Source organism: Vulpes lagopus, chromosome 10 (assembly GCF_018345385.1).
Source record: "Vulpes lagopus strain Blue_001 chromosome 10, ASM1834538v1, whole genome shotgun sequence".
Classification (NCBI taxonomy): Eukaryota; Metazoa; Chordata; class Mammalia; order Carnivora; family Canidae; genus Vulpes; species Vulpes lagopus.
In genome coordinates this window covers 15,803,506-15,947,684 of record NC_054833.1, presented here as the reverse complement: position 1 = coordinate 15,947,684, position 144,179 = coordinate 15,803,506, and the positions used below count along the sequence as shown (strand labels likewise).

The 144,179-nt window shown below is 42.9% G+C and overlaps 1 protein-coding gene, 1 long non-coding RNA gene and 1 other non-coding gene across 7 annotated transcripts; 2 read left to right on the top strand and 1 right to left on the bottom strand.

The window, feature by feature from the left end:
- Positions 1-48,248: 48,248 nt before the first annotated feature.
- GCNT2 (glucosaminyl (N-acetyl) transferase 2 (I blood group)) lies at positions 48,249-131,559 on the top strand. 4 transcript variants are annotated; one of them, XM_041770401.1, is made up of 3 exons: positions 48,249-49,722; positions 124,082-124,174; positions 128,967-131,559. In XM_041770401.1, the coding sequence occupies exons 1-3, from the start codon at positions 48,798-48,800 to the stop codon at positions 129,155-129,157; spliced, it is 1,209 nt and encodes a 402-aa protein (XP_041626335.1). In that variant the 5' UTR covers positions 48,249-48,797; the 3' UTR covers positions 129,158-131,559. The 4 variants fall into 4 exon arrangements, with proteins under 4 accessions (XP_041626335.1, XP_041626337.1, XP_041626336.1 ...); XM_041770402.1 differs by lacking the exon at positions 48,249-49,722 and adding an exon at positions 71,590-74,033; XM_041770400.1 differs by lacking the exon at positions 48,249-49,722 and adding an exon at positions 96,982-98,225.
- LOC121499591 lies at positions 48,413-55,073 on the bottom strand. 2 transcript variants are annotated; one of them, XR_005990180.1, is made up of 3 exons: positions 53,508-55,073; positions 49,607-49,787; positions 48,413-48,546 (listed from the first exon to the last, which is right to left on the bottom strand). It is a non-coding gene; the product is annotated as an uncharacterized LOC121499591 (long non-coding RNA). The 2 variants fall into 2 exon arrangements; XR_005990179.1 differs by lacking the exon at positions 48,413-48,546 and adding an exon at positions 49,170-49,385.
- On the top strand, positions 62,104-62,175 carry TRNAK-CUU. The gene has a single exon. It is a non-coding gene; the product is annotated as a tRNA-Lys (tRNA).
- Positions 131,560-144,179: the final 12,620 nt, after the last annotated feature.

Genomic DNA, 144,179 nt, shown 5'->3' with positions numbered 1-144,179 from the left:
TGCAGGGAGCCCGATGTGGGATTCGATCCGGGTCTCCAGGATCGCGCCCTGGGGCAAAGGCAGGCGCTAAACCACTGCGCCACCCAGGGATCCCCTGTAACTACACTTTTAAATCTTTACACCAGAATTCCTAAGGGCCTGGTAGGGTGGATTGGGCTATCACCCCATCTGGCAGACTTGGGATTCACAGTGAATGCCTCTGTGTTGCCTAGTGGTGAGGACAGCCCTCTAGTTCTGCACCTGTGTCACCTACCCTATATGAATGGGAGGGGATGGAGGGGATGCATTTCCCAGACTAGCATTGCTGCCAGCAATCTGGACCAGTATAGTGGCTGAATTGAATGTCCCCTCCAAAGGTGCAAGTCTGGGTAAAAATATATGGCAAAGGGAGAGAAGAAGAAATTAGAGGTGAGAGCAAGGGAATGAGTAAGTGGGTTATGCAATGAGGGAAATCCGACATGATGTATTATTTCAAGAGAGGCTCAGAGCAAAAGAATAATATCTCCTAGCGCAAGTATACCAGATGCCTGGAAGAGCGAGGCTGTGTTTGCCAAGACCAGTTCTACTTTGGAACGTGGCAAGGGTGACTAGCGGCCTGCAAACCTGAGTGGCATCCCTCGGGATGACATTCTGGTCATAGGATATGATGAACTGGGCCCATGGTTAATGACTAAATGCAACTCTAAGCATGTGCTTGCGTTTTTTGGACTCCTAGTTTTTAGGCTACATCTGCTACAAAGAATATCATTGGAAAAGGAATTTCCAAGAATTGCTTCCTTCTGGGACTTTAAACTGTGTGATGTATGGCTCTCAGCAGACTGATCACTATGTAACTATAAACTTTGATGGTCAAAGACTTTAGAAAGGTCTTTGATGATAATGAACAAATATAGTGGCAGCATGTCCAGCTTGCCCCAGTGTGCCCTGCCCAAATGCATACCGTCCTTGTTCTCGTGGGTGGAGAACCAAGAGCATGAATCAGGATAAACAATGGGTCTCTGAAGGGATTAAAGCAGAGGGCATCACACTGTCCCTCTGAGTTCCTTGGGAACATCCCCACTCTGAAACCAGGAAGGATGTGGGAGGTCTTATGGCATACCGGAACTAAATCACACACAGGCGTGACCAGCACTCGTCTACCCCTATTACGGAGACCCTGTTTTGGGTGCAAAGCACATACCCTAAATGCACCCAGGCTTAGAAGACAATGGCAACACCATGCAAGGTGGATTAAACAACACTGGCCCACAAAAGAGAAAGGAGCCTTAGGGGAGCTAGGTGCCAAACAAGATACTCTGGGGAAGTGGGATTTGTTTTTAAATCAGGTGAAGCATCCAGAGGAAAAAGATTTATTAACTAGAATAGGCAGGTTTTAAAAAAAAGATTTTATTTATTTATTCATGAGAGACACACAGAGAGAGGCAGAGACACAGGCAGAGAGAGGAGGAGGGTCTCTTTGGGGATCCCGATGTGGGACTCGATCCTGGACCCTGGGATCACGACCTGAGCCAAAGGCAGACGCTCAAACCCTGAGCCACCCAGGCACCCCTAAAATAGGCAGATTATAAGGAGTTCTCTCCCCGGAGGAAGGCAGAGGATGGAAGTCAGCTCACAAAGGTGACAGGGCTTTAGTGAAGTGAGTCAGGCTGACTCAGCAAGCAATGCTGGATGATGCTCAAACTCAGTGTCCAGAAAGGGCCAACACTTGGACCTAATAGGGCCTCTTGACCTTTTTAATTTAATTTAATTTAATTTAATTTAATTTTATTTTATTCTATTTTATTATTTTTATTTTTATTTTATTTTATTTTATTTTATTTTATTTTATTTTATTTTATTTTATTTTATTTTATTTATTTCCTCTTGACCATTTTAATACAAATGGAGGCTGAAGCCACCATGGAGGGGTTTAAGGATTTCCTTTCCTTCAGAAATGTTGAGTTTTCACTTTTGTCTTTTACTCAGACTCTTGGTGAATGAAGTCTAGGGTAAATTTGTGCACCTTTTTGAATGGCATCTTTGACCATTTTTGTCTTTCGTATTTTTAAAAAAAATTTCTAACCCATGTTTAACTGTCATGCCTGTTCTGCACATTTTGGCGATGTTTCTATACATCTTTATGTAAAATCTTCCCTATTTCTAAATGACTGTTCTGGAAGCCAGTCATTTGGTAGTTTGAGCATGTTTCAGGAAGATTTCATAAATGTTTAAGCATTTCAAACAATTTCAAGTGCTTTCTAAGTAGTTTTCCTTTCCAAAAATCTTTATCAAAGTGAAAATGTATCTACAAGTAAAAATGTAAGCCGCCAGACTAGTTGCTGTGTAGCAAACCACACGTTGTGTACTTAGGGGGAAAGGTACAGTAATGCTTGGTTCACGGAGCGCTGCATAATGTGAAAAGTTCTAGACAAGTACTTCTTACCTCTTTTTTTTTTTTTATGATAATCACAGAGAGGCAGAGACACAGGCAGAGGGAGAGGCAGGCTCCATGCACCGGGAGCCCGACGTGGGATTCGATCCCGGGTCTCCAGGATCGTGCCCTGGGCCAAAGGCAGGCGCCAAACCACTGCACCACCCAGGGATCCCATTTCTTACCTCTTTATTTTACATTCTGTCAAAACATTGAAATTAATGTAATGTTTTTCCAACAGTGTCCACCTTAAAATGCCAATTCTTTAATTTCTGTGACAACATTTTTAAAAAATATTTTATTTATTTATTCATAAGAGAGAGAGAGAGAGTCAGAGACACAGGCAGAGAGAGAAGCAGGTTCCCTGCAGGGAGTGTGATGTGGGACTCGATCCCAGGACCCTGGGGATCACGACCTGAGCCAAAAGCAGATGCTCAACCACTGGGCCACCCAGGTGCCCCCAGTAAAGAAGTTTTTTATGTGCTCAGCATTGTGCTAGAGATACAGCCCCAAGGAGGTCACGGGATGATCCTGATTGTTAGCACAAATAGTGTAACCTGTGGTGTGTGGAAGAATGGAAGTGTAAAGTGCTTTTGAAACAGAGTAGGGAGAAGTGGCCACAGGGGAGTCAGAAAAGGCTTCACACCGGAGAAAACGTGAACTGGGCCTCCGTGGATGTGCAGGAAGAAAGATGACGGGGAGAGAGGGTGGTGAGCATGGAACAAGAGCTTGTGGTTAGTGAGTTTGGGGAGCAGTAAGACATTTCCTGGTGTCTGCAGCTGGTGTTTGAAGTACGTTTGGGAAAGAGGGCTGGGAGACCATTTTTAGGACCTAGCTCTTTCCCCCACACTTCTAATAGTTTTCTCATGTTTTCTAGGATGTCCAGTGGAGAAGGGAACTTCAACCCACTTAAGAGATTCACTAGCATCCTGAGCGGCAGCCGGGAAGAGCCCTCCACCCCAGGCCCAGCCTCTCTCCTCGTCCCACAGGCCTTCCAGCCCCTCAGAAGGGCACTGTTGTGTTCCTAGGTGGGACCCCGGGATCCTGGCCCTCTCTCTCAATCCTGGTAGTTGCTAAACCTGGTTTCTCAGCTCGAGCCTTGGCAGGCCTGGGAAAGGTGAGAGTGAGTCAGTCACTGGAGTTGTGTAACACAGGACGGAAGGCTCGAGTCATCACCGCTCGGGGAAGCCCCAGCGGGCTGGTATCAGTCTGACACCCCTGGCTTCTTGCACTCTGACAATGACAGCTGCCTTCTGTGAAGCACCCATAAATAATCACCTTACAAACGTCATCTCATTTTATCCTCGACGCGACAGCATGAGGTAATGGTCTTATCCTGACTTAGAAGTTGAAGCAATTGCAACTCCGATGTCCAATGTCTCATTCAGTGCCCGAACACCAGAAAATGGTACTGCCTTATGCTGGTGTCTCTCTGTGGGTGACACGTGGAAGGGCTGATCTCCCAGACATCACACTAGACTATTAAGCTGATAATTATTATTTATTAATTGATAATTCCAAAGCAGACAAACTCTGCCCCTCCTCAGATGCTCTGAAAACATGGTGTCCATAGTACTTGTGGTAAAGATGAGTGAATCAAGTAGGTGGGAAATGGAAATGGGTCACCCATGGAGAGATCCCCCCTCACAAAACCTCTGTGAGGTAGTTCCTCATCCCCATTTTGCAGATAAAAGGACAGAAGCTCAGAAAGGCTAAGGAACTTACCTGGGGACACACAGCCAGGAAGTGTTAGAGTTGGAACCCTAACCCAACGCCTCACGTGCGTAACCGTCCCACTGGAAGGCCAGCATGGAGGGGCACCCGAGGGGTGCAGTCGGTTAAGCATCCCAGTCTTGGTTTCTGCTCAGGTCAATGATCTCAGGGTCCGGGGATCAGTGGGGAATCTGCTTATTCTTCTCTCTCCTTCTCCCTCCTCCCTGCTGCTTGCTTGCACGTTCTCTCACTCTCTCTAAAAATCAATCAATCAATCAATCTTAGAAGGCCAGTGTTGAAACTTGATCGTCCTGCTACCAGCGGCCAAGCGTGTTTTATTTGCTCTCCCACCTTCTAGCAGCCTCCACACTCCACCTTCCATCTCCTGAGCCTGGGCACCAATTCTCTTGTGTTACTCTCTGGCTGGCCTGCCCCCGATGGAGTATATCACAGAGGTTGGCCTCTGTTTTAAAAGGATCCTCTTCCTCTTATAATCAAAATTGCCAATCCCTGCTCTCACACCCCATAATCCATCCACCAGAAAATCCCCTTGTGTCTATTTTCAAAATATATCCAGAAACGGACAAGCCCCTGCCCCCGTCTCCATCACTGCCAGTTTGGTTCATCATATCACACCTGGATTCATACAATAGTCTCCTTGCTGGTCCCCCCACTTCACTTCTGCTCATGCCCCTGGACTCATGTCTTCAGTCATCCTAGCAGCATTTCAAATGCTCAGTAGCCACATGTGGCTAATGCCTTCCCTGTTGTCTATTATCATTACTGATTGATACGTTTAAAAATTAAAGTCATGGGCAGCCCCAGTGGCCCAGCGGTTTGGCGCTGCCTTCAGCCCAGGGTGTGATCCTGGAGACCCAGGACCGAGTCCTACGTCGGGCTCCCTACATGGAGCCTGCTTCTCCCTCTGCCTGTGTCTCTGCCTTTCTCTTTCTCTGTGTCTGTAGTGAATAAATACATAAAAATCTTTTTAAAAATTTTTAAATCAAAGTCAGGTCATGTCTGCCCAAGCCCTCCCTTGGCTTGTTTCAAAGTAAAAGCAAAATGCTTACAATGACTTACGAGTTCCTGCAGATCTGGCCCTGGCTACCTCTCCTTGTCACTCTTTTCTCCTCATCGCCTCCCTTTCTCTCCTTCACTCATGTGGCTCCACCTTGCCATGTGCTGTTATTTGATAGTGCAGAGCATAATCCCACCTCAGGACCTTTGCACGTGCTATTGTCTTTGCTGGATCGCTTTTTCTCCAGAGATGCTCAGGGCTTCCTTGTCCACCCGTGTTCTACCTTAATTGAGAAGCCCCTCTGACTGCTCAATTTATATAGTACATACTCCCCAGTGGTGCCTCACAGTCTATCCGTCTACCCTGCTTTTATTTTCTCCATAGCAACTGAAGTGTTATCCGTGTATTCGTTTATGTGTATATTCAGCTCTGTGAGTGCAGGAACTCTGTGCTGGTTTCTGAAGCATCTCCAGAACAAAAATAGGACATATCTCTGACATTTTGACATATAATGAGTACATAATAAATATTTGCTGAATGACTAGTAAAGAAGCAGATAAACTAAGGTGTTGACGGTGATGCTGTACTGCTGAAATATTTGCATCTCATTTAAAGCTTACAAAGAGGCACTTTCATCTGAAGAAATGGATGATGAACTCTCAGATAATTTCTCTTGTAAGTCAGGAAAATATTTTTGGTGGAGAGGCCTCTTACATCACAGCATGTCAGAGAGATCCTTTTCTTGTCACGTGCCAGCTAAACTCAGGGTGTGAATCAGAGATGAAGCCTTAGATCTAAGAACACTGTCGGATAGGGCTTTCTGTGACAATGGGGATATTTTTTACTTGCACTTTTCAACAGAGTAGCCACAAGCCACATGTAGCTGTCGAGCATTGAAATGCGGCTAGTGTGACCAAGACACTGAATTTTCAATTTTATTTTTTTTAACAACTCGGGGGCTTAGTCTAGATGACAGGAGTGAACCCTGAAGAGGAGAGCCAGGAGGCTCCCTGTGGACTTGGCGAGAAACTCTCAGCCCCATCCACGCTGACGGTAGAGACCAGGCCAATAACATTTACCTTGAAGCTTCCACCAAGGTCTCAGAGACCTGAGACAACAGGATTCCTCAACTGGCTAGTTCTCTAATGCCCACATCAGTTTCCGTAAGCTTGCTATACGCTTCCCAAGGGTCTCGTGATCCCATTAGATAGCATCTTCTCTCTGCTGTCAAGAATAGAAAACTGATTCACAGCATGACTCTCAGGAGCCGAGGCCTCAAAATGATTCACTGCAGATGTAAGGCTAGACTTCGCTAGATACCAAGCCTCACCCCCTCGGCAGTCAGGTGGGTCTGTGACTCAAGCACAAACCTACTAGAAACTGGGGGTGATAATAAGAGCCTTGATGGTGCGCTACATAGCGTTCCAAGGGGTTGACATCACAAGGTACTTGCTGGCATTTTCCTATTTCACAAATTAAGAAATTGCGATACAGAGAGGTCAGGTTTGCCGAAGATGATGCAAATTATGTAAAATAATAAATGTTGTTGTTTCAAGCTGCTACATTTTGGCGAGCTCTGTTATGCAGCAATAGCTAACTGACCTTGGAAGTTTCGGGGCTCCTTGACATTCTGGCCAATAGCAACTTTTGCCAAACATGACACAGCAGGTAATGGCCGAGTGAGGACTCAAAGCCAGCAGTCTGATGGCCGAGCCAGTGAGCCTGCCCAGTGTGCCCTACTACATCTAACATGGCATGGTTTGGGTGGGTGCATATGGCCTCCGCTCCCTCTCCTTTCACCCACCCTGCACAGCTTCAACCATGTCCTCATTCCCACTCCCGATTTCACTGTGTGTCATATACACAGAGCGAGTCTCTCTTCTTTCTCTACCAACAATACCTGTCCTTCTTCCCGCCAATAACTGGCTGAAAGGGGAATCACAGAATATCATAATGTGCCAAGGCCATTAGCACACAAGAAAGAGTCATGGCTTTCTCAATGGGAAAATCACCAGTAGACTGGGTTGATGGGTTCTGGAGGGCAGTTGGAAGCAGTGAAGTCTAAAGATGGCAACTGGATCACTAGGTAGTAGACCTTCTAAGGACTGGGACCTTGACTTTGGACTTCTAGGGACTGGGACTTTGACTCCAAGGGGAGCCAAAGGATTGGAAGAGAAGTAGGAGGCTAGAGCTCCCCCCACCCCCACCCCAGAAGTCATCCGTGTCAAGGAGCTTCAACTACATAACAAAACACCCCCAAACTTAGCAGCTTTATTATTTTGTACTATTCTGTGGGTTAACTGTATGGGTTTTGTGGGGCTTGCATGGACCAGGGTGGTCTCCCTCATATGTCTGGGGCCTTGGCTTCAACAGCTAAGGTGATAGGAGCCTTTCTCCACATGGCTTCTCATCCTCAAAGAAGCAAGCCCATGGTTCATGTCATACCAGAAGGACTCAGCAGCAAGAGAAGGTGACTGTCAATGCCCAAGGACTTTTCAAACTTCTGCTTGGATAACATGTGCTCGTGTCTCATGGGCCAAAGCAAGTCACAAGGCCAAGTCTAGATGCCAAGGATAGAGAAACAGACTCTATCTCTTGATAGGAGGGAGGAGCTTCAAAGCCACACTCCAAAGGGCCATGCCACGTCCCCAAAGGGAAGAATTTGCAGGCAGCTTGCAATCTACTATAGCTTCTGAGCTAAACTGTTATTTCCAAACACCACCCAGAATTTGGTGACAATGCTGTCATATTCTGATTTCTTTACAGTGGAATGATTTTCATCTAAAAGGGAAAAGAGAAATCAAACCTCAAATCTGAAACACAGCAACTGTGGAATGATACATAGTTCAACGTGAGAGAAGGTTTTGGTGGAAGCATAGAGGAGGCAGCAGTCTTGGACAAAATCCCAAGGAATTCCAAATCCAGTAAACTTGGATGGACCAGCCAGTAGTGTCTTCAAGAATTGCAATAGTTCAGAGGTGCCTGGGTGGCTCAGTGGGTTAAGTGTCTGACTCTTTGTTTTGGCCCAGGACATGAGCTTGTGGTCTCAGGATCAAGCCCCAGGAAGGCTCCACATTGGGCAGGGAATCTGCTTCTCTCTCTCTTGCCCTGTGCCCTACCCTCCCCCTCCCCCTCCCTTGCTCCCCTGCTCCCCTGCACGCATGCACCCTCTCTCATTCACTCTCAAATGAATAAATAAATATTTTTTTAAAAAAGGAATTGCAAAATAAATAAATAAATAAATAAATAAATAAATAAATAAATAGGAATTGCAATAGTTTAAGGGCACTTGGCTGGGGCTCTTGGTAGAGCATATGGGTCTTGATCTCTGGGTTGTGAGTTCGAGCTCACACTGGGTATAAAGATTGCTTCAATTAAAGTTAAAAAAAAAAAGAATTGCAACAGTTTAGTCCTCCTGTTTGAAAGACAGTGAAATCCCTGAGTAAGCCTGTTAATTGGGTTATGATGAAAGTTCCAGTTAATTTGTCTGTGAGGCCAAACTCTCCCTTTTTACTTAACTTCTCCTGACCACAGAACCCCTGTAAGGAGCAGCTCTACAGAATGTGCGACCCCTTCTCCATAGTTAATTGTGTCAGAGGCAGATGCCTGACACACAGCCTGGTCCAGATGCTGCTGAGCAACAAAGAGCGAGCAGACAAGAAACTGAACCAAGAAATACAGAAGTTTTGGCAAATAACAGTAGTATTTGAATGGCAATGGCGGAGAGCTTGGTCGGGACTACAGCAAGGAAATCTGTAGGCAAACTCAAATGATGTGAAACCAGAAACCAGAAACAAGCACAAAGTGAGAATTCACAGAGGAAAAGACACTCCACATGCAGAAATGAGGGTGTCTGGTTGTTTTGTTGTGCCCTGTCTCCCGGCCACCTCCTCTTAGCTTTAGCTTGAACTAATGATTTGATTGAACTATAATGATTTGATTCCAGATTCATAAGCTCTTCCAACTCTAGCATCTGTGAGTTATTGATCTGCTGTCTCGATACCCCTGCTCCAAATTTTCAAAAGACTTTGACTGATCCAGCTCATCTTTCAAGTCAAGCCACACGCCAGCATGGTTGTTGGGAAGCCAGCCATGGCTCCTGTCAGCCACGTGAGTGAGGCAGGGTCCCTCCTCAGAGGCTCTGGCACTCAACAGACAAAGGCAGCCGTGTCTGGTATATAACCTGGTTCACAATTTTATACCCCTGTATGCATTCACCCAAACATACATTTCTGTCATAAACATTGATTGAGTGCCTCCTCTAGATCCTTCTCTAAATTTTCAAACACCCACAACCTCATGATCTACTTCAACTTTGGTTACCTGCCATGATTCTCTTCACGGAGGTAGTCTGCATGAAATGCTTCTGTTTTCCACAAGCAGAGCTAAAAGAGAAGCATTTATGCCTCCCTGAACTCTTAACTCTCTCTGACATATTTTCCCCTCTTTAAGCAGAAAGTATATTTTTATAAACTGGCTGATTTCCTCATTCTCCAAGTCACAGTATCTTAGCCTGTGTCCCAAGCTCATATTAACAGCGAACTAGTGCCCATGTCCATATGTTGGGGTCCCGGGGCCCCTTCAGTCTTGCAGGCAAATCTTGGGGGGATGCTTGCATCTGGTTTCCCTGAAGCTTGGAAAGAGGAATCAGAGATTCCAGCTGCTGTGCTAAGTCTGTAGTCCTACTTGACGTCCTAGTTGACAAGACCTACATCAGGGTTGCTATAGTCACTTCTATGTCGACTTTCCGTTGTTCATTAGCCTGAGTAAAGAATCAGGAAAATGTCCATGTCCTAATTCCTGAAGCCTTGGAACATGCTACCTTACACAGCAAAAGGGACTCTGCATATATGGTTAAGTGAAGGAACTTCAGATGGGGAGATTTTCCGGGACTACCCTACTGGCCAATGTAATCACAAAGGTCCTTACGAGAGGGAAACAGGAGGGTCAGGGTCAGAAAAGAGATGTGAGGGTGGAGCAATGCTCTTTGAATATGGAGAAAGGGTCCAGGACCCAAGGAACACAGGTGGCCCCCAGCAGATAGAAAAGGCAAGGAAATAGATTCTCCCCTAGAGCCTTCAGAGGGAACCGACACTTTGATTTTAGCTTGTCGGGCCCATTTCAGACATCTGACCTCTCCAACTGTCGGATAATAAATTGGTGTTGTTTTATGTCTGGTGAATAAACCTGGTGGCCAGCATAGCACATACACAGACATGCTGTCTCTGATTGTATGAGCTGAGGTCTCGGTGGCCAGCAAAGGAAAGCAAAGCTCAGGAACATACACAGAGAAGAAATTCGTTGACAGACTACAGGAAAATTCACAGAACCGATGGGAAATCTGAAGATCCAGGATTAAAACTAGACAGGGCCCAAGGGAGGTCAGGCAAGGGTGGTCACAGCCAAGGCCACACAACAGAGATGGTGAGGTAAGCGCGTTGGCCCAGGACATCATGCTGCTGCTGTGATTCATCTCCGAATTGTCTTTGCATCCTTGTGTCACTTGCTCAGAATTCAAGCACTTGGCTGGAACTTGCTTGGGCTCTGGCTGACAGGATGGGAGCCCAATCTCTCCACTTTGGTTTCCATAGCAGGTGGCAGGGCACTGAGTCCTGCCAATGCCACAGAGAGTTTCCATAGTCAGAGGGGAGTTTGCTAAACATCTGACAAATTCCAAAATTCTAAATACAACAGCCTTCCTCAACTGCTCCCCTATTTTCAACGCACCCAAAAGAGAATTCTGAAGGTGGGAACATAACTAGGTTCTAATGTCCAAGGGAGTGAGCCTAGGCAGAGGGGAGACCTAAGTGGGAGACAGCGGGGAGTGAGGTGGGCACCAACGGTGGATGGGAAAACCAGCTCACTACGAAAGTGCCTTGCGTCCTTCTGGTTGGCTCTTAATCTAGCCCCTGATGTTTCCATCAAATCCCACTGAAACCACAGTAAAGGCTCTTGCCCACATCCTGCCCACTTGTTCCACTCCCTCTGCCTCCTGACAAACCACGGTGCTTCCCTGTGTGCCCCCCACCCCATGGCATGCTCCCTTCTCTTGTAAACCCTGAGTAATAAATTATTGTTCCATTGACCATTGTCTCCTGATCTGTGGGCCTCACCATACTTGAATGATAATAAAATCGGTACTTTAGAACAGTGAATCCCATCTGTGTTGGCCCTGGATGAGTAATGGTGTGTAGACATTACTTTTATCTGTAGATCTACAGACCTTAGGCCATCATAGGACAAGAAGTCTAATTAGCTCCAACACGGTTTGCCTGCAAGTGTTCCAAGTCACCGGGGCGTTTATTTCTGAGGAAGCACCAACCAGCCTTTCATGGAGAACCATAGAACCTCTACAGCGGTGCTTCTGACAGCAGGCTCCACCAATCAGCGGCATGGGCATCACCTGGGAACTTAGAAATGCAGCCTCTGGCTCTGCCCAAGAGCTGCACCCCCCCCCCCCCGGTGATTCTTCCCCATTCAATAATGATCTATGAACCAGTGGTCTATTAATTTGGGAGCATGTCTCCAGTGTTCGGGGCAAGATTCTTGGGCATCTGACCACCCTCCTCTCCAACAAGGCTTGTTCTTTCTCCTGTGCTACTCTCTGAGCCCCAAATCCATGTCCTTGATCTCTGTGTCATTCCTCCCATTTCAGCTACAAGGGCTAACAGCCACACGGTACAGGATTTAGCCAGGTGGCCCCAGTATATGATCTAAGACATTCCTTCCAGGCAGAAGCTCCACCCACTCCCTTGTGACTTTCTTTTTTCTTGTGGTGAAGTATGGACAACACAAAATTTATCATTTTAATGATTTTTAAGTACACGGTGGCTTTATGTACGTTCACAGTCTATAAACATCATCAACAATCCGTCTCCAGATCCCACATGATGTTTCTCTTCTGGCAAGAACATGCCAGAAAGGAATGTGTCCATAGATGGTAATGTCACGTGGGGCTTCCTGCTGTCTCTGTGACTTGTAATATCCTTGCAGGAATCTCTAACGGGGATGGGAGGCATAGCCCATGCCATGCCAAGAAGCTATTTCCCAAGACATTTAACAGAAGGGTCATCTATGATCCAGAAACTGTTCCTCAACCGTGCAGGCTCAGAATCCAATTGGTTAGAAAGACTGAGAGCAAACCTGCCTCTGGGGAAATGGGCATCATCAAACCCTGGAGACTAATATGAGATCAGGACTCCAGGTACGTACCACGTCCCTGAGAACTGTAAGAGCCTCCCGGCCAGGGCATGTAGACCGAGGGCGTGCCACACGGAGAATGAAATGCGATCAGAAGGTGTCTGATGCGTGCGCCAGAACAAGAGGCATCACTGGATCTGAACATCTAAGGTTCCAGCCTGACTGATGCACCACCCGACTTCTCACACTGACCCCCCAGTCCTTGGCCAGAGCGCTGGCTCCCCAGAACAATTCTGGGGTGCCTCTTCCCAGACTTCCCCACCCTCTCTTCTCTCCTGGAGAATGTTGGTATCAACAGCTACTGTCAAGTTCAGTCTGTTCTGACTTCACAGTCTCTCTCTCTCTCTCTCTCAGGGAAATATTTTATTTCCAAGTTCTTGGGAGAAGCCTCACTAATACCCGCCCTATTATTCAATGGCTTTGTTCCTTTCCGTGGTTTTTCTTTTCACTTCCTGGGTTCCATTAGTGCCTCTACTGAGACTTTCATTATTAATGTAGTTTGGCTATGAATTGGATCTGCTGGGGGAGGGGCACGTTCAGCATTGCTCAACCTTCAGTCTTCTGCATCAAGGTTGTTTTTCAGAGTTCTGGGAATGTCCGTGCCTCCCTCAATGGTGTTCAGAACAATCTTTGTCATCACCACTTATCCCCTTATGCTCAGTGCTCATTATTTCACGTATGTTGATTTTCAAGGGGAGTAACATTTTTCAAGTTTGGGTTTGGTTTCCTGTTGTGTCTGACACGGTCCTGCTCCTCCTCTCCCACAGACTTAGCTCCTGCCCCTCCCCTGATCCTTGCAATCTTTCTTTTTCTTTCTTTTTTTTTTTTTCCTTAGGAATTTTGGTCTTTTTTTTAATAATAAATTTACTTTTTTTGGTGTTCGATTTGCCAACATACAGAATAACACCCAGTGCTCATCCCGTGGTCTTTTTTTTTTTTTTATTGGAGTTCAATTTGCCAACATATGGCATATCACCCAGTGCTCATCCCGTCAAGTGCAATCTTTTCTCCTAATGCCTTATTGTTTTTTAATAAATTTATTTTTTATTGGTGTTCAATTTGCCAGCATATAGAATAACACCCATTGCTCATCCTTAGATCCCAGCCCAGGCACGGGTAACACCCACCTGGGGAGCTCTGAGAGCTTCGAATGCCCAGGCTGCACCTCGACCAATTGGCTCAGACTTTTCAGGGTCCGTTGGTCCTCCAATCCCCCACATTAGTCTCCAGATGACTCCAGTGTGCAGCCAATGTTGAGAAATACAGACCCAAGGGACTTTCTCCACCAGCTGTCCCCAGACACACTCTCAAGCAGGGTTGGTGTGTGTGTGCGTGTGTGTGTGTGTTTTAATTGAAATATATTTCCCATGTAACGTTGTGTCAGTTTAAGTTGTACAATACATTGATTTGTTACATTCATATATCTCAATATGATTGCTTACAGAACTATTTCTTTTTTATGGCGAGAATAAGGGGTGCTTCTCCTGGCCCTCCAGGGATGGACTTTGAGAAGTAGGTGAACCCCTAAACTTGCATGGTTTTAAAGAGAGGGCTCCCAGCTTTCATCCAATTCGGAAAGAGGGCTGTGTCTCAAAAAGAGGGAAATTGCCTTGAATACCCTTTCTTCCCAGACAAGGTCTTAGCCCAGGGGCTGTCAGCTTTTCTACTGCAGAAGCCCTCTCTTCTCTCCCATAAGTGCGGGACAGGTGCGGGCAGCACGTGGCGGGGCCGACTGGAGCAGGTGCTTTTCCTCCACGTTCCCTTAATGCTCATAATTTTTCAGAATTCGTTGTTGGTAATTTGCTCGTTTGCTGCTGAATCTCCTGCACTGCAGGTGTGTTTATGAGCTGGCACCAACTTTCCCTTTGGTGTCGCAATGTTTTCTTAGTTCATTCTATATGGGCAGGGTTTTTTTTTTTTTTTTTCATTTTAGACTCCCTATTACGTGTAAATGTGTCTTTCTGGGTTTATCCCTTTTCATTGTTTCTGATACTTGTATTTCATGGGGTGGATTTTTTACAAAAGAGAAAATCCTTCTGTGCCTTTTCTTTCTGTCTTCCCAGAAGGAAGGGATGGGAGGGTCTGTGATATGTATTGAGTGCTCAGGTGCTCAGGGGCTGGGCTTCAGTCACTTCCTCAAATTTAATTCCTGCAACACCTCCCTGAGGTAGTCAGCATTGTTCACTAATGTGGAAATTCCCCTTTAACAATTTTTTTAAAAAATTTATGTTGATAAATCATTTTTAAGGGGAGGGAAGCTCCATTCTCTCCTGTGCCCCAACACACTCAACCCATACACACTTTCTCACCTGTTCTAGTCCTTGGTACGTTGTTACGTTCTAGCTTTTTCCTTATTCTGACTTATCCTGTAGGACCTAGCAAACTGCCCATATGGGGTAGGCACTCAGTCAGTATTTGTTGAATGAATGATAACCTCCAAATATCACATCTTTTTTTTAAAAGATTTTATTCATTTATTTATTAGAGAGAGAGGGAGAGAGCATGAGCCAGGGCAGCAGGAGAGGGAGAAGTGGACTCCCCACTGAGCAGGAAGCGGGCTGTGGGGCTCCATCTCGGGACCCTGGGATCATGACCTGAGTGAAGGCAGATGCTTACCTGACTGAGCCACCCAGGCGCCCCTATATATCACATCTTTCAGGACAGAAAAGGTACACACAGGGGACATGGGCTCTGGGCTCTCCAACAGTCCCTGAAAACCAGTGCTTTGCTAATGCTGTTGGGACACCCTCCTCATCTCCATACCTCTTCCTTTCTCAACCCAGTTTCAAATGGCTCTAGGATTCTGGACTTTTCTTTCACCTGTCCTCATCCTCAGACTTGGTGACCGCTTTGCTCATGATCTCCGATGCTTGATCTCAGAGAAAACCCCCGAGGTCCTCACCCACCCTGCTCATGCCTCAAGCGGGTGTCCCACCTCTGTTCTTGCTGTGTGACAGCGTCCTGAGCCCATTCCCAGCCTGTGGTCTCACACAGCTTCTGCATTCTGGAAGGACTTTGCCAATGTGTGAAGCCTTTTCTGTTGGGTGCGTCTAGTAGACCACGAGTTTCACTCCCCGCTAAGCCAGACACGTTTATGAAGAGGACACCCCCCGGCCCCTGGCCAGAGTAGGGAAGGGTCAGTGGATGAGAGCATGCTGCCCTGAGTCAGCAACAATCACAGGGCTTCACCCTGGTAAGGAGTGAGGTGTTGGGAAAGTTCGATGGCTGATGACTGTTGATGAAAATGTTGGAGGAGGTTAAGATAGGATATGACTGAATGGGGAGCACCCGTTCCCTGGGAGAAATCAGCACTGAATGTCTTCTGGGATATATGACATTCTGATGATGATGATGATGATGGAGATAAGCATTCATCAAGTGCTTTCTACTTGCCAGCTGCTGTGCTAAGTGCATGATCTTAAGTTAATCCAAGAAGTTGGGCATGATGATGCTGGTCCCTGTATTAGTGTGCTCCGGCTGCCATAACAAAATTCCACCGACTGATTGGCTTAAACAATAGAAATTTACTTTCTCATGGCTCTGGAAGCTGGGAATTCCAAGGTCAAGGTACAGCAGGGCTGGTTTCTGGTGAAACCTGTCTTCTTGGCTCATAGATGGCCACCTTCTCGCTGCGTGCTCACATGGCCTTTTCTCTGTGCATACACACACTCCTGATGTCTCTTCCTCTTCTTATAGGGACACCAGTCATATTGGATTAGGGATATACACTTAGGACGTCTTTATTTTTTTTTCTGGCCCCCCAAAACCTTGGAAGGTTTTATTTATTTATTTAGTTTTTTGTCTTCCATCTTCTTTTTTAAAATTTATATTCAATTAATTACATATAATATCTTATTGGTTTCAGAGGTGGAGGTCAGTGATTCATCAGTCTTATATAATACCAAGTGCTCATCACATCATGAGCCTTCCTTAATGCCGGTCACCCGGTTACCCAGCTCCCCACCCCCCACCCCTCCAGCGACCCTCTGTGTGTTTCCTATGATTAAAAGTCACTTATGGTTTGTCTCCCTCTCTGATTTCATCTTGTTTTATTTTTTCCTCTCTTCTCCTATGATCCTCTATTTTGTTTCTTAAATTCCACATATGAGTGAGATCCTCTGATAATTCTCTTTCTCTGATTGACTTATTTTGCTTAGCATAATACCCTCCAGTTCCATCCACGTCACAGCAAATGGCAAGATTTCTTTCTTTCTTTCTTTCTTTTTTTTTTTTTTTTTTTGGTGGCTGAGTAGTATTTCAACTTATGATCTCTTTGATCTGAATTATCTCTATCTCCAAATATGGTCACATTGGGAGTTAGGGCTTCAACATGTGAATGTTAGGGGGCACAAGTTAATCCCTAACAGGCTCTCTCCTAGGGTTGATAAAACTAAGATGATTAAACCCATTCCTTGCCCACACACAGTGGAGATGGGAAGAACAGGGATCTGAAACCACATGTGTTTGTCCTCAAAACTCACACTCTTAGCCACCACACCACCGTGCCACAGGTGTCAGAACAGAGGGGGCCCTCCAACTGCACGAGGCCAGCACACACTGTCTGCCCCTGGGAAGGCAGAGGAGCTGTCTCCGAGCCTGTGTCATTTTGTGCGGGAGAAGATGCACGCTCTCTATGTTCTGACCAGCTTCCTGAAGCTGATCCCAAGCATAATGACCATTCACCTATGGACAGGTGTCAGGAAGAGAAGCCGTTAGAGCCCTCACGTGGCAAGCCTGGCCGTGGCGGGCACAGAAACCGAACCTCCCTGTGTCCATCTCATCCTCCAGGCTTCATCAGCAGGTCTCTCCATTTATCAGCAGAGTGGGACACTTGCATATGTTACTGTTTCTGTGCACATCCTCCTAGACCCACAGTGACAATGATGTGGCCCACTGTTTTTGTGGAGACTTCCGCAACCACTAGGGTTCCCCATCACTCTGAGTTCTTTTAAAGGCCCTTCTGTCTGTGCCTACCCTTCGGGAGCTAATCACCCAATGCCTATGCCTTGTTTGTTCACAGGGGTTATATTGGAGGCATTTCTTTTTAATTGTGTTAAAAAATTTTATTTATTTGAGTGACTGAGTGGGGGCAAGAGGTGGTAGAGAGAGAGGGGGAGAAGCAGACTCCCTGCTGAGTGCAGAGCCTGATGTGGGGGCTTGATCCCACCACCCTGAGATCACAACTTGAGCTAAAACCCAGAGTTGGACGCTCAACCGACTGAGGCCCCCAGGTACCCCTATTGGAGGCATTTCTTAAGGATTTGCTCTGGGCTTGCAATGTACTCTTGTGACCTGAACAAATGAGTGACTAAATGAATGATTTTAACAATCAGACAAGCAGGTTTCCCTAAAGCTTTTGAAGGACTCCATAAAATAATCTAAAGGTACCAAATGATACGAACTCTGGTTTCCTGAGCTAAGGCCCCCTCCACGACGCTGGGTACACTGGTAGCAGTGAGGAGAGTGGATGCCGTAGCCATCTGCCCAGGTGTGGATCCCAGCCTCTGCGACTGTGACTGCAGTGGGACCCCGGCAAGTCGCCCATCATCTCTGTGAGGCAGTTTCCTCTTCTACGAAGTAAGTCACAGGAAAGCATCTGATTCACAGCCTTGTTGGGAAGAGTAAGAGAGTTCACACCTGTAAAGCACTAAGGACAGGGCCCTGCACACGACAAGGGCTGTGTGCAAGCTATGACTGTCACTGTTTATTTTTACTCCGAGCCCTTTGGACAGAGCTGCTTGTTAACCACGCTCCCCATTGGGCTGTCCTGAAATGTTTCTGACATGGGCTTTGCCCCGTCAAGTGGTGGGTGCTCAAGAGCTGCATTATAATAATGACAACCACAGTGACAGCTGTGCGTGGACCTGGTGTGCCGTGTACTTCATGTGCATTCTCTCCAGCTTTCAGCAGCTCTGAAAGATGGGCATTTAATCCCTGCTTTCCCAAAGAAGGGCAGGAAAGTCTCACCCAAGTCCCCATCATTAGAAGGCGGAGTCAGAATTCTCCCCAGAATTGTCTGAAAGGTCCTCCAATTATTAGGCTAACTGGTTCTTGAAATCATTTAAATTAGAGATGATGGTAATAATTGTATTTGTCTCTCTTCCAATGTCTTGTTTGTGCAGGGCACCATGGGGGCTTTATATAAAGTATTCAGTTCTTGCAAAGACCCTCTGAAGGGGTCAAGATTGTTATTCATACTTTACAGAGTGGTTAATTTTAGGTGTCACCTTGGCTAGGGTACAGTGCCCTGCTGCATGGTCAAACCCACCCAGTCTAATGTTGTGTGAAGGTATTCACAGATGCAGTCAACTACTGGCGGGATCAAGTCAGTAGACCTTGAGTAAGGACGATTAAGTGGGTGGGCTGCATGCAATCAGTTGGAGACCTTAAGAGTAGAGACTGAAGTTTCCAGGAGTTTTGCCTCAAGACTGCAGCGTGGAAGCTGTGCTGAGTCTCCCACCTGCTGGTCTGAGGAATCCAGACTGCGGATTGTCACATCAGCCTGAATTTCACGTCAACCCTCACCTGAATCCTCAACCTGTGAGTCTCCACCGTTGTGTGAGCCATTTCCTTAAAATAAATCAATCTGGGGATCCCTGGGTGGCTCAGCGGTTTAGCGCCTGCCTTTGGCCCAGGGCGCGATCCTGGAGTCCCAGGATCAAGTCCCGCGTCGGGCTCCCGGCATGGAACCTGCTTCTCCCTCTGCCTGTGTCTCTGCCTCTCTCTCTCTCTCTCTCTCTCTCTCTCTCTATGTCTATCATGAATAAATAAATAAATCTTAAAAAAAATTAAAAAAATAAATCAATCTTTCTCAATATCTATCTAGTAGAGATCAAGATCCTATTGGTCTCATTTCTCTAGAGAATCCTTGACTAGTAAACAGAGTAAATATAGACTCAAAGATATTAAGGATTTGTTCCACAGAACACAGTGTATGAGGGCTGGAGATGAGGTTTAAGCCCAGGATTTTTTTTTTTAATTTTTATTTTTTATTTTACGATAGTCACAGAGAGAGAGAGAGAGGCAGAGACATAGACAGAGGGAGAAGCAGGCTCCATGCACCGGGAGCCCGATGTGGGATTCGATCCTGGGTCTCCAGGATCGCGCCCTGGGCCAAAGGCAGGCGCCAAACCGCTGCGCCACCCAGGGATCCCTTAAGCCCAGGATTGTCCCATGTGGCCCAGCTCTGAGCAAGTCCTGCAGCAGATAATGAGAAGCCAAGACCATGGTCCCTGACCCTGTGCTTTCAAGCATCACAGCAGCTGTGCACTGGTGTTGGGCAGGAGTGAGCTTCTGGACACTAAGTCCAATAGGTAATAAATAAAAACAGACTCCTAACATAGCCACAGTCTCGGCATGCAATCCCCATCATCACCAGAGCAAAGTGGAGGGGCTTGCTTCTAATTCTCCCTATAGGTTCATCCTTCGGGGAATGATTTGTCCATTGTTTTCTCTCAGGATTGCTCTCAAGGTTCATTTAACCCAAGTACACTTGCTCTGTCCAGTGTGGTAGCTGCTGGGCATGATTGATTCTTGAGCATTTAAGATGTGATTGGTGAATTAAGGTGCCTCATAAAATTTAAAATACACAGGATCTCGAAGACTTGGTACGAGAAAAAGAGTATAAAATGTCTTGCTGGCAATGGCTTATATTGATTACATGTTGAAATAATATTTTTGCTATATAAGTCAAATATATTTTAAATATATTTGTTATATCTGTCAATGTGTTATTATATTTATCATATTGCTAAATTATTACATTATAAATGTATATGATCATAATAATATAATTTTATTATATAATGCTTCATTACTATAAGTATATTATATAAAGCCATTATATATTATAATTTTAGATTATGAAACATATTATTTATGTTATAAATGTTTTAGATAATTAAATATACTAATTGTACATTATATTGTATATTACATAGCATATGAATTGTAAATATATTGCTATATCAATGTATAAGTATAGTAATAATATATTGCCAAATATTAAAATTAATTCCACCTGTTTTCTTTCACTTTTTTTTTCCCCCCTTTTACTCTTTTTTATTTTTTCTTTTAGTAATCTCTACACTCAACATGGGGCTGGGACTCACATGCTGGAGATCCAGTCACACGCTCCATCGACTGAGTCAGCCAGGCACCCGTCCCTTTTACTTTTTTTTTTTTAATTTTAAGATTTTATTATTTATTCATGAGAGACACAGAGAGAGAGGCAGAGACACAAGCAGAGGGAGAAGCAGGCTCCATGCAGGGAGCCCGACGTGGGACTCGATCCGGGGTCTCCAGGATCACTCCCTGGGCCGAAGGCAGGCGCTCAACCGCTGAGCCACTCAGGCGTCCCCCTTTTACTTTTTCAATGTGGCTACAAGAAAACTTAACATCACATATGTCACTGGATGAGTATATTCCTAGTGGGTGGCGTAGCTCCAGACAAAGAGGGAGGAGAGAAATAGATACCTGCCCACTTAAGTATGCCTTTCCCAAAGACACGTGTTCTGGTCCCCACTGCAGCTAACATTTCTGTCTTTTGTTAGCAATAGGCATGCTTTATTATTTTTTTTAATAGGCATGCTTTAGGTGCATTGTTTACTTGATATTCAACACTGTTCTATAAGTGAAGTACAGCATCACCCTCCTTGAATGTATGAGGCCTCCAGAACTTAAGTGAGCTTTCCAGAAGCTTCACCATTTGGAACAAACTCAGGGAGTCTGACTCCAGAGTAACTCCTAGCTGCCACCCTGACATGGAATTAAGAGCCTCTAGTGGTGGGATTTTTGCCAGACACTGTTGCCCTTTGGCTGAGATTCTTTTGGAAAGTCAAGGTGACCAACAGCTCGTGGACTCTGAAGCCAGGACAGACTCAGGTTCAGAGCAGAATTGTCACTATGTGATTTACAGCAAGTTGTTTGACCCCCACAGACACTCAGTTTCCTCTTATAAGGAACTTCTTCCTTCCCGTAAGAAGATTATTATGGGATTGTTTGCCAGCACTACACCATGTCCTCTGGGCTAGTGTCCCCACATGCCCATTTAATTGTTTAACATACTTTTGAAATGCGTAATAAAAATCTGTGCATGATGAAAGCAAGATTAGGAGTCTCTGGCTGGTTTGGTATGTGGAGCACCTGACTTTTGAGCTTGGGGTTGTTAGTTCTAGCCCCACTTTGGGGAAGAGACTACTTAAAAATAAAAATCTTAAAAAAAAATCAAGATTAAAGGGGAGAAAGGCAAAAAAAAAAAAAGTCTCTAAGGTTTAAGTAGCCAATTTTTTAGTGATGTTTCCAACACAGGGACTGGCTACTGAGGTAATAAAATCACGATTCACCAGAGCAGAGGTGAGCTGGCCAGGGGTGACCCCAAAGCCACCATCCCAATCTCAGGCTTAGTGTAGGATGTGATGGCAAGTCCTGGTGAGCAGTTCCTGTTAATTAGCCAAGTAAATGGATTTTGAGGCACTCTGGTTCGGCTAACACGTTCACACTGACCAAGAGCACTAGGATTTGGTTCCCTCTCTTTGTGTTGATGGATGGGGCCCCTGCTGGCATCTGGAGGCTCGGGAAAGAGAAGGTACATTTGAGAAGTGTGCCCGCACACCGCACCCAGCTCCCAGGGCCTGTTCTCTAGAACCATCAACGATTGTCTTCTTGTGATACAAAAGAAGTTGAAGGGCTAAGTGCTCTGGCAAGTTTGATTTTGCCCCAACTTGAACCTTGCCTTGAAAAAACAGGTCATTTTCATTCCCTCCTTTCTAAACTGAGGAGTGATTATCTCCTGCCTCTTAGGTTTGGGCAGTCACCATGGAACACTGCCTTCCCCTCTCTCCCAGTGACACGGGGAAGGCTCTCAAAGACTCACTAGTCCTATTCTCCATTGCCTTTAGTTCTGGAAGCATTTATCTTACTTACTATCCATGTCAAGTCAGAAAGGAACCCTGCTGACAGGTGCATCGATAAAGGAAAAAGCCTAAATGGACCCACTTGGGGCTTCTGCTGCCCCACGGGCTCAAAGAAGCCTCCTAGGGGCTGGAAAGTTTTGGAGCTGCTGCACTGACTTTCTTGTGGGAAAACCATGGGGGTCAGAGGGCCATCCTCAGTCCTGCAAGGAGAGCAAGAAGGTGGCATCAAGAATCATAGCCTTCCTCACTCCCCAGTACGTGCCTGGCTGCAAAGACAGGAAGGCATCATGGCTCCATGAATCGTGGTGCATAACTAGAAAGCCTGCTCTGAACCCTTTGTATGAATTTTCAGCATTTTTTCTCACCTAGGTCTTGCTTTGAGATTTTTTAAAAAAGACTTCAGGTATTTGGCTCTTTGCATGAAAGCATAGTCATGGGATAGGAAATTTAATTGAATGAAAGTAAGTGGTAACTCAATTTAGAGTAGATTCTCCTGGGAGCATCTTCATTATCCTTAAGAGCTCTGGCCAGCCTTAGAAAGAGCCTGTTAGGGCAGCAGGCACCTCTCTGTGAAATCATGTCCTGGCAGCCCAAAGCCAGGCAAGTCCTCACTTCTGCTCATCATGTGACTGCTTTAGAGTGGCCTTTATAAAAGCAACACAGGGCTAGAGTTCTGATATCATCAAGGCTAGTCATCTCCATTGGGTTGGTACCAAATGTGGTATGCTCGTGCTAATGAATTCTTGCAGCCAATATCCGCCAGCAGCAATCATTTGTACTTTCTGGAAGTGAAAGCAAGAAATACCTGGAATCCTTAGACTATGAAAAGGTCATGTTTTCTCTGGAGCATACAACATATGTACATACATACATATTTCTCTGTCTCTCTGTGCACACACACGTGTGTGTGTGATCTAAAGCATTGTCTCAAGTGAGTATTTTTAAAATCATATGATTTATTGCCTACTTTTGAAATGTATTATATCTACACAGCATCTGATAGGCAACCCATCCCCAAGCACACCCTCATTGCCCTACTCAGCCAAACTTACTTACTTTTGGTTTTCAAAGAGGGAGAGAGAGAGAGAGAGACAGAGAAAGAGAGAGAAGATGGAGGGAGAGGGGCCGAGGGACAGGGAGAGAGAGAATCTTAAGCAGACTCCATGTCCAGCACAGAGTCAATCTTACCACCCTGAGGTCAGGACCTGAGCTGAAATCAGGAGTTCAATGCTTAACAGCCTAGCCACCTGGGTGCCCTTAAACTTACTTTTATTTGGAACTCTACAACCTGTCTGCTGTCCTGAGCAGGGCAGCTATTAGTACTTATTAGCATTGATTAATGCTGCTTATATTTAAAAAAAAAATAAAAATAAAAAGGGGCAGCCCAAGTGGCTCAGCAGTTCAGCGCTGCCTTCGGCCCAGGGCGTGATCCTGGGGACCTGGGATCAAGTCCCACGTCAGGCTCCCTGCATGGAGCCTGCTTCTCTCTCTGCCCCTCTCTCTCTCTCTGTGTCTCTCATGAATAAATAAATAAAATCTTTAAAAAAATAAAAATAAAAAAATAAAATAAAATACTAGCATATTGGATTTATAATAACATATAGATTAACTTGAGGAAACTTAATTTCTGTTGTATTACCAAATAAAAAATGCATGATTTCTGTAACAAAAAAATAAATAAATAAAATAAAAACAAAACAAAAGTCAGCTCTGTAGAGTTAGGATATGAGATTGGTGGGATTTTACGAAGAGATGTGGAGTTCTGGAAATTTTGACATAGCACCACTTATGCCTGGTGGGATGGCCACCCAGGAGGGAATGAGAAAAAGAAGGGAGTTTGCCCAGAGATAATCCTGTAAGGTCTGTGTCTGTCTACGTATCTATCTATCTACTATCTATCATCTATTTATCTTCCAAGTTGCTCTCAGTTGAGAATCTTGCTCAAGTTCACACCGTGAGTGTAGGAACCAGAACTCTGTCCTTCTTACCAGAGCAGCAACCCAGTACACCCAGAGTTTTTCTGTTTTTGTTTGTTTTTTTGTTTTTTTTTTTTTTACTTCATTCCAAACTCTTCTGGAATGTTATCAAATCAGATTATCAATGGATGCCAAAATTAATGAAAGAACACCCACCCTTACCCTCTTTATGGACACAAGACCTGAGGTCAATTTTCTACTTAGAAGTAAACTAAAGCTGTCAATGTTTAAGCCACCCTAACAGAATGCTAACATCAGCCGCCTGGCACTCACTAGACTTCGGGCTTGTGCTTGGAGACCGGAGTGCAGGACCAAAGGACCCGTCAGCAACACTGGATGGTCTGAAAGCCAAGCTGCATCCACAGTGTCCCTAAATATCTCGCTGCTTTTGCCTGAACAAGAGCTACTAAATCAGATTCTTTAAAAATAAATCCTATTTTGGAACAATTTTAAACTTACAGAAAAGTTGCAGAAATAGTACAGAGAATTCCTAGATACCCCTCACCTGGTTTTCGTTTTCACGAATGTTACCATTTCACTTTACATTTGGGGTACCCTTCCCAAAACTAAGAAGCTAACACTGGTACCCTACTGCTGAACTGCAGACTTTATTTGCTTCTACCAGTTTTTCACTACAGACCCTTCCCCCACAACACACACACTTTTTTGGCCCAGAATTCAACACATGATACCTCATTGCATTTAGTCATCGTGACTCCTTGGGCTCCTCTGGTCTCTAACCATTTCTGTCCTGCCATGTTTGTCACGACTTTGATAGATTTGAGGAGTACTGGCCACATATTTTCTAGAATGGCCTTCAATATGGGTTTGTCTGATGTATTTTCTTAAAATTATCCTGCAATTTGGAGTTTTGGGGGGAAGAATGAAGTGACATGCCCTGCTCATCCTATCATTTCAGGGAGTCCCTGACATCCATATAATGACACTGAGGTGTTCATTTTGATCATGTGGTCAAGGTAATGTTTGCCAGATTTCTCCCTAGTAAAGTCATGATTTTTCTTTTTCCATACTCTAAAGTTTGGAAGTGAGTTGCTGAATCCAGCCTATGGGCAAGGACTGGGGGCTTGAACTCAACCTCCTGAGGTGGGAATAATTAGTTGTGTTTTTGTTTTTTTCTCAAGAGCTGGGAATCACTCTGCTCCATCCATCCATTTATAATTTTCCATTTCTTTATGTCGTGGGATAGGGAATGTGTCTATTATTTCATAGCTGCTTTAGGGATTAAATCAGGAACATAGGACATGAAGGTGAATAGGAAACAGACTGGTGAACAAGCCATGAAAGGTGAGGCAGACCAAACAAGGTTTATGTTCACACACACACACACACACACACACACACACACACACACAAATCGCTGTAGGTCATTATCTGAATTTAGGCTGTTTCTTCCTAAAAAATGGAATAAAAAATGGAATAATATATCTTTCTGAGCAATTATGAACATTAAGCTGTACAACAAACACTAAGGTACTAAGTAAAATGTATGGTACATGGTAGATGCTCAGTAAACGCTAGTTGCCTTCCTCCAAGGAGATGATACAGTGTAGCTGCCAAGAGCGTGGATCCTTGCTCCAAACTGCCTGCCTTTGAGACTGGTTCTCATGCTTTGAGCTGTGTGATCTTGGGCCGGTCATTAACCTCTCAGTGCTTCAGTTTTTTTTTCTTGAGGATAATAATAATATTCCTCTCATGGAGTTGCTGTGAGTTTCAAATGATTTATTGTAGGTAAAGGACATAAAGAGTGCCCAGCACACTAGCAAATATTCCATATCTTTCCATGCATTTATATTTTGGGCATTGAGATAAAAATGCAATATGCATTATTTTACTATCAAACTATCCTATAGATTGCTTTATCCATTTTCTTCTGTTAGACCTCCCCCATGATATCGATGTATAATTGACCTACCATACACTGGATACAAGTGGCAAGCTTGGACATATTAATATATTCATAAAACAATCACCATGATCAAAATACCCAACATATCCATCAGACCCCAAAGTTTCCTTGTTTCTCCTTATAACCTCTCCCGTCTTTGCTTACCATTTCTAGAAAACCATTTACCTGCTTTCTGCCGCTATAGATTTGTATATTAATAGAATTGTAGAGTAAGTACTAGGTTTTTTTGTATGGCTGCTTTCAGCACAAATATTTTGTGGTTTATTCACGTTGCTGCGTGTACCAAGAGTTCATTCTTTTTTCTCTTTCTTAAGATTTATTTATTTATTTGAGAGAGAGAGAAAGAGTGAGAGCCCATGTGAGTTCATAGCTGGGGAGAGGGGTAGAGGAAGAGGGAGAGAATCTCAAGCAGACTCCCTGCCCAGCAAGGAGTCCGTGGCGGGGCTCAATCTCATGACTCTGATATCATAACCTAAGCTGAAGTCAAGAGTCATACGCTTAACTGACTAAGCTGCCCGAGCACCCCCAGGTTTTTCAACTCTAGCTGGTAGGAACACACACTCTTGCCAACCCCATGTAGGCTTTGGTGATTCTTCTCTTTAATACTTTTTGTTCTTTTCCTGGCTTGGGATAGTTTTCTTATACCTATTTCCTGATCAGTACTTAGCTTGAGACTTGAGGGGACCATCTGTATGTGTCTGGGGTTCGCCCTCTTACTCTCTCTTTTTCAACACTGTCTCCTGTGATGCTTCTTGACCTCCTAGAACTCTCAAGTCTGTTTGTACAACTCAGGAATATGGCAGGCTCCACCCGGCTTCCTCCCTCCCACTCTGAGGTTGGGAAACTCGCCCTTCTTAGTAAGCTGGAGCAATCATAGGGCTCACTGCATGTGACAGCCCCTCCTCAGGGGTCACTGTCTTGTCCACCTGATATCCTATGTTTGAAAACTGTTAGCAATAATAAGATGAAGTGTGTCTCCTGATTACTGAAAGCTATCTAACTGAGCTTTGATTTTGTATTAATAACTTATTTGAATTATTTTGAATAATGTATACACTAGAGTATTTCTTGATTCTGAACCTACATATCCTAGTAGCGTGAGAAAAGAAGGCTACTGTGGATTGTAACCTCAAGAGAACTACGTGATGTTGGGGGAGACTTCTCTGAAAAGAAAGTGGGCTATTATCAGAGCAGGTGAAACACTACAGCTCCTCCAGGAGATGTTGTAAGTGACTTCATAGTTCTTCCCAAGGACAACAGGTTTCCATTTTCTTATAGTCCACAGGCCTCTCTACCTCCCTGAATTGTTTGAATTCAGGCTCTCTTGATTTATACATTTCACTTTCTAGGCCTGGTAGGCCTGGCCCAATTATTAGTCCTATACCCCTAGAAGAGTGAAGTTCTTACAAGTTTGAGTCCCAAATCCATTCTTCTGGATTTTAGTTGGATCTGATGCAATGGAGACTTTTCTTTCCAAGTCAGGGATAGAATTTTCTCTCCACTCATACATAGTTCCTTTGAAAAAGAACCTGTTAGGACGCCTGGGTGGCTCAGTGATTGTGCATCTGCTTTTGGCTCAGGTCATAATCCTGGGGTCCTGGGATGGAGTCCCACATTGGGTTCCCTGCAGGGAGCCTGCTTCTCCCTCTTCCCATGTCTCTTCCTTTCTCTCTGTGTTTTTCACAGAATAAACAATAAAATCATTAAAAATAAATAAAATAAAATTAAAACGAACCTATTCTTTCCATGAAAGTATGTGACCTAGAACTATACCCATTGCCTTTCTCTACTCTTCTAGCATTCCCAATCACAACTATTAGAATGGAAAACTGACCCAACCTACATTAATCTAGCACATTTTTCCCTAGGAATTTCTATTAAAGTCAGTATCTTATTAGTGTTTTAGTTGGTTAGCTGTGGAGATGCTGATTTCAAAGGTTCTGTAGATTTGTTTAAGGAGCTTGTGATTTGGGGGCAGCCAAAGGAGACCATGTGCAAGTGGCCAAGTGAGCAGAGAGGGTGGTCTGCTCTTCTTGAGAGAGAGCTCAGAAGTCATTTGCCAACAAATTTCTATCTTTTGCAATCATGAATCCTAAGATCCTCACTAGCTGGGCTGGCACCTGACTCTGACCCTGGAAATCCTTCATTCTTGTGGTCCTTAAAGTGGTCTTGCCCTTGGTGATTTTCTCTGAGGGCAGCTATAACAAAGAATCACAGATGGGGTGGTTTAAACAACAGAAATGTATTTCCTCACAGTTCTGAGGGCTAGAAGTTGAAGATCAGGTGTGTGTCAATAGAGTTGGTTTCTTCTGAGGTCTCTCTCCTTGGCTTGCAGATGGTTACCTTCTTACTGTGTCCTTACATGGTCTTCCCTCTGTGTGTGTCTATGTACTTATTTCTTTTTCTTATAAGGACATCTGTCCTATTGGATTAGGGCCCATCCCAATGACCTCACTGAATTTTAATTACCCTTTTAAAGACTTTATCTTGGGATCCCTGGGTGGCTCAGCGGTTTAGCGCCTGCCTTTGGCCCAGGGCGCGATCCTGGAGACCCGGGATCGAATCCCACATCAGGCTCCCGGTGCATGGAGCCTGCTTCTCCCTCTGCCTGTGTCTCTGCCTCTCTCTCTCTGTGACTATCATAAATAAATAAATAATTTAAAAAAAAAAAACAGTTTTCTAAAAAAAAAAAATAAATAAATAAAGACTTTATCTTCTATTTGCAAATGATATTCTTTTTTTAAAGATTTTATTTATTTATTCATGAGAGATGCAGAGAGGGAGAGGCAGAGACATATGCAGAAAGAGAAGCAGGCTCCATGCAGGGAACCAGATGTGGGACTCGATCTCAGGACTCCAGGATCACACCCTGGGTTGAAGGCAGATGCTCAACCACTGAGCCACCCAGGCATCCCAGAATTTCTTTTTTTTTTTTTATTTATTTATTCATTTGGGAGAGAGAGAGAGAATGAATGGGGTGGGGGCAGAGAGAGAGGGAGAAGTAGATTCAGCACTGAGCAGGGAGCCTGATGTGGGGCTCAATCCTAGGATCCCAGGATCACGACCTGATCCAAAGGCAGACCCTTAACCCACTGAGCCACCCAGGCGCCCCTGAAAATGATATTTCTGATAAGGGTTAATATCCAAAATATATAAAGGAGACATGCAACTCAAAAACAAAAAAACCCAAACAATCTGATTTAAAAATGGACAGAGGATGCAAAGAGACATCTTTCTAAGGAAGACATATAGATGATCAACAGATGCATGAAAAGATGCTCAACATCACTTATCATCAGGCAAATGCAAATTAAAACTACAATAAGGTATCACCTTATGCCTGTCACAATAACTAAAATTAAAAAAAAAAACACAAGAAATAACAACTGTTTAGGAGGATGTGTAGAAAAAGGAACCCTTGTGCACTGTTGATGGGAATGCAAACTGGTGTAACCACCATGGAGCACAGTATGGCACTTCCTCAAGAAAATAGAATTACTTTATGATTTAGTATTTCCACTACTATTTACCCAAAGAAAACAAAAACTAATTTCAAAAGATATATATGCACCTATGTTTTTTTGCAGCATTATTAACAATAGCCAAAATATGGAAGCAACCCAGGTGTCCATCAAGGAAGAATAGATAAGGAAGATGTGGCATATATATGTATATATAGTATTGCAAAACTATAAAAAAGGATTATATCTTATCATTTGTAACAACATGAGTGGATCTAAAGGATATTACACTAAGTGAAATAAGTCAGATTGAGAAACACAAATACCATATGATTTCACTTATATATAGAATCTAAAAAAAAACAAATAAATGAGTAAACAAAGAGAATTAGACCTATAAATACAAAGAATAAGCTGATGGTTGCCAGAGAGGAGGAAGGTGGGGAGGATGGACAAAATGGGTAAAGGTGAGAGGGAGATACAGGCATTTACACCTGTGTAATCTCTGCCCTTTATGCTAGACAGGGCTATGGTGTGAGGAGAAACTAACCTAGAATATATTTTAAAAAACAACAGTAATATAAAAAATAGGAATCAAGATATTGAATATGTTGGTGGTGTCTACTGCCCTGGTATAAAGGAGGTAAAAGCCCTTATTGAGAATTCTTTAAAAGACAAGTGTGTCCCGGGGGCACCTGGGTGGCTCAGTTGGTTAAGTGTCTGCCTTCTGCTCAGGTCATGATCCCAGGGTCTTGAGATCTAGCCCAGCGTTGATTGGGCTCCCTGCTCCGCAAGGAGTCTGCTTCTCCCTCTCCCTCTGCCCCTCGCTGCTGCTTGTGCTCTCACGTGCTCTCTGTCTCAAATGAATAAATTAAAAATCTTAAAAAAAAAAAAAGAAAAGTGTGTCTGACATGTATGTGAGTATAGTTGGAATGTAGTATATCACACATGTCGAATGGACCACCCAGCATTGTTCAAGTGCCTTCTACGTGACCTTAACTAGCTCCTTGGGTTACTGATGGGACTCCTAGAACAAAAGTATTCTGTCTCAAAATAAGTATGGGCACTCACCCATTAGAGTGGCTATTAGCCGAACAACAAAATAACAAGTATTGGTGAGAATGTGCAGAAATCGGCGCTTTGCTGGTGGGAATGTAAAGTGTTATAAGTCACATGGAAAACGGTTTGGCCATTCCTCAAAAAAATTAAACAGAGCATCACCATATGGGCTGGCAAGTCCAGTCCTAAGGATTAATTCAAAAGAAGTGGAAACAGGGTCTCAAACAGATACTTGTACACCAATGTTCATAACAGCACAATTCACAATAGCCAAAAGTTTAAAACAACTTAAGTGTCCAGCAACAGATGAACGAATAGACAAAATGTGTAGCATACAAAACAACAGGTTACTCAGCCATAAACAGAATGAAATTTCTAACATACGTGACAGTGTGGATGAGCTTTGAAAATGTTATGCTGAGTGACATAAGCCAAACCCCAAAGGATAAACATATGATTGCAAGTCATATGAGGTATGTAGAATGGCAAATTCACAGAGAGAGAACAGAGTAGAGGTTAGCAGGGGCCCAGGTGGGGATGCAGAGACACTGCTTAATGGGTTCGGAATCTGTGTTTGGGATATTACGAAGTTCTGGAAATAGTGCAGATAGTTGTACCACATTATGAGTGCGCTTACTATCCCTGAATTGTACATTTTCATCTTTTGCATATTTTACCACAGTAAAATAAACAATCAAGTGCTAAAATAGGAGTTGGGACAATACTGGATTAAACAAAGTGCAGCAGGTTTCTTTACCACCGGGCATCTCAGAACCTTTAACGGCTTAGTTAGAATTGTCGCTCCAGGAGGAGGGAGATTAGTATTTCTTAAATTACTTTTTTTGTTGTTGCAGAGTAAATCCATAATAAAAGTTGATAAATAGTAGGCATTTAAACTTGAAATATAAGGCAGCAGAACAAAATGAAACAAGCCCTGATAGTGAGCACTGTTTTAATGAGTCCAAGCTCCCACTCTAGAAGCGTGTGGCTCAAGAAGGATATGAACAGGTGGTCTGTGTGCCTCACTCAGTAGCCAGAAGGTCAGAGTCAAGGACAGGGCAGATGGAGGAACTGGAGGACATGACTGCTCCTACCTTGCCCCCCCTCAATTTTTCTTGGCTCTGGAAAGAACATATCGAAAGAAAGACAGTGTTTTATTTCTTCCTGACTAATCTCTTAATTTCATTAAACTGAATCAAATTATCCAGGACACAGAAAAGAACTTAATAAAAATATCAGATACGATTTCTTTTTCTTCTCATAAATGTATGCCACCAGAAGTCTCTGGATATTTCTCTTAGGAATTTCAGATCCACAATAATTTGGAAACACTGTTCCTTCTTCAGGATGTCCACACTTAGACACCGCCGTACTCCTAGAGTCGAGGTCGCTTCCACTGTGCTCTTCCTGAATTCCAGTACTTAGCTCTTAAAAATGAGACTAAACAACATATTTTCCCCATGAATAAAAGCAATGTACACTCTGGAATGGAGTGAGGGTAACAAAAATAATCTGTATTCCTATAACCCAGGAATAACCACTGTTAACATTCCAGTGGGGGGGGGGGCGGGCAAGAAAGTCTGCCTCTCACCCATCTCCCAAGCACTGAGCACATGCTGAGCTTTATCCCCACTATAGAGGAGACGTCCAATAAAGACAACTAAATATTCATGTATAAAAGATTATAAAACTATACACACTAAATTCGTATCATTGTCAGTTTGCATGACACTTACGGAACAGGCAAATTTATGAAATCTGTGAAAAGTTAGATTAGTTCCCCTGGGTCTGAGTTGGAGGACAGTCAGGGCTGTGACCGCTAATAGGTAGGTGACTTCCTTGAGAGATAATAAAAATATTACGGAACTAGATAGTGGTGAGATAGTATAACCTTGTAAATATAAGGAAAGTCACCAAAAGGTAAGTTTCAAATGGGTGAATTAGGGAGTACATGAATTATATCTCCTTAAAGACTACAAAAACCTTATATGGTAATAGCAAAGACTTGCAGTTGTAATACATTTCGACTTTCAAAGTACCTTCCTTTTATTATATCATCTTAACCTCATTATGACCTCATGAAGTACGCAGGGCAAGTTTATTTAATCTCCTTCACAGTGGGTGAGACTGAGACCCAGAGACACGGTCTCAGGGATTTTGCCAACATCACTCGCAAATCAGAGGTAGAACCAGATGTAGAATAAAAATATTACAGTCCCATCCGGCGAATCTGTGTCCAATGTTACATTAATGAATCATAATCAATAGGCCGCTAATCAATTTCATCTCCTTGGTGTAATATTGTTATTAAGTGATGACTCATTTATTTCGTGCCTGCTGTTTCCCAGGTAGCTTCGTGTGTTATTTACTAGTCATTATACAAACCTCAGGAAGTCGGTAGTGTTGCTTTCATTTTACTGCTTTTAGAAATTAACTTACTGGCCCAAGGTTGTCCCACAAAGGACATTCATTTGGCAGTTTTGGTTATCACAGCTGGGGGTGTCTACTGGTGTCTAGTGCATAGGCCAGAGATTTTATGCTAAACATCCTGCAATGCAGAAGACAGCTCCCCCTCTGCAAAGAATTATCCAACCCCCAATGTCAGCAGTGCTGAGACCCAGACACCCTGCTTTTAATGATAATGGCATAATATATAAACATAAACACTTGACAAATCCAGGCTGCTTTTTTTGTTGTTTTACAAGTAGATTTTTCTAGTACAACAGTAATTCCTGGGACAGTAGCCAGTACTAGGCCCTCACCTCATGATTGTTGGGTAGATTAGTGCATGTTAAATGCTTTGGGGGGTGGGGGCTGGGGCGCCTGGGTGGCTCAGTCAGTGAAGCGTTTGCCTTTGGTTCAGGTCATGATCGCAGGGTCCTGGGATTGAGACCCAAGTCAGGCTCCCTGCTCAGCGGGGAGCCTGCTTCTCCCTCTGTCCCTCCCCACCCCTTGTGCTCTCTCGCTTTCTCTCTCTCTCTCTCAAATAAATGAATACAATCTTTCTTTAAGAAAAATGCTTCAGGGAATATTACTGAATGAAATAAGTCGGTCACCAAAAGTCAAATACTGCACGATTCCATTTATAATGCAGTATCTAAAGTAGTCAAATTCACAGAAACAAAATGCAGATTGTGGTTACCAGGGGCTGTGAGGGGACAGAAATTTGGAAATCGTTCAGTGGGTGTAGAGTTTCAGTTAGGTAAGATGAGAGTTCTAGACGTCTGTTGCACAATATACGTATAGTTCACATCGGCACTGTGTACTTAAAGGTGGTTAAGAAAGCAAGTTTTATGTGTTTTTATATCACAAAAGGAATTGATTTAGCAAGTCTTCCACGTCAATGACTACAGATTGGATTTGAATTTTAGAGGTTTCAGACTCAGTATTAGGGGCTGGAAAAGATTCTGTGTCAGATTTTCCTGTAGGTGCACCTGTTCTAGCCAATCAGACAGAAATGCAAGCATAGGTCAACCTTGGGAGGACAGGGTGGAGGCCACAGGAGGGAAGATGGGTGAAAAGATCTACAGCGGAACCTCATGGAGGAGACATTGAATATGAGCTTGGAAATACACCAATGTGTTGGGTTAATTCTTGTTTTTATCAGAAATAACCTATTTTCAGAAGATAACTGAGGAGTAAGAGAACATTCATAAACATAAATGTCAGGACAACTAGGGGCTCTTCACAAGAGTTTTGAACATACCTATTGGCTTTGGCCACAAAATTTCCAAAATCATTGTTTTGCTGTGGATATATTTTCCCAGTCCTGATAGGACTAACCAGCTGAAGCGTTATCTCACTGTGCTTCAAAGTGCAAATATCTTACCAGCCTCTTCGAAGAGCACAAATATTACCTTTAGCCTGGGTTTCTGAGGGTAGAAACTGAACATAAGAACAAAGCCCATGAAGCTAACATAATCTCATCCCTTGTTTAACTTGCCTTTCAGAATTAGGAGAGGCAAGTGCTTGTGAAATGGTGTTTTCTAAAGTCTTCTCTATCGGACCAAGGAAGGAAACATTTTTGGAAGTAGCTGATGGCATGGGCCAGCTGTCACTCCTGGGGCTGGTGCTCGATCACTGTGTGACTTTAGGCAAGTCACTTTCTTCCTCTGGTTGGCGTCTTGCTTCCTCCTGAAGAGTGACAGCATGGGATAAGAGGCCCTCTAGCCTTCTTTCAGTTGTCTCCTTGGACTGTTCTCTTCTGTAATCATTTAACTGTTCTAGAAAGAAATAGAGTTGAAAATTTAATATTCAGCCAAACGGTATGAAAAGAATTGAAATGAAACTTGAATTTTGAGGTGAGTGTACCTAGGACATTGGGGGAATTTTTATTTGTAAGACATCTCTAATTCTGAAAATGATAATATGAGTGATGGTGCATGACCCCCGGTTGCAGCTTCCTGCCTTCATAGTCTGTCCTGTCTGCCCTCCCTGCCAGCATGCTCCAAAGGGTCCCCAGTAGCACTCCATACCCCAGGCCTCACTTGCATTTCTTCCATCTAATCTAACCTGTCCTCACCCCATTTTTTTCAGAGGGTCTACTGAGTGTCATTGGTTGCTAATGGCTCAATGAGATACCGAGAAATATCTACTGTGTCATCCCTCTTGCATAACTCATTTAAACAATGTGCCTTCTAATGAGACCTCTTAAATAGCATTCTGGATCCCTTGGTTGGCTGCTGGGAAGGAGACCTTGAGAGGGACGTGTTTTCCAGTACCCATCCAACGCCACATTGAGTGCTCCTCCCATGCCTTTGAAGACATGTACTTTCCTTCAAGTTATGCCCAGTCTAGTGGGGAACAAAATGCTCTAATGGGGGATCCGTGGGTGGTGCAGCGGTTTGGCGCCTGCCTTTGGCCCAGGGCGTGATCCTGGAGACCCGGGATCGAATCCCATGTCGGGCTCCCGGTGCATGGAGCCTGCTTCTCCCTCTGCCTTTATCTCTGCCTTGTCTCTGCCTCTCTCTATATATATGACTATCATAAATAAATAATTAAAAAAAATTTTAAAAAAATGCTCTAATGGTAAGAAATTCTTCTCTCTTCCCATTCACAAGATTTTCGACCACTGAGAGGAAAGAAGAGACATGTCCAGCTACACAGTATGGAGCCACTGTGTGGCAGCACCACATCTTGCCTAAGTTTGGGCCCAATGGAGTCAGGCAAAGCACTGTGCTATGAATTTTTATTTACTAGGGGTGCGGGTAGACTTCAAAAGTGACCATGTATAGATAATAATAACCAGCATTTGAGAATATTTTTTATGTGTCAGAGTCTGTCCAAAGTGCATCCCACTTATTAACTCATTAATTCATAAGAAATCCTACTGGTATTGTCTTTATTTTACAGATGACGAAACTGAAAGAGAAAGGTAAAGCAACTTGTCCAAGGTCAGTCAGCTAGGAACCAGCAGAACCACATAAGTCCCTCTTTAAAACCCATGCTCTGCTATTAAATATTATTACAACATTCGCGAGGAAATTAGAAAATAAAGCAAAAGGTTGTACAGCTGTACCAAGTCCACAACTATCACCTCCATGAGGTGAAAACACAAGGATTTGCAGAGACATTGGTAATTTCAGGGGAAAGATCAGCAAACCTTTTCTGTCAAAAGCCACATAGTAACTATTTTAGGTTTTGGTGGCTAGATGGCTTGTGTTCCAGCTAGCCAACTGCTGTTACAACATGAAAGCAGCCATAGCCAATCTGTAAACAAATGAGCGTGTCTGTGTCCCAATAAAACTGTATTTATGGAGACTAAAATTTGAATTCCGTATAATGTTTACCTGTCATGAAGTGGTTTTTTCTTCAGATTTTTTTCAATTATTTAAAAATATTAAACCATTCTTAGTACACAGGCTGTACAAAAATACGTGGAGGCCTAGATTGGGGCCCCCTCCGCATCCCCTGTCATGGTTTGTGTAGAGGGAAGAGGAATCACTGCCTATTGTCTGATAAGTGCTGAAAATACAGTCATCAGTAGACCAAAGAGTCTTCCATGGACTAGTGCCAGAGAAAACAAGTAATTAGAAAGGTACAAAGTCCTATTAGGAAGGTGGAAGGGCTCCTAACCCAGACTTGGGAGGATAGAGAAGGGACACCAGGGAAGTGGTACCACATGGGGACCTAATGGATGGGTGGAACTCATCAAGAGAATGTAGAGGGAGAGAATATTTCAGGTAGAAAACCCGTACAGTCAGAAGGATTAGTTTGAGACCTGATGGTTACCATTAACTCATTATTGGCCATCAGGCAAGTCAGTGTACCCTTGGGCTTCCATTGTGTCTCCTTGTGTCCCAAATGGATATAATGTCAATGCTTACCTCATCAGTTGTCAGTAAGAAGACAGAGACTAGAGTGTAATAGAATATCAATTATAGTTCATAGTCAATGTTCTCCATTTGTGAATCAAATGAGTTAGTCTGAATAATGTGCCACATTCCTTCCAGCCCTGAAGTTCTACGAATTCATGATTTTTAATTTTTAAATAAAGAGACACACTGCCACTGAGCAATTCTGGATGTTGTCAATGGCAATGGTGACTTGCCTCACCAAAACTGAAAGTGCCCAAAGTTGAAGAAATATACTGTCCTTTGTATTCAAAGATGGCATCAAGAGATTCTGAAGGTGGCCCCTCTGTGGAGTAAAGGGACTTCAAGATGGACAAACGTTCCACCTTCACCCCACATGAGAATACCCCCCTCTGAGTTGGAGGCTGTGTCCAATTTGTCAGGATCTTACCTTGAGATTGGCCTTAGACAAAGGTACTCAACACTGTCCAGATCTTGCTCCATTGGCCCCAGCTGCTCATGTTCTCAGATCTGCTTAACCCATTCAATGTAAGAGAAGAACTTCAGACTTACAGTTGATCCCCTTAAGTGAGTTGCAAAATTTCTCTTTTTGCTCAAAATAACAAGTGGGAGTAGATTCCTTAGTAACCTAGGGATAAACCTGCAGACTGACTTCGGCAATGGTACGAAGTCCAGCAAGTGACAAACGAAGAAGAGATGGTAGGAAAAATAAAGCTGAAGGTGTTTGGTTTTCTTAATGGGCTTGCAGCCATTTCTATAACTCTTTTATTCCTCTCTACTAACTCAGTTTCACAAAAATAGCTGCAAGTGAGGAAAATCTCAAACTCCAGTGTTTGCAGAAGTCCTGTGACATGAAAGGACAGAAAAATCTCCTGGGATGAAAATATGCCAGTGACTCTGTAGGGGAGGAAAACATTTCCCTTCTTCCCTTCTAGGTTCTTTGGCTGGTCTAGTCATTAAATTGACATAAGACAGATGAACAAGAGAAAACCAAATTTAATTTCATATGTATGGGAGCTCATAGCAATATGAGACTCAAAGAGGTGATCCAAGCAGGCAGCTTTTATACCGTTTAGACAAAGAAACAATAAATTTGTGAAGAATTGAAAAAGATGAAAAAGTTTGGTCAGGGGTAGTAAATTAGTGAAAAAGCAACAAGGTTTGCTTATGTGGCCTTCTTGGCGCTAAATTCCCTATCTCTAGTGGTAAGGATGTCCTCTCTCTCCTAGTAAATACAGGGAGGGCACCTTCCACCTGAGATATTTATTTCCTGTTTCCAGGAGAACAAAGGAGAGTCAGTACATCCTTCTTGCACCAGCTTTTTCTTAAGTAATTTTAATTCAAAATAATCAATATGCCAAAGAAGCATATTTGGGGCAGGCTGCCCTGAATCCCATCAACACCATTGAGAAATGTAACTTGCCAACAATACTGAATCTAAAATCAATACCTAATGAAACCTGTGTCTCAAGAGGAAGCTGAGGGGTGTCTGGGTGGTCAGTGTGTTAAGCATCTCCCTTTAACTCAGATCATGATCTCAGGGTCCTGGGATTGAGCCCCAGACCCTGGGGAGTCTGTTTCTTCCTCTTCCCCTGCCCCTCACCCCATGTGTGCTCCCTCTCTCTCTGTCTCAAATAAATAAATAAAACCTTTTTAAAAAATAAATAAAAAAATAAAGATGAAGCTGAGTTCTCCTTGGTATCTGTCATAGCCATCCACAAATATTTGGATATATTTGAAGGTCTCTTCAAGACTATTTGCACACCTCAACACTTCTACTGTGTTCATGTGGATGAGAAAGTCATCCCTGCTTTCAAAGATGCAATGGGAAGGCTATTGAGCTGCTTTGCAAATACCTTTCAGATCCAAGAGAGGGTCTGTGGTTTATGCAGAAATTTCCAGGCTTCAGTCATCAAAACAACCTGGCAATACTTGTAGCTTCTGAAGTTCCATGGAAGTCTATCAGCAATACCTGTGGGCAAGATGAAAACCGATAAGAAACTAGTTTAGTATCTGAAAGGATTTTAAGGGAAAAAAATATAACTCCAGGATTGCTGCCTCCTCCTTATATTATCAGAAGGACCAGATACATGCACTCAGAGCAGAGATGCTGTTTGCTCTACTTTATACTGTTTGGATGAGAAAAACACCTCCTCATAATCTGGCATTTAGGGATCCCTGGGTGGCGCAGCGGTTTGGCGCCTGCCTTTGGCCCAGGGCACGATCCTGAAGACCTGGGATCGAATCCCACGTCGGGCTCCTGGTACATGGAGCCTGCTTCTCTTTCTGCCTATGTCTCTGCCTCTCTCTCTCTGTGTGTGTCACTATCATAAATAAATAAAAATTTATAAAAAAAAAAATAACCTGGCATTTACTTCTGCCCTGCCTCTGTGGTCCTTAAAAGAGAATTTGCTAATTTTGTTCTTCAAGACCAGAGGGTTATCAATTTACTTGGGTGGCTGAAGGACTCCTACTCTCCTGATGAAAATTTCTGGGTGACACTCATGAGGATCAGAGGTACATGAAACTTGATTTCCATTCTACACAAAGTCTGGAAGCAGTGTGTGTGCATGTTTTACACTTTGAAAATGAGCTTGATGGCATTATATATATTCCAGTCTTTATGGACATCCTTTAAAAAAAAAAGATTTTATGTATTTACTCATGAGAGACAAAAAGGAGAGAGAGAGAAGCAGAGACACAGGCAGAGGGAGAAGCAGGCCCCATGCAGGGAGCCCTGTGTGGGACTTGATTCCGGGTCTCCGGGATCATGTCCTGGGCCGAAGGCAGACACTCAGCTGCTGAGCCAGCCACCCAGGCATCCCTATGGACATCCTGATAGACTGTTTTGTGTGTCTGTTTCAATGGAATTCATATAAAATAAATTATACTTCTTACATATCAGTAATAAATATGCTGTTTGCTTATAGAACATACTCATTAAATTTTTACTGCGTTGTATGTCACTAATCTTTGATAGGACACACAAAACTTTTTAAAGCAATCACATTGTGTGGTTTAGGAATTCAATTATCTTTAACATGGATTATCTGTTATGGTCTTGTTTTGTGCAAATTTGAATTATGGGAGTTTGGGAAGTTTGCTATCTGAAAAATGTCAATAAGATCCCTATAAAAACAATTTGAAATAATGCAAATCAGTCCAAATTAATTTTTTTTAAAGCTGTCCAGAATTTCAAGAATTTAGCACTGTAGGCCAAACGTGTTTACGCTCGGTCATGCAGCAGCCTCACTTTGCTTGGTGAATAGAAATCCTGCCATCCAATGTTAGCTCTGTACTCCAGGTGTGGATGAGCCTTCAGGAACTTACCCTTCATGTGAAATTTGAAAACTCCACTAGTTACTGATGAGCAGAAAAATTTTAAAAACACTTTTTTCTTATTCTAAAATACAGCCCTATTGTAAAAAATCTGAGAAATGAAGAAAAGAGTAAAGTAAAATTGCTAAGGGGAAATTGTAAGGAAACAAAAATTACACATTAACAAATTGAGAAGTAATTGCTGTGAAAATGTTTGTATTATTTTTCTCCTTCTCCATGTATTGCTTTATGTAGTTAGGTCATATATATTTTTCTCTTTCTTTCTTTCTTTCTCTCTTTCTTTCATAGGCTCCATGCCAAGTGTGGAGCCTGGCAAGAAGCCTGAATTCATGACCTCGAGATCAAGACCTGAACTGAGATCAAGAGTCAAATGCTTAAGTGACTGAGCCACCCAGGCACCCCTGTAGTTAGGTCATATCGATTTATATAATTTTGTTTCCTGCTACTTTCTCTTAATAATATATGAGAATGATTGCCCTGTCTTCTTGGAAATATGATGTAATCACTTTCTTTTTCACAGTATGGATGAAGCATAATTTGCCAGTTGTTGAGCATTTATTTCCATTTTCCTACTGTGGAAAATGTTATAATCGATGCTGAAGAACATCAAAAGTGAAGTAACACCTTTTCACATAAAGCTTTTTGTCACACGTGCCTTTGTAATAAAAAGTTCACGAATCAGAAGATAGTGGAATCACTATGTCATAAGCCTGAACCTAATGTAACACTGTGTGTCAACTATACTTCAGTTAAAATATCATAACAACAATTAACAAAAGAAATTGAGAGATAGGAACACTTTAAGTTCTTGATATATATTGTAAAATTGTCTAAGGGAGGGAAAAGAAAACCTTGGGTTTACTTGCTTGGATTCTTCACCTAAGGGTTCTAGAAACTACATTGACAATACAGATTGTCATTTATTATTACAATATGCAGTGCACATTCACGCAGGAGAGATTCAGGGGCGAGTAAACTCAGAGGCATGGCTGAAACTTGGAGTGTATACAGCATCTTAACAAAGAACCATACATTTGTAGAAAAGTGCTAAGACAAAGGAAAAGGAGCTTAGGCTCCCGGGGAGGCAGCAAGTTGTAGTAAAAGGAATATGTGGGGGACACTATGGAAAATAAGAGCTAGTTAGTACAGTTTGTGATGTAGATTCCTCTGGTGCTATTCCATAGGGTCTAGAGTTGTGTCAGGGATTAAGAGCATCCTATCACTTCAAGGCCATTTGGCTAAGATCAAGTGTGAAGGATCATCCTGCTTTTCCTGCTAGAGAGGGGAAGGGCAGACTTTCCTCTGTTTCCTTCTTCTGAATCACTTGAGCTCACAATCATCCTTAGGTCAAAATGGTAGACTTTGAACAACATACTCTGAACCCTTTCACTGCATTTCAAAATATGTTTTAACTATGGATCAGACCACCAGTGTACAAGAGGGCTTATGTCATCACACCTCTGTACATAGGGGGTACTCTTAGGTGTTTGTGGGTTTGGTTTTTTTTTTTTAAGATTTTATTTATTTATTCATGAGACACACACACAGAGAAGCAGAGACACAGGCAGAGGGAGAAATAGGCTCCCAGTAGGGAGCCCGATGCTGGATTCCTCCCAGGACCCTGGGATCACGCCTGAGCCTAAGGCAGACACTCAATCACTGAGCCACTTAGGCATCCCATTTTAGGTGTTTCTTTTTTATTTTTTTTTTTTATTTTTTATTTTTTAAAATTTTTTTTTTAAATTTTTATTTATTTATGATAGTCACAGAGAGATAGAGAGAGAGGCAGAGACACAGGCAGAGGGAGAAGCAGGCTCCATGCACCGGGAGCCCGACGTGGGATTCGATCCCAGGTCTCCAGGATCGTGCCCTGGGCCAAAGGCAGGCGCCAAACCGCTGCGCCACCCAGGGATCCCAGGTGTTTCTTTTTTAAAAGTTATTTGTATTAAAGAGAAAAGAGATGCTTTGTTGTTTTTATTTGCAATTCATTGAGAGCTGATCCTTTCTTAATGTCTACTAGCCATTTTTCTTTGTCTTTATGGGTGGCCAGTTTTCTCCATGGAGGGCGTGGAATTTAAATGTTCTCTTGTTAATTATGGAGAAGAGTCAGTTAGGTGGATCAAGAGGAAGGAAGGATGAGGGTATTTAGAAAAGAGAATGGAGCCCCTAAAGATCAGGGAAGTCCTGAAGTAATTCGAATGGGCACGATCTGTTAACCGGTAGGGTGAAGTAATAAAGTCATTGCCAAGGAATGGAAAACCAGCTTTGGCTGAGATCATTTGGCTCGACTGGCTCTTTCAAAATGAGAGGACCCAATACTTAACCTTCAGAAGAGCTGCTTCTTCCCCACCACCTTCAAAAGCTGAGTCCAAAAAGCACCAATATATACAAAAATAGATATCTGATGATTTTTGTCCTTTGTTGGTAAAAGATGTAAAATCCCATAAAGCATTGTATTTATGGGCACCTGGGTGGCCCAGTGGGAGTGTCTGCCTTTGGCTCAGGTCATGATCCCGGGGTCCTGGGCTCGAGTTCCACATCAGGGTCCCCACAGGGAGCCTGCTTCTTCCTCTGCCAATGTCTCTGCCTCTCTCTTTGTGTCTCTCATGAATAAATAAATTTTTCTTTAAAAAAGCATTGTATTTACTTCTCTAGCAAGATTCCTATGGAGTAGGGTCTGTTTTTTCATACTTTTGCAAGTGGTACAGAATTGAGGAAGTTGAATGCTAATGAGGAAGTTGAATTGTCGATCTACGTCCAACACACAGAGTGGGGCTGGGGATGAAGGAAAAGATAACCAGCTGAAGCCGTTACAATTTTTCTTTTCCGATTAGAAAAATAATCCATGACCGTAAGTACGAAAAACAGGAACAAGTACATAAAAGCAGTACTTTCTCAGAATCCCAACACTTAAAAGAAAACTCTCTTAAAACAGTTGGGCTTCTTTTAGTCTCTTTGGGAAAAAGTTATTTTGAGAATTGCTGACATGCTATTCCTTTGGCTTTTCTTGACTCCACTGCAAATGTTGTTTTTTAAAACCCATTGGATTTTATAAGTTGCTTCTAGTCATTTACAGGAAGGGGAATCTGGCTAAAAGTATAATGTCACCTTGCTTGTTCTGCTGGAACTCGAGCCATGATTCATTTCTGGAAGGGTATGTAAAGTGCACATACCCTAGTTTGCCTGGCCTGAGGCTCATTGTGAAAAAAGTAACTTGCTCAAGGTAGACAACTTGCATTAGGGGTGCTGGAATCCAGCCTCCTAACACCCAACCCAGGATATTTTCTACTAAATCCTGTTGCCATCTTGTGATTTCCCGTCCTTAGTGGGCAGATCTGTGGGAGGAACACAGATCTAAATCCAGGCTAACTCACTCTGGATCTGGGACCATCAGATTTCCCATCTGGAACTTAGTTTAAGGGTGAACCATAAGCAGCAATGATCTTTGAAGAAAATCCAAAAATCCCTTCTCTGGCAAAAGCAAACTTGAGTGGAGAAAATGGATGGTCAGTCTCAGAAGAATCCCAGAGAATAAATCTCATGCATCCTACATGAAAGCGTCCTAATGGGAGATCCAGTTATGGCAAGGATGGCTGTTTCCCTATGCAACTGCTTTTAACCTCTTCGGGATTGGAAGCATTAGATTCAAAGCCCTTCTGGATTCTGAAGGGAAGGGATAAGCCAGGAGTAACTAGATAACAGTGACTTGACACATCAAGAGTCCAGGCACAGATCCTTTGGGGTGGGACTAAAGGCAAACAGAGCACTGTGCTTCCACATTTCGTTACCCCACTTCTAAATATTAAGGTTAATTTGGTTAACCTGCCTTTACCTTGAAGAGAAGGAGGTATTTGCTCTGGAATGCCTCTGGGCAACTTCATCTACCTGGGAATGACAGAGAGAGAGAGAGAGAGAGAGAGAGAGAGAGAGAAAATTAATTTAGGAAAAATTATTGGGGAGAAGAGATCGGAGGGAGAGGCACACACCGTTATCTCTGTTTAATCCCAAACAGTATACGACCCAACAGGATTATATTCATGTGGGCTGCCTTTATGTTTTATATTTCTAGAACCTTGCACATTGCCTGGCATAAAGTTAGCCCACAAAAGATGATTGTCAAATGAGTGAATGAATCATTGGATACTGGTACACAGGATTTCCATTTCTAAAGGCTTTTCAAAGACTAGCTCAGAGTAGTGTGTCCCATTATGCCATGTACTTACTGGGGACTGGGATTTTTTCCATTTGTCCTGTTAACTCATTAATATCCACATATATTTAATTACAACTTTTAAATTTTTATTAAAGGACAATGTTCATTTCTAATTTAATGATTTACAGTATGTTCCTCAGTTTTCTTCCGGCAAGGGGAAAATGTTTCCAGACTTTAATAAAGTATTTGGCACTGTCTGCTGGTTAAAATGTACTTTTACTTCATTAGTTCCCCATGACATTCCTGTGAGGTCTGAACTCCAGTTGTAAGGTGTGAGATCCAATACCTTGTGCAGGGACTCTGAACTATCCATGGTGGTACTGGTCCAACTGGAGACTTTCTGACACAGAATCCAGGACTCTTTTAGTCTATATTCTTGTTTCAGGCTGTTTCCTGTGGTTATAAAAAAGTATTGGTGAGGATAAGACAGGGTACTGAATTTAACAATAGTAAATATATCAATAGGTAGAGGAAGAAAGAAGAGGAGGAGAGCCAGGGCAGGGCAAGAGCTGGAATAATGAAAAAAGGCAAAATGTCAAGAGCATTTAAAACCAATTTAATCCAAGACGCTCATTCCCTGCGATCTCAACAAGCCTTTTGTAGATGTAGACTCTGAGCAAATATCCATGTGGCTTCCCTAGTTTTTCTAACTTGAGTGTAGAGGCGATGTCATGGTGAAGTATGTAAAAAGTGCTTTAGGCATCCTGTGGCCCCAAGAATAAGTAAAATGAGGATCATGGGTAGCTTATCCACATCCGTAGAAATGGAGCCCTTCTGCTCCCTTTCTAAAATCAGTTGTTGAGATTAAACTCTAAGCGCAGTTTTCTTAGAGGACCAAAAATTAATTTATGCCCAGGATAAGGATTTATAGTATACATTAATAATGGGGCGCCTGGCTAGCTCAGTCGAAAGAGTATGTGACTCTTGATCTTGGGGTGGGGAGTTCGAGCCCCATGTAGGGTGTAGAGATTACTAAAAAATAAACTTAAAAAAAAACGCTAATAAGTAAGCACAGGCTGAACTCTGGGGACATAAATATACACCTACTATTTATTGAGTGACCAAGCCACCAGTCAGAACAAATTCCGTTTCTTCAGAACTCCATCTTACCTGATTACTGCCTCCAATTTAGAATTGAGGGTACTCATTTGGATCTAATGCTCAAGCTGGGATGAAGAATCACACTGTTTTTTATGGTCCCCCATTACCATCCTCTTCTATGATTTCTCATAAGTGCAAGAGCCCAGAGCTCAGGATTTAGAAGGATGATTAGAGGTACATTGCATAGGGCCTCAGGAAAACCAGGAGGATCAGAACAAACATTTCCCACATTTCCTACATGCTTACCAGGAAGTTAAGCAGCAGATAGATTGGGTTGATGGAAACAAAAAAAAAAAAAAAGAAGCTAGGTACTAATTCTTTAAAATATGTTTAGCATTGTTACCAGGCACCTGGGTGGTTCAGTTGGCTAAGCATCTGCCTTTGGCTCAAGTCATGATCTCAGGGTTCTGGGATTGAGCCCTTACATGGGCTTCCCTGGTCGATGGGGAGCCTGCTTCTCCTTCCCCCTCTAACCTTCCCCACCTGCTCATGCTTGCTCTCTCTCTCATCCCATCAAGTAAATAAATAAAATCTTTAACATAAATAAATAAATAAATAAATAAAATAAATGTTTAGTATTGTTGAAGATTCTATTTTAAATAATTGTGAATGTTTCTAGAGCTTAAAATCAGAGGACCCTTGTAGCAGGTCTGGTGAGGTACAGTTAACTACTAAGCAAAGTACTAAACTGTAATTGTTTTTCGCCCTGTAACTATAAATTCAGGGATTGTAGATTCAGAGGAGAGCCAGCAAACTGTGAGAGATGCATTTCTATATGAAATGTCTGGAGGGATGGGACTGTGCCAAGAATGAGGTGATAGCCCGAATAAACACAGGAAGTTATCTGGATATATTAAGAGGAGAAGCTGTAAAAATTTGGCTAGTTTAGATAAGCATGTTAGGTATTGATGGCTTCATTTAATCATCTCTGGTCCCTTTCATTTGATGTGGACAGAGACCTGGAGGGATAGTAAGATTTTTTTTTAAACAAGAGAAATTTTAGTCATCATTTCAGAAAAAATTATTCTTATATGACTACCTTACTGAAGAGATGATTAGTACAAAAGAATTGTAGGTACGCACATGAGAGATAGTTATGTAAATAGGTATTTGGGTTGATTGAATTCTATTTGGGATCATATAGACAAGATGGTGAGTCTGAATCATGCTATAGAATCAGATTCCAGAAACCAGTGAGACTGATGTACCTAGTTCTGGAGAATTTCCCAGCATCTATTCTTATCATCATTTCCTGTGCTCCTGAAGATCCCTTCACCAATGCATAAAGCTTTCAACCGAGGTGGGAAAACACAACAAATAATTATCCCAGTCTTGTGTTCTAAGGTAATGATTGTGAAGACAATACCCCATGAAGACTGAGTAGCACCATGGAAATATTAGGCTATGATATTAAACACAAAATGCAGGATGTGCACTTGCATCTACCCTGAGCACAAAAATCAAAATGTGTGTGTCTGTGGGCAAGAGGTAAATAGACTACCAGACATGAAAGCATTGTGCTTACCAACTCTCTGTAATAGTATGTTGTCTTTATAACTAAGATGTATTGGGAAAATAAGTATGTTGAATGTACCCACATCCATAGATACAAATAAAGATTAGAAGTCCTTAATATTTGGAATCTCATGCTAATGTGATCAGGGAAACAGAGAAATGAAAACTAGAGCACTCGATCAATACATATTTGATTGTCTAGCATGTGCAGACAGTGGTGGGAGCTAGAAACAGATGAAGGTTATGTGAGCTCAGGGCTAACCCGCCACTTCTGCAAGTATGCACAGCGTACGTTCACACCCCCACGCAGCTAACCACCAAATAAACTAAAACTGGTCAGTGTTAACTTTGACATTTCATCTAACAGGCTCGGGCTCACAGAAGGAAGAATAAGGGAAGTGTAAAAAGGTTTCAACAGAGTGGTGGTGATGGTGTCGTTTTCTTGACACGTGATGGGGGAGGGACTTTTGTTCATTCTTCTCTCTCACCTCAACTGGTTGCTGGGCAAGGCCCTGAACTCTTTATGTTACTTCATTTTATTCTCATGACTAACCTAGGGAGGTGGTAAAATTATTTTCATTTTTTGCATAGGGAAAAACCCTTTGAGGGGGTTTGTAAGTTCATAAAAACCTCTCTCTGTGAGTTTGGAACTTCCCAGAGTGAGACACTGGCTCTCTCTTAGCTTTCTACATACCCACAACTTGGGCTAGGGTGAGATCAACTTGGCATTTCACAAACTGCAGTTTTAGCCTTTATATAATTTTGGGGTAGGGACAGATGTTTGAGGTGGGGTGTTTTGGGGGTATATATATACATATATATATATTTTTTAATTAACCTTAATTCATCAAGCACCCCAGTCACTTTGTGTAATAAGTTAGGTGGTGAGGTAATTTTGCAAATGTGCCTTTCTAAGGACCTTACTAGCAGCAGAGACAATTAAGCCCTGGAAAGAATTTGGCTCAACAGCCCATCATACGTCTTGCTTTATAGCATACCCAGTCAATATAGGGAGGTCGGAGTGTGTGTGTGGAAAAAGACAGGCTAAGCGATTCATTTTTAAGCACTAAATATTTATTGACAGAATGTCTCTCCAGGCGGTGTTCACATGCTTAGAACTGAAGCTTTTAACTTGGCAGTGCTGTTTAAGCAAACAAAGCCAGTCAGTTGAACGCAATGATTAACAGGAAGTTGGGGAACTGACACAGTTGCCAACCTTTGGCTGGGAGAAAAGGCTGGGAGAGAAAGTCTTGGGGGCGCTGACTCGCAGAATGGTGACCTCACTCTTCGGTGACTTTCCAGCAGCGGGAGGTGGACACCTCAGAATCAGAACCTCCCCGAGACGGCTTGTTTTCGTGTGGTAACAGGTTGCATGGTGAACGGGAGCTGGAGCAAAGCAAATCCAAAGGAGCTACTTCAGAAATGTGTCAAAGAAAGGTGGAAATGAAACACAGCGGCGAATGAGAAGCAAAGACAGGAAAAAGGTCCAAACGGTTACCTGGAAGGGCACGGGGAATAGCTGCTCAGAATCACGTCAACCAAGAGGATGATCTACGGATTCTGGAGAACATGTAAGTTGAATATATCTACACTCTGATCGGATCTCAGGAGACATTTTCCTTGCTTTCTGGTCTTGAATGATGGTCTCTTGGAAGCATTACCTTTTCACTGTGTCTCTTATCACTGCCCTGATTTTTGTATTTGTTTACAATCACAAGTTATGGGAGGAGAAGCATTTTCTGAGGGCATCTCTGTCCAATGCTTCGGCGTTAACAGAAGTCTGTCACCAGATTTTTAAGGGGAGGGTTTTTTACCCAACGGGGAACGCACTGAAAACTACTCTCAGTGACTCTACCTGTTACGAGTATATGGCTCAAAGTCACTATATAACAGAAACACTATCAGAAGAGGAGGCAGGGTTCCCTCTGGCTTACACAGTGACCATCCACAAAGACTTTGACACTTTTGAGAGACTCTTCAGGGCGATTTACATGCCCCAAAATGTCTACTGTGTGCATGTGGATGAAAAGGCAACAGACACATTTAAAAATGCAGTGAAGCAATTGCTCAGCTGCTTCCCAAATGCTTTTCTGGCTTCGAAGATGGAGCCTGTGGTCTATGGTGGGATTTCCAGGCTCCAGGCGGACCTGAACTGCCTTAAAGACCTTGGGGCATCCGAGGTGCCCTGGAAGTACGCCATCAACACGTGTGGCCAGGATTTCCCCCTGAAGACCAACAAGGAAATCGTTAGGTATCTGAAAGGATTTAAAGGGAAAAACATCACCCCCGGGGTGCTGCCCCCCGCTCATGCCATTGGACGGACCAAGTACGTCCACCGGGAGCTCTTAAGCAAAAAGAATTCCTACATGCTTAAAACAACACAATTAAAGACCCCACCTCCTCACAACATGACCATCTACTTCGGCACTGCCTATGTGGCCCTCACCAGGGAATTCGCCAACTTTGTCCTCCAAGACCAGCATGCGCTTGACTTGCTCTCCTGGTCCAAAGACACTTACAGTCCTGATGAACACTTCTGGGTGACGCTCAATAGGATCCCAGGTATGTGAGTCTCTTAACTTTTGTTCTTCTGAGTGAACATTGCACAGTCAATACTGAATGAGCTGCTTTTGAAAAAATAGTAAAAAAACAAAAGGTTATTTCAAAGATCTTTATAGTTTCAAATATTAATTTAAAAAAGTCTTTATAGGGGCATCTGGGAGGCTCAGTGGTTGAGCATCTGCCTTCACTGGGTGTTACAGGCAACTGTAAAATGATCCGGGGGTCCTGGGATCAAGTCCTGCATTGGGGTCCCTGAAGGGAGCCTGCTTCTCCCTCTTCCTGTGTCTCTGCCTCTCTCTGTGCCTCTCATGAATGAAATAAATAAAATCTTAAAAAAAAAATCTTTATAGCAGTTCTGCTCACAGATATCACTGATGATATAATTCATCTCCATTTTACAGATGAGGAAACTAAGGCATAGGGATTAGCAGGGCAGAGGTGGAGCTCAGCTGTCTTACTGGCTTTTGCTCATATGCCAAGCTGCCTTTCTGGATCCACAGACCCATGTCAGATGTGTGCTGCAGCTTTGGACAGGGCAAAGAATTGAGGGAAAGCCTGCTGTGCATATGAAAGACTAAACCCAATTCTCCCCGAAGTGTGATGTCATTTACAATCAGAGATAAATATTATACAGTAAATTTGAATGACAATGTGAACGTTTTAATAATACTTTCGCTCCTGTTGAAGTTCCAATAGCTAAATTCACAGGCTTTCAAACTGGGAGCAGGATTTGACTTTAAAACTTCTTTGCAATTTCTTTCCTGGAATTGAATCAGAAATTTAGAAGGCCTTAAAGATTTCTTTTTTTTTTTTTTTTAAGATTTTATTTATTTATTCATGAAATACAGAGAGAGAGAGAGAGAGAGAGAGAGAGAGAGAGAGAGGCAGAGACACAGGCAGAGGGAGAAGCAGGCTCCCTGCATGGAGCCTGACGTGGGACTCGATCCCCCGTCTCCAGGATCACATCCTGGGCCGAAGGCAGGCGCTAAACCACTGAGCCACCCAGAAACTTCCACCTTAAAGATTTCTAGACCAGTGCCTTTATTGTATAGACAGAGAAACTGCAGTGTGATTGCGTGATATGCTCAAAAGCTACCCAGCTAGTGAATGATCATGCAAATGATATAAACCAGGTCTCCTAAGCCTGATGTTCTTTTTATTTCCATTAGATCTCAGTTGTTACTAAATTAACTGCACCTTTCCTTTGGTCCAAGTTCTAACCGATCTGAATGACCTTTAGTTGTTTATAGTGAACTGATTCAGTCCTACTAGTTCAATTCAAAATAAAAATTAGGATTCATAGTTCAAGGGAGAAGTAACTTGAATCAATATGAGGACCAGATTCATGGTTTCTTGAGATTAGTGGCTCAAACCTGGATGCATTCTACATTCACTCAGAGCTTTTAAAAAAATATAAGGCCAGGCCCCACCTCCCATAGGGCCTGACTTCTAGGGTAGACCTCACCTTAGGTGTTTGTTCTGTCTCTAGGTAATTCTCCAGGACAGCCAGGGCTGTGAATCATTGCAGATACTTGTCTTAACTGTTGTTTACAAACCTTTATAGACTTAGGACCCTTTTTTTTTCAAACACTTGAAAACAGCCTCTTTACTTATTTATTTTAAAGATTTATTTTTTAAGTGAGATATAACTGACATATTACATTATATTAGTTCCAGGTGTACTGCTCTTTGTAGATATTGCAGAATGATCACCACTAGAAATCTGGTTAACAATCATCACCATATAATTGCAACTTTATTTTTCTTGTGACAAGAATTTTTGGTATGTGTGATGAGAACTTTTAAGAATTGCTTTTTTAGCAATTTTCAAATATACTGTCAGAGAGGAAAAATTTACCCCTCTTCTTCAAAGTTCTTCTGACTGGTCTAAGAATTCAATTGACATGAGACAAATTTTTTAAAAATAGCAAGATTTCATTCTTTTTTATGGTTCAGTAACATTATGTAGATAGATGAGAGAGAGAGAGAGAGAGATTTTATATCTCCTTTATTTATTCATCCACTTATTGACACTTAGGTTATTTCCACATCTTGGCTATCATAAATAATGCAATGAGCATGGGTGCCATATCTTTTTTACCTAGTATTTTTTTTTCCAAATAAATACCCAGCAATAGGATCATAGGGTAGTTCTATTTTTAATTTTTTGAGTAACCTCCAAATTGTATTCCAGAGTGGCTGCACCAATTTACATTCCCACCAACAGTACAATAGGGTTCTCTTTTTTCCACATCCTCCAAGACTTGATATTTCTTGTCTTTTTAATAATAGTCATTCTAACAAGTGTGAGGTGTTATCTCATAGAATGCTTTTTAAATCTGTGGTTTTCCAAAAGCTGGAAGGGGTAATGTTGCAGTGATAAAAGATACCAGAACTCAAGAAAGTGAGGTGGAGGAGTCACAAGCATATAGTTGTTTCAACAGAATTATAGGGTCCAGAATAAGGGAGGAAAAACCCCACTTCTGTCTTAAGTGTTGTGAGGATCAAGCATGATGTAGACTTTTCAGATATGAGCACCATATTTTAAGGAGAGATGTTGACAAAGCAGTTCCAAAGATGGTACCCAAGAAGGATAAAAGGCCAGTACCCCCTCTTTTTTTTTTCTAGAAAGAACTAAGACAAAAAGTTTATTCAATCTGAAACAGATTTGAAGAAGGATCGTTGTCTTCATATAACTAAAAGATTTGTTCATTTGGAAGAAGAATCTAGGGTCAGTGGTGGGAGATTTAAAAACCTGTCAATCTGGGATTGGAATGAGTAGCTTCCTCAGTGGTGAACAAGCCCAAGTGATATGGAGAAACAGAGGGGAAATGCTGCAAAGGCAGCTCATTTATCAAGCGTTAGACAAGATGGCCTGTGAGTCTCTTCCACTCTGAGAGTTAGATTCTAAAGGATGATTCTAATCAGTTCGTTGAACAGAAACCTAAAGATAAAAGCCTGTTTTCTCACCCTGGTTAATCTACTGGAGATGGATTCTTACACTTCTGGTTAGCAGTGAAGCTATAGAAAGCCAATGTACTGCTCCGTGCTTTTCAAAAACTTAGAAGACTGAGCCCTTGAAGTAGTTTCTGTTTTATATGTATGAAGGATCTTTTCTGGAAGCCAGTGCCCTCTCACTGGTGCAGCTGGCACATGCAGGACCTGGGTGAGCCTGAGTATAGGGCTTGCTCATGAAGAGGGAAGGGAACTGAAACCGAAGCGGCCGTCTTGTTTAACTATTACTCCTGTTCTGTGGAAATCGGATTTTGTTTGGAAGGGGCTTCTTATTGATGTATGAATTGGCTGGTTGGTTGTTTGGGACATTTTAAGATTGTTCTAGTTCATCGCAGTGATCCGGGGCTTGTTAGGATTCTCAAAGAAGTAATAGGCCAGGACAAAAAATATCTCACAACCAAAATGGCCTCAGGGAGCTAGAACAGCACCATCCAATAGAAATATAATGTGAGCCATGTATGTAATTTTAGATTTTCTAGTAGCCTCATGAAAAGAAACAAACACGGCACCTGGGTGGCTCAACCTGGGTGGTTGAGCATCTGCCTTCGGCTCAGATTGTGATCCCGGGATCCTGGGATGGAGCCCCACAGGGACCCTGCTTCTCCCTCTGCCTGTGTCTCTGCCTTTCTGTGTCTTTCATGAATAAATAAATAAATAAATAAATAAATAAATAAATAAATAAAGTCTACACAAGCAAACACAAATGGGGAAATTGATTTAAATAAATATTGTACTTAACCCAGTATACCCCAATTATCATTTATTTGTACCTGTGGCTGGTGGCTCCTGTACCGGGTGTACGTGAACCGGGGGTCCTCCTCTTTCCAGGTAAAATGGTCAGACAACCGTGGTGCCCTCCCAGCAGCATCGAGAAGTCAACCATGCTTGTGTCTCAGCGTCTCCACCTCTGCTTCTTTAGCTTTGCCTGCTTCCTTTTCCTTGTCTGAAATCCTCACCCCTGCTTCAGAGCTTCCACTCGTTTGTGGTGCCCATGGCCCCCCATGGCTTGTACTCTTGGCGCCTTCCCACTTGGCTGCCAGATTCTGGACTGTTCTGTTGATGGCAGTTTCTCACTGTGTCCTCTTCAGATATGTCCGGAGGGTCTTGCTTTCCTTGGGTCATGTAGGAACTACATGGCGAGTGTTCACGTCACCTCACAGGGTGCTGCTGCTTACCGTGTGCCTGGCTGCCACTTGTTTAGGCCTCGGGTAGTTCTGGGCAGCTGTGGCTTAAAGCACAAAGCAAAACATGGCCCCCTGTACATCATCAGCTCCCTAAGAAGTTAGCAGGTCCTCTGGAAGCCTCAGAAGGTAAGGATTTGCGCATAACCTACACAGGCGAGGGTGGCCATGAGGACAGAAGGGTGATAGAAAAGGAGTTCATCTGTGGTCTTTTTTTTTTTTAATTTTATTTATTTATTTGAGAGACAGTGTGTGCACAGGCAGGAGGGGAAGTGGGGGATAGAAGGGGAGGAAAAAGTAAACTCCCCGCTGAGCAAGGAACCCAACATGGGCCTCTATCCCAGGACCCTGGGATCCTGACTTGAGCCGAAGGCAGACGCTTAACCAACTGAGCCACCCGGGCTCCCCCAGCTATGGTCTTAAGAGATTGCCCTTCTCCCAATAAATAAAAATTAAAACAAATTAAGAGGCTGCCTAATAAACTTCACCAGCTGCTATGAACTTAGGCCTTCCTGCCCTCCCTGCTTCCTCTTTCTGCCTCTGTCTTTCCCCTATTTTTCTCCAAGTTCTCTTCTCCCCCACTTCTTTTCCTTAATCCATCTGCCACCAGATGGCAGCCCCTTAATCTTCTGACTCAGCTGGGCATGGTGTCTAGTTGGGGAAAAGATTCATTTGTAGGTCGAGGTGCAAGTTCTTGGCCTCCCACTTTCCTTCTAAGTTTCTCCTCTTGAGCTCTTCTGGCTTGCGTGGTTCTACCTGGGTTAAGGACTTCCAGTGGCTGTGACATTCGGCGAGGGTTCCTTGGATTTCAAGATTTAAAAACTGACCGATGATGACTGCCTCACTTGCTACTAAGGAGTATTTGGAATATGATTCCGTGGGAGTTTACTCAAAATTCATATTAAAATCTGAATGAGTGAAAAAACAAAACCTGACTATAGGTTTTGTTGGAGATGGGAGGAGAAAGGCATGCCAAGGTGCCTGAGGGGAAGAAACAGAAAAAGGAAGAATGTTCAAGATAGTGGACCTGGAAGGCAGACTCCCTGCTTCTTACTTCTTTTCCTCCTGGAGGCAGCCTACAGACCAGCCCCATGGTTTGTGTGTCATACCCTTGTGCCCTTGATAGAGGGCCTCCTGTAGAGGCTACACTAGATTAACTCTACCCTTAGCTGAGATTGGCTAATCTCTTTACTTTCCATCTTTGTAGAAATGCAGGGCTGAGGTGCCCAGCTCTTGCTTCTTTCAAGAGTCAGGGGAGAGCAGATCTGAATCACAGTGATCCTGGGATCTTGTGCTTGTGGCCCTAGTGATTTGGCTGCCAGAGGGAATTTATGTTCCTCAAACACATTACGTTCACAGAGCTTCCCAGATTCACCGGGCATATGGGTAGACTTGCAGGGGGGCGGGGAGTTAAGTCTTACTATTAGCTTGAACAATATCTTTTTTATGTCTGCTAGAAAATACCAATTTTGTCAACTTACAGAAAAGGAAATCAGTGAGTGGGGCCCCCGTGAGTTCTTTTCAAGGAAATACAGTCCCTTGAGAAGGTGATAAACGGCATGACACATTTCACCTTTATGTAGATAGATTATCAAGGAAATAGTGGTATTAGTTTTATTTCTCCAGATGAAATGGGGGCTAGGCAGGGGGAAGTGGTTTGTAACCTTTGAATGATCTTATCTGTGCTATACTTGTCTGCCCTCCTTCCCTGGTCATAGGATTTGCTCTCTGAGCATTCTGTGGCTCATCCTCTATCCTTAACTTTCCTCTTTATCCTTCCTACTAAGTTAGACTATTTCCTGGTTCTTTCCTCTCAAGAGGATGACCTTTGTCATCTTGACAATTACACCTTGATAGGACTGAGGGCACCTAGAAGTTCAGTGTCTTCTATGGTTTAAGTTATAGAATAACAGGCTTATCTGCTTATGATGACTGAGAATCAAGAACCACTGGAGATCTTGACACCTTTTTGTGTTTTTAAAAAGATGATAATTTCTGGGGTACTTTCTGAGTTTTCAAAAAGATGATAATTTCCGAGCCAACTGGTGGCTCAGTTGGTTAAGCATCTGCTCACTCTCTCTCAAATAAATAAAATCTTAAAAAAAAAAAAACCAAAATGTTAATTTCCACAAATCAGAAATTGCCCTAAGTTTAGTTGATCTATACGCATTTAGTTGATTAGTTGATTTATATGCATTTTACATAGCCACATATATTACTATCAAAAATGGTTTACATCATAATGATGATGTATATGAACAACTTCACTTTGTTAATTAGAGCGTCTTCTGGGATTTCTGAGGAATAGCTGGAGACATGACCCTAGATTAATTAAATTAATATATTAATATTTAGATTCAATTAAGTTAATGAAAATATTATTAATATTTAATATTCAGAGATAACATTTCTTCTTGTGGTAACCCATCTTACTTTTATACTGAGGAAGATAAAAGTAGACTGAAGAGAAAGAAAAGTAAGGCTTAGGCCTAACTCAACTAGAGTCAGTGGTCAACTAGAAGGCATTTTAAACGTAAGTGGTCTGTGGAGTGGGTTGAAAAATGCTCTAAAGATCTGTTTACTCTGTGGACTCAGAGGGTGGCTTCCATTTGCTGGTGGGATTTAAAAGCAGCCTTGGCTCTGCCACCTACACTCTGTAACTTCGGGCAAGGTGCCTAATTTCTCTGAGACTGATTCTTCACCTTATGTTGAAGATGAAATATCTCCTTGTAGGCCTTTTGGAAGGCTCTGGTCTATTGTAGGAACTCCGTGTCCAAGGGAACAGACTAACTCCTTGGACACTGATTTTTGAGGTTTTAGTGTTACTGTTCTAAAGCCATGTGTGACCCCAAGAACCCAGGAACGCCTGGTTTTGAAGATCCAGAGATAATATTTTGCCTACAAACAAACAGATGAATAAATAAAATCCAGAAAATACGGACAAAGAGGTTTAACTGACTACCACTTGAACTCTTTTTAATAATTATTGCTAGGCGCCAAACAGATTTCTTGGCCTTTACGCCAGTTTCCCCACTGGGCCCTTCTTTGGAGAAATCCTGATTATCTTCCAGGGCCCAGCTGACTGGTACTGTCGGTGAAACCTTTGACAATCCACAGCCCCAGGCAGAGAGGGCCTGTGTCCTCTGGACCCTGGCTACTCGGTTTTTACCTGATGGATGACCCTTATCTTCTCATTAGGTTTTTGTCTTTTAGCATCTACAGGGGCTGATGGAATGCAGTCCTAGAGGGTCATGAGAGCTTTACGTTTCTGCAAGCCTCAACCCGCGCAGAGCTTGGTGTCAGGTTGAATTCGGTTCACCTTATGTTGTTTGTATAAAATAAATAGGGTGGTGCTTTCAAGCAAATCCAGAAGTTTCCTATTGTCCAAGTCACTGACAGCATACAATAGGCTGACAGGATTACCAGCTGCTTTCTCAGCCTCAGGTTTCCGTGCTGTAAAGCCTTTCCAGAAGGTCTGAGCCCTTGCAGTATCAGGCACTGGATAAATTACCTCCCCCCACCCCCAGATTAACAGCTTCCTTGAGGTATAATTTACATACCACAAAAGCGAGGTATGTGATTCAGGGGTCTAGTTCACATATTGTAGAATAATAAATTCACCCATTTTGAGTGAACAATCCAACAATTTTTACTGTATTTACAGAATCGTGCAACCATGACCCTCATCTAATTTAGAATATTTTTATCACCTCCAAAAGGAACCTCATGTCCTTTATAGCTACTTTCTATTTCCACACCCAAACCCTACTCTCCTGTCTGTATGGATAGGCCTTTTCTGGACTATATATAAATCAAATTATATGTATTTTTTTCATATCTGGCTCTTTCTGCTTTCTGTGATATTCTTGAGGTTTATTCATGTCGTAGCACGAATCAGTACTTACTTCATTATATGGGTGACCTACTATTCCATCATGTGGATGTACCACATTTTGTTTATTCGTCCATTGGTACCCATTTGGGTTGTCTCCATGTTTGGGCCATTACCAATAGTGCTACTGAGAACATGCTTGAGAAAGTCTTTGTACAGACATATGTTTTCTTTCTTTCCTCCTGGGTAGATCCCAAGAGTGAAATTGCTGGTCCATGTGGCAACTCCATGTTTAACATTTTGAGGACCTGCCCAGCTGGTTTCCAAAGCAGGTGCACCATTTTACGTTCCCAACAGTAGTCCTTAAGGTTCCAAGTGCTCCACATGCTCACCAACACTTGTTACTGCTTGTCTTTTTATTTACACCATTCTAGTGGCTGTAAAATCACATCTGTGATTTAGATTTGCATATCTCCAATGAACAACAGCGTCAAATGTCTTCTCATGTACTTGTTGGCCTTTGGTATATCTTCTTCTGAGAGGATGAACTGCCTTTTGGTCATTATTTCCTTGAATTTCGGTACTTGCAATCCAATTTTATAGATGAGAAAATGGAAGAATGGAAAATTTGGGGGTACTTGCCTGAAGACACCCAGCTTGTAAGTGCAAGAGTCAAGATGATTAAGTTTGTTTTGAAGATGGAGTGGGTTAAGAGATGAAATTGTGCAACACAGATTAAGAACATACCTTGTGGCCCCAAATGTTCAAGTTTCTGCCTCCTGAATCCCCTGATTAAGCAATGGCTAAGACTTATTTTAAAAATAAATAAATAAAGCAGGGTGCCTGACTGACTCAGTAGGTAGAGCACGCGACTCTTCATCTCCAGGTCTTGAGTCCAAGCCCCACATTGGGTGTAGAGATTGCTTAAATAAATAAGCCTTAACGAAGATCTTTTAAAAATAAATAAGGGAGCTCATAATATGCAGTTACTTTTTCTCTGGATTTATGCAGACTGTGGTTCCTCCTTTTTTTTTTTTTTTTTTTTTTTTTTTTTTTTTTTTTTTTTAAGAAGCAAATGGCGCCAATCCTTCTTTTCTAAGGAAACCCTATGGGCTATTTTAGCCTGCATCCTTCTCCTCCCCAATCTTTATAAGGAAGGGTTTGTGCTGAAGTACTAGTTGACGTTTCTGCAGCTTTTATTTTTTGTTTCTTCCATTTCTCAAGGGTCCCTCCCCATGGCTGTGGTCTCCATTTTGGGGGCGCTCATTGCTCTGTGCTAGCTGCATTCCGACACCTGGACGCTGAGGAAGATGGGTGGTTTAAGTCCACCTCAGTTTGCTGCTCCAAATGCTCATTCTGTGTTACTGAGCTTGGCAAATTCAGGGCAGCACTGGACAGGGTTTCACAACCAGTTGTTTTTACTTCAGAGGATTCCTAAATGCATCTCTGCAGTTTTCTCCTTATTAGGAAAGAAGCAAGCTTCAAATTCCTATAATCTGTGCAATCCTGACTAACCTCCTTCAAGCCTCGATGAAAGATTATAACAGTTTTATGGAAGATAAAGTCACCCTGGTAGAATTTTCCAGGCAAATGCTGAACCTGTGCAGCTGTTTTTAGCTGCTCTTGTGACTTCTTGGGGCTCCTTCCCGGTGTGCGAAACTCCAGTGTCTGCAGTGTCATGAATCAGGCAAAGGCGAGGCGAGGGTTGGGGTTTATGGTTGTCCTTGTTTCCTGGTCTGAAGTCATAAAAGGGAAGATTAGGTAGGAGTGGAAATGAAATCATGGACAAGGCAGGATTGGGAAGGAAATTACTTACAATGACAGGTCACTATTGGCAAAATGTGGGTCCTGAGAGTAGAGACCTTGCCTTGTTCTGAAGGTCATAGGTTCACCCAGCACAGCTGAATGCATAGTACAGCTGGAAACAGCTCTATCTTTTTTTTTTCCTTTTTTAAAGATTTTATCTATTTATTTGAGAGACAGAGAAAAGCAAGAGAGACAGAACACAGCAGGGTGAGGGGCAGACAGAGTTGCAGACCCTCTGCTGAGCAGGGAGCTTGAACCCAGAACTCCAGCATCATGACCTGAGCCAAAGGCAGATGTTTAACTGACTGAGCCACCCAGGCCCCACTAAGCAGTTCAGTCTTTTCCCAGAGCGTGTGGAGTGTTTTCAGCTTCTTCCCAAACCGTCTCTTGTAACAACAGCGTCTTCCCTTGTTAGGCTTTGTGCTTATTGCTGAACTTCCCAGCTGTCTGTGTGCTGATGTGCTGGCAGAAGTTGCCAATCAGCTGCATATTGATCCCGGCAGCACGCATGACACGCAAGGCCCCAGACAGTTGGTGTCCCTTGGCCAGACACTTCTGGATGAGAGAGCTTTGTATACATATATATATATTTTTTTTTGGACCATATTTTTTACAAGTGCCAGACACATGATTGTTTTCAGTATATGTCACAGGGTAAAAACTGTGCAAAAGTATTCCCTTATTATGCCATCCCATGTTAGACCCTAGATTTCAGAATCTCAGAGAGGCAAGCTTTCCATTTGGTCATAAAATGTAGGGAAGAGCTGAATCCAATAACGAAGCATGGATCTTTAGGTAGCATCGTTGTCCAATGTTAATTCTATAAAATGGGGATATCTCCACTTTCTAGATGGCCCCAATGTTGGCAGTTCTGTTGATGTCAATAATGTACGTTTTTCTCAAAGAAGAAATTCTATAGAACAAATGCTTTCTCAAGGAGAAAGCAGAAGATTTAAAACTGATGCTTCATGGATTGAGTCATTTAAGCCTCACAGAAATGAGGGAGGGGTGCCTGGGTGGCTCAGTCAGTTTAGTGGCTGACTCTTGGTTTTGGCTCTGGTCATGATCTCAGGATCCTGGGATCAAGTCCTGAGTCAGGCTTGGTGCTCAGCAGGGAGCCTACTTGGGCTTCTCTCTCCCTCTGTCCCTTCCCCTGCTCATGCTCTCTTTCTCTCAAATAAATCAATCTTTTTTTTATTTAAAGGAATATTCTAAGAGAGGTAGATATTATTACCTCCAATTTGCAGGTGCAGAATCTGATACTTGAGAAGGTAAAATGACCTCACCTAGGTTTCTTTGACCCCCTACTTCATGATCAGTTTAATCCACTAGGCTGCCCTGCAGAAATTCCCACAGCTGAAGCTGTGCACTTAATGGAAACATGAGTTTGAAAAAAGAGACAAACCAAAAAACCAGACCCTTAATTATAGAGAGCAAACTGATGGTCACCAGATGGAAGCTGAGTGGGCTGATGGGTGAAATACATGATGGGGATTAAGAGTACGTTTGTCGTGATGAACACTGAATAACATATGGAACCACGGAGTTGCTGTATTGTACACCCGAAACTAATACAACATTGTATGTGAACTATACTGGAATTAACATTTTTTTAAAAAAAAGAAAATATGACTGATTATTTAGAAAATGTTTAAAGATCTTAATGAGTTTTTAACCTTTTCTTTTAAACTCATTTCAAAATTATTATACTTACAAGAATAATTTAGAGCTCTCTGGTACCCTTCATTCCCACATCCTCCAACCCATAACATCTTACCATGTTGGCCTTATTTTATTCCCTCTCTCTTTTATTTATTTTTCCTACACCATTTGCCAATTATTCCTTACTATTTCAAGCAGTGTTTCCTAAGCGCAGTCATCTCTTACATGACTGTAGCACAACCATCCAGTGGAACGTCATGATTCTTCAAACCACAGACCCTATTCCAGTCTTACTGGTGGTACTGAGAACATCCTTCCTAAACTAGGATCTGATTAACGATCTCAAGCTGCACTTAGCTGTCATACCTCTTTAATCCCCTTTAATTTGGAAAAACTTCCCAGAAAATTTCTGTCCCCCCAGATCTTATCATTTTGAAGACTGCAATTTTGATGTTTCCTCATGATTAGAGTCAGGGTATGCCTTTTGGGCAAAGATACCAGAGAAATGAGGCCGTGCAGGCATGCAATGTTACTGAAGGGACTGTTTTTGACAAGGTGGGCAGAGTGGAGGGAAACCATAAAGTGCATGGTAATACCCAGAGCCAGTGATAATGGGACTATTACCATTTCTAGGCCTGGAAGAAGGAGTGGTTGGAAAAAGTGCTGTGAACTGGGCCCCTTTGAGGAGAGCTTCGGTCTAAGGAAGGAGCTATCCTGCTGCGACTGGCAAGAGAGGAGCTGGGGAGCAAACACCTTGAGGTCTCTCTCGTGCCCTCATTGGCAAACCCAACCAGAGCCAGAGCTGCTTAATAAGCTCCCCGTAAATCAGCCCTCCTGCAGGATGGAGAACAGAGGGAGGGATCTGAAAGGACCAAATGGAGGGGTGCCTGGCTGGCTCAGTTGGTAGAGCATGTGACTCTTGATCTCAGGGTGTGAGTTCGAGCCCCATGTTGGGTGTAGAGATCACTTAAAAATAAAAATCTTTATTTATTTATATTTAAATTACTATTATTATTTTTTAAGCAGGCTCCATGCCCAGTGTGGAGCCCATCATGGGGCCTGAACTCACAACCCCGGGATCAAGCCCTGAGCTGAGATCAAGAGTCAGACACCCAATCAGCTGAACCACTCAGGTGCTCCCACAAAAACAACAAAAATTTTTAAATAAATAAAAGGACTGAATGGGAGCTATTCAACACTGTTTTTCAAGTTTGGGAGCGGGGTTATGTTGTGATGGAATTCTCGCAATAGTGTATCAAACCCCAGTCAAATAAAACAGTCATGTGGATGGCCTCAAACCTAGTCTCCCGGAGAAAGGAAAGCTTGAAAAAGAAAAGAAAAGAAAAGAAACTTAGCAGAAGTCACTGGGACAGCAGGTGTCTAAGGATTGCGAAGGGCTAGGAATCCAGGAAGCATGAGGCAAGATCTGAACACCTGGTGTCCCCAAGTCAGAACAGAGGAAGGAGAACCTTGGGCGTGGGGAATTGTTTTCTGCAGAAAGAGAAGAGAGAGGATGGTTCACGGGGCCTCTGGGCTCCAGATTCTTACCAAGCACCTGGTAATTAGTTCAAGGGCCAGGCCTCAGGAACCCAGTTCACCCGGGGCCAAGAGTTACCTGGATCATGTCTTCTGCTTGTGACCAGTCAGAACATGCAGCAGTGTGGTCACCTGCACAGGGGAGGGAGGGATGGAGATTGGAAATCAATCATCATACGAGCTGCAAGGAAAAGATTTGTCCAGATGGTTTTTCTGAGCTATAGAAAGAAAGCAGCGGAAAGGAAAGAATTTCCATAGTGTTTCTGACGTAGGTGCTTTCTCAACACTGTTGACCGATTGAACTTGAAACAGAAAAAAGAAGTGCTGGAGAAAAGGAATGCCTGCGCCTCCCTGGAAGTGGACCCAGGCCCACTTCCTTCTCACAATGGTTCCATGGAGCCATCTGGGTGCTGATGCCTTCCTGGGCCTGCCTGATGGGGCACAGGATGGCAAAGTGGCTCACTTTCCAGTCCCAGGTCACACCTCCCCACTGAGTGACCCTGGATGGGAGATCCCTGAGTCATAATTCCTCGCTGGGCAGATAAGGGTGATGGCCCCAGATGCCAGCAGTCATCATATCCATTGATAACACACATTCTGCTTGTCTCTGGGTGTTCCCTCTCTCCTCATCTGCTCCACGTTACAAGTGGCTGGCACTCAGCTCACCGTTGATGAGCGCGAAGAGTTTTTGAATTTTTGACTTCCTGTTCTGTTTTCTCTTGACTCCTTTTCTTCTGGGCATTGCTGACTGGCAGAAAGGAGAGGTGGCCGGTTGGGTCGTGGCCCAGAGTGGCTGGTGCCAGGAACCAGAGCAGAAGCACCCTTAGCAATCCGTCCCCTTGAGGAAGTGAGTAGGCTCTGCACGTGGTACTGCAGCGCATTTAATCACAAGGGATAATAACCTGTAAATATTAGTTTTTCTAGGACTCCTGATCCCTGTTCACCTAGAAGACTCACCTAGCAGAGTTTTTCTGGGAAAAGGACCATGACTCATTTCATTCATTCATTCATTCATTCATTCATTTTTGGTGAAGAATTGTAGAACATGGGAAAGTGCACAGATCAGTAGTGATCAGCTTGATAAAATTTCACGGACTGAACACACTCAAGTAACAACCATCAAGACCCAGAACATGATCCGCATCCCAGTCGCTACCCTGATGTCTAATGCCATAGATTACTTTGACCTGTTTTTGTCCTTTCTATATATGGAAATAAACAGCCTGTACTCTTTTTCTGTCTGGCTTTTTTTTTTTTTTTGGCTCAATGTTATGTCTATGAGATTCATTTTTTGTGTTGCAAACACAATATATTTTTTTCTCTCATTGCTCTTTAGAAAGAAGGAGGGGCATGAAGTGAGGAGGGATGATTTCCCCCGCCCCCCAGGGGAACATTTGGAGATATCTGAAAATATTTTTGGTTGTCACAACTTGCAGTTGGAGGCAAGGAGTGCTACTGTCATGTAGTGGGTAGAGGCCAGAGATGCTGTTAGACATCCTACAATGCACAAGACAGCCCCCACAACAATGCAGATTCAACCCAAAATGCCAGTAGTGTGCCAAGGTTGAGAAACCCTGATGGGCATTTGGGTTGATGGGCATTTGGGTCTGTTGTGAACATGGCTGTAGTGAATACTGAGCTGTAGGTCATTTCATAAACATGTACACAATTCTGTTGAGTAAATTCCCAGGAATGGTATTATTGGGTCATAGGACCTGCCTGTGCTCAGCTCTGGAAGTTACTGCATTTTCCAGAGTTTTTTCCATTCGCACTTTGACCAGCAGCAGGTTGTCCCACATTTGCCCCCAATAATTAGTATTTCTGTTTCTTTCTCTCTTTTGGGGGGGTTGTTTTGTATTTATATATATATATATTTAAAGGTTTTATTTATTTATTTTAGAGAGAGAGAGTGCATGTCAGCAGGAAGGGGAGCAGAGGGAAAGGGACAAGCAGACTCCATGCTACCCATGGAGTATGACTCGGGACTTGATCTCATGACCCTGAGATCATGACCCAATCTGGAATCAAGAGTCTGATGCTTAACTGACTCAGCCACCCAGGCACCCCTGAGTTGTTGTTTTTAAATCTCTCTCATACCCTTCTTCTAATTCAGTTTATGGCACATTAGATACCCAAAATATCAGTGTTTCTCAGTAAGTAATCCTGTTCCATCTTTTGCAGGAGACTGGAATTATGCACAGGTGTGCTTGCTGTATACAGTAAATTAGAGAAGGGATTTGGGGCAGGACCCCTTGCAGCTAGAGCTTTGCTCTCTCTTTTTTTAGAGGTGGGGGGTAGGGGCAGAGGAGAGGGAGACAGAATCTCAAGCAGACTCTCTGCTGAGCATGGAGCCCAAGGTGGGGCCTAATCTCACGACCAGAGATCTACCCGAGATGATGACCTGAGCTGCAATCAAGAGTCAACTACTTACCTGACTGAGCCACCCAGGTGCCCCCTGGGCTTTTTTTCTGGCTTAAATAGCAGTATTAACACATTTCTGTATGTCCATTTTCTTCCATTCTTCCTGGTGGTGCTGATAAGCTTTCCAAGGTAAATTTTACTCAAGAGATCAGATTACCCACTATTTGAGTTCATGCTTATTAAGTATTTTCAAATCGTACCATATTGTTTTTCCCAAAACTTTGTTTGTTTGTTTTTATGGTAAATTACTTAGTCACAGGAAAAGAGATCAAGTAGGGTCATTGAGGAAAAACAAAATCAAAGAGTTTGGTCTTTGATCTATTGGTTCTCAAACAGTTGGTTCCAAAAACTTGTTAGAAACATAGATTATTGGGGCACCTGGATGGCTCAGTTGGTTAAGTGTCCAGCTCTTGGGTTCAGCTCAGGTCATGATCTCAGGGTCATGGGATCGAGCCCCGAGTCCAGCTCCACACTCAGTCAGAGCCCACTTGAGTTTCTCTCTCTTCCTTCTGCCCTTCCCCCTCCCACCCACTCAATAAATAAATAAATCTTAAAAAAAAAAAAAAAGAAAAGTGGACTATTAAATTCTACCTGGAATTTACTGACCGCTTGGGGTGAGGGCCCTTGCAACCTGTATTTTTACAGCCCCTCCAGGGGTTGGGATGCTTGGCAGAAGTTTGCATACTTTTGACCTGGAAAATCCTTATCCCCAAGCCACAGACACACCTAGTTTGGCTACATACTTATAGAAACAAATGTTTTGGTTCTCCAGGGTTAAGCAATTCGCTTCCATATGTAAATTCAGATGAAGTGTACCTTCATCTTGGAATATTCATTTGCTGTGACTTATTTGGGGTAATTTTGTTTTCATTGGGTAAACCTCCGAATTTCAGGATCTTCATATTTCCAATTGCTACATTTATGCTACCAGAACATTGCCGCCTATCTACGCATGCTTGGACATTTGCCTATTTGAATATGTATATGCTATCTCTTGCAAGTATTTGCGTAGCATTCTTAAGTATCCAGGAAGTGTTTCCACGATACCTTTGCTCCATCAAAATCAGATGCAGATCACTTCAGTTCACACTGCCGTGGTTCAGTCTAGCATAACCATCCCCTGGACCTGCTCTCTAGGTTTTAAAAATCTGCATATTAAACTTCTTCCTTCCTCTGAGATGAGAGTTTGAAATAACGCTTTGGGTTCAGTGATCTAGACAACAACTTCTTCTGTTGCTAATTAGATGAACAGTACAGAAAGCAAAATGATTGGGTCTCAGGAGAGGTGGATTTTCCCCAGAGAACCCCATCAGAGGACTCTTCAGTTATGGGAGTTGTTGTTTTAGTTGAAGAGGTATTTTGTAAATGTCTTCTTTCTTCTTCTCTTTAACTTTGTGATTCATCATGAAAAAGAAAACCAAAAACCTCCATTTGCAAACTATCTGGCCACCAGCACAGAATTATGTAGTTGGCTGTCCAAAGTGAATTGGATTGTCACCATTCTCTACTTTCCTTGTGAATTACTCTTAGTTCAAGGGAAAAACATATCCCCCAACATGTTATAATTAAGAGTGAGTCCCTGAGTCATTTGACCTGCTTCAATAACAAAGGACACCACACCAAAATGTCCTTCCAAAGGACAGCCATCAGCGAGCCCAAGAAATGATAACATCTCACCTCATTCACCCAAACCTTTTCTGCCACGGGCCTTACGCTTTCAATGTTACTTTGATAAACTTCATCAGACTCTGTCCTTGTGGGGCCCTTCCTGCTGTTATTTAACATTTTAAATGTAGTGTGCCTGCACAAGACTGTGTCCCCTCCATCTCTTTCCCAAATAAAGGACAGCAGTTAATTGAGAATGGAAAAACAATTCCCAGAATAATTATGAAACTATAATGAAGTTTGCATAAGTACATGCAATTAAGCAAAGAAAAGGTGTGTGAGGAGGTGCCACTTCAAAGAGTTTAGTGCCAATGTGGTACGTTCATAGTGAGGTCTCTGTAGGTGTACACGGAGACAGGAGAGCAAAAAAAAAAAAAAAAAAAAAAAAAGGATTACTGGAGCAGTAAGATCACAAATCATGGAGGGCTCTCCTATGCTGTGCTAAAACACAAATTAAAACAATGATAGATTTTTAACACTCCTTTTTCCATCACTGAAAACTGCCCTTTTCATCTTTGTCCCTAAAGATCTTACTTACTTATTCATGAGAGGCAGAGAGAAGCAGAGACATAGGCAGAGGGAACCTGAAAACTGTTCTTTTCAAATGCCCGGATGATTCTGGACCTGTTCAACAAGAATTGAACGCAGCGTATGCCGAATGGCCCACCCGCCAGAACAGAAGACTGTTTGAGTTGCTGGGGAAGAAGAAGTCCACCTTCTCACCACGACCCGTACTCTGAGGTCACAGTTGGCTGAAAGGGAGGTTTTTATCTGCTGCTACGCCAGAGAAGTTCCAGATTCACAACTCTGCCTGGGAAATTTCTCCACATTGGGCTTTCTTGTCTCTGTACTGCTCTGCTGTTGTCATCTCTCCAATCTGAATGGCTTCTCCATGTTCTGAGTGTCAAAATCCACCCACCAGAAGCCCTTTCTCCCCATCTTACTTCCAAAGGAGCTTTTTCCCCTCTGAGCACTCAGAACACGTCGTGGATATCCTCTCGTTTGGAACCGATCCACAGTCTTCTGTGTTTTTGCAGGTTGTGTACGTACATACAGGTATAATTTCCTATAGGACAGGGGCCATTCCGCACACTTCCTGGATACTGTCACCCTTACTTAGTGGATTCACCATTCACGTCCTGAATTATAGCTCATTTTAGTGAAAAGGGACGATAGAGAATATCCTTTTTAAAGATGAAGCAAGTAGGGACCTGAGATCATGTACTCAGTAAAAGTCAGAGAAATGACTAGAATCCAGGTATCCCGATTTTTGCACCATGCCAGTTGGTAATATTGGGAGGGTTTGAAGCGGGAAAGTAGGTTCTGGTCTCATGGAGTCGAAGAATGAATCTTGAGGACGAAAGAGAGTAAAACCATAGAATTTTGTTCAGTGAGGCTAGAGAAAAAGCTCTCAGAAGTGAGAGGGGTCCCGACAGGGTTGCCACTGGGGGCTCTATAGGGCTGCTCTTGTATTGAAAGCCAACCAAGGAACCCAAATCCTTTTAACACCTCTATGGATACCACCATTGAGGAAGGACTAGGGATAGCACCTTCAATGGCTTGCTTCCTTTTTAGTGTCTGGTAATTCTTCGTTGGTTGTAAGTAGCTGTTATAACAAGACCCCACCTCTGACACCTGGGCAGGATGGTCTGCTGTATTTATCTCTGATTTCCTTTCATCTCCATGTTTTTGGGATTTTTGTGAGCCTGATTCCATGGCCCCCTATCTGTCTCTCCCTACCTTGCCTCTGTCTGACTCAGGTTCATGGGCAGCCCTTCTTCTTTCATTTTTTTTTTAAGTTTTTTTATTTATTCATTTGGCAGAGAGAGAGAGAGAGCACAAGTGAGAGCACGAGCAGAGGAGGGGGAAGAGGGAGAGGGAGAAGCAGACTCCTCACTAAGGAGGAAGCATGACTCGGGGTTGGATCCCAGGACCCCTGGATCATGACCTGAGCCAAAGGCAGACACTCAACCCACTGAGCCTGCCAGGCAGCCCTGGGCAACTCTTCTTATTACACAAGTGAAAACACAGCATGCATGATTTCCCACAGAAATTTGATTGAAAGTTGTGCATTTTTAAATGTCATTTCAATAAACTATCTGGTCAGGTTTTTGTTTGTCAAAATAAAAGGTATCAGTTATTCTGTTCCCAATTCCAGTGAAGAGTGATTTTCCGGGAAGCCTGGGTGGTTCAGTGGTTGAGCATCTACCTTTGGCTCAAGTCATGATCCCGGGGTTCTGGGATGGAGTCCCCTATCAGGCTCCCTGCAGGAAGCCTGCTTCTCCCTCTGCCTATGTCTCTGTCTCTCTCATGAATACATAAATAAAAGCTTTTTTAAAAAATGGGAGTACACTTACCAATGGGTGCCCGGAACCAAGGGAGATGTGGACTTCTTTTACTCACTCATTCATTCCTTCATTCAACACACACAAATAGGTAAATCAATAGTATAAATATGGTAACATACATATTTATACATTACAAGGTTGAGGGAATGGAAAAGTAAGGCTAGACTTTCCACTAATTCCCAGCCCATTAATTCCTCAGTGACCGTGGGACTTTATTTATTTATTTATGTATTTAATTTATTAATTTATTAATTTATTTAAAAGATTTTATTCATTTATGAGAGACACAGAGAGAGGCAGAGAGAGAAGTAGGCTTCTCACAGGGAACTGATGTGGGACTCGATCCCCGGACCGGGATCACACCCTGAGCTGAAGGCAGACACTCAGCCACTGAGCCACCCAGGCGTCCCAGTGACCCTGGGACTTAAATCCTTTTTCTATGTGTATTTCTTTCTTTAAGAAAAAATCTCAAAACATGCAGTATCTGATGTCCTGTGGCTATTTTACACGACTAAAACTTCACCAAAGCCTCAAAGTGGTTTCTAGGAGACATTGTTCATTAAGGTGTCGCTAGCACCTTTACCTCATAGTCTAACAGGCTTTATTTACATTTATCATTATTATCATCAACAGGTGCAATATGCATTTATGAGTTGACACACACTTTCTCACCATGGTTTATTTTGCTCTTGCCCCTCCATTGGCTGGCACTTGTTGCCTGGGAGCCCTCCGCCACCCAAAAATGTCTTCGATGGTTTCCCTTTGCAACAAAATGAAAGCCAAGTTTTTCATGCAAGACCTTTTATGACAGCCTGCCTAGCCACGCACAACAGAGCTTCAACTCAGTGCTCTCTAGGTCTTGCCACCTTGTCCCTTCACATGGGAAGCCTCGTGGTACTGAGGTGCCAGTAGATCTTCTTTTGTCCCCTTGGCGATTTCTTTCGTTCCTAGAGATTCAGAATCTTCTATCCTTCCAAATAAAGGATACTCTCTTAATTTTGGAGCTATGTTCTAGATAGCTCCATGACTAGAAGAATTCCTTACAAATTTACACAAAAAATAAAAACTGAGTGGAAGAAAGAGCAAGTGTTTAAGGGGGCCCCAGGGGAGGGTAAACATGTCTCGCCTGATTAATTGGCTAGTTCGGGAGTAATTGCTTCCAAGGTGAGTGACAAGGCTCGGTTGCTAGGCTTGCAGGTGCCAGCCGGGTCCTTGCCTTCAGTCAAAGGCGTGTAGGGAAGGAAGGCTGAGCTGTTCAGTCTCAGTATCAAAAAAATACACGGTGTCTGTTCTGGGTGAGCAGGTCTTAGGGCCTATTAGGAGGGAAAGGTAACAAGTACAGCCTTTCTCTGTTTGACATGCGGTTGCTTAAAAAGTTCTCCTGTGGGTTCTCTTGGTTTTTATTAAATAGCAGAACCCGGGGGTGGGGGAAGTTGGCTCCAGGACAGCCAAAAGGGCAGAGAGGAGAAACAGCTAAATTTTCAACGCACAAACAATGCCATTTGAAGTAATAGAGTGAATTCAGAAACATTAGGGCAGCTCCTAATTTGGCCAGTGTGTATTTCCTAATATCATGGCACTATAATGTCTGTCCCCAAGCCTGTGTAGATGCAAACCCCTGTGCTGCAGGCCAGTTGGAAACAACAGTGTAAACAGCCTCTGTTGGCCTAATTAAGTTACGCATCTGCACCCTGAACACTTCGTCAGGCTGCAAATATATTAATAGTCATTCTAAGCCAAGAAGCTTTGCCAAGCCAGATGCTGAAATTACTCTCTGTTGTTTTGAAACAAAATATACAATAACCTAATATTTGAAGGTGTTATTGGGAAAAAGAGAAGCTTGGGATTGACTTTTCCATGATCATGCACACCTCTGTCATGTTTTTTGCTTTATTCCTCTTCTGTGGAAGACGTTAAGAATTATATTTCCCTGCCTTTTAGCTCATAATGGCTACATTTTCTTTTTTTTCTACCTTGCCGAAAAATTTGAAGGTGGGTTCTACATGGAGTTCATTTGTGGTGGGTCTTAAAGAAGGAGGAAGATTTAGTGATGAAGAGAGGAAAATAAAGTACAAGTTGGGAGAATGAAAAATAGGAAAAATGGAAAGTGGCAGAAAGGAAAGCTACAGAGGGGCGCCTTGCTGGCTTGGTCCATGGAACGCGAGACTCTTGATCTTGGGCGTCGTGAGTTCGAGCCCCATGTTGGGCATAGAGTTTATTTCAAAAACAAACAAACAGGGGCGCCTGGGTGGCTCAGCGGTTAAGCGTCTGCCTTTGGCTCAGGTCATGATCTCAGGGTCCTGGGATCTAGCCCCATGTTGGGCTTCCTGCTCAGAGAGGAGCCTGCTTCTTCCTCTCCCTCTGCCCTTCTCCCCATTTCTTCTCTCTCTCTCTCTCTCTCTCTCTGATAAATAAATAAAATCTTTAAAAAAATGAAAATAAACAAACAAACAATACAGTGTGCTCAGGAAGTGGTGTGTCTATCACTTGGAGCTCAGTGCCTGGAATCATGGGGGCTGGGATTGGTTTTTCTACCCCTGCCTACTGTCTTCTTCCTTCCATTAGTAGCAGGGTAGAGACTTTTCAAAAGGAGGGAGAGAAAGCACACTGAAGGACTTTATTTCTTCATAGGGTGGGTGGGGGCTCATTGGGTTAATGCCATAGGGTGGAGGGTCTGAGGTATGACATTCAGAGTGAGGAGAAACAGGGAGGCATTCAGGAGTTGAACCTGCAATTTTAGAAGTCATCATAAATAAAATATATTCATCTATATTTAAAAAAAAACAGCTGTTAGAAAAGTGGAGGGTTGAAGATGAGAAACTTCTAAGTCAAAGAGCTTGATATTCTTTAGCCAAAACACTACCTTTACAGGTGGGGGAAACAGCATTCATTTCCTAGGTGGTCAACAAGCCTGCGTGGGCAGGTACAAAGCCCTTCTCTGAGGATCAGCTGATGTTCTCTGGGTGTTTAAGACTGAGTGCCCCCCAGGTCCCCTAATCTGAACATCACTTGTGGCCAGGATTCAAATTCATTCCAGGGAAGCTTTAAAGCCCTAAGTAAACGAGAGGAGGTCACCTGGGACTTGTTCGCGTGGCTCCAGCACCCTGTGACAAAGCACCGCGTGGACCTCCCAAGGGGAGGAGAGGGGCTGACACCTAATCTCAAAGTCCCAGGATGGGGAACCTGCAGTGGCCCGTCCCCTAGGACTGGAAATCCCGTCATCTCTTGTTCTAGAAAAAGGTAGGGCGGGCCCCAAAGCATTACAAAGGAGCCGCGATGGATGCTGTTGCTTTTCATTTCAGATCTTGTCACCTCGGTGGCTTTTGTCATTAGAGCATTTTTTTTTCATTAAGAGTTTGAGAAGGGGGGCAGCGCTGCATCCCGCGGATTGTGCAGGAAGGGTCGCAGGGCCAGGTGATTGCCAGGAGCCACCAGAGGGGACAGCCCCACGGGACAGCAGCCTGGGGATGACTAGCAGGAAGCAGCACGCCTGCCAGAGCACATTATTTCAACTTTGGCTTTCGCTTGGCTAATTCCCTGCGTGGCCAAAACGAAGGCGCCGGGGTGGGGGGAGAGACACACGGGCAACTCCAAGGCAGGACATCTGAGAAGCCAAATCTGCGGGGGGACAGGAGCTGCCGGAGCTGGGGGGCGGCGGCCAGCAGGTGCAGGCAGGAGGTGGGCTGGGGGGGAGGCTGGGCTTCGGGGACCTGCCACCGGGCTGTGGACAAAGGCGATCCAGAAGCAGAACGAGGCTGCTGGTATCAGCCCGGGGAGGCCTCCCGGGTGGCACTGACTCAGTTCCCCGCGCTCCCTCGGGCCAGGAGGCACCGGAGCATGTGCCACAGCCAGGACTCCGAGGCAGAAGAAAGTCTGGGGAAGGACTTGCAGATCCTGGCCGGCTTGCAGCCTCGCCCCTGGGAGGCATGCCTTCATCCACGCGCTACCTCTACATAGCGGCCGTCTCCTGCGTGATCGTTTTTATCGTGTGCTACATGTTGGGTTCTGGGGGAGAGCAAAGCTTCCAGAAGCTGAATCACTCGGAGGCTCTGATGCTGACTCAGGTTTGCACATCCTTTATCAAAGGCAAAGCGCCGTTCCCGTGGAGAAACAAACTGATGATACACCAGAGGACTTCGTGCAGGGATTACCTGACCCAGAGCCACTACATCACGGCCCCTTTATCTGCAGAAGAGGCTGACTTTGCTTTGGCGTACACCATGGTCATCCATCACCATTTCGAGACCTTCGCCAGGCTCTTCAGAGCCGTTTACATGCCTCAGAATGTCTACTGTGTGCATGTGGATGAAAAGGCGACAGCTGAATTTAAAGATGCAGTAGAGCAGCTGCTGAGCTGCTTCCCCAACGCTTTCCTGGCCTCGAGGATGGAGCCCGTGGTCTACGGGGGCATCTCCAGGCTCCAGGCCGACCTGAACTGCCTCAAGGACCTGGCGGCCTCCCAGGTGCCCTGGAAGTACGCCATCAACACGTGTGGCCAGGACTTCCCCCTGAAGACCAACAAGGAGATCGTTCGGTATCTGAAGGGTTATAAAGGGAAAAACATCACCCCCGGGGTGCTGCCCCCCAGTCACGCCATCGGGCGCACCAAGTACGTCCACCGGGAGCACCTGGGCAAAGAGCTTTCCTATGTGATCAGAACCACAGCGTTGAAACCACCCCCTCCCCATAATCTCACCATTTACTTTGGCTCTGCCTATGTTGCTCTATCAAGAGAGTTCACCGACTTCGTCCTCCACGACCCACGGGCTGTTGACTTGCTCCAGTGGTCCAAAGACACTTTTAGTCCTGATGAACATTTCTGGGTGACGCTCAATAGGATCCCAGGTATGTGCGATTCCGTGTTTCACATAATGACGACGTGGTGTACTTGGAAAGGCTTTTCAAGAGCCTGGTCCTTTGTAGTGGACGTAGAAGATGAAAAGTGAAATCCATGGTTCTCGCTCTGGATCCTTTCCAGATGCAGAATCGGGGCCTGGCGTGGCCAAGTAATACCTTTCAGCAGTATTGCCTGACAACTGATCATGGTCTCTTGTGTGCATCTTGCTACATCTTTGCCACAATAGGTATTACTGTTCTCAGTCCATGGTGGTGGTCTTGCTCTCCCCCAGATTTGTCAGACCCGCTCTTACGCCAGGGCCTTGGCCTCAGCCAATCTCCTTCCTACCCCCAGACCTTTATAGGCTTTTCGTCAGCCAGATGTCTATAGCTCACAGAGGTTGAGCTCACCACGCCACCCTGTTCTTCTTTCAAAGGAATTTGGAACAATCATTTTTTTTTCATTCAGAATAATCATATTTACTTATTTGCATGGGTTTGTTCTTGGCCTCCTCTGCATTATAAGCTCCATGATGTTGGGGTCATTTTCTATCTTGTTATCTACTGCATGGTGGATAAATTAAATAAATGATTGAGTGATAGAATGAATGAATGAATGAATGAATGAATGAATGAACAAGCATAAGGCTTCACACCATGGTTGTCTCCCTAAGACCCACTGAATTGAAAATATTTGGACTCATACATATACTGTATCACATGTATAGAGTTTTGTGGGTTTTTTTTTTAACATCTTACTTCAGATCACAAATGAGATTCTAGGAGCAGCTCCTTCTCTCATCAAAACATTTCTGCCTTTACTAATGGACGAGATCAATTATTTTTTAAGCTACATAAAACATGATAAGATTTCCTCTAAAGGAAATCGCATGCTTTGGACTCCATGAAAAATACTAAATGGATCTCTGATGAACTCAACAGCATTATTATAGCAAGAGAAAAGCAATCATTGTTCTGGTTTTGGGGGGCTGCCAACTTGGAAACACTGGTAGGTGCTCTCAGGCTGCAGGGCAGGGCCTGCTGGGCGATAAACATGCCAGTATTCTCTGGAAAATACCGTGTTTGGTCTCTGAATCCCAGGGTGACTGGCCTGGTGAACAGGGTTTGCTCTTGTACTGTGAGCTCTCTCTCTCCTGACCTCCCTCTCTGCATGACCCCACTTTCACCTCTTGTCTGTTGTTCCATCATCTGTAGATAATTTGGGTGCTTCAGGTCCGTAGAGGCTGATTTTCATATTTAAATATGTAGTCCTTTCTGTTCTCACTATTCCCTTTTGGTGTCTAAAAGGTCAGTACTAGCTATGTGGTTTCTTACATATGATCTGAGATGAAGACATTTCATGAACTTAACAAAATCTGGAATCTCTCCTTTTTAAAAAACGACAAATGTGGATTTGGGCTGGAGTTAAATGTCCCTGGTTACTGTGACAGGTGGACAGTCAGTCTGTCAAATCAATAGAAGAAAACCAAGGGAAGAAGGAATCTTTCACCCTCCTCCTTTTTTTTTTTTTTAAATCTCCTTAGCCTCCTTCTGCTTTCCAGCCCTAGTCCAATAGACAAGGTGAGAGACCAAGATTGATATGTAGATAAGCACAGGAGAGGAAAACATTATTTTTTAAAGATTTTATTTATTTATTCATGAGAGACAAACACACACAGAGAGAGGCAGAGACACAGGCAGAGGGAGAAGCAGGCTCCATGCAGGGAGCCCAATGCGGGACTCGATCCCGGGACTCCAGGATCACACCCTGGGCCAAAGGCAGGCGCCAAACTGCTGAGCCACCCAGGGATCCCGAGGAAAACATTTTTGCCATAGGTTTGTCATATGCTCCTTTATAGCTTCTCGGAGCGACTGTATGACTCCTTGTAAATCACATAACCTCTTGGAACCTCAAATCTCTCCAACTGCCAAATGAGGGCCCAGGTAAGAAGACCCCCCTTTGTCTCTACCTATGCCTTTCACTGCAGAAGACCCTGGAATTTATAGGAAGGTAAAAATTCTGGTGAGTCTGGATTCTGGGTTGACCATTAGCCTTGGTGAATGCATTCCATTTCCTTTGGAGGAAAGGAAGAGCTCCCCCAAGGACATCCTCCAGGGAGGAAGGCAGGTACCACCCAGGATCAGTGATCCCTCAGGTGTGATTCTGCAAGGGATGCATTAGAGTCTAACAGGACGTCTCCTGCGGCTTTGCCTCCTTCCTTTCCTAGACGCTGGATGGCATCCTGGTTCAGGGAGAAAGGATATCCTGTTTGTAGGTGGGGCCTTCCTGAATTGCAAGTTTAAAAAAAAACCAACAAAAACCAATTCATCAAATGCTCTAACCCATGCTGGATGTCTCCATCTTCAAAGGCAATGTAAAATCCAATCACACACTCAAGTAACTCCGGGGTTTTATGCTTGAGTATTCCTCGTGACTTGAGATTTAGTGTGTGAATTTGGTTCTTGGTTACCAACCAACGTTTAGCGATACTAGCTCTTCTGTTTTCAATGTCAGGTTAAGAAAAGAAAAAACAAGTGGGAAATATCAGAAAGGGAGACAGAACATGAGAGACTCCTAACTCTGGGAAACAAACTAGGGGTGGTAGAAGGGGAGGTGGGTGGGGGATGGGGGTGACTGGGTGACCGGCACTGAGGGGGGCACTTGGTAGGATGAGCACTGGGTGTTATGCTATATGGTGGCAAATTGAACACCAAAAAAAATAAATTTATAAAAAAAAAAGAGAGAAGAAAAGTCCTTCCGCAAGTACAGTGTCAACATCTTTTCTCAAAAAATTAAAGTACAAGTAGTGTTGTTCCTTTCCTCCTTCAAAAGTCCCTTCCTCTCTTCGACCACACATCCTAAATTAAAAGGGTTGTGCTAGAAAGACGGTGCATGGGTGCATCAGGTTCTCCAAATCACCCACAAGAGTAACAGGACCAAGAACATGACTAGTTCCTTATAATTAGATGACATCAGAAAACCAAGTGAAATTGGTTTAAAGTTGGTAAGTAAGACTCAATAAAAAGTACCTTCACAGAGGTAGCACCGAATCACATAGCTTCATGTAGCTTTTTTTCCCCTGATGTTCTCTTTCTATTGAGAAAATGATTTCTCTCTTGGTTTTCAACCCCTAGGCTTTTCCCATATTGCAATGGAATTAGAAATGGTATTGAAACGGGCCAGAAAGAGTCCCTTGGGGAAAAGAGGCCCCAGTCTCACATCCTGCTTCAGCAGTGGCATTGTTGGAAGGATGCCACTCTATGTGGCTCCTGGACAAACTGTCTAGACCTCTCCCTCAGGCCATATTCCCAAAGAAAACCCTCCAGGAGCACAATTTTCAACATTTCTCTGATCGACACCGCAGAACACCAGGCTCTGCTTAGCAATAGTCCACCTTGAATTCTGGTGTATGCTTTTATTTTCCAACTGATCAGATCTTTGTAATCATTGATCTGTGTCACCTTGGAAAAAGACCAAGTTCTCTAACTTTTCTGGTTATTCCTATAACATTGTTTTTGGCCTACCTGCCCCATGGTGGCGTGCCAGAGGCCATTTAAGTCTTTGCTTTCAATCTTGTGGACTTGATTATTATCTGCAGAAACAGCTATTGGGCTGCTGTTTTGCAAGTCCATTCCCGTGGCTAAATTGTCTTCTGGTCCCACTTTAGGGCCAGTCCTTTCCCAGCTATTTCCCCCACCACCACCCTCTCTCTCGCGTAAGTTTGTTCTTTTGAATTTTTGCTCATGCATTACTCTGACCTTTCTCATGCCATGCGGTTTTTCTTCCATAAGAATGTTTTCATTTGCCTCTCTTCCTTTTTCCATTTTGTATACATTTTTTTTCAGAGCCCCTTCTTCAAATAAATTATCTCAACCTCAGAAGTGACCGCGTGATCACATTTCCGCATTTTTCAAATCTAAAAATAGCGTGTTTCCTACTTCAATTTATTTTGCTTTTTTCACTTTGAGTTTTATTTATATGGGCACATTCTTTGGGAGTGTGCTCTGACTCCTTAAGTGGCAAGTGACAGAAACACAACTGAAAGTTGCTGAAATAGATCCCAGAACCCCCTGGGTCACAGAATTGAGATGCTCAAGGGCTCCAAATAAAGCTAGATGCAGAGTGGAAACAATGTATTCAGGACTCTCTCTTGCCAGGTGGTCTCTCTGGGGGGTTAAAAACCATCCCTATTTCTCCAGAGCTAAAGGGAGGTCTTAGGTATGTGATGCTCAGTGCTAGAATTAGGAAAGTCCCAGGTACACTGGAACAAGTTGGTCACCCTCTCTTTCTGTGTCAGCCCCATTCAAGAAAGTCAAGAAAGGCAAGAAAGTCTTTTTCCTGAGAGTTCCAGCAATAGTTTAAGAGAGTCCTCAGATTGGACCTCCTCAGTCTCAATTCCTATCCCTAATTAAACTGGGTGGGAGGGGGTGCAGTGAAGGATGCTGACCAGTTCTTCTTGGGTCACTTTCCCAAAGGGCAGGCAATGGAGGAAGATGATTCCATAGGGTGACACTGGTGAGGTGACAGCACAACTCCCCACTGCAACATGGATCCTGGTCCTGTGGGCAGAGTGCTAATGAGCATCTCCACCTGGTCTTAGAGGGGTGAGATTTAGCCAAATTATAAAACTTTAAGCCCTTGGGCAATTGTAATTTGGAGAATACTAGTTAAATTACTTTCGTGGAGGTGGCATGATCTCAATAAGCTTATCCTTTCTGCCTCATAAAAGCATTTTTTAAAAAAGATTTTATTTATTTATTCATGAGAGATAAAGAGAGAGAGGCAGAGACATAGGCGAGGGAGAGGCAGGCTCCCTGAGGGGAGCCTGATGTGGGACTCGATCCCAGGACCCCAGGATCACGACCTAAGCCAAAGGCAGATGCTCAACCACTGAGCCACTCGGGTGCCCTAAAAGATTTTTTTTTTTTAAGATTTTATTTTTAAGTAGTCTCTATACCCAACATGGGGCTCAAATGCACAACCCTGAGATCAAGAGTCACATGCTTGGGGCTCTTGGGGCCCTTGGGTGGCTCAGTTGGTAAAGCATCCAACTCTTGATTTTGGCTCATGTCATGATCTCAGGGTCGTGAGATGGAGCCTCAAGTCAGGCTCTATGCTCAGCACAGAGTCTGCTTGAGATTCTCTCTCTCCTTCTCCCTCTGCCCTTCAACCCTGCTGTCTCTCTCTCTCTCTCACATAAATAAATCTTTAAAAAAAAAAAAAAAACCTCACATGCTCTAGTAAGTGAGCTAGCGAGGCACCCCCATAAAAAATACTTTTAATAATGTTCCTTTGTTATGTTCAAAGAATATTTTGTGAAAAGTACTTATGCATGATCTCCTTTAACCCCTGTAAGACCCCTATAAAAGGACCATCGTTCCCATTTTGCAGACGAGAAACTCGAAGATCAAAATATGTGACAAAAACAAAAAAAAAAAAAAACAAAACAAACAAACAAAAAAAACAAAATACGTGACAAAGGCAAATATTTCGTATACCTAGCAAGAAGTAAAAATAGAAAGAAACATGTAAAGGAAGGAGAGGTGAGACCTGTGTTAATACATTTAGATTAAATGGTACCGAGTTTTATGAATTCTTCATTTAATTGTTGCAAAAACTGGAAATGTTCAGAAGATGCAACTTTGCTAATTGGTTAAGTCTCTTTAAGCTTGTGGAATGGTTATATGGATGGGGCCAGCCAAGAATGTCCTGTCTTGTTCCTTATGTCATCTGGATAGTTAGGCCATTTTCCGGGAACTCGGGCTTTTCCGTGTGAGTGAGAGGTACAGGAAAAATGAGGAGCCTATTTACTGAACATCTGCCAATGGGTTTGTGTTATCTTAGTTTAATCTCAAGAATCTTGTCTGGTCAGTACTTGAACCCGATGTGAAGATGGAATCGGAAGGGTTGAGTTATGTGCCTCGCTCCAAAAGCAGAAGGCACGGCGAAGGAGAGAGCGCCTCAAATCCTGCACACTTGGACCTCAGCCTACACCCTCACTTTTGTGTGTCCTCGAATCCCACACCATCCTCTCTTAGCTCTGCCTCACGGCCTGGGCTCTCTCTCTCTCTCTCTCTCTCTCTCTCTTGGCAGTTCTCATTGCCTCATCTCTGTGGACCTGACTTTCCCTAGAGCTTGGGTTCCAAGCCTTGGAGAGACCCAGGTTGGAATCTCAGCATCTCCTTTCCCAGCCACATGGCCTGACATTTATTTAAAAAAAAAAAAAAAAAAAAAAGCACAGTCTTCTAGTAGTAGAGCCTGGAGCCAAACTGCTTGGATTTATTTATTTATCTTTAATTTTTTAATTTTTAATTTTTTTAAAGATTTTATTTATTTATTCATGAGAGACAGAGAGAGAAGCAGAGACATAGACAGAGGGAGAAGCAGGCTCTGTGTGGGGATTGAGCCTGATGTAGGACTCGATCCCAGGACCCCGGGATCACGACCTGAACCAAAGGCAGACACTCAACCACTGAGCCACCCAGGTGTCCCCAAACTGCCTGCATTTAAATGCCTGTTGTGCCATTTACAAGCTGTGTGACCTTGGATAGGTTACCTGAACTGGGGGCCTCAGTTTCCCCATCTATAAAATGAAGAAGAGAGTAATATTTACATCAATATTTACATCACATCAAGCATGTGAAGCTTAAAGGAACTGGGCCAGTGCCCTGCGTTAATTTTTATTACTGTTACTGTTGTTATGATGTCTTCATCTATAAAATGCATATTCGTTTAATAAATATTTGTGGTGAAGCCTAGATACTAGGCTCGGCATTGGGATATAGTCCTTTACAAGACGATAAGGCCCCCCCACCTCACTGAGCATATATTCCAGATGCGGAACATGGATAAGAATAAGCAGACAGATAATTAGAGATTACCGTAGATGCTCTGAAGGAAACGCAGGCTGGTCAGAAAGGGACCTGCTTTACATGGAGTGGGTCGGGGAAGGCTTTTTGGTTTAAGTAGCACAAGAGCTGCGTCTCCTAAATGAGAACGAGCCAGCCAAGCCCTTGAGAAACAGCTTCTAGGCGGGGGCGGGGTGGGGGGGCAAATGAGCAGATCTTGGGGTTCAGGAGCCAGAAAAGCAGCCAGTGTGTCGTGGCCAAGTGAGTGATGGTGAGTTCTGGACCTGGCATGAGGTGGGCCAGGCCCTCATGTGACGGCCACGGGGATGACATGACCTGGCAACACGCAAAACAAGACTATGAGTACAAGATCTTGGCACCGCGCTGGATACAGACTAAACAGTCAATAAACTGAATCTGGCTCCCTGCCTCCTCTGCACCCCTGGTGCTGCCCATCTGTGTCCCCTTGTCCCCCCCACCCCCCACAACAGTCTCCTTTCTTTCTAACTGTGTGGGTTTGAACTCGGTGAGTCCACTTACACATTTTTACCGTACGGTCCTACAAATGTATTTTCTCTTCTTTATGATTTTCCAAATAGCACCTCCCTTTGTCTAGGTCACTTTATTGTTGGAATATTGTATACGATACGTATCATTTACAAAATTTGTGTTGCCTATGTGTCATTGGGAAGGCTTCCCGTCAACAGTGGGCTATTCATAGTTAAGTTTGGGGAGAGTCCAAAGTTATTTGTGGATTTTCTCCTGCACCAGTGGCTGGCACCCCTGAGCCCTGCAATGTTCTAGGGTTGACTGTATTTCCCCTGACTCCATTCCCAGCCTGCTTTAACCCATCCTCCATAGTGACAGGATGACCTTTATCAAAACTGATAATGCAAAAAAAAAAAAAAAAAAGTTGATCATGCAATCATCTCTCTCCTGGACAACCTTCAGTGGAGCCTCAGCATCTCCAATATGACATCTCAGCCCCTTCACTGGGCACAGGGCATTCATTGCAGTCTGGCCTCTCAGCCTTTCAGCACCTCTTCTTGCTATGCACCCCATCCCATACTGTACTCCAGCTCTACCAGATGACTTGTGAGTCCCAGATGTGCCACTCCCACCCTCCCTGCCTTGACTCATGCCAGTCCCCCTGACAGAATCTCTGGGCTTTTCTTCCCTCTCACTCATTTGACTGACATTTTATTTTTTAAGATTTAGCTTAAAGTCACTCTGTAAAAAGACTTTCCTAACTCTCACTCCTGGGGACTCACTCCTCCCATATCACACTGTACTATCCTTAGTCTTGGAGAGCTGTGTTTGTGTTCTCCGTAGCCTTCTAGGCTGAGCTTCAAAGGTAGAAGCTGCACCTGCTAGTTTTTGTTTTCTTCATACCCAGCACAACCCTTGGTACATGAGCAATGCTCAATATAATGGAGTCTCAACTTATATTCATTTCACTTGCACAAGCTCAACTGCTTTCACACATACACATGCATGCACACACACAGTGTCTATAAATTTTAATGGTTTTGCCATTCTGCCCTCCATTCCACCCAGTTTGTCTGGGGCTCAGAGTGAGTATGAGGTGGATTCTACTTATACCCACCATGGGTTTGGTTCCCACAGCTCCCTAGTGTTAAAGACTTCGTGTACATCTCATAAGATAGCTCCTCAGCTCGAGCCAACTTCTTCATCTGGCTCTTGTTAGAAGAAACCACCCTCTGGACTAAGATTAAAGGGAAAAATCAGTCGTGTTGGGATTATGGAGACTCTGTGTCATCTTAATGTGGCACATTCCCAAGGGATTTCTCCAGAGGAATTTTGACTGAATGTTGTTTCCCCTTTATACACTGACTTTTCAACCTAAACTCCCTGTAGGATGCACATCCTTCTCTCAATATATCGTGAGTTTATTGAACGGCTGGTCATTGGCACAGTCAGAACACGAATTCAGTTTGTTTTAGGGCTAATCCAGTGTTTTGTCCCCTCCCTACAGTTCATGTATAGAATTGTTCTTTTCTGTAAGTCATTTTTACTTAGAAAGGCAGATACGGTAAGAGCCACAAGGAAATAATTACCGAAGATTCAAGCCAGTAGTCTTTGAACGATACTTTGTCATGGCAATTTTTTTTTCTTGAAGACTGTCTAGATTTATTTATTTATTTATTTATTTATTTATTTATTTATTTATTATCTGTTACATATTGGAAGAAGTACATGATCTTTTTAAAGTTTTATTTAAATTCCGGTCAGTTAACATACAGTGTGACATTAATTTCAAGTGTACAACATAGTGATCCCGCACTTGCACACATCGTCACAAGTGCCCTCCTGAATCCCCATCACCTCTTTCATCCATCTCCCACCCACCTTCCCTCTGGTAAGCATCTGTTTGTTCTCTATAGTCAAGAGTGTGTGTCTATGGTAAGTTTGCCTCTCTCTTTTTTTCCTTTAGCTCAATTGTTTTGTTTCTTAAATTCCACCTATGAGTGAAATCATAGGGTATTTGTCTTTCTCTGACTTATTTCGCTGAACATAATACTCTCTAACTCCATCCATGCCATTGCAAATGGTAAGATTTCATTCTTTTTTTTTAATAGCTGAGTAATATTCCATGTATATAGATACCACATCTTCTCTTTGCATTCATCAGTCAATGGACGCTTGGGTTTTTTCTGTAATTTGGCTATTGTAGATAATTTTGAGATAAACATGGGGTGCATGTATCCCTGTGAATTAGTATTTTTGTATTCTTTGGGTAAACACCTCGTAATGCAATTGTTGGATCATAGGGTAGTTCTATTTTTAACTTTTTCAGCTATGATTTCAACACTATGGAAAGGCTATCATGTTGCCAAATGTGTTAAAGGGCATTGCTTTTATAATCCCTCTTTGAGAAACTTGTATTTAAATGGATAATTTTGTTCTTTTCATACTCTTGGTTACTGACTATTGAGTTAAGACTTGATTGATAATTGATTTTAGGGTCACTATTCTCAGAGAAATTCAGAATTGGGGAAATTTGAATTTTCAGGAAGCATCCCCCTGAAGTCTTTCCTCAGCTTGCTTTTTTTTTTTTTTTTTTTTTTTTTTTTGGCTCTTACTGTTCTCTTTCCCTTGGTGATTCTAATTTATGTCTACAGCTCAACACTGTTTGGGTACTAATGCATCATAATCCTGCATCACGCTCCCCATGCCCTCTCCTACTTTTCTCCTTGTCTTTTGGATATCTCCTCCTGAGACTCCCATTGGCACCTGCTGAGATGCTTCCCCTTCCACCTCCCTACTCCCACAAACCCAGTTCTCCAGAGTCTCTGTAACTGGTACCACCATTCTCCCCATATCTAATCGCATTAGCCAACGCCTTTCTGCCCCATATCTAATCTGCACATTCTGTACATTCTGTCTGGGATGGTTTCTAGTGAGTATCACCGCCCTGTTCCCATCACAACCACTGAAACTCCAGCCCATCGTGCCTCTCAAATAGATTGTTAGACCCGTCCAAGTGGGCTCTCTAGCCCAGGTCTCTCTCTTCAAACCATTCTAACACTCTTGACATATTTTTCTAATCAAGGCATGGCTCTAAGAATAACTTCTCAAACCCAATGCTTCAGGGAGTTCCCACAGCTTATTGAATTACTCTGTATAAACATCTCAACATGGCGTATTGGATATCAGCATATTCCTAGTAAATATCACCTCATTATCACAATATCACTTCACTGTCAATTCCCACTGCTGCTTTCCTTGAAAAGAATGTTCCAGAAAAACCACTGTGCCTTGTGTTCCTGCCTTTGGCACTTTTCTTCAGGTCATCCTCTCTACATGGACCATTCTCCTCCACTTCTCCCATTTAAATAACGGCTTTAATATGTCTGCATTCAATGGCTTGTCATTTAGGAAGCTTTTCCTGATTTTGGTTTCCAATTATACACTTTGTAAACCTTTGCTGTAACTCCTTTATGTCATTCTACAGTCTTCTCTATGTTATAATTATGTGAATATCATATTGCCCTGACTGACCTTTTACATTTTTGGCAGCCCAACATAGTGAACATCCAGCGGGGTGAGAATAGTTATTGAATTGATTTAAATGGAAATATTTTTTAATTCAAATATAATTAACATGTAATGTTATATTAGTTTCAGGTGTACAATACATTGATTTAATAGTTCTGTACATTGCCCAGTGCTCATCAAGATAAGTGTACTATTACCCCTCCTTATCTGTTAACACCTATCCACACCCTCCCCCCACCTTTCTTCTGGCAACCACCAGTTTGCTCTCTGTATTTAAGAGTCTGGGTTCTTGTTTGTTTCCTTTTGTATGGTCTTGTCAAAAATGGCAAGATTTCCTTCTTTTTTAAATGGCTGAGTAATATCCCATTGTGCACACACACACACACACACACACACACACCATCTTCCTTATCCATTCATCTATAGATGGACACTTGGGTTGCGTCTGTGTCTTGGTTATTGTAAATAATTCTGAAATAAACAGAAAGGTGCATCATATGTCTTTTCATTTTTTTAAAAGATTTATTTATTTATTTATTTATTTATTTATTTATTTATTTATTTATTTATGATAGACAGAGAGAGAGAGAGAGAGAGAGAGAGGCAGAGACACAGGAGGAGGGAGAAGCAGGCTCCATGCTGGGAGCCCGACGCAGGACTCGATCCCGGGACTCCAGGATCGAGCCCTGGGTCAAAGGCAGGCGCCAAACCGCTGAGCCACCCAGGGATCCCCTCATATGTCTTTTCAAATTATTAGCATTTTCATTTACTTTGGGTAAATATCCAGTAGTGGAATTCCTGGATCATATGGTAAGTCTATTTTTAATTTTTTGAGGAGCCTCTGTACTGTTCTCCAGAGTGGCTGGACCAGTTTGCATTCCCACAGATAGTACATGAGGGTTCCCTTTCTCCACATCCTCACCAACACAAGTTTTTTGTTTTGTTTTGTTTTGTTTTAATTTTAATCATTCTGTTGGGTGTGAGGTGATAGTTCATCGTGGTTTTGATTTGCATTTCCCTGATGATGAGTGATGTGGAACATCTTTTCATGTGTCTATTGTTCATCTGTATTTTTTATTTGGAGAAATATCTGTTCAGGGCCTCTGCCCATTTTGTAGTCGAATTGGGTTTTTATGCTGTTGAGTTTCTGTGTTCTTTACATACTTTGGATATTAACCCTTATCAGGTATATCATTTGCCAATATCTTCTCTCATTTAATAAGTTGTCTTTTGTTGCTTTCTTGCACTGACAAAATTATTTTGGTATAGTCCAATAGTTTATAGTTTACATATTTTTTGTTTCCCTTGTTTGAGGAGACATAGCTAGAAAAAAATGTTTCTACAGCCAATGTCAAAGAAATTACTGTATTCTAGAAATTTTTACCATTTCAGGTATCACATTTAGGTCTTTAGTCCATTTTGAGTTTAGTTTTGTGTATGGTGTAAGAAAGCCAGTTTTTATTCTTTTGCATGTAGCTGCTCAGTTTTCCCACCACCACTTGTTGAAAAGACTGTCTTTCCCCCATTGAATATTATTGCCTTCTTTGCCATGGGCTAATTGACCATAAGCTGGAGATCTACACACTGATCTATGTGTCTATTTTTGTGCCAGAACCATACTGTTTTGATTACTACAGCTTTGCAGTATATACTGACATCCGAAATTGTGATACTTCCAATGTTGTTCTTTCTAAATGGAAATGATTTTTAGTATGCCCCTCAGCCCTGCTGCCCAGTCAGCTGCAAATCATCATCTCCTCCACCACCAAGGATCAGTTTCAGATAGCATTTTCTAGTTATGTTCAGACATTTCCTGAAGTCTTTTCTGCTTCTGGTCAACAGCAATGGGACTATTCTTTCTCCTTCAGTTTTTCCAAAGCATCTTGTTCACCTTGGGAATGCTTCGCAATGCCAGTCTTATTTTGGGAACTGTACTGGCTCAAGCCAGACTATGCTTCAGTCTGAAGCATAAGTTCATGCTTCATGTGTGAAGCATAAGTTCATGCCTGAGCTTACCAAATTGGTGTCTTACTCTGCACCAAAGAAGTAAAAAGAAAACCTCAATAGTAGAGGCCCTGCTTTAAAGATCAGATCTGGGTTTTCATAAAGCTGCTTTTTTCTTTTAAGATTTATTTATTATTTGAGAAAGAGAGAGAGAGAAAAAAAAAAGAGAGAGGGAAAGTACAATGGGGAGGGCCAGGGAGTCTTAGGCAGTCTCCACATTGAACACAGAGCCCAATTCGGGGCTCCATCCTTCAACCCTGAGATCACAACCTGAGCCAAAACCAAGAGTCAGAAACTCAACCAACTGGACCACCCAGATGCCCCATAGGGCTGTTTATTTAATGGAATTAACTCATCAATTGATAAAGGAAATGACCTTGCTAAGATTTTAGGTGATTTTTTTTTCTGAGTAGACAATTTGCAATCTTAGAAAGTTACATCCAAAGCAGTAAATAGATTAGTTTCCTAACCATTTCTTCGTGCGGTTTCTCAGTGCCAGAGCTGTTTATAAGCTTGTCTTTCCCTCATCCTCTGACCTGCAGAGTATATGACATTCTTTCTTGAGATGATTTTGGACAAAAGCCATCATTAGTGGCAGAAGCTTTTCCCCCAAATCTGTTTATCCCGTATCCACATCAGTGCCATGTTTTCAGAGAATAGATGGATGATATTCATTCCCCATAATCTTTCTTTTCAGCCAGATTTCAAAGATCAGAACTTAATTGTGAATACATTGGAGGATAAAACTGCCATTTTTATATAGACTTATTTATTTTAGAGAGAGCTAGAGAGCATGTGTGCATGTGAGCACAAGCAGGGGAGGGGGAGAAGGAGGGGGAGAGAGAGAGACTCTCCAGCAGACTCCCCACTGAGCACGGAGCCTGATGCAGGGCTTGAGCCCACCATCCTGAGATCATGACCTGAGCCAAAACCAACTGAACCACCTAGGTGCTCCAAAACTGCCTATTTTTACTAAACAAGCTGCAGATACTCAGATCACCCTAATGCATTGGCTTCCTGCCATCATCAGTCGCCTCTTCTAGATGCTTCCTCTTTAGCCACCCCCTTCCTTAGCCCCACAAACTCATAGGATTCCTCTTTCATGAAAGTCTATAATTCTGACCTCAATTCAAGGCAGAGCTCCTTGGGAGTCTACAGAAGGAAAGCCCTCCTGCCCAGGACCCCAAACACTCTCCCACATCCCATGCGAAAACTGTCCAGCTAAGACCCTGAAGTCCTGGTTAAGTGTCAGGTAGTCTCCTGGAGAGGCTGCACACCCCCATGTGGGTTCTCCTTTCCCAGGACTTTGGTCTGTCTGAGCTTACCTGCCCTCCACCCCACCTCCAAAACTTCTTGATTTTATCTCGGGTCAGTTATCCTACCACATTTTGGACTTTCCTCTGCACTTAGTGAATCGAAACAAAACTCCCCAGTGCAGTTTTCTGTAAAGACAGCCTCCTCTTTATTCTGGGCAGCATTTAGAATAATCACAGCATTTAGAGCTGAAAGAAGCCTGAGGGAACGTCTACTTCCAATCTTAAGGGTGTACAAATTTGGAAATTGAGAGCCGGAGAGCTCAAATGGCTGGTTGACTCTGCTGCTCTGTAAATAAGTGAACATTTTCTGGCTTTATTGCCCATTTGTTGTAAATGTTAAAATGAGCATTTTAATTCATAAGAACCCCCCTTCCCATGTTTTTCTATTAGTCTCCTCTTAATAGAAAGAATGTCTCTCAATTCACATGTGACGTGGAGGGAAGGGATTTCAGAATCCGTTAACACTTTAATAACACTTTCAGGTTCTCCCTCCATTACCCAGGTTGTTATTAAGACATTTTTATATCCACTGGGGGAGCATCTGTGCAGGTAGCACAACTGATGTGTGTGTTCTCTTTGTTCATGGTGAAGCTATCCTGCAAACACGAATCGCTTTGTCCCCAGTCCTCAGGGGTTGGGATATGTGGGGAGGGGTATGCAGTTTTTATGCATTACAGTTTGCAGACTTTTGATGGCCTGTATGCTCCACAACCCAGATCAGTGGTTTGAACATTTCTTTTCCTCCCACACTGATCAGTTATTTAAAAAAAAATATGTATTTATTGGCGGGGTGGGGGGGGTGCGAGAAGCGAGTGTGCCATGGGGAAGGACAGTGGGAAAGAATCTCCAGCAGACTCCACTGAGGACGGAGCACATTGTGGGCTTGCTCTGATGACCCTGGGATCATGACCTGTGCTGAAGTAAGGAGTCAGATGCTTTACCAAGTGAGCTACCCTCAGCCGTTGAGCATCTGCCTTCGGCCCAGGGCGTGATCCTAGAAACCCGGGATCGAGTCCCACATCGGGCTCCCTGCATGGAGCCTGCTTCTCCCTCTGCCTGTGTCTCTGCCTCTCTCTCTCTGTGTGTGTCTCTCATGAATAAATTTAAAAAAAAAAGTGAGCCACCCAGGTGCACCTGGTATTTTCTTTTTAACCTTTTTTTTTCCTTTTTTTGAGGGGGGGAATGGGGAGAGGCGAAGAGAGAGAATCTTAACCAATGCCCAGCATCTGGCGGTGGAGGAAGGACTTGACCCCAGGACACTGAGATCATGATCTGAGCTGAATTCAAGAGTCAGATGCTTAACTGACTGAGCCTCCCAAGCACCCCACACACTGATCAGTTATTGTATACTCTTTAGTCAAATATATTTCAGCTGTGAGTGGGTAGGACTGCTGGTGTCTAGGGTGACCCATTCGTCCTGGTGTGCCCAGGACTTTCCCAGCTGTGGCACTGAAAATCCCACTTCCCCAGAGGTCCCTCAGTCTTGGGCAAACCAGGACAGATGGTTACCCTAAGAGCTGCCCCAGCACATTCCTCCTCACTTCCCAATGCCAAGGTCATCTCAGGATCAAGAATTAAAGCCTTAGATACTTGTGTTCCATAGAACAGCACTGATCAATAAACTGGGGGAAAGTTATAATCAAACCACTCAGGTATGCAGCTTCCATTATACCGAAGACTCATTGGAAGGTAGTGATTGAAACTGTACTAACAGTCATGAGGGCCCAAACCAAAGCAGCCTGGGACCAAGTCTACTCTATTTATAACAATTTTTCCATTGTTTTTGAGGAGAAGGGATAGAGTATAAGGAAGTCATTCAAAAGGGTAAGTTGGTACACATAAAATCTGAATCGAAAACCATGTTAGCCAGTGGGAGAATCAAATGCAAAGATCTTCAATAAACTGCACAGGACATATCTTGGAGAAAAGTGTGTTCCAGCTCTAATGTCTAAGAAAGAAGTGTCTGCTTTTTGGGATTGATCCAAGCCCTCTGTCCTATAAACAGTCTAAACCCAAGTTAATAACAGGTTCTGTGGGAAAAAAGCTAGTAGGACAGCGGTTTGAATAAACTGAGCACAAGTCAAGAATTTAATAGAGCTATTAAAAGTAGAAGTTGGAGGGAACCACTGCCTATCTCTATTTTAAGACTGTTTGGCTCCCACTTATTTGAAAATGTTAAAAAGATGAAGGGTATCTTCCAGATACAGATCTCTGGAAGCTGCTGAATAATAAAATACTGTCTCTTAGTAGAAATACCATCCCCGTTGCAATGCCAGTGCGATGTTCAAAAATATGGAGGTGGAGGAGTTTGGAGGTAGTTGGTATTAGAAGGGAGGCAGGAGACTATCCTGGATCTGGACGGACCTTGGACATGCAAGCTCCCTTCATGAATTCGCAATCTTTTTTTCCTCAAAGGAGATATTTAGAAAAGGGGCAGAGGAGACAGTCACCCATCCCATTCCTTGAAACTTAACAGCTTACAACCAACGATATAATTTTTGTTTGCATTTTTTATTTGATTTTTACTTTTGTTTTTGTTTGGGCAATTAGAATGAAATCTGGGGGATGCCTGGGTGGCTCAGTGGTTGAGCATCTGCCTTCAGCTCAGGGCGTGATCCCGGGATCTGGGATTGAGTCCCACATTGGGCTTCTTGCAGGGAGCCTGCTTCTCCCTCTGCCTGTGTCTCTGCCCTTCCTTCTCTCTGTCTCTCATGAATAAATAAACAAAAATCTTAAAAAAAAAAAAAGAATTAAATCTGGGTGATTAACCCCAGAAGGGAAAGAACTTTGATACCTGAAGCAGGCTTCCAGGGAAGTAGGACAAAGAGTGTGACCCCAGAAGAACGAGGTGGGCTAGGATGGTGGTATGTGGCATAGCAGAAGAAGATGCAGAAGAAGCCTTCTTAGCCAGATTTACTTTCCACCACTTGGATAGATTACTCGTTTTTTAAAAATTGGGAAACTAAGGCACAGTGATCCTAAGAGACTTTTTCAGGGTCATGTAGAAAGCAGCAGAGCCTTGTGAGTTGTTGTTGTTGTTGTTTTTGAAAGATCTATTTATTTGAGAGCGAGAGAGAGAGAGAGAGAGAGAGAGAATGAGCAGAAGGGGCAGAGGGAGAAAGAATCTCATGCAGACTCCCTACTGAGACTGGAGCCCAACATGGGGCTCTATCTCACCATCCTGAGATCATGACCTGAGCCAAAATCAAGAGTCGGACACTCAACTAACTGAGCCACTAAGGTGCCCCCAGCACAGGCAGCAAAATGACCCTTCAAGCACAGCTGCTGTGCTGCACTAAACATACCTAAGAAGGCAGGCAGGGCAGGTAGTTTCCTAGTTGAACCAAGTTTACCAACAGAGAGATGTCTTAATATGTGTTGAGTAATTCTTATGTGTCTTTAGCAGACACATTGTTTTAAGCTCTTTTTATGTCCCATACTATTTAAATCTCTTTAGAACTCTATGTGATCAGGCTTCTTAACATCTCCATTTTATAGAAGAAGGAAGGACACTGAGGTACATAGTCCAGTGCCCTGCACTCTAACCCAGATGGTGTATATAAAAGGGCTTCGTGCAGGTGTAAGGACCAACATTACTCTTTTTTTTTAAATAATAAATTTATTTTTTATTGGTGTTCAATTTGCCAACATGCAGAATAACACCCAGTGCTCATCCCGTCAAGTGCCCCCCTCGGTGCCCGTCACCCATTCACCCCCACCCCCCGCACTCCTCCCCTTCCACCACCCCTAGTTCGTTTCCTAGAGTTAGGAGTCTTTACCAACATTACTCTTTGCCCTCATTTCACATTTCTTTATCTGGAAAGATAAGACAGAAATTACACAGGAATTACAGGTGACTGCAAAGACTCCAGTATTGCAAAATGTGGACCTTGGAGGAACATAATTGCAATCTAGAGCAGAGATTAGCACACTACGTAAAGCCCATGGGCTAAATCTGGTCCCTATCTGTACTGTCCACAAACTAAGAGTGACTTTACATTTTTACATGGTTGGAGAAGAATCAAAAAGAGACTGTCTGGTGAAGTGGAAATTACATGAACTTGAGATATCAGTGTTCACAAATAAAGATTTAGCAGGACACAGGCACATATTGTTATAGTTACCTTCATGCTGTGAAGGTAACAGCATTGAGTGGTTGCATCAGAGGCCAAAAGTCCCACAAGCCTAAAATATTACTTTACAGAAAAAAATGAAAAAAAAAAAAAAGAAAGAAAGAAAGAAAGAAAGAAAGAAAAAAGAAAGAAAGAAAGAAAGAAAGAAAGAAAGAAAGAAAGAAAGAAAGAAAGAAAGAAAAAAGAAAAAATGCCAATGCCTGATGTAGAATCATGTGGTCAACATAGTTACCTAATACTTTCAGCAAAAAATTTGTCATAATTGTGAGGTTATTAAATAACTGAACACCTCCCATTTTGTGCAGAAAATGGCTAATTAAAAAAAGATTCTGAATAAACAGTTCACAAATGACTTTTTTTTTCAATTTTCTTAAGGATTTTATTTATTTATTTATTTGAGAGAGAGATCTCAGGCAGAGGGAGTTGCAGAGGGAGAGGGAGAAGCAGACTCCCCACTGAGCAGGGAGCCCAACTCAGGGCTCCATCCCAGGACCCTGAGATCATGACCTAAGCTTAAGGCAGATGCTTTACTGATTGGGCCACCCAGGCGCCCCCACAAATGACTTTTTAAATAGCATATCCAGCACACATGGATAAGATATAGAAATACATTTATATTCCTATTCACTACATGTTAGGACTCTGCTTGTTTTCAGACAAGATCTGGTTGGCCCAATGTTTGCCCTGATCGTTACGATTGTCAAGCCCTTTCATATACATTGACTTATTTGATAATTTACAAATACTGGAGGTACCGATCGACTGTAATAAAATGGTCACCAAGCTGTATGAGTGGCAGTCACCCTTTAACTGAATGATTGTGCACTGCTCTGCTTCTGGAGTTTTTCTGGAACCTACCTCATCTTTTGTCTGCCACCCATTGCCGACAATGGCGTGCCCCGATCTCCCAGTGCTACATCCCTCTTTTAATTTGTGACTTTTTTTTTTTTTTAAGATTTTATTTACTTATCTGTGAGAGACACAGAGAGAGAGAGAGAGGGGGCAGAGACATAGAGGGAGGAGAAGCAGGCTCTGTGCAGGGAGCCCGATGTAGGACTCGATCCCAGGACCCCGGCATCACGCCCTGAGCCCAAGGCAGACACTCAACTGCTGAGCCACCCAGGTGTCCCTAATTTGTGGCTTTTTATCTGCTTAGTTCTGAGTGGGTTTGTTAGGATTGTGTCTAAACTAAAAGTTCATAGGCTAAGTCTCAAGAGGGATTCAAAGGACATGACCTTTAATGCTTAAAGCGAAGATGATAAACTGGGATCCTTTGGGCCAAATGCAATCTTCAGGATGCATACGTATGCGTGCCCTTGTGTCTTAAAAATGTGTTAGTTACTTGGTAACATTGAAAGAGTTTGGGTTGTTTTTTTTTTTTTAATATATAAAAGTCAGATTTCTCAGCTAAAAATATCTGAAGAGCTAGCAGCACTGGCCCGATGACCGCATGGCATTAATAGCCAGCGTTGAGAGGGAGCTGCTTGCTTTAGGTGGGACCCAGGCTCCTCACTGTGGTCCCCACTCTCCCTCTATGGCCATGACACCTTGGCCAAACATTGGCTGCCACTCCTGAACTTAGGAGCCCCGTCTCTCCATTCCTCCACCAGCTTCGCTTCCTCTTTTTATTTATCTTCCTATACGCATTCCAGTGTGAGTCCAGTCCACAGAGTCATGATCGTTGTTTTGGCTGCTGAGAGATCTTTTCTTGTCTGTTTTCTGTGTCTCCCCTGAAGCCAACGTGTTGGGGGTTGGCAGACTGACCCCTAACGGTGTATACTTGGTGGAGATGTGGCGGACCCAACCGAAAGCATCACCTTGATTCAGTAGCAATAATTAAGCTGAGAGAAGCAATCTGAGGTAAAGGAGGACTCTAAGCACTTGGAAAGGAGTCGGGCCCGGATTCCTCCCCGGCCCCCGTGACAACTGAACCAGCATTTGCAGTTACCTCTCATGGCCCAGCCAGGGCTATGTAGCTCCTAGAAGGTTAATGAGAACTATGGGAACATAAGGGAAAGACATCCCACCGTGTTCTCAGAAAGCCCCAGATAGCCTCGCCTCTTTCTTGACTGTTCAGCTGAGCTGATTATGTGCTGCCAGCTGCCATCCCGGTGCTGTCTTCTTGTTGGTGCTGTTAAAAATTATCCCGGGACAGAGGGAGGCAGGGAGTGTGATATAGAATGTCTACATGACGACAGTGTTCACAATGTTAAGCCAACTCAAGTGAACAGAGCAGAAATCGTGTACTGGGTGGAAGTTAATAGCTTAGCCCGCCCAATGATTTGCTAGAAGAAAATGCCTGTTCAGTTGCCACAGATACCAAGCAAAACAAACCTACCCGCTGGGCTAAGTGCTTAGCAGGCATCCCATTTTCATGTCAGGTTGTTCGTCTAAACCACTGTAAATAAGGCAGGACAGACTATAGGAGGGTTTCTGGGGTGCTGGCATTTCGAACCATGAATCACCTCGCACCACTCCCTGCCCCATTTGCAATCGGCCTTGGCTAAACCATGATTAAAGATGTGCTGAGTTTTATTTGGAGGGGCATTCCACCGGGCTCCCTCTTGTACCAAGGCTCAAGGCTAAAAGGGGGGAACAACCCATGGAACCTATAATCTCTCTTGCCCTCCTCAGCACTTCCCTTTCTGCTCTCCCCAGGTCTGGCCAAGGATATATTTTGCAGAAAAGTGTGTGGCTTAATAAGAACAAAGGGAAGTGAAGGCACCCAAATGGACGATTCAGTTCTTCTCTTCCTATGGCCATATTTCTGCGATGGGAAAGGAAAAGAGCGAGATTTAGACTCCCCTCTTTTTCAGTGGGAATAAATCAACCCAGTGGAAAAGCCTGAGCAGGATAAATGTTTCTCTTCTCTATTACTAAGAACAGAAGTCAAAGTATCAGTTCATTCACAGGGTCGGTCGGAAATGTTGGATGTTTTTCAAAAGAGAAATGACAACAGTAACTGGCAATGGGTGTTGAACATATGAGATCATATACACAAACCCTGAACAGGAGTCCTCTCCTTCACTGCTCCTCACAACCACTCGAAATGGGAACCACGGTGATTTTCCATCTCACAGATGAAGAACCCAGGGCCAAGAGAGGTTAAATTACTTTATCCTGGTCTCACAGCTGGTCACTGACCAGTGGGGATTTGAAGCCAAGTAGACTGGCTTCAGCATCTGGACAAGGGAGCTGCGGAGTGCAGGTTTCTGGCTTCTATCCAGCTGAATGACTTTGGAAAAAAAATATTCTTATTGGCTTCCATTTCCTCATCTGTAAAATAAAGGGTCATGTTAGATGATCTTTAAAGTCCCTGCCAGCTCTCTGAGGCTGTTTCCAAATCAATATCCGTCATCTCCATGGCACTGCTGTCATTTATTAGCTCCGGAATTACAGTAAGCTAAGGGGCGTGTGAGACAGGAAGGGGGGCAGGGAGATTGCCGCGTTGTACACCGAACCCCTTCCTAACAGAGGCACCTGCTGCCATTGCCACATGGTGCCCAGACGGGTAGGATGGCTGGGTGACTGCGCCGGAGCTGGGAGCAGGCCGCTTGGAGCGTCCCACCCAGGCTGCCACAACTGGTTTTTGAGCTGGCCCACTCACCTTCCCCCAGAAACGTCCTTACCGCCCTCCTAAGTCTACCACGGGCTCCGTGTTTGCTGAGTGCTCCAGGCACCTGGCACAGGTGAGCTATGACAACCCCTCTGTAATGTGACCAGACCTGCTTCCCTTCCTGCCTCCCCTTGAGTTACACTGACTGAGACTTCCAGGAATTTTGCAGCAGCCCTGAAGCCTTTGTTCTTGCTTCAGAGTAAGGAAGTGTATGTGTGTGTGTGGGGGGGGGGGGGGGGGGCGGGGTGGGAAGGAGGCTCCTTTGAGTTCTGTGAAATGACCTCAAATCAAGATGTCAGGCTTTTCGAAAGACCCTGGGCCAGTGACGCCACGTGCTGCAGATGCAGATAACACCGAGTCAGGAGTTCGTGTGAAATGGGAACCCGCCTTCTGGGAACGGTGACCATCCCCTTGCCCTCCGGCTGCAGACTGAGGTGTGACTGCTTCCCCCGGGGCAGCCACGCGGCTCCTTTGGTGGCACAAGTCAGGGCAGTGCCAGGTCCCTTCCACCCTCCTCCCTGGGCCTCCCCCCACCCCAACCCGAGGGTGGGCTTCTTCTTTCCCTCTCCCCACAAACCTACCCAAGCACGTCCAGGCGCTGCAACCGCACCGGGACCGGTCTGCTGTGACCCAGGGCGCACCCACCTCGCCACGGGATCTCCTTCCTCACACCCTACAAGCGCATCCCCTGCACCCCCACCCGCGCCCGCGTGCCCGGAGGCAGAAATGCCACCGGAATGCAAACGAGGGGCTGCGGGGCGGGAGAAGGGAATAAACCCTTTTATTTCTCAAATCGGGGTGGAGGGTGGGGTGGGGTGGAGCAGGCGTCCTGAGGAGCGTGGTCTGCAAGGGCTGCTGGCAGGTTGCAGGCTGAGCGGGGGCGCGGGGAGGGAGCCTGAGAAGCGACGGGAGGTCGGATGGGAATCGATGGGATGGGAGGAGGCAGGGGGGAGGGCGGAGGAGGAGGAGGGGGCGGGGGCGGGGTGAAGCCGGGGAAACTCAGCCCGGGTGGACAGGACGATTCCAGAACGCGGTTTGCCGAGCTCCGCCGCTCGCATTTCGCATGCAAATGAGGAGGGCACCTCGCGGGCCGCGCGGGTCGGAGCCGCGGGGGGCGGGGGTTCGGCACCCGGGGCGGGCGAGGTCCGCGCCGCGGGGCGTGGAGGCCGCGGGGCAGCGCCGACCCCCGAGCGCGCTGCGGGCGCTGCCCGCCCCGGCCCGCAGGCCCCGCGGGAGGAGTCGGGGCCGCCCCTGCACCGCCGCGGCCCGGGCCGCCGGCCACCGCGCCTCTGCGGCCCCAGGAGACAGAGGTCCCCCCCCCCCGAGGAAGCGGAGAGCATGCACTCGTGGAGGTGCTGCCTCTTCGCTGTCGCCCTGCTCAGCGGGCTCCTCCTGGTGATGGTCTACCACAGCCAGCTGCACCTGCCGCCCACTTTGGGGAAGCCGAGCGGCCCCGGCCCGAGGCGCGGGAGGCTGCACGCCTGCGAGGTCGCCCTGGAGGGGAGGGCCGCCTTCTTGTGGGGCAACACCTTGCCGTCGCCCGTGGGCAGTGTCCCCTGTGAGGACTACCTGCTCCAGAACCACTACATCACCAGCCCCCTGTCGGAGGAAGAGGTTGCCTTCCCTTTGGCTTACGTCATGGTCATCCACAAGAGCTTCGAGACCTTCGAAAGGCTCTTCAGAGCCGTCTACATGCCCCAGAACGTCTACTGTGTGCACGTGGATGACAAAGCCACGGCCAAGTTCAAGGAGTCTGTGCGGCAGCTGCTCAGCTGCTTCCCCAACGCTTTCCTGGCCTCGAGGATGGAGCCCGTGGTCTACGGGGGCATCTCCAGGCTCCAGGCCGACCTGAACTGCCTCAAGGACCTGGCGGCCTCCCGGGTGCCCTGGAAGTACGCCATCAACACGTGTGGCCAGGACTTCCCCCTGAAGACCAACAAGGAGATCGTTCGGTATCTGAAGGGTTTTAAAGGGAAAAACATCACCCCCGGGGTGCTGCCCCCCAGTCACGCCGTCAAGCGGACGAAATTCGTGCACCGGGAGCACATAGGCAAGGATGGCTCTTTTGTGAAAAATACCAATGTTTTGAAGACCTCGCCTCCACATCAGATGACCATCTACTTTGGCACTGCCTACGTGGCCCTCACCAGAGAGTTTGTCGACTTTATCTTCCATGACAAGAGGGCCATTGATCTACTCCACTGGTCCAAAGATACCTACAGCCCCGATGAACATTTCTGGGTGACACTTAACAGGATTCCAGGTATGTGCCAATCTCCGTGGCCGGTTTTTCTCACTCACAGATTGGACGCGCTAGCATTCAGCTCTTCGAGAGAGAACACACTCATCTGAAGTTATTTGGGGGGAAAATTGTGATGCTTAGAAAACTGTTGGTCTAAGTTGCTACTTAGTGACAGTTTTTTTTGTTGCTGTTTGTTTTAAAGATTTTATTTATTCATCAGAGACACACAGAGAGAAAGAGAGGCAGAGACACAGGCAGAGGGAGAAGCAGGCTCCCTGCAGGGAGCCCGATGTGGGACTCGATCCCGGGACCCCGGGATCACGACCTGGGCTGAAGGCAGGTGCTCAACCGCTGAGCCACCCAGGGATCCCATTTAGTGACAGTTTAATGCCAACTGTGTTGTCTTGCAACTGTGTTCAGTACAGCGATGGAAGAAGTATGCAGAGCTGCAGGAGCTCTGGCAAAGCTGTCTCTGATCATGGATCGTGTAGCTCACTCTTTTTGTCTTTATAAAGTTTTTTTTTTAAGATTTTATTTATTTATTCATGAGAGAGAGAGAGAGAGAGAGAGAGAGAGAGAGAGAGGGAGAGACATAGGCAGAGGGAGAAGCAGGCTCCCTGCAGGGAGTCTGATATGGACTCCATCCCAGGACCCCCGGGGCCAAAGGCAGATGCTCAACCCCTGAGCCACCCCAGGCCTCCCTGCTTGTCTTTTCTTTTCTTTTTTTTTTTTTTTTAACTGAGGTATAATTGACATATACCAGCTCAGTCTTGTGAACAAATGCTTTTCACAGCCCTTGATAAGCACGGCTACAACATGATGAAATTGATTTTCAATAAGCCTTCTAGAATTTATGGGTCGAAATAGGTAGTGTTTCTTTCAGAGCACATTGACGCAGCATCACATTAATCCTCAAAGTCATTGCTCAAAGTTGGTGGGGCTGTTTTTAGAAATCTGTGACTCTTCTTTGGAAGGTGATAAATTATCTCTTCAGTTAAATGTCTCTAATCTAAGACCTCATCAAGTACTCAGGTCTCAACCGCCTGGGTTCAACAAATACAGTCTGATATCTCGTTGTCGAGAAGAATGGGTAAAATGAGTTGGAATATACAGAGTTGATCCAAAGGAAATTCCCAATTTCGAAGTCACAGATTATTGGAAATTCCACCCGGCAGTCTCTTGGTTTCATATACTGTGAAGTCTTTCCCACTGTTTATGATCCTTTGGAAGGGGGTCCAAGGTATATACTAGGCAACTGAAGGCAGGAAACAGCACCAGATTCCCTCTTCGATTCAGGACTGAGCTTCTTTTCAAAATTTTGTTTTCTGTGTGTTGTCTAAGAACACCTGTGTGGCCTGCAGCACCTGTTCCTGGTGATGTCCCAATAAACACACAGCAAGGCTGTGTGTATCAGCCCTGTGTGAGGGTGGCCCTGTGCCTGCCAATATGTGCAATAACTCCCTGCTTGTACATGTAGTATTATTATCATGGGCAGATTTGAGTGCAGTTTGAAGCTACCTTCATATCTGAAAGTGGATTCATAGTGGTGCCTCTTTTCTCAATAACTCAGCATTCCTAAGAGCCAAATTGGAGTGGTGGTCACAAAAATCTATTCAGGGCAGAAAGAGGGTGGGCCAGGTGACGAGGTACAGAGACGTATGCTCTCCCATGGGCCACCAAATTGTCAGATCGCAAAGACTTGTAGGAGCAGGAGTAAACCAACATTTATCACAGTGTAGTAAGTGTTCATTCTTATTATTTACAAATGACTATTTCAAACCCATGTCAATAGGCTGTAGGTGGCATCTGATATAGTCTTGGTTGATCCAGTTTGCTCCAGATGTAGGCTCTACATCATTTCTTCAAGGATGAGAAGTAATCATTGTTACCCTCATGTAGAGAGGAAGAAAAGGAGGCTTAGAGAGATTGAACTAACATGCTCATCTTTACACGGCTTGCCCAAGCAAAGCTGGGATCTAATCCTGGATTTGTGTGACCTGAAGCTTGAATTTGCACCAGGAAAGGAAGGAATAGTCACTTCTTTTTTCCTATATCTAAAGCAAGTTCCCTGCTGAATCCCAGAAAGGAAAGGAGACGGGTAAGGAGCGCGGGGGGGCGAGGGGTTGTGGGGAAACAGGGGAAGTTAGGTGTCCCTTCACTTTCCAGCAAACTTTTGCTGGAAAGAAGGTTCGCTGGAATATGAAGTGCTAGTGTGTGTGTGTGTGTGTGTGTGTGTAGGAACACAGTGAACATGCTGAGGCGTAGCAGGGCCCTGTGCTAGCTGGAGTCACAGGAAGGTGGCCTTCCTGCAACTGCTCACTAGCCCCACACAGGCTGCTCTGCCAGCCTCCTCGGTCCCCATCTAGAACAGGCTTTGGTCTGGCTCTTCCTTCTGTGAGCCTGTGGAACTGTGGGGTGTTTTTCTGTTAATGTTCTTAGAAGAGGCTGGCGAGGGGAGAAGCAGCCAGGCTGACTTTGAACCTAATCACTGTGTGGAGCATCTTGAGGACTGTGTCTTTTTTTTTTTTAAGATTTTATTTATTTATTTTTCACAAGAGACACAGAGAGAGAGAGAGAGGCAAAGACACAGGCAGAGAGACAATCAGGCTCCTCGCAGGGAGCCCGACGTGGGCCTTGATCCCAGGACACCATGATCACGCCCTGAGCTGAAGGCAGATGCTCAACTGCAGAGCCACCAAGGCATCCTGAGGACTTTGTCTTTACAATGAAGAGAGGTCCTCTTCTTTTTTTCTAAAGATTTTTTTTTTAACATTTTATTTATTTATTTGACACAGAGAGAGAGCACAAGCAGGGGGAGCAGCAGGCAGAAGGAGAGGGAGAAGTGGGCTCCCCTCCGAGCAGGGAGCCCCATGCAGGGCTCACTCCCAGGATCCTGAGATCATGATCTGAGCCAAAGGCAGACACTTAACTGACTGAGCCACCCAGGTGCCCCAAGATTCTTTTTTGTTTTAAGTAATCTGTACACCCAATGTGGGGTTTGAACTCCCAACCCTGAGATCAAGATTCACGTGCTCTACCGACTGAGCCTGCCAGGCCCCTCTTGTATGTAAACAATGTTTACATACACTGTTTTTAAGTTTACTACAAAATACACAGAAAAAGAAACTTGATCTTTATTTTAGGTGCCCAATTGTGAGAAACAAAAGACTACCAAATGTGTTCTTTATAGACATAGATCATATGCGGATATTTAAGGAGCTAATTTTATTTTTATTTATTTATTTTCTTTTTTTAAGGAGCTAATTTTATTTAAATGCTTAAGTTTTTCTTATTTTGAAGCATTTCATAATCTGGACCCAAACAATTTTGTGGGACAAAGGCACCAGGGATCTTTGCTTCCCAGACTCCAACAATGCTGAGTGCGTAGAACTCTCAGGCCAGTAAAATACGTGTTGTTTCCTTACTTAAAACATTACAGCGACTTTTCATTATCTTGAGGATCACGTTGAAATTCATATTTTGACATGACCTCCATGACTTGAGTCCTCCTCCCTTTCCCCTTCCCCGACCCTTCTTTCTACCTTCATTTCTTTTTACTTGATGCCTCGGACTTTATGTTCCAAGAGACTTCTTGGCTCCACACACTTTTGCAATTTTCACTTAATTTAGGGCTGAGGGGTGGTGGCCTTTTGTGATGTCCTCTCTGGAATATATCCCTCCTGCCATCTCTGCCTGACTCTGATTCATCCTTTATAACCCACCTTGGATGGCACTTCTGGAAACCACCTCCAATCACTCCCTTCCTAAATGGTTGGTACCCCAACTCTGGGTTCTTCTGCTCAATGTCTCTGCTGCCAGCATTGGATTATAATTTCATGCTAAGTGAATCTCTCCTCTGCCCTACACCCTCAGTGTTTGAGTTCCTTAAGGGTTAGAAATAGGACAACCGTCCTTGTCTTCCCCATCACTACCCCATACTACCACCCATCCTGATTTGAGGAAATGGAGCTTGCTGGGCGGCTGTGGGTTAGATTTGGAGAGGGGATGGATAGGTATGAGAAGATTGGAAGGATGTATAGAAGGGTCCTGTATCTGGGTAAGATGGGGTTAATTTTTGATAGGAAGGATTTAGAGAAACAGGAGATAAGATACTGCTTGGAGGTATAATTCCACAATAGCTAAATCCCTCAAGTGATACCAGTAAAGACAAAGATAAAGGTATCAGATAGACCTTTAGAACTGGCAAGCCCCAGAGTTCCAACTGGAAAGTTCATAGGGCAAAGTTCCTCCTTAAAAAAATCTGGTTATCAGGTAGCCACTCCGGGGGCCCATCATGCATTTGCATCTGATTCCAAGAGAAAGCACTGGCACCCTATGTGGGCACCTCCAGTTAGTTCCTACCTTCCCCACAGCTGGTTTGAGTTTCTCCCACCACCTGGCACCCATCCAAGCCCGCTGTTAGTATTTATTTCTGGCCCACTCATTCATGCAGTGGGCTTCTACTGTCTTATTTGGATCTAGGCTGCATCTCAGCTACTGGATTAGGGAGAAAAACAAAACAAAACAAAACAAAACAACCAACCCGGAATATAAGGAAGTGAAAGGTTAGGAAAAGACAACAATAGAAAGAAACTCGAAACATTTCTCCAGGTGTAGCTCCCAGCAAATGTAAACACTGAGCCATTGAGAAGGTATGTGTTCTCTACGGAAAGGTTACCAGGCCCTTAAATCTGGGCGGGGCTGGATCAGTCCCAGTCTTTTTCAAAGTATGCATTGTGCTCTCTGTACATCAGCCTAAATTTAGAAATCAGTTTCTAGAACCACAAAGGGTGCATTCAGTCATGCCGGTTGTACCAATGATGGAGAATGAGAACAAATTGATGGACTAATGGAATCGAGTCTCAATGTCATTAGAACAGTCAGGTCTACCATAAAGCTGATTTTGTGAATGGGGCCGGATGTCAATTCACCCTGGTACTTCTTTTGTCAATATGGAGATCAATTCCGGTTGAAGGAGAAATGATATAAAACAACAACTTCCGCGGGTTCCTATCTATTTAACAGAGTTTTAATATGCTACCACTTTAGGGGCACCTTGCTAGCTCAGTCGGTTAAGCATCTGACTCTTGATTTCGGCTCAGGGTCATGAGATGGAGCCTTGTGTCAGGCTGGGTGTAGAGCCTGTTTTAAGACTCTTGTCTCCCTCTCCCTCTGTGCCCACCCTCTGCCCCCCGCCATGCACGCATGCACACTCTCTCTCAAAAAAAATATTTAAAAGAATAAAAAATAAATGATACCACTTTGTATAACCAGATAATACTAATTACACATAATACATTTGTGCATCATTTTAAAAATATTGTATCAGTGATTTGGGCCTTTGGGCCTTTTAATCCACCATTAGAAAAGAGCTCTAGAAAAAAAAGAAAGAAAGAAAAGAGCTCTAGGCTCTTCTCAGGTCAGTAATTTGGGGAAGATTTATAATTTACAATTCATCCTGGCTCTTGAGTACCTAGACTGATGAGTTTATATCATAAAATGGTGAGCTCCTGGTAGAGAAACTTTAGGCAGGTTGCCTGCTATTACGTAATTAAGCTCTGCTGAAACTGTAGACAGTTGAAAGATCATTTATGATGCCTCCAGCCATTGGCCGTGCTGTAATATTTGAATCATCTTTACTGGGGAATTTGTGCCCAAACATTCTTTGCTCCCCATCCCTGTGAAGGAAATAATCCGGAAACAACTGCTCTTAATTAGCTTTTAATTCCTAATCTCCAGAACAACATTATGCAAGACAGAAGAAATTGGATTAAAGTATATATGAAGATTTAATTAAATATAAATACCATTATGATTGGTAAACATTCACAGTGCTTAACATGACTTGAATCCTGGCAGAAAGGATTAATGGAGCTGCCACTTCAGAACTGGCAAGACCATTTTTCCAATATTCTTTCATTGTCATCATTGTCTACTAATTGTATAAGATAAATATTTTCTAGAAGCAGTAGTTGCCTTTTTTAAAAACAAAAACATAAAATGTCATTTCAATGACTCTTGAAGCAATCCAATAAAATATTTTGTGTGTCAAAGCCCTCATAGATGTATAGTATTATAATGTCAACATTATCTAACAGAAATATGTCTATTTCTCTGAACCACTACCACCATTACATCTCTTCTACCACCTTTGAGTCCACGTGGTACTATGAAAAAAGCTTCAGAATGTGATGAGCACTGGGTATTATACTATATGTTGGCAAATTGAATTTAAATTAAAAAAAAAATGAGACAGAGGGTTAAAACACTTAAAGAAAGGAAAGAAGTAAAGGGCTTCAGAGCCAGAGAAAGTTTAAGTCCTGGCTCCCATTTTGCTAACTATGTGGTATTGGCTTTGATATATGCTACCTCTCAGTTTACCCACTGATGGGAATAATAAACAGCACTTAGTTCCCAAAGAAGTTCTAAGTATTAAGTGAGATAATGTGTATGGTGCCATGGTTCCCGGCAAAGCCCCAGCATCCACTGTAGGGCCTGTAGAAACACAGATTGTTGGGCCCTCCCCTCAAAGAGTTTCTGATTCAGCAGGTCTGCAGCAAGCCCCAGAATCTGCATTTCTAACAAGCTCCCGGGTGATACTGATGCTTCCTGTCTAGGAAGCACGCTTGGAGAACTGCAGATATCAACCATCTTTTCCAGAGTTTGGCCCATTTATAGATTTGCAGCAACTCTTGGTTCTGTTGATTTCCATCAGAGACTCTCCTTGACTGAGAAAAGGCAGCCACCAGGAAAAAGGAAACTGAGCCTGTGTAAAGAAAAGCTTGATGGTGTCGGTTGCATGTAGAGGATGTCGAAAAGTAGTGCGTAAAGGGCTAATTGGGAAGTGTTCATATTGAGTAAATATCTTCTGGGCTCAGGAATGGGGCAAACCTGCTGATGGATTTTAGCTCTGTCCTTATTAGCTTTGTGACCACAGGTAACCCTAACCTCAAACGCCTCACCTGTACAGTCCTGATAACAACAACTAATAAGTTGTTCTGAGAGGGGCATCTGGTTGGCCCAGTTGGTAGATGTGTGACTCTTGGTCTCAGGATCATGAGTTCAAGCCCCACGTTGGGTGCAGAGAGTACTTAAATAAAATAAAACATAACCATAAAAATAAAAAATAAGTTGTTCTGAGAATTAAATGAAAAAGCTGAGTGTCAAAAAAAAAAAAAAAAAAAGCTGAGTGTCAAGTGACAGGATAAGTGTTTATCCACTTAATAATATGAATATATATATATAAAGAAAACCTTAATGTGGCCTAGAGTTCCTAAAGGAACAAGGTGTTAAAATTAATGTAAATATCTTTTTACTATAAAAGGATGTCTAAAGAAATAAAAATAATTAAAAAAAAGGATGTCTACACTATGGCTCCACCACCATGTACAAGTGGATATAGATAAACCCAAAGAGAAGCAGGAGGAAGTAGAAGAAAATGTAAGCAGTTTAACATGTTGGGATGGGTACTTAATCCTTGTAACTTTGTTTTCCCTTAATGTTATCGGCGTAATTTTTGAAACTACTAAAACTGCTCATTTTGTCCTCACACGAATACCTGCCAAGGTATATTTATCTATGAGAAGTGGTTCCTTAAAAATCCAAAGGGTTTCAGTAGTGTCTTTGAGACTTTATTTTTGTGATCACATCAGGTGAAAGGAACAGGAATCGGGATTAGTAGGTTGTTTTGTTTTCTGACAGCATATGGTGAACCAGACGGGCCTTACAGAGATATTTGTTTAGAACATAATGTAATTTCTTAGAAAAGGAAATCAGCACAGCCAGGACACAAAAGAAATGTGAGCTTTTTCGCAATCATTCAATACAGGTTTTTGCTGGCGCAGCCACATCCTTCCCATTTTGGGTGTTCAACTTCCTCAAAGTGAAAACAAACTTTGCCCCTCCTAGCTACTGACACTGATAATTTATGAGCTCCAGGACGAAATTCACCAACACACAACACCATAACCCCCTTGTGCCCATCAGTCAGTTTCTACAACTACCAACATACTGCACAAACTCAAAGCCAGAAAACAAAATCTATGAAACATCGTTGAATTGATTCTAATTTTCAGAAATGAGTAGCTTCCTCTTTTCAAAGGAAAGATAAAATTCCAATATAAAGTTCCTAAGGAAATATAAAATATGCTTTCTACATATCCCATAATAATGATTTCCTGAAAAGTGAAAATCTTTTTATCCAGCCTATATCCATATATCTTATATATATATATCCTTATATCTTATATATATATCTTACATATATATGTATATATGTATATCCATATATCTTATAGGATATATGACATCAACCAGACTGTTTATGTATTCCTTTTTTTTTTTTTTTAATGAACAAAGCTGAATCTACAGACTCTTTAAGCTTTTAGCCTTTACAAGCAAGAGTCAGAATAATGCTTGTTAATATTTCTCTTCTCTTGGCCTTCCTCTTCCTGCCCGGGAAAATGGGAGGACGATGTTACTAAAAGTAGTAAACCGATTTAGTGGGATAGACTGTTCATGTGCAGTGTTTTGTGATACTTTTGTTCCTCTCTTGCTACTACTGAATATCCACTTCCTCTATTTAGGGGGCGGAAAAGGACAAATAGATAGTCTTCCTATTTTAGGAGTCTCTGTATGTTTGTGGAAATGACACAAGGATCTTTTGCTGTCAGCTACATATGAATGTATTTTCCATTATCACTTGTTCTCATAGAATTCAATTAAACTCCCCCACCCAACCCACCAAAAAATATATATATGTAGAATAATGCATTTCACAGCAGTGGCTCTGACTTGCTACTATTTCTTTTCAAAGATGTTTGTAAAAGAGCAAGAAGAATCTCTGGGTAGCTCTAACAGTGAGAGTTTTAGATGACTCCCAAGGACACTCAAGAATCAGAACAGCAGGGGCACCTGGTTGGCTCAGTCCCTGAAGCCTCTGACTCATGATTTTTGGTTCAGGTCATGATCTCAGGGCTGTGGGATCCAGGCCCATGTAGGGCTCCCAGCTCAGCAGGGAGTCTGCTTAAGATTCTCTCTCTCCCTCCCTATCTTCCCCTCCCACCCCTCATTCTCTCACCCCCCTGAAGTAAATAAATACATCTTTAAAAAAAAAAAAAAGAATTAGAATAGCAGTGTGTGGACTTTGAGTTTTTAAACACGTCACACCACACACCTAAAAACAGCAGAATACTAAAGAAATGGACAAGTGTCATGAGCCTGGTGTGAATGTTTCATTTTCCTTTTTACAAGTTCTTCAAACTCCAGCCACTGGACCATGTAAGAAGGGCACATTTCTCCTTGTTTCTGGAGAGTATTTTCTGGGCACACCCATAAATACTGAGCTAGGCAGAGCCGTGAGGCTCTCTGGAGCCAGACTGCGTGGCTTCAAATGCAGTTTTGCAGATTCCTACTGTATACAATTTGAGACAAATGATATAATCACTTGAATCTCAGTTTCTGTGTTTGTAAAATGGGACGATAATCGTACCTACCATTGTCAGTGAATTATGTGCGGTAATACGTATCAGTTGCCAAAAATGGTGCCTGGTGCCTGGTAAGTACTAATAACTGTGAGGTTTTTTATTTTGGTTTTGTTTCTTTATTCCACCCAATTGTCCTCATTAAGAGACATCAGGTACTGGAAAAATGCAAGTTTTCTATGATGCAGAGACTTCTGAAATTACTACAAGGGATCTGGACGATTTTCTAGAACTCAGAATCAGCTTGAATTTCCCCCTCCCCTCACCTTCCAATACTACTGTTCCGTGTGGGAAAATAAGAGGAACAGAGTAACTGATGGTAGGACACTCGTTAGTGAGAGTGCTTGTCTCAACATGCATCATGGGTAGGTGCGCAAACTCGTGCTTAGGGGCAAAGAAACAGGTGAACAACAACAATCCTACATCTATGTTGACATCTTGACTTGTGAGGATACCTGCAACTTACAGATAAATTGAATCTCCTCTCTCTGCCCCAAGTGAAAAAAAAAAAAAAAAGCACTATTGTCTCCTCTAGAATGAGGTGCCTCCCTGAAACAAGGTGTCTCAGTAAGGGACATTTGGTCCATCTCCCTGTCAACTTCCATCCATTGAGTTGTGTGTGTGTTTGTGGTGTGTGCATGTATGTGTTGGAACCTCCTGGGGACATTTTATATTGTGAAGTGATTAAGCTATTTGATTGTGTGTCTGTATTTTGGAATGGGATTATTTCTTCATTAAAAAATGTTTTTAAAAACACTAAAAAACAAATAAGGACACGTGTAGTAAGGGGGTGCTGAATGAAAGAGACTTGGCCTCATTGACCTTCAGAGTCCTCCAGTGGTCCACATGGAATTGAGAACTGGGGTAGAATGAAGTATGTGGGTCCCCTTCCCTCAAAAGAGAGGGGACTCAAATCATGGCTTCTTCTATCTTGTGATGTTGGACAAATCCCTTCAATTCTTCATACTTCATTTCCTTAACCAGAGCATGATACCGCTAATCTCATGGTAGTGATGGGAAAGGAGGCATGTGTTGAAAGACATAAATAAAGTAGTAACTCTTAACCTGTACCATAACTCTAGAACTAGTAACTTATAACTCCAGTCGTAGCTCTAAAGCCTGGAATGCCCCTCCTGACACACAAAAGAAGGTACTCACTGAATGTGGTTTTGCTTTTGGTTTTGGTTTAAATGGACCATACTAGAAAGAGTAAAGAACTTGGAACAGTGACTTCACGAAAAACAAGATGACTTTGTGTAATTTCATTCTGGAGTTGGAAGGGATATTGCCATCATTTAGGCTTAGAGAAACCAAGCCCAGGAAGGTGAGGTGATTCGTTTGGGTCACCTGCGTTAGCAGCTGAAGTGGGTCTTGAAGATGGGACTTCCAAGTCATAATACAATGGTCTGTCCATTGAGTGGTTCTCACAATTTCTCTCTGAAATTCTCTAGATTTTGGAGCAAAAAGGCTGTAACATTTTGATATATATGTTATCTAATACTGAAATATAGATGCTAATGGTCAGATTCTATAAACGTGTTCGGAATTCATCAACAAAATAATATTAATTTTTCTCAAGTGAAAAATTTTATTGTTACACTACAAAATGGAATTTTTATTTTTTTAATTTAAATTTAATTTGCCGGGGATCCCTGGGTGGCGCAGCGGTTTGGCGCCTGCCTTTGGCCCAGGGCACGATCCTGGAGACCCGGGATCGAATCCCACATCAGGCTCCCGGTGCATGGATCCTGCTTCTCCCTCTGCCTGTGTCTCTGCCTCTCTCTCTCTCTGTGACTATCATAAAAAAAAAAAAATTATAAATTTAATTTGCCAATAGAGTATAACACCCAGTGCTCATCACGTCACGTGTCCTCCTTAATGCCCGTTACCCAGTTACCCTGTATCCTCCCACCCCTCCACAGCCACTCCCAATTTGTTTCCCAGAGTCAAGAGTCTCTCCTGGTTTATCTCCCTCTCTGATTTTCCTCTTTTAGTTTCAGCCCCACATGGGGCTTGCTGCTTAGTGGGGAGTTTGCTTCTCCCTTTCCCTCTGCCTGACACTCCCTCTGCTTGTGTGCTCTCTCACTGATAAACAAATAAATAAAATATTTTTTAAAAACCCTCAAAAACAAATAGGCTTTGTGTTAGGTGATATTGCCCTACCAAAGGCAATATGGGTATTTTGAGCATTTTCAAGGTGGGCTAGACTATGCATTGATGTTCCATAGGTTAGGTGTATTAAATGTATTTCAACTTGATATTTTCCTTTTTTTTTAACTTTAAAAAAATATTTTATTTATTTATTTGAGACAGAGTGAGAGAGAGCATGAGCAGGGGGGAGAGGGAGAAACAGACTCCCCACTGAGTGAGGAGCCCGATGTGGGACTTGATTCCAGAACCCCAGGATCATGACCTGAGCCAAAGGCAGATACTTAACTGACTGAGCCACCCAGACGCCCTTCAGCTTGATATTTTCCATTTAGAGTGGGTTTATTGGGACTTAATCCAATAATAACAAACTTAATTTGTAACATCACAAACTTAATTGGAAGAATATATGAATAACAAAAGCTATTTCACTTTTATTCCAGAAACAAGTGACTCACAAAACTTCCATTGTGAGTCCTTTCAGTCAGCATACGAGGACATCATAATGAGCAAGTCACAACATCCCAATATGATCTCTTATCAGAACTCATTTGGTGGGGCGCCTGGCTGGCCCAGTAGGTAGAAGATGCAACTCTTAATCTCTTAATCTCAGGGTTGTTAGTTCAAGCCTCCCATTGGGTGTGGAGCCTACTTAAAAAACAAACCAACAAAAAAACTCATATAGAAGATTTGTCTAGATTTGTAGGTGGCTTGAGTTTATCTTTTACTATAAATTGAACGATGTATTAGTTATTGGTCTTGATCTAAATATGTCCGTAAATCAGAGTTTCTAAAATATTGAAATAATTAACATAGAAATCAAGTACTTAAAAATCAGGGCCTCGAAAACTGAAAGCTGGACACTCAAAATGGGCACTGTGATCCCAAGGATGACCCTGGGCAGAGGAAAGGGGGCAGGCAAGGAACCGAAGGGGCCAAAGTTTCTTTGAAGTCTCATCTTTTATTTTACAAATTTATAAAAATACCACATTCCTTCACATCAATAACATTCCTAAACTTTTTACTAAAATATTACATATACATAAAACTGGACTTATTGGAATTGATCACTGAATTTTCAAGCTGGTCCTTACCTGAGTAACCTGCACAAGAATATATGTTAAAGCTAACACTCCAGGAAACCCTTCCAGGCACTTCCAAGAGTGGCAGCCATCCCCACCCCTTAAATGACTTTTGCCTGTCTTTGTGTTGTTATGTAACTTTGAATTGTAGCCCAGTGCTTCTTATCCAAATGTTCAGGTTCAATAGGTGTTTCCAGAAGAAATGCTAGGCCCATCCTGTGACTTTCTGTTTTTCTAAAAACTGCTGCAGAAGAGGGGTTGCAGGAAAGGGGATGGAGGGTGGGGGATACCCACATACCCAGGGCACATCCCAAGACTCTTCCTCCCATGTTTCTTCTCTTTTGAAAGTTTATTTAGATGTTTCTCATATTTGCAGAAGATTGTAAACAGAAGAACTACTTCTCCAGTTCTGTATAAAAGATGGCTTGCTATAGATAGGCACTTAGTTTCCAGAATTAGCAACCTTTATATATACCCCGGTACATGCAGCAACAAATGGAACTTACCACTGACCTTTAACTCCTTTGGACCTGTCTTGGGTTGAAAATAAGGATTAAAATTAGACAAGTCTTAATGCCAGCATGATTTTTTATTTGGCTGCATTTACATGGAATTAGAAGGAATGTTTTACAATTTACGAATAATTCTTGATTTACGTCCAACTGGTTGTAGCCTGGTCCTTGTTTTGAAGGTGAAGGAGATAGTGTTTCCTGGACAAGATGAAAATTTGTCTAATGGATTTGTTAAGAACCTTTTCCCAGACAACAAATGAAGTAGTACAGGGCATGCTATGCTCTGGTGACTCCAATAGAGAGCGACCCTGACATGAAATCCTTTATCGTGTAATGGAGTGAGAAGAGGTCTATCTGGTGAATGCTTTTATCTGAAAGAGTCACATAAAATTTAGGAAATGCCACTTGAAGGGCAAATAACTTTTTTTTAAATTTTTTTTTATTGGAGTTCAATTTGCCAACATATAGCATAACACCCGGTGCTCATCCCGCTAAGTGGAAGGGCAAATAACTTAATTGAAGCTGCAAATATCTATTTGTTTAAATCACAGAGAAAATGATAGTACTTGATGTTTATATGTTGTAAGTCACAACAGAATCTCTCATTTCTAGAATCTATCAAAACTTAAGTCCTAAGGAAACAGTTTTTTGAATTGATAAACCTATGAAAGTGGTAAATGTGTACATAAGGACTGTCCAGACTCATTTAAAGAACCCTAACCCATCTCTCTCTCTCTCTCTCTCTCTTTCTTTCTCTTTAAGGCCTGCTATCGGATGTGGCTTATGAGCTGCCAGTCTCTTTTTTAAGAGAGAGAGAGTGAGAGAAAGCATGCATGTGAGCAGAGGAGGGGCAGAGAGAGGGAGAAAGAGAAAGATTGAATCTTAAGCAGGCTCCACACTCAGCAGTGTAGAGCCCATCTCAGGGCTTGAACTCATGACCTTAAGATCATGACCTGAGCTGAAATCAAGAATTGGACGCTTAACTGACTGAGCCACCAGGTGCCCGCCCCAGCACCCCATGGTAAAAGCCACTTGTGAAAGGTTATTTGCAATCTATATCCAATATAGGTTAGTCAACTAGTTAATAGCTGTGTTGAAGTCTTAAGGTGACATGGAAGTATTTATTTGTCTAAGAAGATGCTTTATGAAATGCTTTTTTTAAAAAAAAAAAATTCCAGTATAGTTAACATAGAGTGCTGTATTAATTTCAGGTGTACAATATAGTGATTCAACACTGCCATACATCACCCTGTTCCTTGGTTTCTCTCTCTCTTTTTGCCCATTTTTTGTTTGTTTGTTTCTGAAATTCCATGTATGAGTGAAATCATGGTATTTGTCCTTCTCTGACTGATGTATTTTACTAAGCATAATATCCTCTAGCTCCATCCATATAGTTTCAAATGGTAAGATTTCTTTTTTTTTAAGATTTATATATTTATTTATTCATGATATACACACAGAGAGAGAGAGAGAGAGAGAGAGAGAGAGAGAGGCAGAGACACAGGAGGAGGGAGAAGCAGGCCCCATGCCAGAGCCTGACGCGGGACTCGATCCCGGGACTCCAGGATCACGCCCTGGACCAAAGGCAGGCGCTAAACTGCTGAGCCACCCAGGGATCCCCCAAGATTTCATTCTTTTTTGTAGCTAAGTAAAAGCCACATCTTTATCCATTCATTTATTGATGGACACTTGTTGGGCTGCTTTCATAATTTGACTATTGTGAATAATGTTGCTAGAAATAGCAGGGTATTTTTGTGGGTTTCGGGTAAATAGCCAGTAAGTAGCACAATTACTGGATCATAGGGTAGTTCTATTTTTAACTTTTTGAGGAACCTCCATACTGTTCTCCACAATGGCTGCACCAGTTTGCGTTCCCACCAACAGTGCATGAGGGTTCCTCTTTCTCCACATCCTCAACACTTGTTTCTTATGAAATTGTGTTTTCTTAATGATTGTTATCTGTAGGTGTAAGATTTTGTAACATTTTAGTTTCTTTTTTTAACTTTCACTTTTGTTCTTTGTACTTTTATGCATTATTTGAACCCATTCTAATGACCAGGGTTCAGTTTTTCACAAATTAATGAGTCATATTTTTCGGAAGAGAAAAAGGAAAGATTCACCAAGCGGATGTGCCAGAAAGCTTGACACTGGCTAATTTGGGGGAGCTGGAAAATAAACAACTGGTCTCTTTGAACTTTTCTGTGCTTTTACAATCCCTAAAACTTAAAATTGCTTTATCTGGTGAAAAATGAAATCTCTCCTTACTGAGGCACAATGGTTGGTATTTGAGAAGCTAAAAAGTATTATCCTTACGAAGAGATGTTCAGTAAAATATTCTGTGAAGCACAAGTGTTCTCTACTCTAGCTATGCATTAAAATAATATGGGCATTTTCAAAAACACCAGTATCTGGACCTTACCCCTGACCAGTGAAGATGGAAGACCAATTCAGGAATTCCCAAAAGGGTGGCAGGACAGCCCAGTGTGTGTGGACAGTGATGCACGGTGAGGTGAGCAGCGTGAAAGATGAGGTCTAGAAACTGAGTATTACAAACTACATGTTGACAGGGCCGGATAGACAATATGAGTGAGTGGAGCATGGTGGGGGACCAGGGTGGTAGGAGATTTCCTGGCTTCTTAAAGCCCCAGAGAATTGTTGTCAAGGGACACTGGCAGTCCAAACTTCTGTGGGGAACCTTCTGGGTTTTTTTTCAGTGTTCAACCTCCACTTCTACGAGGGTTGAACCAAATAGGCCTGCGATCGGATGTGGCTTATGAGCTGCCAGTCTGCTGTGTGTAGTCTAGGGACAGGATCGAAACAATCCTTTTGTTGTCATGGTCAGTATTTCGATATCTTCTTGGCCAGATGCGAACGATAGCATCGAACTAATGGTCCCAGATAGGGTTTCGGTTCTGAGGAGCTAGCTGGGGCTGGCTGCTTGACTAGGGACAGTCTGAAGCAAAAAAGTTAAAAATACCAGTTGAGAGTCAAGCTTTTGAGGAAGGAGATAAATGTCACACCAGGTCCAGGGGTGGGGGGGTGGGGGCAGAAGCAGCCCTGTAAAATGAGTAATGGTGTAAGGAGTCAATTCTTGTAAGATGTAGGATGGGTACCCACAGGAGAGGTTTGGGATGATGGCAAGTCTGAATGTGCTTTCATTTGTTGGGGGATGAGTGGTTGGTGGGTAAGCATCTCAGAGTGGCTTGAAGAAACAGACACAGGGCCGGAGGTTCAAAGTACTCCTGCATCCCTCACTAAAAGAGGAGGGCACGGGGGATCCCTGGGTGGCGCAGCAGTTCAGTGCCTGCCTTTGGCCCAGGGCGCGATCCTGGAGACCCGGGATTGAATCCCACGTCGGGCTCCCGGTGCATGGAGCCTGCTTCTCCCTCTGCCTGTGTCTCTGCCTCTGTGTGTGTGTGTGTGTGTGTGTGACTATCATAAGTAAATAAAATTTTTTTAAAAAATTAAAAAATAAAATAAAATAAAAGAGGAGGGCACAAGGTCAACGCTGATTATAGAAAAAGCCATGTAGTGGCATCGCCAATGAAGTGAACAGAGTGGAGGCAATCATAATTCTCTTGGTGAGAGATCTCAAGGCCCTGAATTAGGACAGTGCCAGCAAAGGGAATCATCACTGTTATAAGCCACGTAGAGTTTAAAGAACCCCTGGTCCATTGGAAATCAGTTGGGGGCTCCCTTACTGCACCAAATGGCCAACTCTTGGCTGGAAGGGATTCACTAGTGGGTTTGGGTTCATTGGGAAAGTGAAGGATTTTGAAAACTGTCACATGGTTTAGTGGAGGAAAGAAAGGCAAGTTGACAGCCTGTTAGCCTGGAAGTAGTGAAACTGAAGGTCTTCACTGTCTTAGAAAAATGTGCCATAATTAAAAGAGTATTTCACAAGATGTAAAGGTGATAAGCAGCCAAAGAGAAAAGTAGGCAGAGGGTCAATGGATCAAGGTCAGCCTTTAGGTCAGGATTGTAGTGAAACGTCAACTGCTCTGGGTCAAAGATTTTCCACCTTCCTAAATGTGTCACTGACCTTCTCTGTTCTTCACTCTCCAGGAAAGACAAATATAGGTGTCTGAGGTGCTAGTAGAAATATTAATAAATATAAGCCCTTCTGGTTACAGTAGGCCAAAGGCTCCAAGAACATCTCGTTCATAGCTTTACCCTCAACATCTAGTCTAGAACACAAGAAACATTCAAGAAAACTGAGTAACTGGGTAATTGATCTTGAAAAAAAAAATCAGTAAGTTATTTAGTACGTCCACACGCCTGGGCAATTCACTTAAGTTTCCTAGGCTCTAGTTTTCACAGCATGCCAATGAGAAGGAATATGTTAAAATATTAGAGCACATTAAAATGTCTAAAATCCCTTCAAGTCTAAAATTCTGGGTTTTTCTTCCTTTACTCATTTCATCTTTTCCTTTTACAACCAAAGAAGAATCAATTTGTTGACAGTAACTGGAGGTGTTGTGGGGTTTTTTTGTTTTGTTTTGTTCTGTTTTAAAGATTTCATTTATTTATGCATGAGAGACACACAGAGAGAGGCAGAGACACAGGCAGGGGGAGAAGCAGGCTCCATGCAGGGAGCCCGATGTGGGACTCAATCCCTGGACCCCGGGATCAGGACCTGAACCAAAGGCATATGCTCAACCACTGAGCCACCCAGGAGCCCCGACGGGTGTCGTTTTAAGGATACTATGCTGTGATCTCAAAGACAGCAGAACTCTAGAAAATATCCATAGGAAACAAGACAGAATCTCTTTTAGTAAGTTTTGTGTGTTAAAAATCCTAGCTGAGTAACGAGCAACACTTTGTAGGTAAAAACAAAAACGTACCTTTTTATTGCTGCACATGACCCCAACCAACAATGAAAAGGCTACGCATTACTCCAAACTACATTTCCCTATTAGGTAGTTTTCCTTTTTTTTTTTTTTTTTTTTTTTTGTCGTTGTTGTTAAAGTGAATCACCAGTGAACATTGTGCATTTCTTTTTCTTTTGTTGAATTAGTCTTAGGATATTTGCAAGTACAGTTACTAAGTCAGCAAAGCCAGTAAGCCTTGGAGGTCCATAAATAAACATATTAGAAGTATAAAAGCAAGAACATTAAAGAAGGTTTTGTAAACTAAAAAGAATATGTTCATTTTATGCACAAATATTTACATGATTTTATTAATAATGTATAATTTCATGTTCTCAGTCAGGGCAGTTTTGCCTCCCAGGGGACATTTGGCTACATCTGAAGACATTTTGGGTTATCACCAGGGCAGGGAGTGGGAGATAGGAGGGTGGGACAGGTGTGGGGACTGCTGATGGCTTCTAGGGCAGATAGATCAGGGGAGACTAGGGCGGCTGCTATGCATCCTCCAAAGCACAGGACAGGCCCCCACAGCAATTATCCAGCCAGATGTCCATAGCACCAAGGTGGGTAAACTTGCTTCTGCTTCTAGTAAAGAAGCAATCTCTTCCACAGCTACAGCTTTCCCCATGATTTTAATAGAGGGATTATGCTTTCGACCACTTATTTAGTGAAGTATGCCAAGCCCTGTGCTAAGCACAACACATACATTCTCTTATTTATTTATTTATTTATTTATTTATTTATTTATTATTTTTTATTTATGATTTCATTTATTTACTCAAGAGAGACACAGGGTGAGAGCAGAGACATAGGCAGAGGGAGAAGCAGACTCCCCACTGAGCAGGGAGCCCGATGTAGGACTCAGTCCCAAGACCCTGGGATCACGACCTGAGCCCAAGGCACATGCCCAACCACTGAGCCACCCAGGTGCCCCACATTCTCTCATTTAATATTCACAAAACCCTGTAAGGTTTTGAAGATTACTACATGATATCTTAAAGAGATTGCTAACTGTTCAAAGTCATACAACCAGTCATAGCAAAGATAAGGATTTGAAATGTTGACTCTAACCTCAAAGCCCGTGCTGTTCATCATTATGTGCAAATAATGTCAAAATGGACATCTTCGTATACAGATACTTACACTTAAAATCTTAGTTCCTCCGCTTATTTTGCAGCTGTTGGTTTAAAGGGCCAAAGGGAATTGGGGATTATAGTCGCTTTCCCTACATACTTCCCAATTGATTTTCGAGAGTTATAACAACTTAGAGCACCACCAGTAATTTATGAGAAAACCCTTGTCAATACACTGACATCGGCATTGGCTTTTGACATTTAAAAACAAAACTCCTTGTTTGTTCAATACATTAAAAAGTATATATCTGAGCATCGGTAAGACGCAGTTTCTGGAATTTGTTACCACAAGTAGGTTTCCCAAAATGAGGACCACCCTGTGTAAGAACAAGGAGAAACTCAAGTCAATATAAATAAAGCTTGCATTTCAAAGAATTCATTTATTCAACAAATGCAGCTATTTGACTAATAGTGGCTAAGCTCCAAGAAAAACATTCTTGATTATTGTGTAAACTCATCTCAAATATTTTGTTTAAAGAAGCCTATGAAGAGCAAATGAGAGAATTGGGGTTTATAGCTTAAAGTGGTTTCTCTGATGATACTGCTGCCTTCTTTTTGTCCTATCCTAGAAATAATGCAAAATAGACCCTTCCTAGGAGACTGGTGAATTGAGGGTAGACTTTATCCATCTACCTCATAACTACCCTCCTAGAACCCTGGCAAGTAATAATGAGCGTAGTCATAACAGCAATAATAACACAGTCATCCAGTCCAGTATCTTTAAGAAGCACTCTTTCCCATAAGTGGATCCAGAAATCACTTTAGTAGGTGTAGACCAGAATTTTTAATATGAGGAAATAATACAACATAAACAAGTGCATCGCACGTAATACGCCTAAGTAGTTTGTGAAACTCTTGTTTACTTCATGTACGCGTGTGTGCCTGCGAGTTGTTTTTCTGTGGATTGCAGTCTAAAAGGCTGAAAAACCACTGATCTGTTCTATACTTCATTTGAAAGGTGAGTCTGTGTGGAGTTAAATGATGTTCCAGGGTGCACAGCTGGTTAGTGACAAAGCTGGGGTAAGGGCTAAGTCCCCCAATCCCAGTGAGAAGGCCAGTGTGTTCCATGATGGGATGTATGAGTTGGGCTAGGGGTGGTGTCTGCTTCAGGTCAATCTCTGGGAGAAAATTATGCTTAGTAGATACTTTTAGGAGGTAGAGGAGCATATGGATGTTGACACATTATCTTAAAAAAAAAAAAAAAAGCGTACACATTGAGTTGATATTAGAGCTGGAGTCACCAGAAGTCTTGTTGAGAGTTTCATCACCTCCCTCAGCTCCTTGGAAGGCCCCATATGGAGAATTGGGTGATTGATGGCCACTTAAGCAATTGCTGTAGGGCAAACTGAAACAGGTTGGCCCGGGCTAAGAGGGTATCAAAAATACTTTTTGATACCGAGAGGTAGAGCATGATTACACCTCCAAGTACAGTGACCTGGTGGGAAACCAAGATGGCAAGCAGGCCTGTCTTACCCACAGACAAGCTAAGCAGTCCTACCGTCATCCCCAGGGACTGAGTTGATGGGCAGCCCTTGTGTGCCACACTCGCTCACTCCCTTACCTGGGACCGAGAATCCCCCGTGGGCGCAAAGCTGTGAAGCCAAAGGCACCATGAGGACCCATTTTCTGCTCAAAGTGGCCTTTCCCACATGAGGTGGGCTGCTCGTCTTCAAGGAAGTGATAATTTGAGAGGTCTGCTCACAGGCCTGTGTTCCCTGAGGTGGGGACAGGTTTGTTAAATTAACTGAAGGATGGCAGGTACATAGTACCAGATGTCTTCAGGAGGGCAAAATGCAGGCAAAGGAGAGAGAAAAGGTAGATGGCAACCTGGTGAAGGCTGAGGGAGGGGCCTCAGGGAGACAGGAGACAGAAGCTGTGTCCGCTTTGCAATGCTGGTTACAGCCCAGAGTGCCTCAGATTTGCTCGTGTGCCAGGAGGTTCTGGGGATCTTTGTGAAGATGCCCATTCTGGTGCGGAATGTCTGACATTCAACTCCCCCTTTTTTTTTTTTTTTAAGATTTTATTTATTTATTCATGAAAGACACATAGAGAGACAGAGACACGGGCAGAGGGAGAAGCAGGCTCCCTGCAGGGAGCCCGATGCGGGATTCGATCCCAGGACCCCGGGATCATGACCTGAGGGGAAGGCAGATGCTCAACCGCTGAGCCACCCAGGTGCCCCTGAGGTTCAGCATTTCTAACGAGCTCCCAGGGGATGCCCAAGTGCCCGGGCCTGCAGCCACCACACTTGCAAAGCCAGAGGCTGTGCCCCCTCCTGACCAGTATTTCTGGATCTCAGGATTCTTTGCAAGAGAAGACACAGTACAATTTGACTTTGTCCCTCTCCCCTCTTCTACTTTTAAAAATATAATTTTTGAACAAGGGGTAGTGGAAGGGGAGGTGGGCAGGGGGATAGAGTGAGTGACGGGCACTGAGGGGGGCACTTGACAGGATGAGCACTGGGTGCTGTACTATATGTTGGCAAATCATAACTCCAATAAAAAAATATACCAAGGAACACGAGGGTGGCTCAGCGGTTGAGCACCTGCCCCTGGCTCAGGGCGTGACCCGCCGTCTCAGGATGGAGTCCCACATCAGGCTCCCTGCCTGGAGCCTGCTTCTCCCTCTGCCTACGTCTCTGCCTTTCTGTGTGTCTTTCATGAATAAATAAATAAAATCTTTAAAATACATATATAACAAAAAGAAGGTAATTTTGTATGCATGGATATGAGTAGTATTTAAACAGACGTGCTTGAGATTTGTCATTAAACAGAAAGTATAGAAGTTGAGGTTTCAGGGCACCTGGGTGGCTCAGTTGGTTAAGCATCTGCCTTCGGCTCAGGTCATGATTCCAGGGTCCTGGGATCAATCCTCACATCAGGTTCTGCTCAGCAGGGAGTCTGCTGCTCCCCCTGCTTGTGCTCTCTCTCTCTCAAGGAAATGAATAAAATCATAAATAAATTAATTAAATAAATAAATAAGAAAGAAAGAAAGAAAGAAAGAAAGAAAGAAAGAAAGAAAGAAAGAAAGTTGAGGTTTGTAATTCCATGAGCAGGAGGTTCACACAGTTGTGTGTGTATTTTACAGACAGTGGTCATTAATTATAAATGTCACCGTCTTATCTCTAGAATAATGAAATGTGTTTTTGAGGAAGAGTCTGTTTATGATGATCAATATTGGTAAGAATGAATGAGGAAAAGAATACCTTGTCCTTTCAAGACTGTAATCATATAAAGGAAAGTAGGGACTTGATGTTATGGTAGCGTGTTTTTCACACTCCTCTGCGGTAGCTTTTCATTAAAACAGACTCATAAACATCACTTCCGTGTCAGCTAATCTTGCTGGCACAAGTAAATATACCACATTATCTCTTTGTTTCCTGGTCCCCCCCCCCCCCTAACTTAACCAAGGCTTGTTTTATTCGTTATCAATGTGTACATTGTAACACCTGTGCGGCACCTGCCCTGGTGCACTAGACACTTCCTGCCTGTGTCCCTTGGCCAGGGGCTTGGGCTCAGGAGCTTCCAGAGAGCACCTTGAAGTTCCCACCACCTTGATGCCCAACAGGCATGAGACTCCCTGCCTGGTGCCCAATGGCAGGAAAGCTCCCCCCCACCCCACCCCACCCACCCCCACCCCACCCCCACCTGGAGTACTCAGCAGCAGAATAAAGGAAGCTTCTTTTGGGAAAGGCAAATGCTAAAGTGATTTTTTTTTTTTTTTTGCTACAGTGATTTTTAAAGTAATAAATGCAAATCAAAGCAATAGAAATATTGCTAAATAAATGGTATTTTTCTTGGGGACCGCTCAATATTTCTAAGCAAACTTTCTGAGTTTGGCAGCGAATAGAAAAGAATCTGTCTTATAGCAAGCCCTTAGGGTAAGGATTCATGCCATTTACATTGAAAGGTTATGCAAAATTTAATTTTAATTGGGAGACCTTGGTACAATTCTTGATTTAGATCATCATATAATGTCATGTGACATCAGGGCAAAAGCACAGAGCTTTCTTCTTCTGAAAATGCACATTTTTATTAATGTTTCTAAAGAGGAAACATGTTTATGTGCCTAATCCAATTAAACTTTAGGAAAGATATTGGTTTTGCTCAGTTATTAAAAAATATCTATCATCTTAGATAATATTTTTCTCATTAGTATGTATACTAATTTTTTTATTTGCCATTGGAACAAACTACCACAGACTTAGCAGTTTAAACACAAATGTATTATCTTATAATTTTGTAGGATAGGAGTCTGACGTGGGTCTCACCAGACTGAAACCACAGCATCAGCTGGGCTCCATTCCTTTCTTAGGATCTGGGCCTTTATCAGCTTCTAATGTCCACCCATGTTCCCATGTTCCTTAGCTCCTTTCTCTACCTTCAAATGGTAAACACACACACACACACACACACACACACACACACACACACAAAGAAAAAAAAAGAAAAAAAGAAAAAAAACCAAGACCACTGTTAAAGATCCTCGTGATTGCATTGGGCTGGGCCAGCCTGGATAATTCAGGATAATCTCCTATTATTTTAAGGTCACCTGATTAGCAAACTGAATTCCATTTTGCCCTGTAACATAACATAATATCAAGTTCCAGAGATTAGGATCTAGACTTGAATGTATGTCATGGGGAGGGGCATTATTCCGCCTACTGGGTCTTCTGAGAAAGGACTATTGCAGTCTGGGTACAGATGTCATGCGTATGGTGCCATTACATCAAAATGACATTCAGATTCAGATTGCAGTGCCCACTGGTGAAAAATTGTTGGAGCTCTTATGAAGCAAAGTATTTATTCTTCTGTTGCATTTACCTTTGATTCCCATATACTTGCATTCCAGAAATGGAAATCTTTGGGGGTAAAATTACTCTCTGAATTAAATAGACCCTTTAATCTCTGTGACTTATCCAAAATTTACTGAGTGGAGAGGGTAATTTGAAATAGTTTAGCACAGGGGCAGCTTCCTTTATTCAGCTGGATGGCTGAATCAGTTGACTCTCGATTTTGGCTCAGGTCATGATCTTCGAGTCCTGGGATCAAGCCCTGCATAGGGCTACACACTCAGTGGGGAGTCGGCTTGGGATTCTCCTTCTGCCCCTTCTGCTCATGGTCCCTCTAATAAATAATTAAATACTAAAAAAAAAGAAAAGAAAAGAAATAGTTTAGCACAGTGTTTCTCAAATGGGGCAGTTTTGCCCACTCCCACTTCCTCCCAGAGATATTTGGCAACACCTGAAGATGTTTTTTGATTGTTAAAATTGAGGGGTATGTATTACTGGCATCTGATGGGTGGGGTCCAGGCATGTTGCTAAGCATCATACAATGCACAGGGCAGGTCCTACCACAAGGAATTATCCCATCTAAAGTGTCAATAATGCCAAGGTGGAAAAGCCCTGGCTTAGCCAGATGGTGACCTAAAGTCCTCCTCTCCTTTTTTAACGCTCTTTACATTTCAAAGATGAGTTAGATAACGAGTTACATAATGGGTTAGCCACTAAACTTTTGGCCAAAGAACAGCTGAAAGAAATAGAGAAGTTGGGTATAGGTCAGTGCAATCATCCTAGGAGAAACTCAAACCTTGAAACCTACTACTTTAGGTCAACAGGTCATCTGCACTGGGTGTTGGAGAATCATGTCTTCCTTCTCTCTCTCTGTCTCTGTCTCTGTTTCTCTCTCCCCAGGGCCTAGCACAATGCTTGGCAACACCAAATGCTCAAAAAGCACTTTAACCAATAAAAAAGGATCATGTGTTGGGAGCGCCTGGCTGCTTAGTCAGTGGAGCGTGCAACTCTTGATCTTGGGGTCATGAGTTTGGGCCCCACGTTGGGTGTAAAAATTTTAAAATAATTTTATAAAGGGTACTGTGTTAAGGGATTTGAGTTTATAAGTAGTGAACAAACTATTTTCCTTCTGTATGCCTAATATTGCAACTTCATGTAAGAGTAGCCCTGGAAGTCCTCTCACTTATTTTTTTTTTTTAATTTTATTTATTGATTCATGAGAGAACACACAGGGGGAGTGGGGCAGAGACATAGGCAAAGGGAGAAGCAGGCTTCATACAGGGAGCCCGACGTGGGACTCGATCCTGGGATTCCAGGATCACGCCCCGGGCCGAAGGCAGGCCCCAAACCGCTGAGCCACCTAGGCGTCTCTTCTCTCACTTATTAGCACTGAGCACAAAGGGCAGCCTACTTCCTGAGCTTTCATTTTAAGATAGAAGTCATCTGGAAAGTCCCACAAAGCTGTAGAATATTAGGATTGAAAGTCAATTCAGTTAAAGGCCATTGAGAGAGAACTCCAAATCCCCCAACTCCGCTATCTGCATTACGATTTCACACTATGGTATTTCTTAAACTTCATTTTGCAGACTTGGGCACACGTGATGACCAAAAAAAAAAATATATATATATATATATATATACATATGTATTTTTTGTACTGGTGGCAAGGTAGAGTTCATGACCCCCACATATTCATACCGTAAGCTTTTGAGGTCTTGCACTGATGATGGAAAATTTAAAAATTTAACCTGAAAGATGACCTACCAAAAAAAAATAAGCAAAACTTGGAGGCTTCGTTGATGAGATGACATCCTTCTCTCTTGGTTCTCATTTCTGCTTTTCTTCTTTATTAACACGCAGGTGTCCCTGGATCCATGCCAAATGCATCGTGGACTGGTAACCTCAGAGCTATAAAGTGGATTGACATGGAAGATAAACATGGAGGCTGCCATGGTGAGCCATTAGTTCCACACTTGGAGGCTGCACTTGCTTGTTGGTGTTGGCATGAAGGTCATTGTGGAATACAGGGGTTCTCATGGAGAGAACTGCTGGTTTATTTAGAATAATCTGTGAGTTCTTAGAGTAACCAGAGGCTTCAAGACATGGTCAATTTAGGGGGTGCCTCCATGGCTCAGTTGGTTAAATGGCCAACTCTTTTTTTTTTAATAAATTAATTTTTATTGGTGTTCAATTTACCAACATACAGAATAACACCCAGTGCTCATCCCGTCAAGTGTCCCCCTCAGTGCCCGTCACTCATTCACCCCCACCCCCCACCCTCCTCCCCTTCCACCACCCCTAGTTCGTTTCCCAGAGTTAGGAGTCTTTATGTTCTGTCTCCCTTCCTGATATTTCCCACACATTTCTTCTCCCTTCCTTTATATTCCCTTTCACTATTATTCATATTCCCCAAATGAATGAGAACATACACTGTTTGTCCTCCGACTGACTTACTGCACTCAGCATAATACCCTCCAGTTCTAAATAGCCAACTCTTGATTTCAACTTAGGTCTTGACCTCAGGGTTGTGAGTTCAAGCCCCACGTTGGGCTCCACACTGGGCTTGGAACCTACTTAAATTAAAAAAAGAAGAAGAAGAAGAAGAAGAAAAGAAAAGTAAATTTAAGTATCTCACTGATGTTCTCCAGCTCATGATCAATGAGGGGGTATAGAGGTAGGCTCAACTTATCATGGTACTTTCTTGCTAGTTTCTGCTTTATTCTTATTTATTCATCTTTCTGTTCCTTTTGGGAGTGTAGTGGTTAGGAGGGAAAGTGGTCAGGATGAGAAGTGAGATCATGCTCTCACCACAGGGCAAGCCGGAGCCTCCCCTACCCCTCACACCAGCCTCTGCCCCTCCCGGCCCTGAGGAATTTGCTGCATGATGGCAGGCAACACTAAAAAGAGATAGTTCTCCAAATAACAAGAATGAGAAAGTTTAAGTAGTTTTTCATTTCCACAGAACTTTATAAAGAAGGGTTTTTATCAGTCCTGGACTTTATACAGTCCATTCACTCTCTTGCCTGGTACATAGCGAGCATGGTATTCATTAACTGGGGCTAACATAACCAAGTACCAGAGACGGGGTGGCTTCAACAACAGAAATTTAGGGACGCCTGGGTGGCTCAGTGGTTGAGCTTCTGCCTTCAGCTCAGGGCGTGATCTCAGAGTCCCAGGATTGAGTCCCATATCAGGCTCCTTGCATGGACCCTGCTTCTCCTGTCTCTGCCTCTCTCTCTGCCTCTCTGTCTCTCATGAATAAGTAAATAAAATCTTTAAAAAAACAAACAAACAAACAGAAATTTATTTCCTCACACTCCTGCAGGCTAGAAGTTGGAGATCAAGGTGGCTACAGATTTGCTTTCTCCTGAGAGACTTGTCTTCCTTCTGGGTGTGTCTGGGTCCTCATCTCTTTTTATACCAACATCCCTCATATTGGATCAGAGCCCATCCTATACGGCCTCATTTTAACTTGAATATTTCTTTGAAGGCTCTCTGTCTAAAATACGGTCATAGTCTGAGGTACTGGGGGTGGGGGGAGCTAGGACTTCAACATACGAATTTGGGGAAGGGGACAATTCAGCTCATAACAGGAGGTGAGTGAGTGGTTAAGTGAGTAAGTAGGTGCGAGGCTTTGACATTTGCTCCCCATGGTTACAAAGCTTGGCCTCCTCCACTTGTCTGCCTGTCTGTCCATCCGCAGCCTCTGGCTTCCCTCTCAGGTGCATCTCATTGACCTGATGTTTCTGAGGAAAACCTCCTAACGGCTGCCTGTCTACCGCTCTTTTTCACACCCGGTCCCCGTCCCCTGTCTTTCTGAGCGTCCTCTTCCACTGTGGAGGGCAACACCCTCACATCACCATACAGTCTGCTCTTCAGCGTATTTTCTCCAGAGGAGAAATGAGCACATCCAGCTCATGACCAGGTCCTCTGATTAGAGGACTCCTTGTCCAGCCTGTGTACTGGGTCAGCCATCCCATGCTGTTCTTACTTAACATTCCAGATTCCCCTGCATTTGACCCTACAAGGTCAATTCCTATCCCTGACAATTACCACCATCTGCTTTACAACGTGTGTTTCCCTAAGCAAAGCCTTACTGGAGACTGTTAGAGAATTGTCCCAAAATCAGCCCCAAGAGGCTAGACCCTCCTGGCTGCCTACTTATTCTTTTTTTTGGATCTCATTATCTTCCTGGTGTCCTTTTCATCTTTCCTGCTTGCTTTATAAATTCAATCTTACGCTAAAATGGCCTTTCCCACTCTCAAAAGATAATGATTTCAACTTGAGGAAGAACTTTCAAGACATTTGTGGGGGTTTTTTAATTTATTTTTTTTTAAAGATTTTATTTATTTATTCATGAGAGACACAGAGAGAGGCAGAGACATAGGCAGAGGGAGAAGCAGGCTCCCTGTGGGGATCCCGATGTAGGGCTTGATCCCAGGACTCCCGGATCATGGCCTAAGCTGAAGGCAGATGCTCAACCACTGAGCCACCCAGGCGTCCCTTTTCAAGACATTTGATCAAAATCCCCATACCAGTTTGTCATGCCCATCCCTCCATCTCACCCTCTCATTGTTCCTTCCTGTGTCCTGAAGAAAAGCTATGCATCCTCACAACTAGGGTCACCATCTGGGGTCTCAGCTCTGTGCAGGCTCCTCTAAGTGATCCCCTCACTCTCCATGCATTCCTGCCTTGCCTTCTGGGCTGCTGGGTAGTGATTCTTTTCCCTCTGCCAAGTGTGTGAAGATTGCCTCTGGCCTGAAGACCAAGTTGTCTGTGCTACTTCTACTTCACTTGCACAGCAACAATCTGTCGTTTATTTTCTTAAGCATGGGCACACTGCTTGTGTATTCAGTTGTCAGCACCACCACTCCCCCCCCCCCCCGCCCCCCATTCCTCTCTGACTTCCCATACCTCTGGCTTCTGTGCCCTGAGGTTTCCACTCTCCCCTGTACTTCCTCCCAGCCACATCAGATTAATCACAAGTCCTGCCAGCCCCTCCTCTGTTCTAATCCCTTCCTTTCCCACTCATGGCCACCATTAACTTTGAACCAGCTCTCTGGTTTACATTAAATTGTTACTGTGGCCTCATGATTGATTCCTAATGTACCTTGCAAAGCTCTGCGAAATTCATCTTGCTAAAGTCTGTTTCACCATTTGAGTCTTCCAATCAGAGACCTTCAAAGATTCTCCCTATTTATGGAGTAAAAAGGGCCCAGCCCTTCAGTTTGTTTTAGTCAACTGTAATTGTTCTACTCCATGCCAAGAAACCTCTAGAAAAAGGTTCGATGTCCTACCATTCTTTTCCCAATACATTTCCCAACCGAACTCCCAATTCTACCAGAAAATTCCCACCTCGGCACCTTTTTCCAGAGGCCTTGTCCCCAGTGAAGCCACCGTCCGTGCCCCCGATGCCGCTCCCTCTCCCCACAGGTCTGTCCTTCCACTAACTCTCCACTCATCCTTCTCTGTCCTTTCCTTCAACAGCTATTAGCAAAACACCTGATAGTTACCAGGTACTGTCCCAGATGCCAGGGATGCAGAGAGGAACATAATAGATTCAAGGCCCAGCTCTTCTGGACCTAATGTTCTAGCCTAGGGAGAGAGACAATAAATAATTATCTGGTGACAAGAGCCCAGAAAAATGAATCAGGGAAGGAAGAAAGAGGGGTCAGAGAGAACTCACTGAGAACACGGTCTTGAGGCAGATCCCGGGGTGTGGTGTGGGAGGGAGCCTCTGGGAGGTCTGGTGGAAGGGGAGAGGGGGGCAGAGCCAAGTAGACTCTCGAGTAGGGCATGTCTGGTGTGCACAGGGCCGGCAAAGGAGGCCAGTGTGGCCACAGTGAGTGAGCAATGCTTGTCAAGGGTTGTAAGCAAATGAGCAGGTGCTGGGAGGTAGAGGCCAGACTCTGAGGAGTTTTTGATGCCATTGCTGGAATTGCGGCTCTTCCTCCAAGTGCGATGAGAAGCCCTCGGAGGGTTTTGAGCAGAGGAGACGTCATGATGTGCTTATTATATTCAAGACAGTCACTCTGGCTGTCGTGCTGAGTATAGACTAACAGACAAAGGTGGAGACGGAGTCCAGTTACCATCGTGATATTTCAGACAGGAAGGTGGAGGTGGGCCAGGACAGTAGAGGTGGAGGTGGTGGGAAGGGCTCATGTACTATCTGTATTTTGAAGGTGGAGCTTACAGAGTTGCTGATAGATTGGGTGAGGGCTGTGGAGAAAGGAGGAGAAAGGGCCCCGAGGAATAGGATTGCTGTGGGTTACATGGGGAACACTTGGAGGGGGTTAGGAGTTGAGGCCTGACGGGTCACACGAGTGAGGTTGATTCTCATGCAAGCAGAGATAAAAGTAGATACTTGGGTAAATGAGGCCGGGGCTCAAAGAACAGGCTCGACCAGAGCAACCCATAACGACCTCTCCCATCTGTACCCTTCTAGAACCTTCCATCCATCACTGTCATTTGATAATACACGTATTGTCTGGTGAAGCCTATTGTGTCCTTGCCTTGTATTGTTTAACCCTGCTGTTCTTTAAGTATGTATGCCTACCCTTTGTCTTCCCATAAAGGGCTTAACTTCCTTGTGGGCCGGGCCTGCACAATCCGATTCCATTAGAATCCCATAGCACTTGGCACACATTTGGCTACTCGGTAGGCAGGCGAGCCTCTACCTCGGGGCAGCTGCCCCCCACTTTGGAAGACCAGTGTGTCCTCACTGTCTCCTGTGCTTCCCCTGCAGGCCGCTATGTACGTGGCATTTGTATCTATGGAAACGGGGACTTGAAGTGGTTGATTGATTCGCCCAGCCTCTTCGCTAACAAGTTTGAGCTGAGGACCTACCCCCTCACCGTGGAATGCCTGGAGCTGAGGCTTCGAGAGAGGACTCTGAACCAGAGTGAAACAGTGATACAGCCCAGCTGGTATTTCTGACCCTCTGGAGCGCAGGCTCCAAGGCCCCCGCAGCCGAGAAGAGCCTCTCTTTGGGAGAGAGCGTTGCCCTGCTGGTGTTGAGAGTTGCCCGAGCAAGGTGGCAGCCCCAGGACCTGGCCGTGCTATCCCCCGTGAAAACATCCACCGGACACTGTGGACTCTGCTATCAGGATGACTGCGCAGGGCGATGCTGGCACTTTGGCCCCCCTGGCAGCCTCCTGATGCCCCTTCTACGGCGGGCTAAGGTCCTGCTCAGTGGTCAGTTTAACTGGCATCAAACCTTTGCACCAGATACTCATCCTCGGGAAATGTTCTCATGAAAAGAACCGTAGATAATACTGTTTAGGAAAATAGGTGCATTTCTTTGAAGAAGGAATCATTTAGGACAGATCTATAGCCACGTGTGCATGGACACCACCCCCCTTTGCTCAGTCACACATAAGCGTAGAAACAGCTCTTGGGGCAACTCAGCGATCTCTTTTACAACTTGAGCTACAGAATGGAGAGTTCGGTCTTGTTCCCAAGCCCTTCCGGTTTACTGTGTCTGAAGTTCTGCATGGGAGGTAAAGTCACAGACAAAAGGCGGGATGCAGTTTTAGACAGTGGCCACTGCCCGCCGCTTCAGCAAAGGAATCCCAGGGAAACAGGGCATTTCTTGTTGTGGGTCAGAATGCACTGTAGTCCCTCTGCCATTGCTTTCTGTGGAGAACAGTGAAACTTTCCCACAGAACGAAGAGATTTCTAGAAGACAGGTGCTATGGCGTGGATCTTGTCCCAAGTCTCTAACCTCAGAATGAATCCCTTTCCTCTTCGGTCACCACCCTCCACCCCCACCAAAGTGATCTTACCTGCACAATGGAGTCCAAATTCTATGCCATGAGGCTTTAAGGACTCCAGAGTATTCTCTGAGTAGCTTATCCTCAGAGAGTAGTCTCTGAGTAGCTTTACAATGCTTAAGTGCTAATAAGAGTGCCTAGATTTTTAAAAGCTTTCAATTGTGAATGAGCATTTGTGTCACTTAACCCCCATCCCCTTCCTTTATCCAATTCATTCATTCAGCATGCAGCCAGTAAATATTTCTTGAGAGTCTATTGTAGGCCAGACCCGTGTTTGACACAGGAGAAAAGGAAGACAGAGCTTTTCCACTCTAAAATTCTTGGTCATAGCATCAACGTTGGAAAGGCTACACTAGAGAATCTCATGGGTTGCTTATATTTTAACACGTTCATGTGCAGGGTTGTAGATTGGGAGATCAGGCCAAGGATATGAGTAATTAGAAATTGAGGTCTAGGGACACCTGGGTGGCTCCGTTGGTTAAAGCATCTGCTTTCAGCTCAGGCTGTGATCCCAGGGTTCTGGGATCGAGTCTCACCTCAGGCTCTCTGCTCAGCAGGAGTCTGCTTCTCCCTCTCCCACTACTCCTCTCCCCAACTTGTTCTATCGCTCAAATAAATTTTAAAAATATTACAAAAAAAAGAAATCAATATTGAAATCAGAGAGGATTCCAAAGAAAGAAGGCAAGGAATAGAAGCTCAAGCCAGTTGTGTTGTAGGCATCCCGATAACTCCCTTATGGCTCATTGCATTAAAACCTTACAACACTCTTGGGAGGCCCACGTGATTACCCCCATTTTGCAGATGAAGTAAGTAGTCTTAGAGAAATTATTAATAAGCATTAGGAAACAAGTTCTCTGAGGACTGGGATGTTCTCATTGGTCTCCTTAGTTCAGTTTCCTAAGGTGGAAGATTTGGAGAAGGTGAAATAAAGCCATATTTAGTATACCAGAGAGGGTGGGTTTTATGAATGGTCTCAGTGTTAAATGAGAACACATGCCGTCACCTCAGAAAAATGTGAAGTCTACTTTTGTACTCCTAAATCCATTGAGCTCCTCAATATTTATTTATTCTAACAGAAGAAAAAGTTGCTGTAACTAATGATACCTTTAATTAACACAATTTTATTATTTTTTTCTGTGATTGTGCCTGTTGAATATTAATCATATTTATGGGAATGCCTTTGAAGTAAGTCTTCTTTTCTTCCTGCTACTGAAAAAGATGGAGCTGTATGGAGTGGTAAAGGGTTAGAGCATAGGGAACACGCCTGGAATTAATGGTGGAGTTTTTTTTTTTTTTAAACTTCTTTAAATGACCCCACCTGAGAAGAAGAAATGTTTTACACTGGATCTTTCTCATCTAGAACGAGAAGCCTTTTGGAATAGAAGATGTTTACATGTCTTGCTGGTCATCTCTATGTCTTAAATACTTTAATATTGGAAGATTATAGTGTTTGGGTGAGTGGGTTTCTGCTAGCCCATGGGGATGGCTGAAACTACTAAATCCGTCCTTGTTTGCAATGATGTTCTGTGTTATTGTCTTGGAAATAAATTAATATATTGTTTTCCACCTTTGGGGCTATTGTGTATTTTTTTAAAAGGTTTTTACTTATTTATTCATGAGAGACACAGGCAGGGGGAGGAGCAGGCTCCCTATGGGGGAGCCCAATGCAGGACTCGATCCAGGACCCCAGCATCACGACCTGAGCCAAAGGCAGATGCTCGACCACTGAGCCACCCAGGTGCCCGTTTTTGTGTATTCTTATTTGATGGCTGGTTAACATCCACTAAAGACCATGTTTAACAAGCTAATTCTTCTAGTGTTTTTTAAAAAAATACAAATAAAGGGTTGCCTGGCAGGCTCAGTCTGTGGAGCACATGACTCTTGATCTTGGGGTTGTGAGTTTGAGCGCAATGTTGGGTGAAGAGAATACTTAAAATCTTAAAAAAATACATGAAAATAAAAAAAAACTTCTAATTTTAGAATAGCTTTAGTTTTACAGAAAAATGGTAGATGGTACTGAAAGTTCCCATACACACCCCACTCAGTTTCCCATTATCAACATATTATGTTACTATGGCACATTTTATTTAGATTTCCTAAATTTTTACTTAATATCCTTTTTTGGTTCCAAGATCCCATCTAGAATGCCACATCACGTTTAATCATCGGGCTTCACTGGGCTATGACTGTTTCTCAGATTTCTCTTGTTTTTGATGACCTTGACAATCCTAAGGGGTACTAGTTGGGCATTTTGTAAAGTTGCCCCCCTGTTTTGTCTCATGTTTAGCTCATGATCAGATTGCACTTTTGGGTTTGGAGGAAGAAGACCACAGAGGTGAAGTGCCATTTTCATCACATCATACAAAGCGTACATTCTACCGACATGACTTCTCAGAGTTGAGGCTAACCTTGATCACCTGACTTAAGTAGTGTTTGTCAGGTTTCTCCACTGTAGAGTTACTGTTCTCCCCCTTTCCATATAGTACTCAAGTCATTATTCACAACTGTACGTAAGGAATGGGGAATTATGCTCCACCTTCTTTAGAGTAGAATACCTACAAAAATTATTTAGAAATCAAAAAGGAGATTTTTTTCTTTCCCCCAATTTACTAATTTATTTAAAAATTTATATCAATGTGAGCTCATAGATGTTTCTTTTAAACTTCAGGTTATAATACAATTCCTCCAATTGTTCCAGCTGTGGCCATAGGTAGTTCTTTCAGTCAGCTCCTGAATCTCTTTGACATATCCTCAAGACTGTGGGTGTTTTCTTGAACACTCTTATTTTTTGGCATTGCACAACACTCCACTCAAGCAACTCTTACTATTCTCTTATTCAGTTTTGAGGATGCATGACAAGTACAATAGCAATGGCATGAGAAGTACATGGTGATCAGAGGCTCAGACTCTCAGATGAGGGTCTGGATCACCTCACCGAGTAGGCCATACAGACTAGCAGAGGTGCTAGTGAAGGATATGGAGAATCTGGAATGAGAGAGAGAAGAAGGAGACATTGGGTATCTTAGGGCTTCAAGACCAGCTGCAATGGTGGAAGCTGTAGGTCATTCCACTAATTTTCCCTTTGTTAGTTTCCCCCAAGAAAAGACACTCCAAGGATTTGGAGGAGCTGCTCCCTAAGTTTATAGGAAGAAATTGATCCAAGCTGCTCAAGTGTGGATGGTGCACTGCACAAATGGGGTTTTCTCAGGACTTAGGCTGTCAGCCTTCTCTGGGAATTACCTTCAGCCTACGAAAGTGACCCCATCCCAGGTCACGTCCCATCTGGGATCAGCCTACACCCAATGCCAGGAGGGTGTGGGGCTATAAAGGCCAATACCCTCACCTTAACTTGGGCCCATAGCACCTGATTAGCTCTCTGGGGTGAAGCAAGGCCTTACTATAATTGTATCACAGCACAGCTTCTTTCTATAATCCCAATGCCTTCCATTCCTCCATAAGTACTGAATGTGAAGAGCTCCCTTGCACACTAATCTCCATTTTAGAGCCTGATTTTTGGAGAACCTCACCTGTAGTGTGTTTCCCCACACAAAAGATGATACAAAAATTTACCTATATTTTTTTCTTTAACTCCCATTGTTTGTTTGTTTGTTTTCCCTCTATGTTTAACTCTTCGAGACTTCAACCATTTAGAATTTATTTTGTCATATGATTTCAGGTAGACGCCTAAATTTTTATTCTGCTAAGGAAAACCAGCTATGCCAATACCATCTTCTCCCGGATGATTTGAAGATTATGCACTAAATTCTCATAAATTTGGGAGTCTCTTTCTGGAATCTATCCACCCAATAGAATCAAATTCTATTGATTTTTTTGGTCTATCCACATGCCAAAACGACATTTCAAACATTATGGTAGATCTCTACTCTGGCAAGACAAGAAATCTCTTACCATTCTTTTTCTTAAGTAGGCTTCATGTCCAGCATGGAGCCCAATGTGGAGCTTGAACTCACGACCCCGAGATTGATACCTGAGCTGAAATCAAGAGTTGGATACCCAACTGAGCCATCCAGGCACCACCCCCTCAATGTGTTTTCTAATAGTTTCTCAATCTATTATACCTCACATTTTCTGGTAATTATCTATAAATACCAGTTTTGTCTTTTCCTTCCCAATATTAAGTCCTCTTGTTTCTTTTTCCTGTCTTCTTACATTGGTAAAAATTTGTGATACAATTTAAAATGGTGTCAGTGATAGCAGTTATCCTTGAGTTATTCCCAACATTAAAGGGCATGTTAACTTTTGTGCATGATGTTGGAGTTTTGATATAGGTTTCTGGTAGATACTATTTATTGAAGAGAATATTAGGAAATAAATATACATTGAAATATATCATGATTCATATATATATATATATATATATATATATATTGCTATCTCTTTTTTGTTGCTTGGTGCAATTTATGGGTGAGTGGTTTTTAAATTTTTTTCTTTGCATATATTACTTCAGGAAATAAGAGCAAAAAGTTACTATTCCTAATCTTTTTAAACAGTAAGTCGATAGTAGTCTATGCCAAATAGGAAACTATAGCAGGGGTCCATTTGAACAGACTAGGCAAGCAATTGAAGTTTGAGACTAATGTTGACTGAGCTGGAAGTTTCCTTATCATAACTACTCCCTCTTCTGGTCAGGATGGCTTAGGGATTAAGCACCAACAGAAAATAGACCAGAAGTCAACCTCTCAGAGCCAAGTTCTGGTTTTGGAAAGAGGACTAACAGCGTTATCTCTGAGAGCAGGAGGGTAAGAGGTGAGGCTGTCCATGCTCACTTTTCCATGAGGAACACTTACACACTTAGAAAGTGGGGCACCCACTGTAGCTATCTGGAAGACTAATCTGATGAGTCCTACTGCTGAGCCCAGGAAGCCTAACCTACATCTTGGGAAGGATCCTTGGGAAGAGTTATATCAGATAAATGGGCTGAATGATCCAAAAATAAAGGGTTCTTAAGAAAATACAAAATCCAGAAGCTGATGGACAGTGTCAAGTGTCAAACTATAGAAGGGAAATTTGGGCATAATGTCATCAGGAGCTGAGGATATAGGAGAAACAGTTAAGAAAGTTAGTGCAAGATTAAAATGAATTATTTATGAACTTTGAGCCATTTATTCAGTTAAAATGAATTATCAGTGAACTTCAGGCCAGGTACACAAGGCAAAAATGTAGGGTTTTAGAGGGCTTCTTTAAAATTTTTTATTTTGAAATAACTTTAAACTTAGAGAAAAAGTCACAAAAATTACAAAGAGTTCATATATATCCTTCAACCTGCCACTTCCAATGCTAACATCTTATATAACCAAAGTTTCATTATCAAAACCAGTTTGTTTGGTTTTTAACTCTGTACTGGCTGTGTGTTGAGGGTTGCAGCCAACTGGCTTTTACCTTTGCACAGGACAGACTAGATGGTATGGTACATGAGTCCCAATAACATGTAGTAGCATCATATTAGACCAAATGAGAGCGAGGGACTGGTCTCAAGTGATATTTCCTGATGAAAATTGTACTACAGAAAAGAAAATTCTATATATATTCTCTATTCCAGGCTATGCAAGTGAGATAAAAGAAAAAGACAAAAGAGCAGATCCAAAGTCATATCACTGAGAAAATGGTGGAGAAGAAAGGTGTATGATGGTTAAAATGTATCTTGTATCTTACAGGTCACTGGTTGGAAAACTCTAATTTAGATTCATTTTCTCAGGATTTCACTAAATAGATTTAATGGGTCATAAAGAGCTACCAGGAAAAGCACTGATTACTGCCATGTCTACACATTGAAACTCTGACGCTTAACACCTCTGGTGATCCCCTTCTGCATACCTCTGAGTGGGCCAGGCATGGAAGCTCCACAATTAGCATTCATGTGGTAGCTTTTACAGAGGACGCAGCAAGGATTATTTAAAGTAGACTTTCCGCCTGCATGGCTGTGTATCAGAGATGACCCAGTGGAAGAAGAATGGTTTAAAGAGTAACTACAATAATAGCATGAGATTTTCTGGGGATACAGTTACAAAGAACAATGGAGTGACTTAAATACGTTACAGACTGGTAGACAAATCTATGAAAATGTTGGAAATTTAAAACACCAATGTGGGAGGTGCCTGGGTGGCTCAGCCGGTTAACCATTTGCCTTCATGACCCCAGGGTCCTGGGATCAGCCAGAGTTGGGCTCCGTGCCCAGCAGGGAACCTACTTCTCCCTCTCCCTCTGCCTGCCTCTCTGCTTGCTTGTGCTTTCTCTCTCTTTCTCTGTCAAATAAATAAGTAAATAATCTTTCAAAATTAAAAAAAAAAAAAAAGAAAAACCACACACTAATGTGGTAGTCCTTATCATACATCAAAAGTTTCCTACTTGGATGTGTAATCAAGAAACTTCTCTAAGGAATTGTGGGAGTCAGGGCAAATGTCACTTGAAAAACTTTCATAAATGGATCTTGGAAACTAGCCCTTTATCTGATACGTCATTTGCAAATATCTTCTCCCATTCTGTAGGTTGTCTTTTAGTTTTGTTGACTGTATCCTTTGCTGTGCAAAAGCTTCTTATCTCGATGAAGTCCCAATAGTTCATTTTTGCTTTTGTTTCTTTTGCCATCGTGGATGTATCTTGCAAGAAGTTGCTGTGGCCGAGTTCAAAAAGGGTGTTGCCTGTGTTCTCCTCTAGGGTTTTGATGGAATCTTGTCTCACATTTAGATCTCTCATCCATTTTGAGTTTATCTTTGTGTGTGGTGAAAGAGAGTGGTCTAGATGTAAAATAAGGGTACAGAAATATGTTGTGTTTTCGTAGGATTTTTAAGCAGGAAGATTTCACTTATTTATTTATATATTTAACAAAGAAATTGTGCCAGGTTCAGCTTCTAGTAATATATCTATCTATGTATTAAGACTGATAGATCTTTTATATTCAAGCTGAAGAGATAGAAAAATTACAAGGATATATCAACACACAAGATACTTTTAAATAGAGATTAGTTCTGCGAAGTAGATAAAGCAAAGTGAGGTAATAGAGAGCAACAGACAGAGAGGGAGAGGGGCTCCTTTAGCTGTCAGTCCTAAAAGAAAACAGGCAGCAAATTCTTAGACTTGGGTCTTGGCTATATTTTTTGGGGATCATCTCCTCAGGCAAGGGCAACAAAAGCAAAAATAAAGAGTTGGGATTACATCAAACTGAAGAACTTTTGCACAGCTAAGGAAACCAGCAACAAAATGAAATAGGCAACCTCCTGAATGGGAGAGGATATTTACAAATGATGTATCCAATAAGGAGTTAATTTCCAAAATATATAAAGAACACATACAGGTCAACACCAAACAAACAAACAACCCCCCCCCAAACCTCGCCACAATGCAATTAAAAACTGGGCAGAGGATCTGAATAAACATTTTTCCAGAGAAGAAATACAGATGGCAAACAGATGTGTGAAAAGATGCTCAGTATCACTCATCATCAGGGAAATGCAAAGCTAAACCACAATGAGATATGATCTCACACCAGCCAGAATAACTAGTATTAAAAAGACAAGAAATAACAAGTGTTGGTGAGGAGGTTGAGAAAAGGAAACCCTTGTGCACTGTTGGTGGGGATCTAAATTGGTGCAGGATCTATGGGAAAAGTATGAAGTTTCCTCAAGACACTAAAAATAGAAATACCATATGATCCAGTCGTTCCACTTCTGGGTATTTATCCAAAGGAAAAAAAAAACACTAATTCAAAAGGATATATGCACCCCAGTGTGTATCACAGCATTATTTACAATAGCCAGTGTGTGGAAGCTACCTAAGTGTTCACTGATAGATGAATAAAGAAGATGTTTATGTGTATGTATATACAATAGAATATTACTCAGCAATAAAAAAGAATGAAATCTTTCCATTTTGATAACATAGGTAGACCTAGAAGACATTATGATGAGTGAAATAAGTCATACTGAGAAAGACAACTACCATATGATTTCACTTACATATGGAATCAAAAAAGTAAAACAAATAAACAAGCAAAACTAAAACAAACTCATAAGTACAGAGAATAAAATGGTGGTTACCAGAGAAGATAGGGGTGGGAAGATGGGTTAAACAGGTAAAAGGGGTATAAGAGGTGCAAACTTCCAGTTATAAAATAAGTAAGTCACAGAGATATAAAGTATAGGGTAGGGAATATAGTCAAAATACTGTAATAACTTTGTATGCTGACTAGCTACACTTATCATGGTGGTCACTTCATAACGCATAAAAATGGGAATTACTCTGTTGTACATCTGAAACGAATAGAATATTACATATAAACTATACTTCAAGTAAGAAAAAGACCCCTTTTTTGTTTTTTTTTTGTTTTTGTTTTGTTTTGTTTTGTTTTTTTAAAGATTAGGCTGTCAGGCAAGGCCTCTCCTCAGAGGGACATATTCATTTTGATGCTTGTAATGTCCATGGTGGCCTGTAGGCGCCAGAGTCACCTTGAGGGGGCTCCTACAGGCCACCATGGGACACTTTGAGCATCAAAATGCATATTTAGGGAATAATACATTGTAACTCCCAAAATAAAATGAGTTCATGAACCCATACATGCATACATACATACATAAATGGAGGAGGATGGAATGGTCTTACAGTAAAAGTCCAGCTAATAATACAGACGGAGTGATGTAGTTAGGAAATCATTAATGGTTGCTACAACTCATGGATAAAAGTTTGATAAGGAATAGAATATTTACATAGTTTCAAAATATCTTCCCACAGATTACTTATTAATTGTAAAGGTAGATTTTTAACTTTACAGTGCAAAAAAAAGACCCTGGACATATGACCTAATCAAGTGAGCAAAGTGACATGACTCACACTGGGACAATCAACTCACATACCTCCTGAAAGAAAGCAGAGTTGGATATAACATCCCTGCAGTGGTATTCCTACCCAAACCGCATACTGAATTTAGAGTCATGAGAAAACATCAAACAAGCCAACACTGGTCAACATTGTACAAAACAACTGCCCTGGACTCTTCAAAGATATAAAGAAAAACTGTCAAATTGTTCTAGATGAAAGGAGATTGAAAATCAATGCAATGTATGATCCTGGATTCAATTTTAAACTGGAGATATAAAGAAAAGCTATGAAGGACATTCCTGCGACCACAGAGAAAAATAGTATATGCATTATGGGTTAGATAATATTATTGTGTCGATGTTAAATTTCCTGATTATATAAAAAGTTTTTTCTTCGTACTTTATACCAAAGTGTTTGAGAATAAGGTAGCATAATGTCTCCAACATATTCTCAAAAGTTTCAAAAAAGGTATACATCCATCCACACAGAATGGTAAAGCAAAGGGGATGGATGCAAACATTTAGTGGATCTGGGGAAATGGTATAAGGGAATTCCTTGTACTGCTATTTCAGTCTTTCTGTTAGTATGAAAATAGATCAATATGAAAAATTGCCAAAAATCCAACCAACTAATCAACCAATGAAATATACCCTAAACCTCAGCTGGTTAAGCTGCTTCATCTGGTGGTATGATTGAAGTTATCCCTACAGGATAAGAAATGGATTCTGACTGATTTAAGCAGAAAAGGGATATTAAAAGGTACTAGAGCTGATCTTAATTTTTTAAAAGATGTATTTATTTATTTTAGAGAGAGTGTGTGTGCATGAGGAGGGGAGGGGCTGGGGGAGAGAGTAGGGGGAAGCAGATTCCCTTCTGAGCACTGAGCCTGATGTGGTTCCATCCCAGGACCCTGAGATCATGACCTGAGCTGAAACCAAGAGTCAGATGTTTAGCAGACTGAGCCACCCAGGCACCCCTGACTTTTACTTTTTTAATAGACTGGGCAACGCAGACCAACCCTTCTGCTGAAAACAACTAAGAAAGCTGGATGAAATACAAATGTGTCCTTCCTTCCTAATGGCATCACAGAGATGGCAAGATAGTGAGGCAGGACTAAACCAAGATACCATAGAAATGGAAATCCAGAGATTTCTGCTCTGGGAGAAGAAACAGCTGAGAGTCAGAACAGCACCACTAACAATCTGACTGGTTTGGGACAGGGGTCTGAAAACTTTTTTCCTAAAAGTCCAGATGTTAAATATTTTAGGGTTGCAGACCATACAGTCTCTGGTTCTGTGTCATAATTATTCAATTTTGTCATTGTAGAATAAAATTTTAGTTTTAGCAGAGATATCTGCACATCCATGTTAATAGCATAATCCATGTTAACGACTCATAATAGCCGAGAGGTGAATACAACTCAAATGTCCACTGGCAGATAAATGGATGAGCAAAATGTAGTAAATACATACAACAGAATGTTATTGAGCCTTAACAAGGAAGGAAAGTCATAGAGAATATGTGGAGCTCGGGGAGGAGGAAAGGTAAATCGTTATTTAATGAATATAGAGTTTCAGGCTTGTAAGATGAAAAAGTTCTAGAGATCTGTTTCACAAAACAACGTGAACATATTTAGCACGATTGAACTGTACACTCAGAAATGGTTAGGATGGTAAATTTATGTTCTGTGTGTATTTTTTTTTTTTACCACAACCAAAAAATGTATGTAATAATAACAGAAAAGAGTATCAGTGAGGTTGTTCATGTAGTTAGTGATCAGGATTGTTTGTTGGAAACAAAGTTTTGGGAATCAAATGTTTGAAAAGGTTTTTTAAAAAGCAGTCATAGAAAATACATAAACAAACGAGAGTGGCTATGTTTCAATACAACTTTATGGACAATAACAGGCAGCTGGCCTGTGAACCAGAGTTTGCTGAACCCTGGGCTGAAAAACAAAGTCAAAATTCAAAACAATTGGTTATGGAAGCCCTGAGCTCACACAAGCTTAGCCATGACCTTGCCCATGTGCAAGCAATGACAATTACACCAGGATTGCAGCCCGGCCAGCAGCTTATTGTAAAAGACCTCTAGTTACAAGACACATCCTGATTTCAGAGATATTAAAATATGAAGGAAAAAAGTGAAATTTAAAATCAATGAAATTTAGCAAATATTATTCTACACCCAGAGACACCATAGCGAAGTTGTGGAAAACCCAAAACAAAACAAAACAAAAATCCCAAAATAAGAGCTGGGTGGGGTTCCTGGATTTATCCTCAAAAGAGCAAGAGTTCAACTGACAGATGACTTCTCAAAATCACAATGGAAGCCATAATACAGTTAAAAGACGTTATAATAAACAGAAGGAAAATAAATGGCAAGTAAGAAACCAGCAAAAATCATGCAGGAATAAAGGTAAAATAAGGACATTTCAAAACAACAACACAAGATAATTAGTACCAGTGGAGCTATGCTAAAGGAAATTCTAGAATATTCTTCAGGGGAAAAAAAAAGAAAATCCGAGATGGAAAGCTTGTAGAAGGAATGAAAGGAAGTGAAAATGGTAAAATGAGCATTGACTACATAAAATAATAATAATGATGTTATGAGGTTAAAAGTATATTGGTAACCAAAGTTCATGGCAAATTATAGCATATAAATTGGGAAGAGATAAATAGAGTTATAGTATTCAAAATTAAGTAGGTGTAGTATTCTAATGTTAAGTATTCTATAGCATTGTTGGGGAAGAGGGTAAAAGTTTCAATTAATGCTAAATGTTAAGATGTCAAGAATGCATGTCATATTTTATAGGACAACCATGAGAAGATTAATGGGAGTATATACATTCTGAACTACTAGAGCAAAAATAGCGGGGTGGTGGGCACAATAAAAATAATTCAAAAAAGTCAAAGAGGGACGCCTGGCAGGCTCAGTCAGAAGAGCATGTGACTCTTGATTCCAGGGTCATGAGTTCAAGCACCACATTGGGTGTAGAGATTACTTAAATAAATAAAACTTAAAAAAGAATAAAAAGTCAAACGAAGGGATGATAAAAAGGAAAGGGTGGGAAAATATAAAATGGAATAGAATGGCAAATTAAATTCAAATGTAATAGTTATCATGTTAATTATAAGTAAACTAAAAAGAATAAAAAGTCAAACGAAGGGACGATAAAAAGGAAAGGATGGGAAAATATAAAATGGAATAGAATGGCAAATTAAATTCAAATGTAATAGTTATCGTGTTAATTATAAGTAAACTAAAAAAAATTAAAAGTCAAACGAAGGGACGATAACAAGGAAAGGGTGGGAAAATATAAAATGGAATAGAATGGCAAATTAAATTCAAATGTAATAGTTATCGTGTTAATTATAAGTAAACTAAATGTCCCAGTTGTCTGATAAGATTTTTAAAAGAAAAAAAAAATTTGTTGTTCACAATAGACACATCAGAAATATAAGGAAACCAAAAGCTGAAATAATGGTAGGCATACCACATAAATATAGAAAAAAAGCTGTCATTGAGAGAAAAAAAATAGTATTAATAGGAAGAGTTGGGCACAGCCTGGGTGGCTCAGTGGTTTAGCGCCGCCTTCAGCCCAGGGCGTGATTCTGGAGACCCTGAATCGAGTCCCACGTCGGGCTCCCTGCATGGAGCCTGCTTCTCCCTCTGCCTGTGTGTCTCTGCCTCTCTCTCTCACTGTCTCTCTCTCTCTCTCTCTCTCTCTGTGTCTTTCATGAATAAGTAAATAAAATCTTTAAAGAAAATAAGAAGAGTCATTTCATAAAAGGCTTAATTCACCATGAAGATAAAACTACTCTTATTTATATCTTCCCAATACATAGCCTCAAAATATATTACAGAATGAGAGAAAATAGCCACATTTATAATCATAAGAGGAGATTTTAACACATTCTCTTGTTAATTGATAAAATAAGCAGAAAAAAAAAACAGTATAGCTACATAAGATTTTAAAAACATAATTAACAGGGATGCTTCCTGGAGTCAGTGGGTGCAACATGCAGCTCTTGATCTCGAGGTTGTGAGTTCAAACCCCATATTGCCGGTAGAGTCTACTTAAGAACACACAATTAACAAATTTGGTTTATTGTCCATAAAAAGAACACTAACCAACAATTTTTGTGGCAAGCACACTTGAAACATTTATAATAATTTATCTTTCATATAATAAGAATCAACAGATTTCAAAGAATTGGTAATGGACAGAGTATATATTCTGACCAAAAAGCAATTAAGTAAGAAATGTTTAAAAAGTAACTACGTGGTCCTCATATGTTCAGAAATTAAGCAATTTACTTTCCAACACCCCATGGGTCAAAGAAGATACCAAAATGAAAATTAGAAGATATTTTTATAATGTAGAAGATATTTTTAATATTTTGATAATGATAATTTACAATTTTGATAATTTGATAAAATGTATGTGACTATAGTTAAGTGTGCTAAGGGGGAAATTTCTAGGAATAAATGCATATGTTAGAGAAGCTAAGCACCTGAAGATTAAATTATAAAGATAGCAGAAATTAATGAAATAAGAAATAATATACAATAAAGATAATCAACAAAGTCAAGAGCTAATTCTTTGTTATTTAGAAGTCTCAGACATAAGTTTAGGTAGAGTGGATAGAAGGGTAGAGTGAGAAATAATTCTATTTCTTTCTGTCTCTGAAACTCACATTGAATCTTGGCTATAAATAATTCAACTAGGGGCACCTGGTAGCTCAGTTGGTAGAGCATGCAATCTTGATATCGGAGTTGTGAATTTGAGCCCCATGTTGGGTGTAGAGATTACTTAAAAATAAGATCTTAAAAAAGTTTCATCTAATTATTACTTAAATGGGTCACTTTAGTGTATGAGCCAAAGAATCAAGTATCAAGCAAAAAGTTAAATTTTGAATGGTGTGTGTGTGTGTGCGTGTGTGTGTCTAAGCAACTGTAACAAAATATTAAATAGGATTTAGCTTCTTGTCCATGGAATTAGTGACAAGAGCCAGAAGTGAGGTCAAAGAGGGGTTAAGTTCCACATTCTTGGGGTCATAAATACTCATCAGGGATTCTTAAGACATGGCAAACCAATCTTTTCTTTTTTTTAATTTTATTTATTTATTTGGGAGAGAGTGAGAGCGATCACAGAGGGAGAGGGAGAGGGACAAGCAGACTCTGCACTGAGTAGAGGGCCTGATGTGGGGGCCGGATTCCAGGACCCTGGGATCATGACCTGAGCTGAAGGCCATGATGCTTAACTGACTGAGCCTCCCAGGCATCCCCCAAACCAGTCTTATTACAATCAACCATGATTCTCTAACTCAGAGGTCAGCAATCTTTTTCTGTGA

Excerpts from the sequence above, each read along its gene's own strand:
- GCNT2 (XM_041770401.1), top strand. The coding sequence starts at position 48,798 with ATGATGGTCTCTTGGAAGCATTACCTTTTCACTGTGTCTCTTATCACT. Across the intron at positions 49,723-124,081 it reads GACGCTCAATAGGATCCCAG|GTGTCCCTGGATCCATGCCA; the intron begins GTATGTGAGTCT and ends ATTAACACGCAG. Across the intron at positions 124,175-128,966 it reads TAAACATGGAGGCTGCCATG|GCCGCTATGTACGTGGCATT; the intron begins GTGAGCCATTAG and ends CTTCCCCTGCAG.